This window comes from Vidua chalybeata, chromosome 15, assembly GCF_026979565.1.
Source record: "Vidua chalybeata isolate OUT-0048 chromosome 15, bVidCha1 merged haplotype, whole genome shotgun sequence".
Lineage (NCBI taxonomy): Eukaryota > Metazoa > Chordata > Aves > Passeriformes > Viduidae > Vidua > Vidua chalybeata.
This window is the reverse complement of record NC_071544.1, coordinates 17677226-17789710: the sequence shown is the minus strand read 5'-3', so window position 1 is coordinate 17789710 and position 112485 is coordinate 17677226. Positions and strand designations below refer to the sequence as shown.

Here is a 112485-nt window from a genome sequence, read left to right as displayed (position 1 = left end):
CCTGGTGTGCCCAGGGCTGGGCAGGGGGCTCAGGGATGTGTCCCCAAGGAGCAGAGCGTGGAGGGGAAATAATCTCCAGGGATGGACACGGGGAGCTGCATCCCTGAGGAGCTGAGAGGGGAAACAGAGGCACAGGCAGGGACACAGGCCAGGGGGGCTGTCCCTGCTGTCCTGTCACCCTGGGCTCCTGCCTTGGCCCCAGCACACACCTATCTGGGCTCCTGCAAGAACAAATCCAGAATTAAACCCCAGCATTTTTAATTCCTCATTTCTCTCCCGCCCTTTCCCTTTTTACCCTTTTTGGCTCGCAGGCAGAGTTCCTCCAGCTGGCTGCAGCTGAGCCACACGTGTTCCTACCCCAAACAAACACAGCGCTGGCCTGCGAGGCTCAAACACTGCAATTACTAAAAATAATTCTTAAAAATCCACCCAGCCCAACCCAACCCTTGGCAAGTCCAAGGGAAGCCGAGGGATGTGGCTCTCACGCCCTCCCCTCCTGCAGCCCCTGCCCGGGGCAAGGACAGGTCGGGGGTCCCTGCTGGGGTCCCGGGGGGCTCCTGCTGCCCCTCGGCCACTGCTCGCTGCTGGGTTTGCTGAGCATAACAGGGCTGAAACAGCTCAAAGCTGTCGGGCTAAATATATCCCCGTTGCTGGGGAAATAAATAATAAACAGCAGCTCGATAGGGATGGCACAGAGTCATTGGTTCTGCTCGGGCTGGGGCTGCAGCGCTCCGGGTACCACACAGGGCAGCAAAACCCAACAAAAACCGGGCAAAAACAACAACAGCAGTGGCTGAACAAATAGCCCAGCCAAACACAAACTTGGCAAAAAGCAACCAGCAGTAAAACAGAGCGAAAAGCAGCATGTACATCTCCCAGAGTCGGAAATATTTGTGATAATGCTGCAGCAAAATTAATAAGCTTTGAAAAGGGACAAAGCATCTCCAGGATCTCTGGGAGGTGGCAAAGGGAGGGCAGCTGGGTCATCCATGGGGCCAGGGGAGGTGGCACTGTCCCGGTGTGGTGTCACCGAGGTGTCACTGCAGGGCCACGGGCAGGGCTGGCTGAGGTACCCAGGGCCACGATGAGCTCGTTTGCTCAGGAGAAAACAGCCCTGGGGAAAGCTCCTTGCTGGCTGCCAGGACAGCAGGACACGGTGCCATCAGCTGGGAATGAGCACTCACCTCAGTGTGACCGTGGAGAGAGGCTTTGGACAAGGCGTGGAGGGACAGGACTCAGGGAATGGCTGCCCACTGCCAGAGGGCAGGGATGGATGAGAGATTGGGAAGGAATCCTCCCCTGGCAGGGTGGGCAGCCCTGGCACAGGTGCCCAGAGCAGCTGTGGCTGCCCCTGGATCCCTGGAAATGTCCCAGGCCAGGCTGGACAGGGCTGGAGCAGCCTGGGGCAGTGGGAGGTGTCCCTGCCATGGCAGGGGTGGCACTGGGTGGGCTTTAAGTCCTTTCCAGCCCCCTGTGCCACGGAGAGGCTCACCCCAGTGGAACCTTCACTGCCAGCCACATTCCAGCCCTTCTGGGGCTCATCCCCGGAGCTCTCCCATCCCTTGTCCCTCCTGCTCTGCTCTTCACCCACAGCTGGCTGTGAGCAAAAGCTCTGAGCAATCTGCAGATATTTAATTATCTGATTGCTGGGTAAGCTGGATCCTGGGGCAGGGCAGGCCCAGGGGAGCCGCTGATGGGGAGTGATGGGGGCTGTGGGGGGCTCCCAGAGGGATGGGGACACAGCAGGGACACAGAAATCTCCCTGTGGAGATGGGACTGCTCCAAGTCCCCCACGCTCCCAGCTCCTGCTCTGCCATCCCCGCCTAATCCAAGCCAGGCTGGTCTCCGGGGCAGCCGGCTCCTGCAGACATTTTCCCCTTCCTGCGTGCGTCAGTGAGTTTAGAGCCCAGGTGTGATTTTCTAGACCCTTTTGTCTGAGGTTTAGAAGCAGAATGAGCTTCATTAGCAGAAGGGAGGATTTACAATAAGTAATAGGTAGGTGCTACCTTGTGAGCCGTCAGCATCGTGCTAAATTACCTGCAAACAATCAGCTCCTCACCCAGAGAGCAGAGCTTTAAACGGCTATTTCTTTAAAAACCTTTGCTTTTAATCGTTATTTCCCAAAAGCTAAAAATCTGAATTAGCCCGAATGTACAAATTATAATTGCTTTGAGGTTTCTGGTTCGTTAGGAGCATTAAACCACCACGCACTCACTAACACGTCTCTCCACCCTCGGGCTCTGTGCAGGTGACTTCCCCTTCAGCTGCCCTGATGCACCCCTGGGCTCCACAGCTGCCCGTGAACCAGGGCTGGGGCCTCTTCCCCAGGCAGCCAGGGACAGGGCAGGAGGAGATGGCCTCAAGCATCCAAGCCAACCCCAGCGGCACTGAAACCAAACCCAACCCAATCCAACACCCAAACCCAGCCCAGCCCAGCCCAGCCCAACACCGACCCCAACCCAACTAATCCAGCAACACAACCCAAACCCAAACCCAAACCCAGCCCAGCCCAGCTCAACACCAAACCCAGCCCAGCCCAACACCAAACCCAGCCCAACACCGACCCCAACCCAACTAATCCAGCAACCCAACCCAAACCCAAACCCAAACCCAGCCCAGCCCAAACCCAAACCCAAACCCAGCCCAACACCAAACTCAGCCCAACACCGAACCCAACCCAACTAATCCAGCAACCCAACCCACAGCCAGCCCAAACCCAAACCCAGCCCAGCCCAGCACCAAACCCAGCCCAACACCAAACCCAACCCAACTAATCCAGCAACCCAACCCAACCCAAACCCAGCCCAGCCCAGCCCAACACCAAACCCAGCCCAACACCAAACCCAAACCCAAACCCAGCCCAACACCAAACCCAAACCCAGCCCAGCCCAACACCAAACCCAAACCCAAACCCAGCCCAACACCAAACCCAACCCAACTAATCCAGCAACCCAACCCAACCCAAACCCAGCCCAGCCCAGCCCAACACCAAACCCAGCCCAGCCCAGCCCAACACCAAACTCAGCCCAACACCAAACCCAAACCCAGCCCAACACCAAACCCAAACCCAGCCCAACACCAAACCCAGCCCGACACCAAACCCAGCCCGACACCAAACCCAGCCCAGCCCAATTAATCCAGCTGCCACCAAACCCAAACCAAACTCACGGCGCACTTGTAGAACATCAGCCATCAACGTGAAACATGGCAGGGCTGCACCAAGAGACTCTTCTGATGTCACTTCCAACAGCCATCACTGCACCATCTCTTTTTCTCTGTGACTGACCAGGGGCCAGGGGAGAGGCTCTGCCCGCTGGCACTGTTACCACCCAGCTTTTGTTTCATTTTGACTGATGACTTTAATATTAAGCATCAAATGCTGTGTCAGGCTGGTTTAAAAAAATATTTCCTATCTTTAATTTCTCTTGGAATAAACCAATGTTTACTACAGTATTAAAGCTGGCCCAAAATGGGAACATTTAGTAAGCGTTCCAGACAAGTTTTTCTTTTTGGAAAATTTTAATTAAAAAAAAATATTCCACTGGCTCTCCTGTAAGAGCAATAACTTCTGCCTCGGTTTGATTTCCTTTCCTCCAGGAGACATCTCGTAAATACATGTGTGTGGGACTTTTGTTCCCAGAAACTCTCTAGGTAGCACATCCAAAAGCTCCCAAGTGCCTCTGAAAAGGAATTTACTCCGCTCTCAGAGTAACTGGAGTATCCAAGGAGCCGAAGGGGGACCCTGCACGGGAAGGTTTTGTGGGGACACGGCGGGAGCAGCGCGGTGCCGGTGCTCACACAGCATTGCTAAGCAGGTCCCTAAATACCCTGTCCCCAAATAATGCCTTTTGGAGGGCTCTTGGCAGGTTTGCAATTCCCATTCATCCCCAGCACTCGCTCTGCTCCAGCAGCAGCCCGGGAAGGCAGGAGGGAGCAGCTCGGCACAGGACAGTTACAAACACAAACAGTGCTGACAGATGAAGTATTGAGGGTTTGTAAAACTCCTTTCCATCAGCCCTCCCCATCCCTCTCCCACCCCTAGGGAGGGGCTCTCACACACCTGGCCCAGGCAGCCCCCAGGTCCCAGCACCAGCCACAGCCACGGAGCGATGCCGGGGCTGGATAAAGCCTGGCCTCATCCTAAGCCAAGGCTGGATACAGCCCAGCCCCATCGGATGCCAGGGCTGGATAAAGCCTGGCCTCATCCTTGGCTTCAGGAAAGCCAAGAAATAGCACAAAAGTTGGCCATAAAATGCAAATGGAGATGAACCAGCTAGGGAAACACCGGATTTTATCCCTACAAACCTCTCGCCTTCTCCATCCAGCACCTCAGAGCAGGGACCACGGGGCAGTTTGGGGACCTCACCCCTGCCCAAACCATACCCCCCACATGAGAGGCCCAGAGTGTTCCCCAAGGGGTCAGAGTGCTATGGAGAGGGTGTGATCCCACGGGAATGAGCTGTGCCACCCAACTTGGAAAGCAGGAAAAAAATGATTGCCTTTTTCCTCTTTTTTTTCCCCCAAGACAAAAACCCAGGAAGTTTAATTACTGTGGACAAAAACGTGAAGAGGGCTGAAATTTCAGCTCCCTTCTCTCGAAGGGACACCACGGAGTGAAGGAAGCAGCAGCTCCAGGTTGGGGGTCGGGGGGGTTTGGAGCCTCTCGGTGACCAGCTTCAAATGTCCTTTGCTTCTCTCCTTACAGCTCTTCCAAAAATATCAAATATAGATCTTTTCCTCATAATATTTTAAGATACTCTATTTATACATTAATCCTTTCAAAAATAAAAAGTGACACATAGAGCAATTCAGTCACTCAGAGTCTTTAAAACTGTTACAAAAAGCCACGACATCCATCCCCAGCGCCGCGGCCTGGGGGCTGAGACTTTCTTTTTATAAAATATGATTCCAGCTCTCAGAATCCCGGCTCTGCAGTCAAACAGGGCTCCTCCTCCCTCCCTCCCCCTTCCAAAGGACCCGGAATGATGAGGGCTTTGCACGCTCGCCCTGCCGAGCCCTCGTGGCGTGTCCATGGAGGCAGGAGCCGGGCTGGTGCAGCCCAAGGGCTCCTCCCTGGCTCTCCACAGCCCCATCTTGGCCACACCAACAGCAAATGCCCCTCAAGGATGGAAATAATTCACCTGGCACAACCAGCACTGCACAGATTGGCACGGACGAGGCTGCAAGCAAGGGGAGGCCCGAAAAGCAACGCTGGAGAGAGGCAGAGGCAGCTCCAGCAGGGCACATCAGCAGCCTGGGCGCTGCTGGGAGCACGGATGTGTCTGTACAGTGGGACTGGGGAAGGGGAGGTACCAAACAGCCAAACAACAGCACTGGGGTTTGTCTGGGGCTGCAGCAGGAGGGCAGCACGGGCTGCCCACCTCGCACAGACTGAGGCTTACCCCACAGAGTCAAAATCCTGAAAATAAAAAAGAAGAGTTTGAGAGGTTTGGTCCAAAACATCCTCTCTCCAGCGAGCAGGTGCCTGCTGAGCCCTGCCAGCCCTGCAGAGCCCGCCCGGGGCTCGCTCTCGCCCGCAAGAGCTGCGGTGGCACAAGGAGGGGACAGCGGCCAGGGCTGCCCCACTCAGCCCCCCAGCCCTGCCCCAGAGCTCGGGGTGCTCCCTGGCAGCACCCAGGGCTGTGCTTGGGAAGCACGGGGAAGGCTCTGGGAGCGCAGGACTCCTCCTTGGTGGGACCCTGCCGGGTGGGGGGCCCTGGGCTCCCTGCGCAGCCGGGGAATGTCCCCCTGCAGGGACCCCCCCCCCTCGGGGCAGCTCTGGCCAGTCCCAGTCTTCAGCTCGGCCCCTCGGGGCACTTGGCTGTCCCTTGGCTGGTGTTCCATCGCTGGGATGTGGGCTCGAAGCACCCCCACCTCGGTGCTGGGGGAGTCTCCCCATCTCCCCAGGACCACTCCCCCGCGGAATGCCACGAGAGGCGACGTCTGATCCGCACGAGCATCCAGCAGCGGGCACAGGGGTGTCCTCACCCCGGTCACGCAGTGGCAAAGGGCACAGGGGCCTGCAGGACTCGCCATGGATACCATGGAATGCTCAGCAGTGGCTCTGTGCACCCCACAGTTATAGGAACTCGACGTAGTTCTCGGGGATCAGTCCTGTCTTGCCGTTGAGGGTCCCTTCCAGCCAGCCGGGCTCCTGGGACGGGTGCACTGCAGAGACAGGGGAAGGGCAGGTGAGAATTTTTCAAATTTGTGCTCATTTTGAAGAAAGGGAACTAACAGATTTAAAGATGACCTTCAAGGTCCCTTCTGACCCAAACCATTCCATGGTTCTGTGAACGCACCGCGGGGCTCAGGCAGCTGAAGTGCTCTGTCCCTGCCTGCTCCCCGTGGGACTCCTTGGCCTTTCCTTCACCAAGTGAGCTGCAGGCTCCAAATACTCCCTGGGGCTGCTGGGCTGAGGGAAGTGGAGCATTTGGGATAAAAACAGGGGCTCAAAACTTCCTCCAGATTTGAGCTAAGATCTCTTGGAAGTTGGAGAGAACGTGGTTAACTCTGTCACATGGTAACTCTGCACATCCCGGCTTGGCCTGGGAGGGAAATTGCATTAGGGAACAATCCCAGCGGGAAAGCAAACCCTGCAACCTGATTGTGTGCAACCAGAAACCCGATCAGTCCTCAAAGGCCTTTCTTTATTCAATCAGCTCCCAAAAACTTGCTGATTCTGCAGGAGCCAGGCCAGGGTTATGCCTGCAGGCAGAGGAATATCCCCCCTCCCACAATAACGGTGGGAAGCCCGTGTTCCAGAGCTCCTGAGGCTCCTGTGACTCCGCAGGTCTGGCCTCACTCCCTCACTCCATGCCTGGGGTCAGTGGAACTGGAGCTCCCAAACGTGGGTGCTGCTCCCTGTGGGCAGCAGCAGCCCCAAAGCCCAGCGGGATCAAGCTGCTGCTCAGCCACGTGCAGCCTCGCAGAAGCTCAAAGTCAAACTGGAACCTGGCTCCAAGTATTGCCAAGACCCCTTTGCGTTCACTGGGGTTTGAAAAGCCCCTTGATCACAGCAAGGCTCCCACCAAGCCAGGCTGGTTCTACCTCAGGTCCTGCAGCCAACGTGAGCCCCGGCTGTGCTGCTGAGTAACTGGAACACGCTGTGTACTTTTCCCCCTGAATAATCCATTGATTTTTATCAGCAAACATAATGTATTTAATTCAAACTTGTTCCCCTCCTAGCTGCTCTGATTCCCACAGGCCCTCGGAGGGGAGACCATATTTATTTATAAGATGACTATGGAGCTGCTTCAGAGAAGGATTGTCTTTAATTCACATGTATTCATTCTCCTCCCCTTTCTGCTGTATTCGCCTCTATATCCCAGGGCAAAAACAGTGCATGTGGTAGCAGCTTCCCAAATGACAATGCTTAACATTTAAAAGCCAAGAATGACTTGGAAAGGAGTAAAAAGTCTTCTCGTTACACTGGGATTGTAGCTAAGCCAGAGCTGCTCAGTTCCATGGGGCACAAACTCTTGGTGCAGGAAACACCAACTCTGTGTTCATTAGCGCGGTCTGAGTGAGCAAAGCCCACCTTGCTCCAGCGCTCCTATCCAGAGGGAAAAAGCACACGTGGCTTTCCCATCTCCTGCACAAAACATTACAGCAGCTACCCAGAGCATTTCTGGTGCTGACACCCAGAATCTAATCTCCCCTTCACAGAAGAACTCTGGCTTATGGCAAACGCCGGGGCAGGCACGGCTCACCAGGGTCTCCCTTGGGCTCAGGGGAGGGGTCCGGAGCCCCGGGAGGGCCGTGGAGCCCCCGGGGTGTGCAGCCCCCCTGGGACACGCTGGGAGCACGGCTGGCTGTGCCCTGGAGGAGCCTGGCACTCACCGTTGTCGAAGACGGTGCCGGCCGTGAAGGAGAGCTCGGAGTCGTGCTCGGCTTTGCAGGCGTAGAGCGCGCGCGCCTTGCGCAGCGGGGAGCTGCAAGAGAGGGCACGGGTGGGCACAGAGGGCACACACACACACAGAGCACAGCAGAGCAGAGCAGAGCAGAGCAGAGCACAGCACAGCACAGCACAGCCCTCACGGCGCTGTGCAACCGCGCTGGGGCTCTGCTGCTCTGCCGGGCTCCTCGGCCAGGAGGAAGGGAGGCACCAGCAGAGGCTGAAGGCTCTCAAGGATGAGCCCCATTTCACCCCAGTGCAAATCCCAGTCTGAGCCCAGCTGGCACCGCCTGGACTGGAGCCCACACTGGTGCCCAAACAGCACCAGCCCAACCCAGGCTCTAGGCTGGAGCTGGAATGCTCAGTGTCTCAGGGGCCATCACTGACCAGAGGCTGGCACAGAGCAAAGGTGGCAGCAAGTGCTGGCAGTGACCCACTGCCACTGGCCCCGCTCTGCCAAACCCATCCAAGTGCAGCTGCAACCACAAGGAGAATTTCACAAGGAAGAATTAGCATTTAGGGAAGGTTATTTCAAAACAGAAAGACAAGCAGGTCCATGAAGAATTTGCTGCACTTCTTTAGAGCCTGTACCTGAAGGTAAAAAAGATTTAAAAGCCATTAGATTTTGCTGGAAGTGTCAGCGTGCCCACGCTGCAGGGGAGGGAATTGGAGCAGGGAGAGCCAGGAATGGAGCAAACTGCTGGCAGAGAGCAGAAAATGAGGGACCTCAGGGCTCCTCAGGCACAGCACAGGCACACAGAGCTGTCCCTGCACCTGGAATCCCCACCCATCCTTCCCAGCTTTGGGCTGGAGCAGGGCTGGTGGAAAGCTGTGACACTGTCAGGCTGCAGTGCCAGTGCCAGCCCAGCCAGGCCCTGGCATTCGAGCAGCTGGACACATCCAGCACTGCTCTCAGCTGTGACATGGCCAAGGGAAGCGATGAAGTGCCCCCAGGAGCTGCTGGGGTGGGGAACAAGGTGCCACCCTTCTCAGACCAGTGCTTTTACCAATCTTTATCTTTCCAAGCACTTGAAGTTCCCCTGAGTTCCTCGGATGAGCCCAGGGAAGCAGCAACGCTTCATGGCAAGAGCAGCTCCCCTCCACACCCAACTCCAAACCTGGGACCTGGGAATGGCTTTGGCTTTGCTGCAAAGAGAGCCCCAAAGTGGAGATCTCTCTTCTCCAAATTCCAGGTGCCTGACACGAGCAGCTCCCAAACACTTAAAAACCAGGATGGGCAAACAATCCTCCCACTCCAGAGGGTCCTTCACTGCCGGGGAGGCACCGCTCATGCGGAGTGCTTGAGACCATCAGGTGGAAAACAAAAGGAATTTTCAGGCTCACGGTGCACTCAGGGCACGATGGCATCGCTGGTGCCAAGGCCACGGGACCCTGGGCAGCGCTGCTCTGGTGCCAGGCACCCCAGGGCACAGAGGGACCCCACGGGGCTGGCACACAGTTCAGCCTGACCCGCTGCTCCGGGACTTGCTGGGAATCCTGTGCTGGCTCCTGTGCAGCTTCCAGGAAGGGTTTGCTCCAGCAATGCCCAAGGACCTTCAGGTGGGCACAGAGCAGCCTGTGCTACCCCGTGCCCATCACCCTCCTGGGATCCCAGACGAGGCCGTGGCCAGAAAACCAGGTGGCAGAGCTCTCCAAAGGCTCTTTACTCCTCGCAGTACACTTCTTACCTGCTGCAGAGCAGAGCAAAGCCAGCGCAGCGCTGAGCTGAGCCGAGCCCAGCAGTGACACCCAGCACAGCTCCTGCTCCCCTCACCCGGGGGCTGCGGGCTCCAGCCGGGGCTCGGGGTGCTCCAAGGGGCTCTCCTGGGGCAGGGGGGTTTGAAAGCTCCCCTCTTGCTGAGTGCAGACAGCGGCGTTGGGAGGGCTCGAGCAGGATGCCAAGGGAAAGGGAAGTGAAGTGGAGGGAACCGGGGAAATTCAACAGAAATAGCAAAAGCAACAAAAAGCCAAGCGAATTGTGCAACAGACCTGATGGGGGATGAGTCGCTGGACGTAGAGGAGGTGGGCATAGGACTTGATGGCGCAGAGAACATGGGCCAGGACGGTGAGAGGGGTGACGTTGGGCTTGGATTCTGAGGGCTGCAAGACACAACCAGAGACCTTATCAACGTGCAACCACAGCAACAAACAGCAACCAAGAGACACAGAGACGACAGCCGACGACAGCGAGTGCCTTGGGAATATTCCGAGCGTGAGACACAGCTACAAAATGAAGTGCCAAGACCTTGGGAAGTGTTTCAAGGCTGGGTCTGCATTTGTCTGGACAACAAGAGCTGGATCTTCCAGTCAACCCCCACTCCACTGCCCCGTCCGTCACACCTGGCACCCCGTGTGCCCAGGGTCTGCGCCGCAGCACGGCCACTTACCTGCCTCGTGCTTCCCCCAGAGCTCCCAGAAATAGCTGCTGGTATTTCTGGATGTTAATGATGCCTGCGAGCAGCCTCCACCCCCTCGGTCTGTCACTTGTGGTGCTCATCCATCCAGTGTATAAAAATGTCATTATTTTGTTTCCCATGTTTCACATCCCTTTTTCCCCTTGTGCTGATTCCTGAAGCCACAGCTGTCAAATGGAGCTGAATCAAGTTACTGAGCTGGAAGTTTTTGGGTCCTTCCAAACTGTTCGATTCAGGTCATTCTCAAGTTCACCAAAAAGCACTTATTGTACTAAAATACCAGTTTGATTAATTTACTGCTTCTCTGCTTAGCACTCACTGGTATTCCCTACCCAATTCAGATTAGAAACTCCATCCCTGATAAAACACCAGAAATATCTCTCCACACTGCAAATGCCTCTGCAAAAACAAGAAGTTTTGTAAAAGCATCATGACTTATGTTCTCTCTTTGAGAGAGGGACAGTACCTCTGATCACACAGGTGTGATGAGGTGGGGACAGGGCACTCCCCCAGGACATCCTTATCCCTCAGCTGGGGCCTCCTGGGGTAGAGGGAAGGGATTCAGGGAACAGAGGCTCCAGAACCTGTGGGGAGCCTCAGCCCTGCAGGAGTTCAGACCAGCGTTTAACCTTCCCCAGTGTCCTCTAGCTGCCACCACGGGGGGGATATTTATGACATGGATGCTTTCCCCTTGGAAATTGGACCATCTCTGCTGAAGGCCAAACTCTTGGCTTGACTCCTTGCAGAAGCTGTGTCACTGGATTCAAGAGACACTGATTAATTCCCTCTGAAATTACAGGCAACACCTTTATTATGTCAGAAGATTACACACATAAATAAATGGATACAGCAGTGAGTGCAGCATGACTTCACCAGAGGCTGGAAAACAGGGAATGCTGTCAGGCAGGCTATCAACGAGGTCCTCAAAATGTTCTGCTGATAATCATCACTATTTTAAAACAACCCTTTGGCATTTCTATCATCAAAACTGTCTATCTTTTGAAAAATGAGTTTTCCTGAGTCTTTACCAAACCTGACAGCCATTGGTACTCACCAGATACTCCATCTATCCCCACCCCCAAACAGGAGGTGCTACCAAGGTCACCAGTCATCCCAAACTGCCAAAATTAACCCTTTAAGCACCAGTTCTTTCAAAGAGATGGCCTAGCAATTCCCTTCTCCAAGAGGAGCCTGGCCAAGGTGGGACTTGGAGGGGCAATGAGCTGGTGACCAAAATGTGGCTGAGCCTCTCCTGCTGAGAGTGGCCACAAGCACCCACCAGCCCTCCCAGCACTGTGGCTGTGGGCAGCAGGCTCGAGGTGCAAGAGGCCATGGCACGGGTGTGCCAGCATGGTTTGGCCACTGGGACATGGCATGGGTGTGCCAGTGATGGGATGGCCACTGGGACATGGCATGGGTGTGCCAGTGATGGGATGGCCACTGGGACATGGCACTGGGTGTGCCAGCATGGGATGGCCACTGGGACATGGCACTGGGTGTGCCAGTGATGGGATGGCCACTGGGACATGGCACTGGGTGTGCCAGTATGGGATGGCCACTGGGACATGGCACTGGGTGTGCCAGTGATGGGATGGCCACTGGGACATGGCACTGGGTGTGCCAGTGATGGGATGGCCACTGGGACACAGCACTGGGTGTGCCAGCATGGGATGGCCACTGGGACATGGCACTGGGTGTGCCAGTGATGGGATGGCCACTGGGACACGGCACTGGGTGTGCCAGTGATGGGATGGCCACTGGGACATGGCACTGGGTGTGCCAGTATGGGATGGCCACTGGGACATGGCACTGGGTGTGCCAGTGATGGGATGGCCACTGGGACATGGCACTGGGTGTGCCAGTGATGGGATGGCCACTGGGACATGGCACTGGGTGTGCCAGTATGGGATGGCCACTGGGACATGGCATGGGTGTGCCAGCATGGGATGGCCACTGGGACATGGCACGGGTGTGCCAGCATGGGATGGCCACCGTGTCTGCCACCAACCCTGGCCCTCTCCACTGCACGAAGGAAGGAAAATCCAGTGGCACAGGGCTCCAGGACCAGAAATTGCTACTGCACTTTTTGAGATGACATCATGGCAAAAGAATGCAGCTCTCATTTCTCCTCAAGGCGCTGTCATCGCTCCACAACTGCGCGCCCGCTCCGCTCGTGACAGCAGGGAATGCAACCAGCAGGAGCTCAGAGTTATCAGGGAAAGAAGCCTGAACAAACCAACACTTGGGCCAGCCTCTGCCTAAGAAGTTACCACTAATTTGGAGCAGGATTTTGGTGCCTTTGGATCCTTGGTGTCACAAAAAACACTCAGCAAACCCATGGAGAGAGCGGCTCACTAATGCCAGTGTGTGCCTTGGGGTGGGCAGAGCACCCCGTGCCCATCAGGTGCTCACAGAGGAGATGAACACGGTCCTACGGTGACTGAGCTGCTCTGCAAGTCCTTCCAGAACATTTCCTCAAGAAGAAGCCATGGATAGCTCAGGACTCACCTGAGCTGCTGCCCAGCACCGACAGACCCTGGGGTATGATGGGTATGAAGGGTTCACCTCCCTCCCATGAAATACAGGTATTTATTTTCGAGCTGCTGCTTGAGTTTCACCTTCCTGAGCTTATGTGACTGCCAGACCCAAGTCCTGCCTTGCTGGAGGTGTCAGTGCACACGAGGGAATGGGCTATCCCAAGGTCTCTGGCGTTTTGGAAAGCAGTTTTCTTGTAGGATCCAATTTCCTTTGCTTCTCACAAAAAGAGCAGAGGTGGTGAGAGGCTGGGGGGAAGTTCTGGCTGCTGCCTGCAGGCAGCAAATGTCAGCTGGACGTTTTTTTTTCCTTCTTCTTACTCGGGAGGGCTTTGCGAGGGGCTCTTCCTGTTGGGTGCACAGTGGAAACAAAACAGAGAAAACGGCTAAGAACCAAAACCATCAGAAGCAGGAAACAAAGAAATGGCTCAAATTAGAGTCTTCCAAGGTGAGAATGGGCCTTTCCCCAGCAGAAGCAGCTGGGGGAACTCCATGAGTAGCCCAAGGCATCCTGAGGCTCTTGCCCTTCCTGCTGGTCCGACTGCACCTCGGAAGCAGTGGCTGTGATCCCACAGGGAGGGAGCACGGGCAGGGCAAGGAGGGCACTGTGCCACAGCACCTGCAGGGGCACCTGCACCTTCCATTCCATGTGTCCCTCTGGCAATCCCACTCTTCCAGCAAACACAGTACTTGGAAATGAATTTAGGAGCCAAATCCTCCTCCCTGCTTCCCGTGCCGGCCGTACACGCTGCCTTTCCCATGCAGATGTTTAGTTTGCTGCCCGAACACGTGAAAACAAAGCAGTAACTCTTGTTTCAAGACTCTGCTGAAGTTGCTGGAACTAAAAAAATTCTCTTGTGATCCCTTCTCCTAAGCTGCCTCTTTCATTCCTCTTCCTCGGCCCAGGCTGGCCCTGGCGCTCCTCACCCGGCGCAGGCCCCCAGGCAGGTGCAGCTCTCAGAGCCCCTCTCAGCAGGTCTCCAGACAACTTCTGCTGCTTTCATCTCCTGGCTGAGAGGACATCGGTTCCACTTCAAACATGTTTACAACTTGTTTATTTTTGTGGAACTCGGGGCTATTTCTGCCACAGAACATCTCACAGCTACGGACGGGCAGAGCCCACTGATGCATTCCAGCCCTTTCATGAAATCACCTCAAGAATAAACAACAATATTCCCATTCTGACATGATCAGTACCTGACTGCAGTAAAACACATCAAGGACCATCCCAGCCCTTTGCTCCCTGATCTATTCCTATAGAATAAAGCTGCAGAACATAAGGTTCTTCTCAAAGGGAACAAGAAAAAAGAGAACTATAGCTTTATGTAATGCCAGAGCACTTCAGCTCTGCTGAAACAAAGACAAGACTGCAGCTCACCAGCAGCCATGGCTGTTGCCTAAATGAAATGGAAGGCAGCCTGGGTTTGAGAAGCTCATGGAGCTCAGCAGTGCAGCAGGTCCTAGCAAAGCTTGGAGTGATGGATGGGCTCTAGGAAGCAGCTCCTGGGCACTGGCAGAAGCACCCCACACCTGACCACCAGCTCACAGGGCTCCAGTCTGGCAGGGCTCTTCCTGTGCTTGGTGCTTTAATGCCAGAAAAATGATGTTAAACTCTCTGCAGTGTTACTCTCTCAGGAGTAATGTTGCTGCATGCTCATTTGGGTGGAAAAAATTAAAGAAATTTAAAGAAATAAGCAGCTAGAATGGTCTGTGGTCAGCATCACTTGACCAAACTGGTCCAAAAAAATCTCAAATTCTTCAGTACAGACCTTCCCCACATCTCCATTTACCAGTTCCCCATCTCCATCAGCACAGATTTCAGAATCTTCTTTCCAACAACACGGACGTGTCCCTCTGTAATCCCGATGACACCCAGCACATGGGTTTGTCTTGTCACTTTGCTGCTTGGCTGATTTCCCACGTGTGGGAATATTTCCCTGCTTTAGTCATTTCACCAACCATGCAAAAGCTTTTCCACTTGAAGGAGAGAGAGCCCGGGATGAGTTCTGGCTCTGGGGAGGAGCGCTGGAGCTGCTGTCCCACATTCCCGTTTCCAGGCGCAGACGGATGGTGCTCCATGGCACACAGGGAGGAGGTGGCAGGTATGGAATTCTGGCACGGAGCTCAGAGCCAGAGCTGGAGACAGTGAGGGAGTAAGCAGAGAGTCAGCAGTGGGAGAGTTCTCAGCGTGAGCAAGCGCTGCAGGCACTGCAGGAAGGAAGCTGCAGGACCAGCCTGCTGCCAGCACAGGTGGCCTCCCGCCAGGTGAGCTCCAGGTGATGGGACATCGTGCCATCTTCACAGGGAGCAGCATTTCAGTTACAGCTGCACGACTTGTTTGAAACAGAGAATTCCCAGGACCACCAGTGACTGCTCTCACACAGCCCCAGCACTGGGACAGGCAGGGGGAGATGGGGCAGGGCAGGGAATGGAGGCAGCCACGGCTCCACACGAACCAGCCTGGACAGGACACAGAGGCACAGAATGGCCTGGCCTGGAAGGGACCCCTCCAGTGCCACCCCAACCTCCCACTGTCCTAGGCTGCTCCAAGCCCTGCCCAGCCTGGCCTTGGGCACTCACAGGGACCCAGGGGCAGCCAGAGCTGCTCTGGGCACCCTGTGCCAGGGCCTGCCCACCCTGCCAGGGAAGGACTTCTTCCCAGTATCTCACTCCACCTTTTGCTCAGCAGCTGCATTTTCTGCTCCATCAATACCCCTGTCCCTCTTCCTCTCTGCCCAAAAGGCTCTCAGCAGACTCAAAATCAGGCTGGAGGGTTTTATGTTGAACCAAATGCTTTCAAACTGTGTTAAAGCTCTCAATTATTAATAGAAAAGTTGTAATGTGGCAGCAGGGAGCCAAAGCAGCAGTTTAGGAGGGAAGTGTTGGTAAATCAGGAGCCAGTGTCTTAGTCATGGCTTCTCCATCGTGCCACAGCTTCTAACACAAGATAATGCTGCAAGGCTGGGTGCATTAGTCACCAACAAATTGTTTGCAATTAAGCAGAACTCAACAGCCCTCCAGAAATCTCACTCCTCTCTGGCATTCAATGCACTGCTATCTTACATCCCCCTGAAAAGAAAACTCTCCCATCTGCCACCCCAACAACCATATGGGATCCTTGAAAAATGAAGGAAATTAAAGTCCCTGTGGGATCACAGCTCCCAGCTCAGCTGTGGGGGGTTTGGGAGGATCAAATATTTGAGCTAAACACATCCTGTGCCCCAGGCAGCCCCAGGGCTCTGCCAGCCACCAGCAGCTAAACCTGAGCTATGTGCTGAGGGAGGGTGACCTCCTTTTGGGAACTCGGAGCTGCAGGGAAGCTGAGGGATGCAGAGGGAGGCTGTCCTTGCTGCCAGCCACCACCAGCTGCCCCAGGGGAGGACAGCCCTGACCCCTGCCCACGGGTCTGCTGGCTCCAGCCCTGCAGCACCCACCCCGTGCTGCCCCAGCACCCCGGGAGCCTGGCTTTGGGTGCCAAGTGAGGGCACTGGGTCCCTATGCCCCCAAGCCAAGCCCTCCCCTGGCTGGCAGAGCTGTTCTGCTGCAGGAGCCCAGAGGGATGCCGGGGTGGCCCAAGGCAGGCATGGGGGAGCCCCTGCTCTGCCCCACGCACTCCCAGGGGGGGCAAACAGAGCTCTGCCAGCACCCAAAGGAGGGCACGGATTTCGGGATGGCAGCAGCAGCTCCCCCCAGGAGCTGGCACTGTCAGCTCTCCAAAGGGAGAGAGGCTCCTTTCACTTTTTAAGCTCTTTCTGGAAACCACCAGAACAGTTATTCCCCACTGTAAAAAATTCATTCCTGGCTAAGGAATATTCCCCACATAACTTGATAGGAGGCCACTTCCAGGCTCAGATCCTAACAGAAAACAAAGACAGTTCCTTTGAGCCTCATTAGCACCACGGGCCCAAACTCTCATTTTTTAGTGTGTAAATCTCCTCCCTGCAGCACCAGGAGCCAACACTGCCCACGGAGAGCACACGCAGTGGGAAAAACAATGGGGATTTCTTGGGCCTGAGACGGCGATTTAAGAACAATGGATGAGTAAAGCCACTGCAGAATAATTTCCTGCATTTCCTTGGTTTCCCTGATTCCGTTTTGTCCATCTGGCCTTGTGCTGCTTTGCTCTGCAGCACTCTGCAAACACCAGTTCCGAGAGCTGATCAGAGCATTTCACTGCAAACCACAACACTGAAACAATCCAACTCGATCATATTTATCAAAAAAAACCACCATGCTAGTTCTGTTCTTTCTTTTTCCATCTTTTTTTTTTTTTTTTCACTTAAAACTACCAAACTTTGTAATAACATTTTTGCTTCAGCAGCTCTAACCAGCAAAACTCTCCTCCTCCAGTCGCACAGCTGGGAGGTGTGAGCACCACAACCCTCCCACTTTACTGGCCCAGCCTCAATTCCTCTCTCTGCCATCAAGCTGGACATGTAGTCTGGGAGAACCCTTCCCAGTAATCAAATACAGCAAAGATTAAGGCATTCAATTGACTTCTCTCTGGTTGGGTATTTTCCCACTTCTTACTCCGTGTGCTTTCCCAAATCTCCCTGTGCTGCACCCACTGCTGTGCTGCCCACCCAGCACTTCCAGCCCAACCTCCTGCTCGAGCAGGGGCTGGAAGGGACCTTGAAGCTCATCCAGTGCCACCCCTGCCATGGCAGGGACACCTCCCACTGTCCCAGGTGCTCCCAGCCCTGTCCAGCCTTGCCTTGGGCACTGCCAGGGATCCAGGGGCAGCCACAGCTGCTCTGGCACCTGTGCCAGGGCCTGCCCACCCTCACAGGGAAGGATTTCTTCCCAATATCCCATCCAACCCTGCCCCCTGGCAGTGGGCAGCCATTCCCACTGTCACTCCAGACCTTTCTCCAAAGTCCTTCTCCAAATTTCCTTCAAGCCCTGGCAGGGCTCTGAGCCCTCCCTGGAGCCTTCCCTTTGGCAGGTGAGCACCCCCAGCCTGGCTCCAGCCCTGGAGCACGTTTGTGGCAACAGAAGGGGATGAAGCTGCCCTGCTCCCCGGGCTCCCCCAGGGTCTGCAGCGAGCCCTGGGTGCTGTCTGGGGCAGGGAGCCATTCCCAGGGCCTCCCCTCCCTGTCCCCACTCCCCCTCAGCTCGGCACAGGCTGAAGCCACAGGGATTCTCCTCAGCTCCACAGCTGACACAGCTGCTGGCACTCACGTGTTTCCAAGTGCTGGTGCAGCCAACGCCAAAAGATGGGTCAGTGCTCCTGTGTCCCTGCAGTTCCCTTCCCAGTGCCCAGCCAGGACACCTTCCCCGAGGATCCCTCACTCCCAGGCCTAGGGCACGGTGCCAGCACGTGGGGACAGGCAGGGGACTGGTGGCAGCTGTGGTGCTGCTGACAATGTCCCAGCTTAGCACTGCCCTGTCAGCCGTGTCTGGTTACCCCCAGGTGAGGGGGAAGCGATGGCCTGACAGCTCCAGCTCATTTAGGAGATTAATTAGGCACAAGGATCTCCTTTCAGAGGAGACACGATGTCTCTGTGAGCAGCAGCCCGGCTCCCCTCGGTCCCTTGGGGGGATCTGTCAGCCTTTTGCTGGGAAATGGGGTGGTGCAGGGGGGTGGCCCCGCGGGGTGGTCCCCATCTGAACCCTGCTCACGTCCCCTGTGCCAGCCCAGCACTGGCAGCTGGAGCTGCCAGGCCACGGGGCAGCTCGGGGATGCTTTCAGCACTCCCAGTGCTGTGTGGTGTGGCTGGAGCCCGGCACTGCCTCAAAAACACTCCAGAAGACTTTTACAAGGGAGAGTCTGGGCCACGTCCCTGGCTTTGAATTTGATCTCCCTGCAAAAAGAGCAACCAAAGAATGCACTTGGCCGTTTCTCTACTATATTTCACCTGAGGTGACATTTATAGGTGGCAGGAAGACCGAATGTACCATCACTCTGCTTTCAGCAGGCTCAGTGAAAGGTTTGGCTGGGCTCACACTTGAGACTCTGCCCAAAGGAAACTCAGATGTTGACTGAGCAGAGGGGCTGGGAGTGGAGCTGGACGTGGGGGCTCAGCAGGCTGGGACCCCAAAGTCAAAGGGGGGAAGGCAGGCAGGGGAGGAGAAAGAGAAAAAGAGAGGCCTGGGCAGCAGGATGATGATCCTGAGCTCCACACAGCAGCTCAGCACACAGAGTGCCTGTGGCTGCCCCAGGGAAGGCTTTGGTGGAGCATCTTTGATTCCTGCATCCTTCCCCCCACAGTGACTGGGATGGATTTCAAATCCTGCTCCATTTGAAAGTAAAATTTCCATTAGCCAATATTTGTCTGAGGCAGTTTCTTTGAAGAAGATGCTGCCATGCAGCGATCTCCACACTAATTACAGGAATTAGGAAAGCAATGGAGTGCAAGATCTCTTTTTTTTTTTTTTTCCAAGGCTTTCCAGAAAGCTGCCTCTTAAGCATCATGTGCTGCTGAAGTTTAAGGAGCATTTTTAGAACTCTTGCAAGGAAATCTAAATTAATTCAGCTTGTGAGAAGCACCCTTAGATGTTCCCAGAGCATCACCCAAATAGAACAGTGCTCCTCAAAGGCAGAAACATCTGAGGGGTCTCCTGAGGGGCAGCACTGGGAAAAGCAGCTGTGGATGGTGGGAGTCAGGCTGCAGGAGCTGCGGGTGGCCTGGAGTGCAGAGACTCTGAAGAGGCCGTTCATCTGTCCATCTGTCTGTCCACCTGCAGCCACTCACACACCCCTGTGCCACCAGACCCCAGAGGAGCCCACGGGCAGGGCAAGGCAGAGGATCCAGAGCCTCCCCAGCTCATTGCTGCCGGGGAAGGAGCGATGGGCGCTGCTCCCCTTAGCAGAGGGCTCGGACAAATGACCTTTGTTTGAATGGATGAGGCTGGAGAAAGTGTTTTGATATGTGACCACTGGGTCACGTGGGGCTGGCCACAGGGCTGGAGACTCGTTTCATGAGAATATTTGGCTTCGCTTTCAAGTTCAAGTTGTGGGAAGTTTCTAGACCAAGAGCCCAGCGAACAGTGAAGGAGCTAAAGCCTTGCACAGCTGTTGTGCCAAACCCCAGGGCCCGTGGAGAGCCCACCCAGCAGGAAAACACATCCCACCTTTTCCCCCTGCGAGCCCGGAGCAGCACACGGGGATGCTGGGGCAGGCAGGACCCCACTGCTGGGGATTCTCCTGCCCAAACATCCCACCTCAAATGGAAATCCATCACCCTCTCTGCCCTCCCCAGACCGACCCCTGCTCCTGCGGCCCACAGGCATCGCTCCTTCCCACACATCTCAAAGTGCCTCATGGAAGGATACAGATGCTCAGGAAAGAAATCCGGGATTATTTAAGCACAACACGGGAAGGAATTCACAGAATCATTAAGGTTGGAAAAGACCTCCAGGATCATAAAGTTCAACCTTCTTTATGGAATCTGCACATATACATGTGTATATATAGAGATATAGACATAAATTTAAAGGTTATATGGCCATCAGCAACTAAGCCTCAAGTATATTTATCTGTGGAGTCTACTGAGCTTGCTGCTTGTGTTTTCCATGAGCCAGGTTTAAGGACATTTGCCAGAGCCCTGAATCACTCTGGTTTATGGAGCTTTCTCACCACAGGCATGATCTAGGACTCCCAAGCTAAAACTGCTCTAAAAGAAACAAACACACAGACACCCTCACAACAGTCTGCACCAAAAAAAAAAAAAAAAAAAAAAAAGGTCACAAGATAGTTTGAATGTTATGTCATCTGGAACCAGCCAAACAGCACACTGGGAATTTTAGAAGCTTTTCTCAAGTAAGAGGACTGGGAGATAGGCGGGTTCTGTTCTAGCCTGGCAGCAGGCTCGACTCCTCCTGAGCACAAACCAACCCCTGTCTGAGGCACAGAAGATGCAAACCCTGAGCAGCCACATGAGGAGGTATCAAGGGGAGGGGAGGTAAAATAATCGAGTACCCTGACCCTGCCTGGAAGGCAACACTTCAAGCAGCAAAAGCCTGGGTTGGGGATCAGGGCTGGGGCCACCCAGTGCACATCTTGCACAGCTCCAGCCATCCCACTCTGCTGGAAGCACAGATACTGGGTGTAAAACGCCCTGTCCCAGCCTAGGACCACAGCTAGGTCTGCTCCTCTTAAAGAGCAATTTAGATAAGGCTGCTCTGGAGCTGCTCTGATTACAAGATTTTACCTAATCCCCCAAAAATGCCATTTATTGTTTGGCAGCCCGAAGATCCGCCCCTCGGGGCTGGCCTTGGCCATCCAAACCCAGATTAGGCAGAAGACCAGGATTTTGGGGTCTGAATGAGCTCTGAGTGGCTGCAGGGAGCAGATGGAGGGAGACACTTCCCCCCAGCCCCAGTTTCCAGCTGGGGCTCGCTGCAGCCACCCACGGGTGCCCAGCACACACTGGGTGTGCTCGGGGGTCAATCCCCCAGGGAAGGCAGCAGGGGACACAGCAGCAGAGGAGGTCCCCAGGGAGCCCCAGCCCTGCTCTGCTGGCCCCAACACGCCTCTCCCAGCTCTTGGCTTGCTCCAGAGCCGCGGTGGCTCCCGGCCAGGCGGCCACAATGCAGTGGAAGGAAGAAGAAACAGCTTTGTTTTGCCCAAAGCCTCGCAATTAATCAAGTTCCTATTTCCTCGCAGTTCCACGTTCCCCACCCCAAATGCACCAGCAGCTCCCAGCCATGGCAGAGCCCCCGCACCGAGCACAGGGTTTGTTTTGCAATCTCACGTGAGCAGAGAACCAGAAAATGAAATTAACGTGAAATAGGAACGTCTTTGCTACGGTGAGAACCACTCAGGGCCCTCAGGGGCCAGTGCAAGACGGGAGCCTCTGGAGCTCCTGGCAGCCCCAGCCCTGCCAGCACCATCCCCTGGGACCCCCTCTGGGCACCAGCTCTCCCACCCAGGAGGGACACGTGGAATCCCGGAGTCATTTAGGCTGGAAATGACCTCCAAGAGCATCAAGTCCATTCTGTGCCCCATCCCCACCTTGTCCCCAGCCCAGAGCACCGAGTGCCACCTCCAGCCCTTCCTTGGACACCTCCAGGGATGGGGATCCAACCCTCCCTGGGCAGTTCCAGTGCCTGAGCACCCTTTCCATGGAGAAACTCCTCCTCATCTGGACCCCTCTGAGCACAAGTCACTGTTTTTATAGTGACACACAACAAAACAAAACACCAGTGCATTTTCCTGGCCCTTTTCCAAATTGAAGTGGGGCTGAATATCAGGGTGGGAGGAGAGCGGGTGAGAATCCAGGTTCCTCAGGGACAGAAGCACTTGATTCATGAGTAGATTTCTTAAACAGAAGTCCCAGAGATGCCATTTCAGAGGGACATTCCCAAAGTGGCTGCTGGGAAGGCAGGATGAGGGTGGGACCCGCTCCTGCGCCTCTGCACCTCTAATTGCCATTATTCTTCAGGAATATAAACAACAGGAGCCACCGAGCAGAGAGCCATGAAAGCTCAGCAGAAGAAGGGCCTGGGAGCACAGGGACAGGAACTGGAGGTCAGGCAGGCTAAGGGCTCATTTCTGGCTCACCACAGCCCCTCTGATGAGGGCACATGGGCAGGCACAGCCTGGTCTCTCCTGCAGCTCTGCCCAGCTCCCCAGGAGCTTCTGCTTTCATGTGTCCCAGCTGATAATTGTCAAAGTTACCTGCATTTTTAAGAGGCCATTTTCCCAAAGAAATCCTACCCTGTCCTGTTTGATCCATTGCCCCATCCCTGGCAGTGCCCAAGGCCAGGCTGGACAGGGCTTGGAGCAGCCTGGGACAGTGGAAGGTGTCCCTGCCCATGGGATGGAGGAGCTTGAAGGCCACACAAAGCAGCGTGTGGTTCCACGACTCTGGGATGCTGCACTTGGATTTGGGATGGTGAGGGCCCTCAGAGCAGAGCACAGGAACAGAGCAATGGGAGGAAGGTGCAGCATCACCCCAGTCCCACGGCTCTGGTGTGCTGTCCCCTGTCCCCCTGCCCCACAGCTCCCTCCCAGCCACTTGGAGAAGTCCCTGATGGAGACAGTAATAGTTGAAATTTCTCTCATTTTCAGGCATGGAAAGAGAAATGTTCAATTTTAACTGGGATGCCTAATGAAGATTTATTTATGTGGGAATAACCACTCTTCCTTGGAGCAACTGGGTTATTTTTTCATGACCACTAGACCTTAGATCTGCTCCTCATTTCTTTCCATACCCACAGAGGGCAAGAAATAGCCATACTTGGTCAGTGAGAAAATGAAATTAAATGCAAATAGACATGTACTGACTAAATCTGAGTTTCCCAAGGTTATTATTTCTCTAAATGCCAAGTCCCTGGGGTGAAGGAGGGGCAGCATCAGCCTGGGCTAGGGTTGGCAGTGTGGGGGCTCAGCCTGGCCCGTGGCCCCATCTACCTGTGCCCTGGGCCTGAGGCTGAGGATGGGCACAGGGAACACTGGCAGGCCTGGAGGCAGGGATGAACACGGGGAGGATGTTAAACTGGTTCTGTCTCCCTGGCTGGAACCACCCAGTGCCACCCCTGCCATGGCAGGGACAGCTTCCACTGTCCCAGGTGGCTCCAAGCCCTGTCCAGCCTGGCCTTGGAAATTCTCAGGAAGGAGGCAGCCACAGCTGCTCTGGGCACCTCCCCACCCTGCCAGGGAACAATTCCTCCCCAGTATCCCATCTATCCCTGCCCTAGCAGTGTGAAGCCATTCCCTTGTCCTTCCCTACCTCAGCTTTAGCATCTCTGCTAAAGCACAGTGCTTTCTGCTTCATGCTTGGCTGTTTCCTAAGGAAGATGCTTTCTGCAGGGGCAGCATAACGATACCCAACAGGACATACAGACCAACGGGACACAGAAACCTGGGACACAGAAACCTGGGACACAGAAAGCCAGCACTGCTTTGGACACCATCCCTGCCCACGGCCTGCTGGCCCCGGTGCCCGGGCGGCCGCAGCCACAGCGACAGCTCCTGGCACAGAGCACCTGTACAGCAGTCCTGCTGACTCACCCAGTACAACTCCTGCCCAGAGCAGTTCTTCCATAAAAATAAACCCAGCCCTAATAAATAAATGCATTCCCATCGTAAAAGCCCGACTCGTGGCTGGGAAGGAAGAGCCTGAGCCCAGCAGCAAAAAAAAATTCCCTCTGGATTGGAGACTCTGGTCTGTGCTCCAGGGAAAGCACATCAAAAGGAGCCCATTTCCCTGGGGAGGGGGACAGGGGGACCAGCACTGAGGTGGAGGGACCCCAGCCCCAGCACAGCCACTGCTGTAGCAGCTGGGAAGGAGCGACACTCGCTCACGAGGGGGATTTAGGAATTGGCACAGCTCCTGGCAGAGCAGACCTGGGGGATACACGAGCATTTAGCAGGGAGCCAAGGGCTTTTGTAAACAGAAGCTCAAACAAACATCTCTCATTTCACAGATGGTGCTCACAATTTACAGCTGGCACATTTAAAGGCCACCTTGGACACATCAGTGCTCACGGCCGCAAATGGGATACAAGAAACGCCCCGGGCCTGCAGGACTCAATATTTGCACTCCAAGGAGCCTCCTGCTGAAATCCACAGGAGATACTCCCACAGGAATATCAGTAGGACTACTTGTAGGAACGAAGAACATCAGAATGACCCAACTCCTTTCCCTGCAGCTTCCCAGCTTGGGCGAGCACAGGCTCCCGATGGGCTCGTGGGGGCTGCCAGGAGACAGCCCCTCCTGAGCAGCTCCCAGCACAGCAGCCCTGCTCCACAGCTAAAAATTACAGAAAATTGTGGGGAACACAAGAAAACACCCCAAAGTCCTGAAGCAGAGCTCAGGGATAGGTGTCACAGGGCCAGCAGAGGATTTGGCAGTGTTTGAAGGAGCACAAACCCCAAGGCACCTCCAGACCCTGCCATGGCCACGATCCTAACTGTGGGCAGGTGATTCCAGGGGAGCTCCAGAACCCCGGCACAGCAGCACCACTGCCCCAGCCCGGGGCAGAGTGTGTGGCTGCCCGAGGCTGCCTGCAAAGCCCACATTTCTCAGCTGCCTGGACAAACAGAAGTGTCTTTACGGAGACATTATTTGGGCAGCCCCGCGGAGCAGCGGGACGGAGCCGCCGGACACTGGCACCATTCACACCCTGCCCCAGCCCAGCCTGCAGCCACAGGGCAGGGCTGGGGACAGACCCACTGCTGGCAGCCCTCCTCACCCTCCTCATCCTCACCACTGCAAACCCCATCCCACCAAGGGCAGAACCCTACAGAGCTCTCAAAACCACTCCTGGGCAAGCAGGAGTGACAGCCTCACACACTTAGAATAAAATCCAGTTATCTGCTTAATTTCTCATTGAAAGATTGAATTAAAGATATTTGATTTAAATATTTGGGGTCACAGAGAATATTTGCCCTGTGGCACTAGCCCCCTCAGGATCCATATTTCAAATTGAAGCTCAACATAGACCAAAACCCTGTATGATCCTGCAGGTGCTCGACTTGTGGAAAAGCACCAAATGCCACCAGCACTGTCAGGGGCACGAGCTGCCAGTGCTGTCCTGCTCAGCCCTGTTCCACCTGGCAGGACTAAAGGCTCTGTAACTGGCACAAGCACCTGGTTCAGTGCCAGCCCGCTCACCTAATCCCTCGGGAACAGCACGGTGCCCCCGCTCCCCAGAGCCTCACACAGCTTTAACCGAGTTATTCTGCTGAATTCCTCTGTAACTCCCGTTAAGAAAGAAATCGTTAGGAAGAGGCAACTCTGAGAATCTGAAAAACTGTGAATTTGGCAACCAGTCCTTGTAAGGACCGGCTCACAAACCTCATTCTGTGATAAGGCACACCATTTTTTTCCCCCTTGAAGGATAAACTAAAGCCATCCTGTTGGGGAATGGGATGTGACTGACTCCAGAGCTTCAACCAGGCACGAGAGAGAGAAGCATCTTTACTCTGTATGCACCATATGTACAGCACAGCCTTGATTTGGAGGTGTCCTACCTTTGGGTGGTCTGTCCTGCCCCCATGGCTCTCCTGGGCTGGGCATCCTGACCCTGCTCCCGGGCACACCGAGGAGAGGCTGCTGTGGGGCTGCTGCAGCTCAGCGGATAGTGGCAGGAGGAGGATGATGGAAGCAGAGCAGATGGTGAAGCTGGATGAAGCCTGTGTCTGTTCCACACTTACCTTCCTGCCTGGGAGAGCCCAGCAGGGCCTGGAGCCATCCTGAATACCAGAGTGAGAGCTGCTCCTCAAACCCCAAACCCCAAACCCAACCCAGCCAAGGCAACAGCTCACCACGTCCACAGCACCGGCCATGCCCGGCCCCACTGGCACCCAGCTACCCTGGCATGGCCTGCCTGCCCCCAGGGCACGGGGGTGCTTCAGGTGTGTGGGGACTGGGAGTGTCTGAGGCTGTGGGAGGGGTGACAAGGATGGTGTCCCCACTCTGGGAGGGGTGACAAGGATGGTGTCCTGCACTGGGAGGGGTCACAAGGACGATGTCCCTGCACTAGGAGGGGTGACAAGGACAGTGTCCTGCACTGGGAGGAGTGACAAGGACGGTGTCCTGCACTGGAAGGGACAGTGTCCCTGCTCTGGGAGGGGTGACAAGGACGGTGTCCTGCACTGGGAGGGGTCACAAGGACGATGTCCCTGCACTGGGAGGGGTGACAAGGACGGTGTCCTGCACTGGGAGGAGTGACAAGGACGGTGTCCTGCACTGGAAGGGACAGTGTCCCTGCTCTGGGAGGGGTGACAAGGACGGTGTCCCTGCTCTGGGAGGGGTGACAAGGACGGTGTCCCTGCACTGGAAGGGGTGACAAGGACGGTGTCCCTGCACTGGGAGGGGTGACAAGGACGGTGTCCCTGCTCTGGGAGGGGTGACAAGGACGGTGTCCCTGCTCTGGGAGGGGTGACAAGGACGGTGTCCCTGCACTGGGAGGGGTCACAAGGACAGTGTCCTGCACTGGGAGGGGCGACAAGGACAGTGTCCCTGCTCTGGGAGGGGTCACAAGGACGGTGTCCTGCACTGGGAGGGGTGACAAGGATGGTGTCCCTGCACTGGGAGGGGTGACAAGGACGGTGTCCCTGCACTGGGAGGGGTGACAAGGATGGTGTCCCTGCACTGGAAGGGGTGACAAGGACGGTGTCCCTGCACTGGAAGGGGTGACAAGGACGGTGTCCTGCTCTGGGAGGGGTGACAAGGACGGTGTCCCTGCACTGGGAGGGGTCACAAGGACGGTGTCCTGCACTGGGAGGGGTGACAAGGACGGTGTCCTGCACTGGGAGGGGTGACAAGGACGGTGTCCCTGCTCTGGGAGGGGTGACAAGGACGGTGTCCCTGCACTGGGAGGGGTGACAAGGACGGTGTCCCTGCTCTGGGAGGGGTCACAAGGATGGTGTCCCTGCACTGGGAGGGATGACAAGGACAGTGTCCCTGCTCTGGGAGGGGTCACAAGGACAGTGTCCTGCACTGGGAGGGGCGACAAGGACAGTGTCCCTGCTCTGGGAGGGGTCACAAGGACGGTGTCCTGCACTGGGAGGGGTGACAAGGATGGTGTCCCTGCACTGGAAGGGGTGACAAGGACGGTGTCCCTGCACTGGAAGGGGTGACAAGGACGGTGTCCTGCTCTGGGAGGGGTGACAAGGACGGTGTCCCTGCACTGGGAGGGGTCACAAGGACGGTGTCCTGCTCTGGAAGGGGTGACAAGGACGGTGTCCCCACTCTGGGAGGGGTGACAAGGACGGTGTCCTGCACTGGGAGGGGTGACAAGGACGGTGTCCTGCACTGGGAGGGGTGACAAGGACGGTGTCCCTGCACTGGAAGGGGTGACAAGGACGGTGTCCCCACTCTGGGAGGGGTGACAAGGACGGTGTCCTGCACTGGGAGGGGTGACAAGGACGGTGTCCTGCACTGGGAGGGGTGACAAGGACAGTGTCCCTGCCGCCCATCCCGGGGATGCGCAGGGCGTGCCCGGAGCTCCGGGGAAATGGGTTTCATCTCCTGGAGATCTGAGCAGATCCTCACGTGGTGGGGAGGGGAGCTTCTGTGGGAAAATGCTGTGGGCTGGCCAGGCCTGGCAGGAAGGAAATTCCCCCAGCAGAGCCGCCATCGCCAGGGCTCCACCGCGGCAAGTTCAGGGACTTCAGAAATAACCCGGCCGTCCCCAGGGAGGCATTGCTAAGGTCACTATTTTTTCCCTTGAACTTTCCAGATGAAGGAAGCAATAGCAGAAGCAACAGCATAGATTTGGCCGGAGATCAACTGTACTGACAACAGTCACAGGATTGAACTCAGAAGAAAAGTCCTTTGTGCGTGTTGGAGTTATCACCAGATGGGCCGGGCAGCACTGGGGAGTTCTGCTCAAAAATATCCCACATGGGCAAAACCATCAGAGCTGGAACCCATGGCAGATGTAGCCCACAGTAACTAATTCCACTGCTTAGACCGAGTTACAAATGGAGGCAAATGTTTGGTGCCCATTAAAAACTAAAATGTGAAATCGTATTCTTCAGCAGACTGCTGAAGTTGAGAATAACAAACCATCCCAATAAAGGATTAAGGAAGGAGAATCTATAAAACACTAATTACCATTGTACTTACAGGGAATTCGGCCTGTTGGGCTTAATTACTTCCAGTTCAAGATCACTCGAGTTCAGGCTGGGCTGGGGAGCACTGTTGGAGTTGAGGAAGCTGTTCACATTTGAAGAGACGACGGATTCCAGGCTCGAGTTGATGATGCTGTTCCTGTTCTCCTCTAAAAAACACCAAAGCCCAAGAATCATCAGCTGCCACTGCAGACAAAGTGAAGAGCAAATGGCTGTGAGGGCATTGAGCATTCCCAGGAAACCCTGTGCCAGTGCAAACAGGGACATCTCCCCAGAGCTCAGCTAGTTACAGACACATTATACATTAAACCACAAGAAATACCAGGTACTCGTCGGCTCTTTTGGGTTTCAGATGCTGATACATTTAAAAGAATGCCATTTTTAGTAGGAAAATACACACTTTTCTTAAGGTGTTAATATTTTACATTCCTGAAGGAATGTAAAATATTCCAAAATGCCACAACCTGAAAGAAATGGAAATGTAAGCTATGTACAGGAATGGATTTGTGTGACTGAAATCAGCTCCCAAGGGACAGAGTGTTTGGGTGACAGAGTAGGACAACACCTTAGACCAGGAACACAGGGCAGATCACCCAGCTGAAGTTGCTTCAGCCTCATATTTGACACCAGCTGCTGTTTCTCTTTCCTAGTCAGTTCTGAAGGGGGGAAAGGATGGGTCTCTGCTCTGTTTTGGCTCAGCTCTGCAGCAGTGGAGCAGAAGTTTGCCTTTGGATCAGGTCAGGAAGGGGATGTGCTGGGCATGGCCCAGTGCTGGGGGAGTGCTGCCCCTGCTCTGCTGACAGGCCAGGGCTTCTCCAAGGTCCCCATTTCCCTCCTTCACGTCTGCTGAGAGATCTCCCATTGTTTGTGTAACTCCAGCAGTGAGCACTGACAACACTGTGCATCTCAAAGAGCCACCACAGCCCAGGCCCCCTCCTCAGCTCTGCCAGGCCACCCAAAATCCCATTAACTCATTTCCAGGAGATGCCTTTGCCATTGGAGCAGTAATTGCAGTTGTGAGAAGCAATTAGCAACGCTGATGGCACAAGAGCAGCCCTGGGCAGAGAGCTGCTGCTTCTGGGATGCTGCTTTGCTGAAAGACAGGCACCAGCTGGAAAACATGGAGTCCTACTGCAAGGATATTTCTTTCCAAAATTATTTTTCCAGTGCACAATAACATGGTCAAACTAAAATCCAAAAGCATGTAGTGACAGGGAATCCTTGCTCTCAATCCCTTTAAATTCCACCTCTTTTTGAGTGAGGAGAATGTGCAATATTAATTTGTATCCTGTGCACATATAAAGGGGGGTAAAAGAGTGCAAGAGGAACTCCTGGGTTGTGTGAAAGGTTAATCCTGAGCACACAGCAGAAGGGAACTGCCTGCAAAACAGCCTGGCAGGAGCATTGCCTGGGGTGCTGGTGCAGCTCTGCCACCGCTCCAAAGGGAAATGCCACATCAGCCAAAGGACTGTGGGTGCCCAGAGCAGAGTCCAAGGCTCCTTGTCCTGCTCCTTCTCTGGAGCTGCTGCATTTCCCAGGTGCCTGGACAGAATCAGCACCTGCAGGGCAGCAGGACAGGGCTTGGTTTAGCTCAGGTTGAGCTTATCTTCCAGAGATGAGCCAAGCATGTGTGATGCTGATACACGTCAACGTGTTCCTGAAACTGGATTTCATTAATCTTCATCTGCACTGAGCCACCATGGGAACAAGCAGCACGGACATTTCTCTGTCCCCAGCTCTGTGAAAGTTCAACCCTCAGGGCACCAGCGCCTTGGGATGAAAAAGATGATCCATGCAGAAGACAAAGAGGGAAAAGTGAAGAAAAGCAGAGTACTGACCTCCACAAACACTGACAGGCAGATAGCCAGCAGATGAAAAAATAAAGAAATTAAGCTAAGTACCTAAAACCCCCAAATCCCTCTGGTTTTGCATCTGCCAGAGCAAGTTTTAGGCAGGCCATGAGAGGCCACCTGTACACAGCTGGCCAAGTCCAAGGACTGCCTGTGCTGAGCCTGGCAGCCCCAAGGCCCTGAGGAGCTGACCTGAGCCCCCGGAGTGTGGACACCAGCTCATTATTTGCAAACATCTTCTGCCCAAGGCTGAAGGCTGGGAATAAGCTCCATAAGCTGGGCAGCTCAGCGTGGATTGTCCCTCTAATCTCCACAGCAGCCACGTCCAAGAGCGAGCTGGAGCTCCTGTCAGCCACAGAACTGGAAGTGCCTCAGCTCAGGAGATGAATGGCAGAATCTGAAACTCCTGCTTAATTTTATTTCCTCCTCTTTAAAAGGCTGAAACTGTACTTTGCTTCATGCTTTTGAGAGCTCATGTGAAGGATTCTTCACTGGAAGATTTGATTTGGTCTTACAGCTACAAGAGCAGAGCTGCCCATCAGCTCAAGAGCATTTCCAGCACGCAGAGGAAAGAGCTTTTCACCCCTTACCCAAACTTCCTATCTCTAGTGGGAAGTCAGGCAGGCAGAGCCACTGGAGCCTCCCCAGAGCCCTTGTCCCCAGGAACCCTGATAACTGATCCAGGGCACTTTGGTGACAGTGACCCCAGGGACCAGAGAGGGGATGACAAAAGAACTGATAAGGAACAAAATGGTGTTTGCTGTGTTGGTGACACTTGTGTCACAAGAGCTGCTCCCTGGGTCAGATGTGGACAAAAAAGTAAATGTTTAACAACAAAACAATCACTATAATCACAGATTAATCACAATTATCTAATCTCTTCCCTGTGTGTTGAATATTATAATTTTTGACTTAGACACAGCTTGGTATCATGAATGCTAGAAAACATTAGAAAGATATTAGACTTCAGTGAACAGATTTCAAGTGATGGAAAATCCACCATCCCACTCCACTTCTTTTTATGTCAGACTGCTCCCAGTCTTCAGAAATGTGCACCCTGCTCCCATTTAGAACATTTCTAGCTTCAATTTCAACTTTCGATTTTTGTGGTGCTCAGTTGGGCTTGAGCCGCTGCCTTGTGCTTCACCCTGACTTCAGAGCCTTGCTCTGTCTGCAGACCAGTAAGAAAGGAAAGGAAGAAGAAAAGAAGAAGAAAGGGAACCTCACATATTTCTCGTGATGTGCAGCAGGGAAGGCAAATAAAACAGTAGTGGCTTCCCAAAGACACAGGAGGTTATAGACTGTCAGGAAGAACACCAAGAAAATGTTGCTTCAGCTGGGAATAAATAAATGCAGAAATGAAGAAATGAGCTCAGCTCCTCTCCCAGGCACGGGGAGGATGGCACACGGAGCCCAGAGAGCCTGGAGGCTGACAAGCCACTGCTTAGTTAGCAGCAAATAAATTACTGGGGCTGAAAGTTTTCAAAAGCGGCGTTTGATATTTGAGGCTTCACCGAGAGTCGTCCCACACCATTTCCAGAGCACGCTCTGGGGCCACCACTGCTTCCTCAAACCCACGCGGATCTTTCCGGCTCCCTCCGAAAGGAGAGCGCCTGGTAGTTAACAGTAACTCAATCAGACAAACCCACATGTTTTGAGAGTCAGCAAAGTCCACAGCAACCACTCTGTGCACCCTGGGGAGCTGGCTATCCCCAGCCCTCCCCTGCTCCTTGCTCCACTTGTGCTTGTCCTGCTCACCAGGAGATTCTCCTGCTCTTTTTACCAAACTGGGAGAGCTCCCTGTGTGCAGCTGCCTGGCTCCAGGAGCACGTGGGCAGGAAGAACCAGAGAGCTGGGAATGGGCTTTACTCTGTAACATGAAACAACAGCCTGAGCAGACACACTTCTGCCACCCCATGAGCAGGGCTGGGGCCTTGGCTCTTTCACCCAAATATCTGGAGCATCAATTAGTGACAGAAATGGAAAGATGAGCTCCGACATTTTTCAACTGCCACGGTACATAATCCTCAGGAAAATGCCGACCCTCCTGGCCGAGTTTTCCTGTCTGTAAAAGGCGAAGTGCCCGCGGGCATCCCGCAAGGGCCACCCTGTGGTAGCTGCCCTTGCCACAGGTGTGGCACCCGCGTCCCGGCAGCTGATGGAGCGATGACGGGCCCAGCAACATGAGAAGGGGACACGCAGGGGCCCGTCAGGTGGGGAGGGGACAGCAGCACTTTATCCCGTGCTAAAGCAGCCTCGTGTCGAGCCCCGGCTAAGGGCTCGGATGCCAGGAGAGATTCCACTCCCCACCAAGGCGACAGCGGAGGAAACCGAAGCCTGACGCCGTTACGGAATCATCCCTTCCACTGACAGCAGGAAAGCTGCATGGGGAATGACAGCGTGTTAGGCACGACTGGGGCAAAGCTGGAGGGCTGGGAGGGCACTGCACTCACGCTTCTCGTTGGGCTGGGGCGTGTGGAAGAGCGTCAGCGGCCGCTCGCTGCACGAGGGAGGCTTCGACTCCGTGCTCTTCTTGCGGGATAACAGCAGCTGCGAGTTCGACGCCGGAGCCTCTGGCACCGTGTTAAATATCTGTTAAAAACAATAAACAAGTTGTTCTTTGGCATCACCCCGTGGAACAGGACGGCTGCCCACCTGCCTGGGCTGCACCGCTCCACGGCGCAGCCTCTGAGGAAGACATGCGCTCAACAGGGCAACGTTTTTGGGGACAGATTCCTAAATCCCACGTTCCCACCCTGGCTGCACTCCTCTTTTTTTTTTCACCCAAGATGCACACTGCAAGCTGTGAAGAGCCCTGACTCTCTGGCACTCTGCTGGCTTTCTGGGGGTGCAGGTGATGCTGAGCAGCCCAGGCAGAGCAGCAGTGTCCCCCCCCCGAGCCCCGCACTGCGTGACCCCGGCGCCCACGCTCCCACGGCTGCAGACCAGCTTGGGAAAGTCTTTGCAACTTCCAGCTACAGCTGTCAGAAAACTGAGTAATCGCATTTTTCTCAAGGGGATGAAATTTTAAAACTGCACGAACCCAAAGGGCAGCAGCCTTGCTGGTTGCTGATCCTTGGTTATGGGCTGCTCCTTTTCTAGACCCCACAGGCTCAGAGAAGGGCGGTGACCCCTCCAGACCAGCTCTCTCAAAGTCTCTCTCCGTTGCTGAGAGTCCATTAAACCCATTCCTCAGGGTCTTTCCTGCTCCACCTGCCCCTGCCAGACAGAAAACTGGCAAGGCCAGACTTTCCCAGCAGGAAAAGCACGTGTTGGCACTCAAGACAGAACTGGATGTGGACTTAGAGCCACGATGGCACCCCAGCCAGGGCAAGCTGGATTCTACTTCTGCCTTCACTGCTGCCCAAATCCATTACTCCTTTCCAATCCAAACCAGACTAACAAAAGATCATAATCAGGGAACTGGCTGCATTTAGAAGAAAATGGTATTTTTTAGCACATGCAGCCAGGGAGGGATGGCCAGTACCTCGGCCCCACCGAGGCACCACTGCTCCACTGACAGAGCCCAACACCCATGGCAAACAAACACAAACACACCAGGATTCAGAGCAACACTGTGGATAAACCTGGATTTAGTCAGCAAAGCAGGAGCCAGCCGAGGTGTGCCTCTCACTGTGACACCAAGGACAAATTCCCATTAAACAGTGGGAAGGGGGGAGAAAGGGAATTTCTGTGATGGACACACAGCCATGCTGACTCACACTGGGATGACCATAAACAAGGCTGGCTACCAGCAGCACTGGTAGCCACAGCCCAAGAACGAGGTGCCAGCTGCCCCCTCCCCAGCACAGCCCCACCATGGTGGCCATGGGGAGAGAGGGGGGCCTGGGAGAGGGGCTGCCAGGGGCAGAGAGACCAATTCCTTTCCATAAACCACTGACATGAAAGAAGCAAGGGAAGCCATTACCTTCTCATGGTTCTCTATTAAAATTTCAATCACAATGTTCTGGAATTTGATGTCCATAATGGCAGCCACTGTTTCCTCTTGAGGTCGAAGCAGCGTCGGCCCAAACACCACACCCAGATTAGCAACAGTCATCAGGTTCTGCTTGTGATTATCTGCAACTCTGGGAAAAAAAGAGAAAGAAAATGAAGTAGGTGATGGAACTAATCCACAGGGAACCCCCTCCCTGCCTTCCCTGCCTCGTGGCTGGCACAAGGCTTACAAGGCTGTTTACATTTTTCACGCTCCTGGTGAGCTCCTTGAAGGCTCAGCCATGTGGAAAAGTACAAATTTAACTGTTGTGTTCCTGGGGACCTTTCAGCCTCCATGAATTGACTAATCCCTCAAAACCTCAACCCCACGCCAGCCACTGAGCCTCATGCTGCAAACCACTCCCAGGAAAACATCTTGAATCATTAATGCTTAAAACCCTTCTGAAAACAAATTGTTGGACCTCTGACACATGCTGCTCTCCAACTCAGTGAGTGACCTCATATGTTCCAAAGGCCAATTCCTTCCCAGCCATTCCAGCACCAGAGGTCAGCCCCATCCGGCCCAGCCAGGCTGGCTGGGAGGCCAAGATGGGGCTTTGCCCCCAGATCCCCATGTGTTCCCTTCTCCCTGGCACGGGGACCCCCACAAGATGGGATCCAGGGACACCCAAGCCTTCCTCCTCACCACCTCCATCTCTTTCAGCTCACAAGAGGGCACAGACCAGCTCGGCAAAGTGAAGCAGCTCAGGCTGAGGATGTGGCAGCTGGCTTATGGTGTTTGAGGGGTTACCCTGGAGCAGCTCCAGCTGGCACCTGGCCCTAGAGGCACAGAGCCCCAGCAGCCCTAAAGGGACACATCCTCTGCTCTGCCTCACCCCGAGGGACACAGCAACAGGGACACAGGCAGGTGCCCCTCGGCCACGCTGGGCTGCAGGTGCTCAGCTCTCCAGGAAGGACAGAGCTCACTGGGCACCCTGGGCACTGCTGGGACACACGGGGACACCTGTGTGCCCCCTGGCACTGCTGGGACACACGGGGACAGCTGTGTGCCCCCTGGCACTGCTGGGACACACGGGGACACCTGTGTGCCCCCTGGCACTGCTGGGACACACGGGGACACCTGTGTGCCCCCTGGCACTGCTGAGTCACACAAGCTCACCTGTGTGCCCCTTGGGCATTGCTGGGACACATAGGGACACCAGTGTGCCCCCTTGGCACTGCTGAGTCACACCTGTGTGCCCCCTGGCACTGCTGAGTCACACCTGTGTGCCCCCTGGCACTGCTGGGACACATAGGGACACCTGTGTGCCCCCTTGGCACTGCTGAGTCACACCTGTGTGCCCCCTGGCACTGCTGGGACACACCTGTGTGCCCGTGACCTGCAGTGCAGCCCTGCGGCCCCAGGAGTCTTTCTTGTGGTTTGCTCCTGACCTCTTCAACCAGGAAATGTGGTGGCTCCAGGCTGTGTGCTCACACAGCTGTAGCCTGAGGGAGTTTTAGTGTCTTTGCTTTCTCTCCTGTCTCCCTGGACAAATGCAGCAGGCCAGCACACGGTGAGGCTCAGACTCACTTGCTGGACTGACCCTAAAATTTATTGTGAGTTTCTACCACTGATCTTGGGGTCAAGACATTCGTGTGCAAGCTCAGCTTATTTCAGCACACTGCAAGCCCAGGCTGGCTAAAAAGAAAAAATGCTTTCCATCCTCTTCCACCCAAATCTCACCTGAGCCAGCAAAGAACTCACCCCTACACACAGCTCCTCAGGCAGCAGACAGGGGCCTCATCACAAAGGGGGCTCAGGGACTCAGGGCTGCTGGCTTAGCTCCCCCCAGCAGCAACACCAGCCCTCCTCACTGCCTGGGCAGGTAGCCTCAGGCTGGTGCACATTTCATCCCCGGGGAACAGGCAGAGCTGTTCCCTGGGCTGAGTCTGTGCTTGGGATCCAAGCTCAGAGTGGGGAGGTCCTGGCCAAAGCCCTCGGGAGCTGGCGGGATGTCCCTCCTACCCGTAACTCCCCCCACTGCCAGGAAGCTCTGAATATTTGTGGGAATCTCCGGTGTCAGCAAACCCCTGGGGCAGGTGGGCTCTGCCACAGAGGTGACAGCCTCACCAGAGGTGACACTGCCACCCAGCCAGGCTGGCCATCCCCACCTCTGGGCTCGCACAGAGCCTCTCCCCATCCCCATCCCCATCCCCATCCCCATCCTCATCCTCACCACGGCCAAGAGCTCGCCAAGCTGCTCATGGCCATGCCAGCACCGCCGAGCTGGGAGGGGAAACAAACTCTCCTTAGGGAGTCACAACCTCATGGAGCAGCAAGAAAGGCAGAACAAGTGTGATAAGAAACAATATCTACTAAATAATGCTTGTCTGGGGATTCAAACCCACCCCCCGCTCCCACCCACATCACTCACAAATCCCAATGACATTTTTGCATTGCAAAACTGCATTTCAGACACACATTCACATGCTCCTAATTGGATATGGAAAAAACGCAGCTGCAGTCCAAATGGCTTTCAAAAGCATTAATAAAATAATAATTTTAATGATCTTCTGTGGTTAGTAAAACAGTGTTCATTTATAAAAAAACAACTGAATTGATCTAAGTCGCGCAAAATTAGGTGCCTCCATTTCTCATTACCGTTACCATGTCCTACATCACTCTAATAAATTGCACTGTCATCAGCTCATTACAGGGAGGCAGCTGAGCGTGGTCCTGGCAATTATTTCAGACTGGGCTATTAATGGCTTTCCAGGCAGGACATGGTCCCGCAGCACCAGCCACGGGCCTGCCCAGGGACTGCCCACTCACCCACAGGGTGCTGGCCCTCGCCCCCACCACCACCACACCCTCCCCAGTGTACTCTGCTTTGCCTCTGGGAGCGTGGGAGCTGGTCTGCAGCTGTGCAATCTGCCTCCTTTCTGGAATAAACCCCAGGGCCACACGAGCTCCTGCTCTGCACCCCGGGTACTTTTCCAGCAATAGCCATCCCTGTACCAGGTCACCACAGCCGTGCTCCAAAACATGATTCACCTTTCACATCCTTCAAATTCCCCATCCATTACCCACAGGATAATTCACTCTAAATTATACCTCTTCATCATCCTTTGTACTAGGAAATAACGCCGCAGTTTCTAAAGATGGGTGTTCTCAGCCCAAAGTGGGCTTAATGCCGGGGCTGCTCGGCAGGGACTGTCAGTGCCATTCCTGAGATGCTCTTTAGAAGTTTTCCAAGCATTCACTGTATTTTCCTTTTAACCTGCTGTTTCTTTCCGGCCCTTGATGCACTCTGAGAGAACTGCACCACCACTCATTTCTATGGGTCCTTTTTCTGCTCCCCACTTCCAGCACAGGAGAAAGCAACAACTAACGGAGGAATGTGCAGAACCTCTTCACTTCACTCCTGCTCACAGTGGGCCAGGCTGCCAGTGGCTTTGGGACCCCAGGCTGGTCCTTCTCCTGGCAGCACACGGTGCTTCCCACGGGGATCAGGGGGGGATCAGCCTGGGGGTGTGGGACAGGCAGAGCCCCCTGGCCAGGGGAAGGGCTGTGCTCAGCACTGCCTCACCAGCCAGCAGCTCCAGGAACACCTGACCCGCTTGGTGCTGCCCCAGCAGCTCCAGGAACACCTGACCCGCTTGGTGCTGCCCCAGCAGCGTGCTGGACACTGGCAGCACCCAGCTGGGGTCACTGGGACCGAGCCCTGCCATGCCCTGGGGACAGCCCAGGCCAGGAGCCCCCAGGCCATTCCCAGGGTGTCCCTGGACACCGCTCACTTCTCACTCCCTTCCAGCAAAACAAAGGAGAGCAGCAGCGGAGTAAATCCATGTTGGGTGTTAAATTAGATTATGTCCAGGTTGCCTGGATACTGTATAATCACTGCCATGACCAAACACAATTTAATACGGGGTAATTGGTAGCCAAGGTTCAGTGCAGGGGAAGCAGGGAACAGTAAATATTCCAGTGTGGTCGGAGCTCCAGTGGGTGCCACAGGGGCTCCTGGCTCTGCTCCCACAGAACTCCTGCCTCCCGTGTCTGGAATTACTTCCTACATGTATTTTATATATGTAATTTATACATGTATAAACTACTGTGTGTTTATTTTGTATATAAACACATATTTTATATACAGAATGCATGTATCTGAATCTCAGCCAAAAGTGTCATTATTAGTTCAAATATCTTCCCTGATTCGGAACAACATCACTGAGCAAACAACCATCCAAAGGGAACAAAAGGAAAGTCTGGGAGCATTTCTATTTCCATGCCTGGGACAAACATTTGCAATCAAAGTGCTTGTTGTGGCTGGCCTAGCAAATCCTCCTAGGATAGAAAATAATGCAGCTCATTCCTCTTGCTACAGGTAAAAATCCATCCCCTGTCTGCCACCACCTGTAGAGCTTCTGTTTAACATGAAAAGCCAACCACACAGAGGCCAGCAATCCCCAAAATTATTTAGGCTGCTCTGGGTAGTCTGATAGAAATTAAACACCTTTGACTCTGGACATACAGGGAAAGTAAAAAGCAGAGGGAGTAGAGGCAGCACAGTGGGTGGAGAGGTACCTGTGGCACCAGAGCCACCAGCCTTGTTCCCACAAAAGTATGTGCAAAGAATCATGGAATCATTTAGGTGGGGAAACCCTCCAGGATCCTTGAGCCCAACTGTTCCCCCAGCACTGCCAAGGCCAGCACTAAGCAATATCCTCAGGTGCCACAGCTACACAGTTTTAAATCCCTCCAGCAATGGTGACTCCACCACTTCCCTGGGCAGCCTGTGACAGGGCTGGACAACCCTTTCAAGGAAGGAATTTTCCCTAATATCCCATCTCAACCTCCCCTTCTGCAACTTGAGGACATTTCCTCTTGTTCTGTTCACTTGTTACCCAGGAAAAGAGGCTGACTCCCACTCACTTGCCTCCAACCTCCTGTCAGGAGCTGTGCAGAGCCAGAAGGGCCCCCCTGAGCCTCCTTTTCTCCAGGCTGAGCCCCTTCCCAGCTCCCCCAGCTGCTCCTCATCAGCCTCGTGCTCCAGGGCCCTTCCACAGCTCCCTTCTGTCTCGGGGCAGGCTCCAGAAAGGGGCTGGGACCCCACAGCCCCTGCCCTGGCAGCCCCCACTCCCAGCCCGTTAACCTGGACCTCTCTGGGAATGGACAGACAGACAGACACACACAACTGGGGGTGTTTATCAGACAGCAGCCCCCAGTCCCAGCCCGTTAACCTGGACCTCTCTGGGAATGGACAGACAGACACACACACACAACTGGGGGTGTTTATCAGACAGCAGCCCCCAGTCCCAGCCCGTTAACCTGGACCTCTCTGGGAACAGACGGACAGACAGACACGGCAGCCTGAGCACACACGACTGGGGGCATTTGTCAGATACAATCTAATGAGTTCTGGGAAACGTTCCTGGGTGCATTTAACTCATCCCTGCACGTTATGGAGTTTAATTGGGCTGTGGCTGATGAGCGCAGAGGTGGAGAGGGAAGAGGGGCTGGGCTGGCCACCACAAGGCTGGGCTGGCCACCACCCAGCTTCCCCCCTCTCCCTGGGGCTGGTGGAGCCTGTCCCCAGAGATGGCAGCCCTGCAGCTCCCTGGGGATGACTCACTTCCCACTCAAACCCATGGTGGGTTTCCCAGCCTCGGGAATGGGAATGCAGCAGGTGTTTATTGCAGGAATGTTGTGACTGGCACACAGCACAGAGCTGGTGAAACCAGTGATGCAATTCCAGCTGCAGCAGCACCCACTGGTGTGCCAGGCAGCTACATCAGTCAATCCCACATTCCTAAATCCTTCCTAAAAGGCACATGTGCATGGGAGGAGCTGACAGGGACACTGGTCTGCAGTGGCTGCTGGCAGACAGCCATGGAGAAGCAGGGAGCACAACCAGCTCCACTTCATCTTGTGTTCAAAAGCCACGTGGATGTGGCACCTGGGGACATGGGCTAGTGGTGGCCTTGGCAGTGCTGGGGGAATGGCTGGAGACGATGATCTTAGTGGGTTTTTCCAACTTTAAAGGTTGCATGATTCCCAAGCCGGAGTACACACGCACAGAAACGCCACACTCCCACATTGCACCACCATCCCTTCATCCTGCCTGTTTATCCAGGCTCTGGACATGCCTGCCTTCCCCAGGCTGCTCTGGATGCACGGAGCACTGCAAGGGCCAGAGTCCAGAGCAGCAGGAGCAAACTGGGCTCACTCAGGCACACTGGGAACGTGGGGAATGTGGACAAACCCCGCTGCCTGCAGCCAGGCCGTGGGCTCACAGCTCCCCCAGCCCCACTGCTCCAGAGGAGAGCCAAGCCCCAGGAATGCACATGGAGGCCAGGGGATCCAGAAGGAGGATGGATCCCCAGGGAATGACAAATCCTCCCAGTGAAGACACGGGGAAACTTGCTGAATGCAAAACCCTTGCTGCTCTCGGGTTCCCTGCTCAGCTGGGACCAAACCTGTGCCTGCACTGATTCCGGGCGCTCTGACTTGCTCCAACAAGACTCGTTTCTTCTCCTGGGTGGATCTGGCCACAGCTGGATGCTTGGGTTCACTCCCAGGGAAAAAAAAAGGGCTCATGTTGCACTGAGAAGACACCGGGGCCAAATGTGAGGTTCAATATCAGTGAGCCAGATCAGCATGAATACCAAACGTGCTGCGACTTGCAGGGAAACACGCAGGGAGCTCAACGCTGCTGTGGTTCAGGCTTCCCAGCCTGAGCCAGAGGGGTTTCCAAAGCCATCCTCTGCAGCTTTGGGCAAGCTGAGCTTGAGGGGGGATCTCAGAGTGACCGCAGCCCTGCTCACCAACCCTCAGCCCAGGGCTGAGTGGCACAGGCTGGCAATTCCCTGTGCCTGGCACGGCAGCACTGAGCGTTTCCACAGACACCCTGGTGAAAAAACCACGGCCAGAGCTGATGTGAAATGTCACCAAGGTTTCCACCTGCACAAACACAGCCAGCAAAGGGGCCTCACACTCAAACACCCCTGGGGATGGGGCTGGAACAGGGCCTGCCATGGCTGCAAACCGTGCGACTGGCACCCCCGTGCCAGCTCCAGAGCCTCGGCAAAGCCCTGCTGCACCGGCAGGTTTTCCTCCAAAACCAGACCTCACTGGTGCTGTCACAGTGCAATAACAACGCCCCATGGGCAGCAGGGCAAGGAGAACCCGACGCAGCAGGTCTGGCTTAACAAGGAACCCTTTGAAAGATCTGCCGCCGCAGCAAGCGCCGCGCCGGAGTCTGCAACCTGCTGCATGGAAAACAGCCAAAGTAAACGGGCTCCCAGAGAGCAACAGCAGCAACAGCACTGGGGTGAGCAAGTGCAGCTCCCACATCCCCACAGGGAGCCATTCCAAGCCAGAGCCAGGTCACAGGGCCACGTGCAGGAGGTGCCCGGTGCACACCTGCACCTTCACACAAGTGCAGCAGCCATAGGGAAGAGCAACAGAGGGGGGTTGACCTTTTTTTTTTCCCTTAGAGGTGTTTTGGAGCACATTCACGTCACAAATGCAAGGTTGGAGCTCATCCCTACAAAATACTGAATTCCTAGAAGACAGTGTTGGAAGAAAGGCAATATAGGAATAAGGAGCTTTCAGAATTAATGATGTGAACAACAGCAGGAAGAACGCTTCTCTGCCTTCGCCAGTGGGACTAGGTTTTGCTCAATGGCTGGAAACAACCCTCACTCCCTCAGTTCTGAGCTCCCTGGCACACACATGGGTTGGAACGAGATGGCCTTTAAATGTCCCTCCCAACCCCAACCTTTCTGTGATTCTGCAGGCCAGGGATCACTCAAGCATCCTGGCAAAAACTGCAGCTCAAAGATATCTTGGCAATGGTGATTTCCAGTCTCCCTTCTTCTGCTGAAAGACTGTCTGACTAAAATCTCTCCATCTGAGTTTGGTAAGTGCTGGGTCTATTCATCAAGGCATGTGCTCATGAAGACATCTCCATCCCACTCTGTCTGCGGGGACAGCGCAGACGCCACCAGGGAGACTCCAATCAGTTATTGGAAATCTCTTGCTCACTCTCAATTCAATCTCTTTCCATACCCAGTTTCAGTTTCACTGTGATAAACAATTAAAAAATGATGTGCTATCATCAACCTCTACCCAACAACACCAAGTTCAGACACAAGCCCACAAGAATTCGCACTTGAGAAATGCAAAATGCCTGGTGCTGCTCCTGGAGATCCAGGAGGAGCTCAGCAGAGATGTTCAACCACAGGAACTCCACAGCAAACCCAGCAGGTGCTTTGTTACGAGCTGCTGAATCACCATGCCAGGTTGGTGATGCCAGCTTTAGTCCAAGCCCCCATTATCCTATCTCCACACTCGAGTCTTGTGCAGGATGTGGGTGCAAAAGAACCTAACAAGGGACTGCAGGCTCCAGGGCACATTCCTCTCCAGCTAAAAACTGGAGAGCCTGCATGAAATATAAGGAGCTTTTAGAGAAGCATGGAAGGAAAAGCTACCAGCACCCACACAGCTGCTCCAGGGACAATCCAGACAGAGGGGGTTAAAAGTTCATTTGCAGAAGCAGAACAAAACCTTTTGCTAATTTACACATTACAGGAAGCCAAGCCCAAAAAAACCCAGCGAACACCTACAGGGCTTTTTGTGGTGGTTTGTAATTCTGCAGAACCTCATATTAAAAACAAAAGCAGAGGAGTGAGAGGGAGGCAGAGCTGGCAAGGGCAGGCACAGAGTCCTGCAGGGCTGCCTCGCCTCTGCGGAAGCATCACCGGCTCCTCCACCAAAACACCTGAGGGAGAGGAGAGCAAAGGGGAAACCAGAGGTGCTGCTGATCCCCACAAGGCTCTGGTACCTCCAGCTCCAGAGCACAAATCATAGAATCATGGAACAGAATGGGTTGGGTTGGAAGGGACCTTAAAGCCCAACTCATTCCAACTAGGGACAAAGGAAAATGGGTAAAAGAGCACAGCATGAACCTGACTCAGGACAGCCAAGCCCCAGGCAGGATTGTCCCTGTCCTGCAAGGCAGCATGTGCCTACAGGGAGTCTCCTTCCACGTCACCTCCTTTTTACTCCCCATAGGAGCACCCAGATGCTTTGGGTCACTTGAACTCCAGGGCTTTACCTGGATCCAGCACTGCCACGACCCAAAAGGAGCAGAAACAGGCACTGGGCATAAAAATGGCATTCCCAAAGGCAGCAAGGAGGATCATTGCCTGGCCCAGCCACACCAGCTCAGAGACAGCTCCCCGTTTGCTTCTGGCAGCCAAATCAGGTGAGCAGCACACGAGAGCGGGGCATCTCAGAGGCCTCAGTGGCTAGTGGAAATTTCCAGAATGTCCTGGACAAGAATGACTTACTGGAAGCAATACATAAATCAAGCAAATGAATAGTTACCAGACAGCAGCATAAACAGCTGCCACGGGGATGAAATCAGACCTGCTGTGCCAAGAGGCGTGAGCCTCCTTGCCAGCTGCACCTTCGGGGGAACCCGGCAAAACAACCCAAGGAAAAGCACATTCCTGGGGGAGCTGCCACCCCTGGGCCTGCACAGGTGCCCCGCGGGGTCCTGGAGCTGCTGGGCACAGAGGCACCGTGGTGAGCTCGGGAGCAGAGCCCTGCAGGGCAGCGCAGCCCCGGGCACGGCGCGGAGCCGCCCCGCGCCGAGCAGAATGAGCCCCGGCTGTATTTTTAGGCAGAAGACCTGCAGGAATTTCTTCTTCTCCTCCTTTGCCAGCAATCCCTGGTTGAGCAGAGCCCTCCGGAACGCGCCAGGCTCCGTGTCCGGCCCCTGCCCCGGCGAGGGCTTTGCTGGATCCCCATGAGCAGCTGCCCTGCAGAGCCCATGGAAACCATGGCCCTGATAAACAGCAAACGATTTGTGCAGGAGATAACAATCGCTGTCATCTTGGTTAAAACACGTAAACTAGAAAACACCGCCGCAGCAAAACCAAAGGGAACCAGCCGGTGTTGGCCAGGCCACGGCTGGGAGTGATTAGAGATAATTAATTCTGCTAAATACACGTACACTCCGCTCGGCTGCAGCCTCCTCCGTGGGCCTGAGCTTGGCACAAGAGCAGTGGGTGCGTGGATCAGGGGTTGTGTGGGGCAGTGGCAGCGATGCCAGCCCACAGAAGGGTCTGGGAGCCCCACAGAAGGGCTATGAGCCTGGCACCATCTGTGCTGGAGAACCCGGACTCGCTGCCACAAGAACAAAGCAAAGCTCAGGTGTCAAATTATGGCCATGCTTGAAAAATAATTCCCTAAATGCTTGAAATATAATCAGAGTGAAATCCCCCTGCTCTGCACCTCCACAGCATTGACTCCTGGGTGAGAAAGTACACTACAAAAGAAGAAGGAGACGGGGATGATATTGCAGCTCCACTAACAAAAATGGCAATTTTCTGCAACCAGCTCCACTCCAGCAGCAGTCCTGGCACAGCAACCACCACCCCGACAGCAGCACAGGCACCTTGTCTCACTTTGACTTATTTGGCATTAAAACAAATTGGTTTAATCACAGAATCCCAGACTGGTTCAGGCTGGAAGGCTAAAAGGGGCAGGAATGGGGACAGCTCCTGCTCTCTGGGCCACAGTGAACAACTGCCTGGACATGTGGACATGAGGCAGAAGGCAGCACAAATGGGCTTGGAGATGCAGTAAGAGGCAGAAACCAAAATAGTTTTCTGTCAAAATGCTCCTCACCCTCTACCCTGTCTGTGCCTGTTCCTGAGATTTGTCCTCTCCCTGCTCTGTGGCCCCTCTCGCTGCACCCCAATTCTGTGGCCCCAGGTGCCATGGGACCCACCACATGGGGAAGGGCACTGCTGAACCACCTCCAAGGCACTTATCCTGCCTGATACTGGGGTTACTAATTGCTATTTTTGAACATTTCAGCTTTCTTACCAGTCTTATTACTGTTAATAAAAACTGCAACTTCATCACATGAGGAGCTCCACATCCCTCATCAGTGCAGCAGAGCATGTACACCCCAAAAACACAGAAGTCAGAAACCACCCAAGACAGGCTCTTTCTTTACTTGACCGACTCAGCCCAAGTTCTGGTTTTAGTGTCAGAACTCTCTGCAGCAAGACTGTGAGAAGTATTTTTTTAGCTCATCTGATAAACATGCAAATCTTGATTATTCATACGTTACTTAAAATAAAAAAACCCAGACAGAAAGAGATGAGACAAACCCCTCCAAGCAGTGCAGCCCAGCTTGGCAGGGGCAGCCAGAGGCCCTTGGCCTTGCCCCTGTTGGCTGTGGGTGCCCTGTTGGCTGCCCTGCTCTCAGCAGCACCTGACCCAGCTGGTCCCACCCGTCTGGAGCATCCCCTCGGGGCAGCCAGGCCTGTCCCTTCTGCAGCTCAGCCCCTCCCTCCAAACATCTGCAGCAGATGTGAAGGTTTCTCTCCATTCTTGTCTTTAATCTGGCTCAACGGCACTGCAGCCTCAAGCAGCTCTTTTAGAGAGCAATGGACACAAGCCCTGGCCCTGGCTGCCCCATGGGCACTCCTGGATCAGGGCACTGTTCCTGGATCAGGGCACTGCTCCTGGATCAGGGCATTGAACCTGGATCAGGGCATTGAACCTGGATCAGGGCAATGAACCTGGATCAGGGCAATGAACCTGGATCAGGGCATTGAACCTGGATCAGGGCAATGAACCTGGATCAGGGCATTGAACCTGGATCAGGGCACTGCTCCTGGATCAGGGCACTGCTCCTGGATCAGGACAATAAACCTGGATTAGGGCAATGAACCTGGATGAGGGCATTGAACCTGGATCAGGGCACTGCTCCTGGATCAGGACAATAAACCTGGATCAGGGCACTGCTCCTGGATCAGGACAATAAACCTGGATCAGGGCAATGAACCTGGATCAGGGCAATGAACCTGGATCAGGGCATTGAACCTGGATCAGGGCAATGAACCTGGATCAGGGCAATGCTCCTGGATCAGGGCAATGAACCTGGATCAGGGCAATGAACCTGGATCAGGGCATTGAACCTGGATCAGGGCATTGAACCTGGATCAGGGCAATGAACCTGGATCAGGGCATTGAACCTGGATCAGGGCATTGAACCTGGATCAGGGCAATGAACCTGGATCACGGCAATGAACCTGGATCAGGGCACTGCTCCTGGATCAGGGCATTGAACCTGGATCAGGGCAATGCTCCTCAGTCAGGGCACTGCTCCTGGATCAGGACAATGAACCTGGATCAGGACAATGAACCTGGATCAGGACAATGAACCTGGATCAAGGCACTGCTCCTCAATCAGGGCACTGCTCCTCAATCAGGGCATTGAACCTGGATCAGAGCAGGGGCTGCAGGACCAGCCCCAGGGGGATGCTGTGAGCCCATCCCTGGGGCTGGCTGTGCCTCTGCAGCCCAGGATCCCCCAGGAATGGCACCAGGGCTGGAGAGCTCAGCAGGCTCTCGCTCCCCAGCTTCCTGCACTTCTCTGAGATAATTTTTTTCCTATTAAATAACACTATGAGCTGTTTCTCTTCCCAAAATAGCACACACCACCACACACACAGTTTGTTTTGTTTGAATTCCTTCCCCACTAAAGCAGCACAAACCCCACTGTAAACCTGACTCCACATCTCTACTCCATCACCTGATTTTTCCTTTAGATGGAAAACACTGAAGCAATTACAGATTCCCTGCACATAGAAAATCACAGAATCTTTGGGTGGGAAGGGAACTTAAATCTCCCCTAGTTCCACTCCTTGCCATGGGCAGGGACACCTCCCACTATCCCAGGGTACCCCAAGCCCCGTCCAACCTGGCCTCAGACACTTCCAGGGATGCAGGGGCAGCCACAGCTTCTCTGGGCAATCCCATCTGGCTGATGGGTGCACCTGGAACCACGGGGCCTTGGCTTCAGGCTGTAAATGCAGAAGGTTTGAAACCAACACCTAAACCAGCAATTTGGTTTCTAACAGCCTTGCCAGGGACCCCACGGAGCAGACACAAGCCCAGGAGACAAGAAAGCATCTGGAGTTGTGTTTAAGCCTATTTCAAGTATCATTTGTTATTTTTTTCTTTTAAACAGATAACTTGGATTCTTCCAGACCTCCTCCTAAGCAGTTATCCCAATTAAGTCATTCCCCAGGTTTCCCAGTCCTGCCTCAGCCCTGCTGCTCCTGCAGCACTGCTGCAAACAGCAAGGGCAGGTCCAACCCTGCAGCCTTGAGGCTGCCACAAACACCTGATGATGCTTTCACTTCTAAAATACTAATCAAAGGTTTCCATGGGAACCTGCAGGAGCAGGAAGAAGATGGGAAATTACAGGTCAGCTCTACAACCAAAAGAAAAAAAAATTATCCCGTTCCTTCGCCCTTGCAAAGTTTCAAGGTAACACAAAAATATTGATTCATCAGGGTGCATAATGGCATAAAATACGCCCCAGAGTAGTCATTTGTTGTGCAAAGAAATTACTTTTAGTCCTTCAGTGGCAGGTTTGCTCTGAAACCACGTGAGGAGCTTCACCTGCACTCTGCCCCCTGCACAGCCTGGGTAGCCAAGCCCATTCCAGGCCATCAGAAGCAACACAAGGTTCCCAGGAGTGAATGGGCTCCTGGTGCTGCTGCGGGGCTGGGGCTGGTTGGGAAGCTCCTGTCCCTCATCCCTCCCTCCCTCCCTCATCCCCCCTCGCTCTCTCGGCCCTCGGTTCGCTCACACGCGCGTTTCCAGTTGCCAACCAGAAATGACTCAACACCACACACACACAAGGAAACTTTTCCACCACTATTAACTTTCAGAGGAAATGGAAAAAGGAGAGAAAAACACATCAGTCATAAACGTACTTTGCCAAATGGTTCATGAGCAAGTGCAGCATCTGCCTGTTTTTCTCCGGGAGCCGATGAACGAGGCTGTGGATCTCCGACACCCTGGACTCCTGATTCTCTAGTTCTGCATGGGGAATAGAAGATGATTTATCTCCACGTTAGGGGGCTGTTATGGGAAGAGGACTAACGCTGTCCCTGACAGACATCCCAGGGAGCTGCTCCATCCCACACCCAGTGCAGATACTGCAGTGAGCTGAGAGCAGATCCACGTGAACAGCATGGTGAGCAGGGCAGGGCTGGCTGCAGCCAGAGCGATTCCAGGGATGGGAACATGGGCACATCCCCGTGTTCAGCGTGCCCAGTGCAGGCCAGGCTGGAGCATCTGGAGCCCCACAGGCTGCTTGGGTCCACGGTGCTAAGTGGGAGCTGCTAGAGGAGCCCAGCACTGCCATGGCCATGGGCCATGGAGCCCTCCTGACATCCCACTCCCACATCCACAGGCTGCACAGCTGCCAACAGAAAATCCCCTGCTCCCAGCAAAGCCCCTTCCCCTGGGCAGTGAAGGAAACACGGCCCAGACACGTGAAGCAGCAGTGAGCCCCTCAAACAGCACGGGGCACTTCAACAGCAGCCAGTGGTCCCAGCCAGCGCTCCCTCCTGCTCTGGTCACCCCCCAGCAGCACCTGCCCCAGCCCCAGCCCCAGCAGGACACAGCTGCAGGGGAAGGAGCGTGCTGGGGAGGCAGCAGGGCAGGGGGGATCGCAGCCACTGGCAATCCATGGGAGCGGGGCCACGAACACCAACAAACTCACTCGCTGCTTTGATGAAGCTCCTTTGAAACTGGTACATCATGAGGGGCCCTGGGAGCATTCTGGAAGATAAAAAGGAAACAGGCACAAAACACATCTGAGGAACACAATCCACAGTAAGGAAGCTTTGTCCCTGCAAGAAACTCAGCTCCATTTTGAAAAGGGCAGAATTAAGCAACACCAACTCTAATTAATTCCCCCATCAGAAGGAGTAAGATCTATGCAAGGACCTTTGATTTATTCACCACTAAATTAATCTTTAATTTTAGCATTCCTTCAGTAACACAGCTTCAGTGCATTACTGAGCCCATGATTTACAAGTAAGCTTGAAAATAATTAAAAAGATAAACAAGCCTAGCTGTAAAACTTTCCCAATCCCCATTCCCATTGTCCCCTCCCACTGCTGCATCCCTTCAGAGGGACACACTGGTGCTGCCCACATTCCTCTTTGCTTAGCCAACAGTTCAGACTCTAGAGCAAAGGTTGCCAATCATGCAAAATTGTGTGATTTTCTAGGCTGAGATCCACCAGGCTAATTACACTTATCACCCTAATTGGATTTAGGCTCTCTCTCGTGCTCCCTCACTCTCTCAAACACAGCCCAGCACACAACAGTCACTGAGAGCAAGGAGCTGCGGTCACAACAGGTAGGAGCACGCTGTGGATGATGAGATGCTGCTGGCTGCCAACACCCAATCCTGTTGGGAAGATCCCCAGGATGATACTGGCTTGCCTGACAGCCAGGAATCAGAACTACAATAAAGCCCAGCAGCAGGTCTGGTAAAGCTCTTCAGCCCCTGCCCTTACACAGCACTGCCCTGCCCTTCTGCCACACGCTCAGAAGGTGGAAGTCCACTGGGAAAAGCTCAGGGAAAAGCTTAAATCAAGGTGGGGGATGCAAGCATGAGCTTCTGAAATCATGTCTGTATAATATGTGCATCTGTCAGAGCTGAGTGTGTTCCCCAGATCCTATTCAAACATACTGGAAAGCCAGGGAAAAGCCAGAATAAATTCCCTAAGAGCTGTTTCTGCTCTGTTTCTGTAAAAGTGCTGCTGTTAAGGGTCTGCAATAACAGGCAGTAAAATCCCAGGCCAGCACCAAACCCCTCCTGAAGCCAGGTGAGGCTTTTCTCCTTACCTCAGGTACGTTTTCAGTGCACTAGTAATGGTCTTGATCTCCCACTCTGCACAGATCTCTGTGTCTGTCTCTGTGGCTGTCTTGGGATCTATGGAAAAAGACAAAAAAGCAGTAACTGAAGGAAACTGAAGACAGTTCCAGCTCGTGCCAGCTCAGCTGTGTGGGGACACCATCACACCCTGTTTTATTTGCTATTTCCAGCTCAGGACACACCTGCAGGGGTGTAGGGCAGGCCAGACTCACTGCCATGGGACGAGAGAAAGAAAAGGGAATCCTCCACCCCGAGCAAGGATGGGGCAGGGTGGCTTGGAGCGTGCCAGGACACCAGGCACAGCAGCCCGGGGTGCTCAGTGACAGCAGTGACAGCCAGGCACAGACACGAGGACCCAGGGACCCTCCTCCCCACAATGGCCAGCATCATCATCCCACAGCCACCTGCCCACCCAGCTCTTGGCTGGCAGTTACAGCCACAGCCACCTGCAGTCACCTGCAGCCACCTGCAGTCACCTGCACAGCCACCTCCAGGCCAGAGGGATGTGGGCTCAGGCACACCACTGAGACCCCAATGGTGACAGCTCTGAGCTGGGCCAGGAGCACCAAACTGAGGCCAGGAGCACCAAACTGAGGCCAGGAGCAACAAACTGAGACCAAGAACACCAAACTGAGACCAGGAGCACCAAACTGAGATCAGGAGCACCAAGCCAAGGCCAGGAGCACCAAAACAAGGCCAGGAGCACCAAACTGAGACCAGGAGCACCAAACTGAGACCAAGAACACCAAACTGAGGCCAGGAGCACCAAACTGAGACCAGGAGCAACAAACTGAGGCCAGGAGCACCAAAACAAGGCCAGGAGCACCAAACTGAGACCAGGAGCAACAAACTGAGGCCAGGAGCACCAAACTGAGACCAGGAGCACCAAAACAAGGCCAGGAGCACCAAACTGAGACCAGGAGCACCAAAACAAGGCCAGGAGCACTAAACCGAGGCCAGGAGCACCAAAACAAGGCCAGGAGCACCAAACTGAGGCCAGGAGCACCAAAACAAGGCCAGGACCACCAAAACAAGGCCAGGACCACCAAAACAAGGCCAGGAGCACCAAACTGAGGCCAGGACCACCAAAACAAGGCCAGGAGCACCAAAACAAGGCCAGGACCACCAAAACAAGGCCAGGAGCACCAAACTGAGGCCAGGAGCACCAAAACAAGGCCAGGAGCACCAAACTGAGGCCAGGAGCACCAAAACAACGCCAGGAGCACCAAACTGAGACCAGGAACACCAAAACAAGGCCAGGAGCACCAAGCCAAGGCCAGGAGCACCAAAACAAGGCCAGGAGCACCAAACTGAGGCCAGGAGCACCAAAACAAGGCCAGGAGCACCAAAACAACGCCAGGAGCACCAAACTGAGACCAGGAACACCAAAACAAGGCCAGGAGCACCAAGACAAGGCCAGGAGCACCAAAACAAGGCCAGGAGCACCAAACTGAGGCCAGGAGCACCAAAACAAGGCCAGGAGCACCAAACAACGCCAGGAGCACCAAACTGAGACCAGGAACACCAAAACAAGGCCAGGAGCACCAAGCCAAGGCCAGGAGCACCAAAACAAGGCCAGGAGCACCAAACTGAGGCCAGGAGCACCAAAACAAGGCCAGGAGCACCAAGCCAAGGCCATGGAAAGCCTGGCATGGAGTGCCCCGTGTGCCCATCTCTCCTGCCCGGTGCTGCTCCACCAATGGTCTTGGCCAACTCCATCCTGGAAACTCAGCCAGGATCCTGCTCCCAGCAGAACCCCAGGGAAGCCCCCGTGGGGGTCCCTGGTGTGGGTCCCACCAGTGCCAAGTGTCCCTGGGGAGCCTGGGTGCCAGGGCTCCCACTGTCCCCAAGGCCCAGGGTGACACAGCCACAGCTGCTACCCCCATCTGCTCCCACGGGATCAGCTCAGGGGGGTTTTGCCTCTTCACAGACACAAATAATGCACTTTTGAATTTTAAAGCCCCATGTAAGCATTGGGCAATTTTTAACCTACTTAAAAAAATGCTATGAATAGAGTTCAGCTTTCCCTCAGGGCAAAGGGTTTATTTTAATTTAAAAAACCATCAAGAGGCGCTTGGAAAAGTAAATACATAAGAAATGCATATTCACTCAAAGATCACATGTGTCTCAGCAATCACACAAATGACCTCCATCCTCCTGACTCAATGCCCAGGAAACTTCCTACAGCACTGCCTTTACAAGGAGAGAATTCTAAGATAAGGAATCAAGATAAATTTGGCATAGTAAAAAAAAAAAAAACCAAACAAAAATCCTCAGAAGTTCCATCTTTTTTTTTTTTTACAAAAAGCTTTTTAATCAAAGTAGAACAAACAGAGCATGTCTTTGCAAAGGCTCCCCCAGCAGCTCCTAGGCAGGATCATGGAACACGAGGTGAAATTCCACAGTCAGTCCCATGAAAAGGCTCAGAGCAGTTAATCAGCTCCCCTTGACCCTCAGATTTATGAGTCTGCAAGAAGTTGCCGCCGTGGGCTGCAGCTGCAGCATCTGTCTGCCCAGGCAGCGGGGCCGTGCCAGCCCTGCCTCCCACAAGGACACACTTCCACAGGAACTGGGGCCAGGTGGAGTCAGGGGCTGGAAAAGCACCCAGAGCCACAGTCAGCACTGACCCTGCAGCTGCTTTCTGCTGCCAATCCCTGATCTGATGTCTCCCCCAGATTTCTCCAGGGTGAGGGGAACAACCCCGGGGAAGCACCTCATCACCCCGGTGTGATCATCAGGGAGACACTTCCAAAACAGCCTCAGGGATGACACAGCCCAGCAGTGAGGGGCTGGAAGGAGCCCCCCTCCCAGCCCTTATGGCCCACGTGGCAAGGGAGCAGGAGCAGATCGGATGCTGTAACTCATCTTCTGCAGAGTTCAGACCTGCTGGGGCCCCACACTGCCACAATAAACCCTCCCATGGGAGCCCCCACTGATGAAAGTTTGGTTATTTGTTGGGTTTTGTCCACATTTCGATGGCACATGGTACCAGTGAATGCTGGGGAGATGATCTGCCCCCCCCACCAGCCCTGGGAGCACCCCCTCTTCACCCCAGTCAGGACCCTGACAAGATCTGCCCTGAAACCCAACCCGGGGGCTGGGGCTGCCCTGACCCCCCTGTGCCCGCGGGGAGCAGTGCCCTGGGGCCACCACGCCGACCTCCTGCAGGACACCCTGCCCAAGCCCTTCCCAGCACAGTCACTGACAGCAGCTCAGGGAAACACGATCTTTTTGCCATTTCAGCTGTATGTGAAGCAGCAACGCTGCCCACATTCATTTCTAAATATAAGGGAAACCTGACAGTGGAAGCACAAGTTGGCTCCTCCATTGAGGAGGAGCCCGAGGGCAGCGAGAACAGATGGGGTTTGACAAGGGACACGTTTCCGTGTGACACTGACTTCACAGACAGCCCAAACACCTGATGGAGGTTTAATCCCCCACAATTTGGAGAAATTCTGGAGTCACGGGTTTGCAAAGCACCCCAAAGATCGACACCGTGGGGGATTCCCAAGAGGGTCCCACTGCCAGCCCTGATGCCTCCAGCAGGGCTTCCAGCACCACCAACCAACGAGGACACACCAGGACAAAGGAAAAGCACCAGCAATTTATCACCTCCTTAGGAGCCACCAGGGTGACAGCTGAGTGGCTTCAGTGGCTGAGGAGATAATGGATGCTGGATGGTGTCCAAAACTGAATCCCTCCCAGCTCTGCAGAGCTCTTCACCCAGGCCAGTTCTGCCATCTGCCACAGCCCGGGGACTGACAGCAGCACTGACACCTCTGTGACAGGAGAACGGGGTCCATGGCCCTGCCACCCGTGGGATGTGCCGACGAGCATCACCCGAGGACCTGGCTGTGGACCTGCCAGGACCTGCCCCGGGGCACCAGGCCAGCCTGTTTCTATCAGCAGTGCTCTTGGACTGGTGCTGTCCCCGTGCCCACCGTGTGTGCCACAGGACAGCCCCGGGACTGCAGGGCACCTTCACATCCCCAGCCTGTGCCAAACTTCTCTAATAACAGCACCAGGCACCAGCTCTCGTGACTGCAGTGAACTTTCCAAATGCCACAGCAACGAGGTCCCCTGCACCCGGATTTGGAGCCCTGCCCTTCTACTGCAATCACCTGGATTATCTGTTTTCCACAGGTTAACACTGACAGCTGTAACAGCCACCGTGGGCTTTGCTCACTGAACACCTTAATGGTGGGAAAAGAAGGAGGAATCGGAAAAGGAGAAGGAGAAGATGTTGAAACAGAACAGATGAAAAACCTTCTGCAAGAAGAAATATGCAGAGAAAGGAGCACTGGAGTTTTGTGAGGACAAGGAAAAGGAAATCATGTAGAAAAGGAAAGATAGTAAGTGAAGGGAAAGAAGATGACCAGAAATGCCACGCATTTTCCCCAAGGAGGAACAAACACATTCAATAGGGCACTAGCAAATTCGTAAGCATTTGTTTCCCTATTCCTACAGCTATTTCATCTGTGGCTTGCCAAGTCTGAGCAGCATCACACAGGACTGGCCAAGGGCAGCTCCCTGCTCCAGCCCAGCTCTGTTCTCTCTTCCACTGTTGTGTCTCAGGCATGTCTGGACAGATGGACAGACTGGTCCAGGGCTGCAGCTGTGGGACTGAAATGCTGCCTGTGAGGTCAGGGCTGAAATGGTTCTGTCCCCACAGCCAGAGCAAACCTCTGCTGTGCCAAGACCCAGCAGCTTGGAGCATCCAGAACTGCAGGATCCAATGTCTCAGTCACAAGGGAAACACATGCTGGAAAACTCTGGGCAAGACTGAGATAAACAGGCACAAGAAAGTCCGTGGGGAAAGCAAGAACAGCCACGGGCAGCATGCAACATCCAGGAGAAAATCATTTCAAAGGGTGCTGGGAACAAGGGGGCAAGTAGGAGATGAAAAGCCAAAGCTTTCAGCTATTTCTTTGAAGATTTTGGTTTGCATTTGGGAAGGCTGCCAGAACTCAGAGCATGTGTGAGCAGGACACCAGTGACTGCAGCAGGAGCTGGTGAAGCCAGTCCTACACGAGTCCTACCTTCAGACCTGCCCACGGTGCCCAGGACCTCCCGGCCTCGGCCAGCACATGGTCCTAAGGGCACAGTCACCACCATTAGGGACCCCGACAAGAGCCTCTGCTCCTGCTTGGCCAGGCTTCAAAGCAGCACAGTCTACTTGCCTTTACCAAAATCCCAGCTACTCACCCATTAATATACTCAGCAGCTTCTGAACTCTGGAGTTCACCCCGACGATCCGGTAGAGCCCCTGCTCATTGATCCCTAGGAGGAACAAGGAACTTGTCAGCAGAAGGTCACAAGAGCTGCTAAGATTTCTTTCACTTCTTTGGCTTCTCAAATAGCAAAGCCAATGAAACCTTCTCACCTATCAAATACAAAGCCACAGAAGAATGTAAAATTTGGGGTTGATATCAAGGTTTTCACGTATCCTTTCATTAGAAGAGTTACCTCCAGTTAGCTCAGGAATAAGGATCTGAGGACACTTTTCCTCCTTCCCACAGCCATGGCAGCCCCATGCAGGATCTGCACTTAGCCAGGACAATCTGGGAAAATTTTGCTGTGTCAAGTTTTTCAGGTTGAGGTCTGAGCCTTTTGCATGTCACCTCCCCCTGCGGGGCTGGGACAATCCCACCTGTACACAAGGAGGCTCACAAGAGCTTTTGGGGACAGAATCCCACATGAGAGGACGTGCTTGGCAGCATTCCTGCAGGAAGGATGCTGGAGTGAACACCCCCCTTTGGCACACCCAGGGTGTTTTTTGCTAACTCTGCCCCACGTCTGGGAGTCCCTGCTGGCCCAGCCGTGGGGCAAACGCTTCTCAGCATCGGCCCCGGCACGTTATGGGTTCATCTGATGTGGGTGTGAGGGTTCATGAATCATTCTGCCCATGAAAAGGGCAGGAGAGCAACTGCTCCACTGCCAACAGCTGCCCCAGAGCAAGCCCGGCCCGAGGCTGCCCTACCTCTTGTTTCCACAGCGTGGATGCACTTCTTGATGATGCTGAAGCCGATGCTGTCCAGCTGGGCAGCTGCAGGGGAAGGGCAGAGAGCAGGGTGAACAGCTGGCAGGGCAGGCCCTCACAGGGAGCACCAGGCTCCTCCTGAATCCCTGCCATCCCAGCAATCCACCACTGCCCAGACCAGGAGGAGACAAACGAGGGCAGAAAAACACAAGAACAGCAGTTTGTACCAGCTGTAACCCGGGCAAACACTGATCATCATGCCAGCCTCCACATCCCTCTGAACCAGGCCCTGCCCTGGGCTCTGCCAGGCATCCACCAGTGCAGGTGGACAAAAATTAATTTAGGATCAAGGTGAGATAACCCAAATTTGTCTGGAAAGTTGACAACAGGTTGCTTGGAAAGAAATGAAATTGTACATTTGGACACAACAAATCCCTGAAAATGGCACGTGAGGTGCCTTGCCTCAGTCCGAGAGTGAGAGCTCAAACAGGAGAGTTAATGGGATGTAGAACTCAATTCACCTGTGCCAATGCAGGTTTTCACTTCTAGGTTCAAGGAATTACTAATACAGGGACCCCAACACCTGCTGGAAGGATTCATCCCACAGAGAGCTTTCCATCACTGCCTGGAAAACACTGCCCACAGCCAGCCATTTGTTAGGGAAAATTAGTTCCTCCCCACAGAAAGGTTTGGAAAAAAACCTTCCACAGGGCAGGAGCCCCTCAGGGAAGGGTGGGCAAAGCCACCCCGGGCTCCAGAGCCCAGGGAAGGCTGTGATGTGACAGCCACAACTCGTTCAGGGCAGGGCAGGGCAGGCAGGGAGCGCAGCCCAGGCTGGCAGTGCCCTCTGCAAGGCACGTGCAGCTTCCCTGCTCTGCATTCCCCTGCTCTCGTGCCCCGTCCATGGGCAGCTGCCAGCTCACAGCCCCTTCCTGAGCCCTGGCTCGGAGTGCTCTGCTGGGGGTGGGCTCTGTCTGGTGAAAGGCACGGGGACCCACAGCAGTGCAAAGGAAAACAGCTCCATTATGTTTTTCTGGGCACGCAGGCCGAAGCGCCGAGCCAACACAAGCACACGAGCTGCAGGATGCCCGTGCCACAGGACGTGAGGACAATCCAGAAGCTGCAGGGCCCTTTGCTGGGCACCCTCAGGGCTCCCAGCATGGATGCAGCACAAAGCCAACGTGCCATCAGCAGCAGGGCACAGCTGCCATTCCCAGGCCACTGATAAACACAAGGGTACCTGAGGAGCTCAAAACCCTGGTGTGGAAACTCTCTTGGCTCCAGCAAACCCAGCTCAGCAGCTCTGGTCAGCCTTGCTGGGCACTGTGTGACCCGTGGGTATCCCTGCGTGGGGCTGACAGTTTGGATCACTGCTTCAGGCTCTCTGCCACCCACTGGAGGTGCCAAGCCATCCCACAAGCCAGCAGTTTTCCCTTAGCCCCTTGCGTGCTTGGGCCCCCAAGGTCAGGTTGGACAGGGCTTGGAGCAACCTGGGATAGTGGAAGATGGGAAGCAGGGGGTGGAACTGGGTCATCTTTAAGGTCCTTTCCCATCCCGTGATTCCATAACCCTGCAGGGCCCCCCACCCCACGGCTGGCAGGGCTGGGATCCCAGCTCCCTGCAGCAGGAGGAGGAGGAGGAGACCCAGCAGTGCCTCTGGATGAAGTGACCTGGCATAATCCCCCTAAGCACATGAATAAGCTCTTCCACTCACTGTCAAGCTCTGGATCAGGAAAGGCCGGGGATTTATTTGCAAGAGTTATATCCAGAAATAATATCTGATTAAATATCCAAAGTGCCTTTATACATCCTTAAATTTAACTTCTAATGAGCATTGTAAAAGCTTGATTTCCCCTCTCTCAGAGCATCTGCTCTTTATCTCAGTCATTTACCAATGATTCAGTGGTCCAGATCAAAGGCAGATCTGGATCTGCTGCTGCCCAGATGACAGATCCATGGAATCATCTGGGTTTGAAAAGCTCCCCAAGGTCACCAAGTCTAACCATTCCCCCAGCACGGCCAAGGCCACCACTAACCTCTGTCCCCAAGAGCCACATCCACATGGCTGTAAAGCCCTTCCAGGAATGGGGACCCCCCTGCCCTGGGCAGATGTGCCAAGGCTCGACAGCCCTTCCAGAGAATAAATTTCCAATCTGAACTGTCCCTGCCTGGCTGAGGCCACGTGGAAGAGCCTCCCTTGAGGCTCTCCCTCCTCAGGGCAGGGTGTGAGGCTCAGCTCCAGGCCACCACACGTGTCACAGGCTCTTCCTCCAGGAGCAGCAGAGTCCAAGGAGATGCCCTGCCCGGGCTGGGATCCACCCAGAAACATTTTACATCAGCACAGGTGACACACATCACCTGGACAGCAGCTGCTGCCCACACACCCCCATGCTCATCTGACCTTCAACAGCATACTGAACTGCTCTCATCCCTTTCTATTTTTGCCTGGCAGATTATTTCTATTTAATCCATTAATTCCTTCCCTTTACACTGATGTGACATATCAGTGTAAAGGGAAGGGGCCAAGGGGCTGAATCAGCTCTGTCAGCCTGGCTGGCTCCAGCTGTGTGTCAGGGCAGTGCAAGGTCAAAGCAGCTCCTCTGCCTCCCCACCACACGTTCCTGTGCCATGTAACCATCTCTGGTTTGAATTCTTTCAAAGACATTTTGGAAATAAGAACCACAGAGGAGGAGGGAAATCATGAAGCAGAGACCCGAGGAATGAGCTTTCAAGTGTTACCAGAAATGAGTTTTCAGGGCTCTAACTACCAGTTAGAGCCAAGATTGGGAAAGGAAGACTGAGGGTCAGATTAGGTTAGAGAAATGGAAGAAGTTTTCTACAGTGAGGGTGGGCAGGACCTGGCACAGGGTGCCCAGAGCAGCTGGGGCTGCCCCTGGATCCCTGGCAGTGCCCAAGGCCAGGCTGGACAGGGCTTGGAGCAAACTGGGACAGTAGAAGGTGTCCCTGCCCATGGTAGGGAGGAGAAAAGAGGAGCTTTAAAGCCCTTCCAACCCAAAATATTCTGTGATTCCATGACTGTGATTGCTGGGAAGGGCCAGAGCACCCAGACAAGGGCAGAGCAGACGGGGCAGCCAAAGGGACTCAAGAGTGGACGTAGAAGATGGAGAGTGAAATGGTGGGAAGGAAAGGAAAGGAGGAATTTTGTGCTGTTCCATGCAATAAGCACAAATGGCCTGGAGGATTTGTTTCCATGGAGCAGGGCAAGTCCTTCTGGTTAGCAAACTGGAGCATCTGAATTCCCCTGGCTCTCGTGGCTCAGTGACAGCACTCAGCCCCTCTGCTCGGCCTCCTCCCCCTCTGCAGCACACCAAGATAAATCACCCACAGGCCCACGGCCATCTGGCCACACAGCAGGACACAAAACCCAGGAGCTCTGCAGCATTACAGCGTTCTGAAAAGTGCCACCACAGCACTGGGAGGCACTGCCAGGCTCCCAGAAGTGCAGGCAGGAAGCAGAGGCACGGAGGGTGCCAGGGGCAGGAGCTGCATCCAGACCCCTCCATCACCACACTCGTTGCAAGTCCTTAGAGGAAGAGCCTCGATCAAGGGCTGCTGGCAGAGAGCCAGTTGCTGAATCAATTTTAGAGTGGCTGGGGAGGCAGGCAGAGCTCTGAAGCAGGGATTTCACGAGGCTGAAGCAGTTCAGCCCTCTGCCCACACCAGTGGCAGCCCCAGCCCAAGCAGAGGGTTCCGAAGCACCTTCAGCCGGGGGTCCCAAGCTGCTCCCAGAACCAGGAAGGACAGACAAGGAGGAACAGTCTCATTTTTAAGAGAGGCCATCAAAACGGTCTCGTGAGGCAAACCAGCAGGTACAGAGCTGGCAGAGCCAGGGCTGTGTGCAGGGACACAGAGCACTGACAGCTCATGGCCAGGCAGCACGGAGCTGAGCCACCCCTGGGCTCTGCACCCCACAAACTCCTTCTGCCCTCTGGGAAAATGAGACCAGAGGAGCTGTTCTAGCAGAGCTCCTTCCCCAGGGGCACTGGCTGTGCTGCCCTTCCAGCTGAGGCACAGCACTGAGCTCTGCTGGCATCACCTGGGAGGCACAGAGCCAGGGGATACAAGCAGGAAAAGATGGATGTGCAGCTGATGCCAGAGAGGATCAAAGGGAAGGAGAAACCACAGAGGAGAGAGCAGAGAGGGGGAAGAGGCCGCTTTGTGCGAGGGCTGAAATGGGTGTGAGGCACATTAGCTGCAAATTATACCAATTACTGAGAGAAAAATGCTTGGGCTCCAGATGAAAATGTCGTGTCTGAGGCAGCACCAAAATGAACCAAGCACTGAACACCAACCTGGGCTTGCCTGACTGCTGGCTCTGAGGGAAGCAGGGAAGGGATTGGGGCTGGAGTATTGCAATTATGGCAAATCCAACCTACTGGGAAATGGCTCAATTAAGGGTTTTAAAACACAGGATGTAAGAGGCAGGACCAGGTGCAACTGCTCCTCTAGGAAGAAAAACAAATGCTTTCTTGACCCAGGGCTTTGATTGCCTGAACTACAACAAAAAGATTTTTATTTTTAAGGGCTCTTGTTGACAATCTTGACAGGGCAGGACCTCCTTACTCCTCTATTTCTGCTCCAATTCCCCTTTGGAAAGACACATTCAACCCTGCACATTCTGGCTCAGAGAGAAGAGCTGCTTGGTCCCAGGTGTCACCTGATCCCTCTGCTGAACTTCAGGAGCAGGTCCCAAGGCCACCAGACCCCTGCAGTGCCACTGGGGCAGGAGGGGACACACCCTGAGGGGTGCAGGGACTGCCTGGCACTGCTCTCCACAGCCCCAGGTCCCACCAGCAGGTTTCTGCCCCTGGTCCCTGCTGGGTGCCACACTCAGCTCTGCCTGGGGCCACCCTGGGGTCCCCACACTGAGCCCTGTCACCCCCCCAGCTCCAGGGAGCCCAGCAGAGCCCAGTGTCACCAGCACCTCCTGCTGACCCCTCCCACAGCTCAGCCACCTCTCAGGGGTCAGGCTTGAGAAGAAATACTCACTGCCTTCGCTCTGGTTGTCCTTGTTCGAGTTGTACACCTGGAAAACACAAGCAGAAAGCCTCATGAAGACCCTGGCTCCAGCTGGGCTGGCACTGCTGGCACAGCTGGTGCCACCACAGCGTGGCTGCTGCCAGGACCTCCCCCAGCAGCCAGGTCCCCAGGCACCACCACGACCTCCTGCACACAAATGTTGGGCTGGCCCAGCTCTGGAGTTATGTTACAATGCTGACCAGGACAGCTCTTAAAAGGAAAGAATGCAAACGGGATGGACCAGGTAAAAACAGAAATCAGAGGTTTCTAAACAAAATGAGGGTGGGGTTGGACTGGATGACCTTTAAAGGTCTCTTCCAAGCCAAACTGTCCCATGATCCTGCGACTCCTCTCCTGAAAGACACATGTAGAGCAAAGCAGGCAATTCCCTTTTGGGCATTACAGGAACCTCTGGTAGGGGCAGCTGGGGCAGGGAGCAGGTACCAACCACCTCAGGTACAGCCTGAGCAAACGAGTCAGGCAAAGAGCAGGAGAGGAAAAGGAAACATTCATTTAGAGAGCACAAGAAGTGCAGCAGGATGAGGCCCTGAACGCATCCAGCACTGCTCACAGCAGCAGAGCCACCACCAGGACTCCATCCCAAGCCTCTCCAGCCTTCAAATACCCATGTTCCTCCTCCCACCCCCATCACCACACCACCACTGGCTGCTGGAGATCAAAGTGACACTTCAGTGGACACAACAAAAAGGGAAAACACTGGCAGGAGGTTTTAGTCAAGATGTGAGGGCACTTTAAAAGCCCAGGATAATACCAAGAGCAGCTGTAAGAAGATCAGCCCTCAGACAGGTTGTATTTCTCCAGCTCAACAGAGTAAAATGGCTTAAAGTAATCCTTCAGTGCCACCAGGAACACACAAACACATCACAGTGCTCCAGCAGCACCCTGGATGTGAGAAACACCAATCACTTGTTTTTTAAAATCTTAAAAGTTTATTAGTAATAAAATAGTTATTAAAAAATAGTAATAAAATTAGAGTAATAAAAATTTGGACAATGAGGATTAGGACACTATGAGACAATAAAAAAGCAAAGAGTTATGGATGTCTGGATGTTTTTGGGCCCTGAGCTGTCAAAACCACGCATTGTGAACAAAGGAACAACCCTTAAAAGCAACAGCCTGTTGCATATTCATACATCTCATACAGGGTGCAGAAATTCATTGCTAATTAAGAATTTTTCTGTTTTTTGTCAACTTCTTCCCCTTAATCCTGGTGGTTCCATAAAGAGGAGAGAAGGTGGAAGGATGTTTGTCTTTTCTGATAAGGAGGCTGTAACTCTTTGTGTGCCCTGTTGCTGTTATCTCTGTGTGAAGAGTTTCTTGATTATCTCATCCCTTTCTTCAGCTAGTAAAAATACCTTACATCGCAGAGTTTCTATTTTAACATTATGTTATAACCTAAAACTGCATTTAACACACCACTTAAGAGAATTAATACAGCACAACTTCCTAACATTACACATATAACATTCAGCGTAATATTTGCAAAAAAGCCAATCACAAAATACGCATTTTTCACCCTGGAGGTGTCCACTGAACAGCAAGCTGCTGGGAACAGGGCTGGGAGCCCCCTTGCAGAGGGAGCTGCCTGCATCACATGCTGCCTCCTGAAATAGCCAGCGGGCAGGGCGAGCTTCCAAAGGCAGTGTTGATAGCAACACCCAGCAGCAACGGGCAGGGCTCGGCTCCAGGCATCCCAGCCCCTGGCACCCGCAGGGATGAAGGGTCCCTGCTGTGGGGATGTGCCCCAGGAGCTCCATCCAGCTGCAGGGCGAGGTTGGGGAGCTCCTGTGGTGCTCTCAGAGGGTCAGAGCCAGGCTCAGGCGCTGCTGGCACAGCAGAGCTCACTGTGCTGCCCAGCCAGGGTGCCCCAAGGGCCACTGCTACCAAAACCACCCAGCAAGGCTGTGTGCCACAGGGCGTGCCACCAGCAGGGCACATAAACAGGTCCCTTCCCTGGAGGTCACCCAAACACAGGCTGCTCCTGAGCTGTCCTGCTGGGCACCAGCCAGAGCATGGCAGGACACCCTGGATCACCCAGGACGTGCTCAAATGGGCAAGCACAAATCCCAGATCCCCAGAATCCCAGAATCCCAGAATAATGAGGTTGGAAGAGACCTCTAAGATCATCAAGTCCAACCTATGCCCTGACACCTCAACCAGACCATAGCACCAAGTGCCACGTCCAGTCTTTTTTTAAACACACCCAGAGATGGTGATTCCACCACCTCCCTGGGAAGACAAGTCCAGTACTTTATTATTCTTTCAGTGAATTTTTTTTTTCCTAATATCCAACCTGTACCTCCCCTGACGTAGCCTGAGGCTGTGACCTCTTGTTCTGTCAGTGCTGCCCGGTGGGAGAGACCGACCCCACCTGTCTGCACCTCCCTTCAGGAATCCAATGGAGCAGCTCAAAACTGGAGTTTGGGCAGGGACTGACCCCTCCAAGGAGCATCTTCCCTCCCCCCCTCCCAGGACACCTGGCTACGTAACACGAGACCAAGCAGAGATGATTGTTTGCAGGAGAAAATCCATCAGCCACATCTGGCAAGCAGCAGATGATTCAGCAGCAAAACCAGCTGCAGTCAGCAAGTGAGTTTTCCTCTAGGAACAGTGTTTATATCAAGAAAATTAAATGAGTGGAAAGAGGGAAGGAAAACACCCGCAGGCTCCCCCGACAGCCCTGCAGCCCCAGCACGGAGTCAGCCTTCCCTAAGGAAGTTCTCCCCCCAACTTCAGAGCCTCTCTTGAGGGCTCACTGCAGGGACTGGGGCTCAGCCTGTTACTCAAAGGCTTGGAGACACACGGCCCTTCCTTGGGATCACACACAGATTTCGTGCCCTGGCTCACCCCCACACACAGGTGACACTAAACACGGCAAAGGATCAGGCTTGGAGCGCCCTGGGATGGTGGGAGGTGTCCCTGCCCATGGCAGGGGGTGGAATGGGATGAGTTTTTAACCATTTCAACCTAAACCATTCCAACTCCTGGTGCACAGCACAGCAGCTCCGGGGAGATCCTCTGCCTGCACGTTTGCTCTTCCAGTTTGGATCCATGAAACAACAGAGCTTGTTATCACCAGAGACTGCTCTTAAAACAAGGGAAAAGGGCAGACAAGGAAACACAACATGCTTTTGCCATTAATTGCAAAGTGTGCACACAGCAAGAGGGACGTTTCACACAGAGGTCAACAGCAACCATAAAACACAGAGACTGGCACCCTGCACCCATTGTATCGAGGACAAACCTTTTATCCATTGTCTCTGATAATCCACTAGCACAACTCCACACCAGCAGGGTTTTAGCCAAGCCCCAAGTCTGTAACATCCCTTCCTTTTCCAACAAATACTTTTCCTATGCTGCCTCAAATCTTTTAGAGGGAGATTTTTCTGGACAAGAGAAAGTTTCCAAGTTTGAGGAAAGGGCTGCTGTAGAAAAGGTCCAGGAGTGAGGCTCCTCCAGTGGCCCAAGGGTCACCCCTGCTCTGCTGGCAACCCCTTGGGCTCGTGCCTTGGCAAAGGTCGCTCCTGCCCAGCCTGGCCCTGGGGATGTTGATATCCCACTCTTTCCAAAACAGCTCTGATAACAGGCAGGGCTTAAAGCAGAAGGATGCATTTGAAGATTAAGCCTCACACACATGTGAGTCAGTTCATGGACCAACCTCCCCCCGGGAAAGGGTGCAGAATTTTACAGAGGTTCTTGCTATTCCCCACACCACACACATGGCACCGAGCCCAGGACTGCAGCAGCTCTGTCCCAGGAGAGATGGGCTGGGAGCACCTTGGAAAAGCTCTCTGAACCCTCTTCCACACAACTGCCGAGTGCTGGGTTTGATTTCCCCCTGCCCTCACCCTCTCTCTCAGATGTTTTTGCACCATTCCCATGCCCAGGCTGGCTGTGGCTGCCTCACACACACAGCTGTGGGCCAGGGGAACACAAAGGGACAGCACAGTGCCACCTCCCAGGGTGACAGCATCCAACACACAGCTCGTGGGAGCTCTGCTGGGGACAGGCAGGCAGGAGCTCTGCAGACACACACATCGCCCAGCACCAGGCCAGACAATAAAACACCATCAAATGAGTGCATTTCGATGCCCACACACTGTTTTTTCCTGTTGTTAACACACTCTGGAGCAAACAGCCCTAAACCCAGAGAGTTTCTCGTGAAATCAAAAACTTCTTTCACTTCCCAGTATTAGTCACTGACAAAGGGTGGGAAATCAGAGGGAAGAAACATTGCTGGGAGGTGAAGGGCCTGTGGGCCATGGACACGTGTGAGAACAGGCTGGGTTATAAAACTCCCAGAATTGGGACTAGTGACTAACGTGGAGACAAATCCCTGCCCTGCAGCACTGCCATGCTTTAACATCTCGCTCTCACTAATTATTCCCACTTGATTGTATTTCCAGAGCCAAAATATTCTCCCAGGCAGTTTCAGAAGTGATGTGTATAGAAAAAATATATATTAGGATAGTAAAAAACGTACAGACTTTGATAGCTTGTATTTAGTTTTCCAAACTCCTACTGTTGATGGTCAAATATCCTGAACAAAACCAGATTGTATAATTTTTTTTTAGCAGAAGCTACTGCTGCTTCATTCCTGCAGGATAATTGCTGTTTGGAAGCTTAAAGAAGGCCTTTACAAGCTATTATTGAAAAATTCCAAGATGCATCTGCAAGTAATCCAGAAAGATAAATTTTATGAGAGCAGTAACAACTCATGACTACTTTGACACTTGCACTATGCTCAATTATGAACTTGATATTTAAGATAATTCATCAAAGAACCAGTTATTTCCTTTGCTGAGACATTTCACCAAATACATGCTATGTTTTGCAGAGGAAATGGTTTTATAGGGATGATTAAGAGCTCTAAGATGTTTGAGGGTGTGGTAGAGGAGCACACAGCCCAGGAGGCAGCTCCCTGCTCCCCTGGAGCCACAGGGATGAGCCCAGGGATGAGCTGGGGGTCACTCACTCACACCCAGTGTTTGCTCCTGGATCGATGTCCCAAACTGCTCATGGACCAAAGCCTGGGCAGAAGCAGCAATGCAGGTGCTGCACCTGCTCCTGCCCCCTCAAAATTCAGCCCTGCCACTACCACACACCCGACACTGGGGCTGTGCACCATGCAAACATCAGCTGTGGATTTCCCTAATCAGAAATCCTTTGAAAGACACCATCTGGAGACTAAAATACTCCTACAGCCACCAAGAGCCACCACCCAGAGCCTGAAACACCCCTCAGGCACCATCCAGAGCCTAAAACAGTCCTACAGCCACTCTTCATCATCTGATGCACTTCCTGCTTGTGCACTGATAAATCAAGAAGAATTCAATCCATCAGTTTTCCAACCTAACCCAAGAATTCAACCCATCAAATCAAGAAGAATTCAACCCATCAGTTTTCCAACCTAACCCAAGAATTCAACCCATCAAATCAAGAATTCAACCCATCAGTTTTCCAACCTAACCCAAGAATTCAACCCATCAAATCAAGAAGAATTCAACCCATCAGTTTTCCAACCTAACCCAAGAATTCAACCCATCAAATCAAGAATTCAACCCATCAGTTTTCCAACCTAACCCAAGAATTCAACCCATCAAATCAAGAAGAATTCAACCCATCAGTTTTCCAACCTGATCCTAAACAAACTGCAAAGAGCAAATGGGTATGTGAGTGGTTCGGGATGACACTGGACTGTGGGAAAAGAAAAGGAAAAGGAAGTATGAGGGTTGGAAGGGGAACTACAAAAAGATGATGTTGAGAAATTTCATTTTTATTTCCTCATTTCAGGGGTCATGCTGTTGCCCATGGTGCTCATTAACCTCCACAAGACATGGGCTATGATTTCCTATGGCACTTGCTTCATTTTAAGCTTCATTCACTTTCCTTTAAAGTTGAAAATCCAAAACAGCCCAACCTAAGCTGCATCCCTTGGAGGCTGCAGTGTTTAGCACAGTTCCCAAAATCCTTCCAATTCCAACACTGGCGTGAAATTCTGCCTGATGGCTAAAATCTAGAGGGAAGGATTTTCCAGCTGCTCAGAGGAAAGAGGGGTTTAAGGAAAGCACTGGAGACCAGGAGGCCAGCAGCTCTGGTTTGCAGAGAGGGGGATTTCGACTCCATGCCCTGGCGTGGAAGATTCCACCTCCCACTCCCTTCACTGGTGCTGGTGCTTCCCATCAAGCCAGACTTTCCATTTGGACTCTCAGAACGGGCCAGTCCTGCCAGAGTTCCCTGGTCTCCCTGGGGGAGCAGGGTGTTTGCAAGGTCCAGAGCAATGGGAGGAAATGCTGCAGTGTTATGCAATTTCCTTGTGATTCATATTCAGAAATCCTCAAAACAGCCAGGAATGAGTCTTTCAACTTTCAGCTCAAGAGATGCACAAGCCTAACGGGTAATGGCTTTCCCTCAGACCTGGTAGCCCAAGTGGCTTCCCAGCCACGCTGGAACAGTCTGGGGAGCCATGGGCAGGAGGAGCACAGACATCCCACATGAGTGTTTTGCAACCCTTTTAGAAGGGCAAATGGGCTGGAGAGCAGAGCTCCAGCTGGAGTGCGGCCACCCCGACTGACTCAGCTGCTGCTGGGTGTCTGCAGCACCCCGAGCACCCCGGAGCTCACAGCCCGAGCAGGGAAAGCTGGGGATCCCACACGTCCCTCTCCACACCTCAACTGCCCTGCAACAGAACCTGCAAGTCTCTCCTCTTGATGCCTTCCTCACTGGGGCACCAGGGATGTGCCTGATCGTGTCCCCAGAGTCCCCAGCAGGGCCCTCCACGGGCACAGGGATGGCCAGAGCAGGGCTGGAGCTCTGGCACCCAGAGAGCCCCCAGAGATGGCACTGAGGCAGGGGGGGCACCCTGAATCCTGTCCCTGCAGCAACAGGGAAGGGTCAGAGGAAGAATGGAGAGAAGGAAGGAGAGAAGAGGGAGGTGGACCCTCCGGACCTGCCCCTGAGCTCGGCACTGCGGAGCTGCTTCACGGCCCTGCAGCAGCACCCCAGCAAAGCTCATGTACAAAAAGCCTATTTCCTTGTTAAAAGCAGGACACCTGGCAACCTTGATGAAATCAGCCCTTGTTCCTGGCTCTGCCTTATCAGCCCTGTTCTATTTCTGTCTGAGAGCCAGGTTTTCGTACTACAAGCAGGATTTTCAGAGCTAGACTACACTGTGTTGTGGTTAGAAATAACCTTCCCTGCTCTGAGAGCCAGAAGGATATAGATAGGAGTATGATCTCTCCCAGCCCACATCCCTGCAAACCTCTCTGCAGCAGGAGGGGAGGGAAAATTATGCCTTACTTCCCCAAGTGGAGAACTTGGCAGGGCAGCAGAAACCCACTGTGAAATGCTGGTTTATGTCATGCAGACGAAGCTGTTCATTTGGAAGAGGGTGGCCAGGGACCCTGGCAGCTCCTTCCTTCCTTCCTTCCTTTCCTCCCAACCTACTGTTCATCGCAGTCAGTCATCTCCCACCTGGTGTCCCCCTTTCTCTCTCCTGCTCCTTCCTTCCAACATAAATTTCAGCTTCAAACTTATACCCAAACTTATAGCCTGATCGAAAGACAGAAAAGAAAAATCTATCAAAAATGAAGCGTCTGGGGGGCTTAGAATCCCCTACATGGGTCTTGCTCTTCTGTCTCTCGGAGCTGAGCTAAAGGATGGTTCTAATTAAAAACAAGCCCACATTTTATTACAAGTGCAGGCATTCCCAAGGGCCTCTGGAGCCGAGGCCAGCCGGGCTCCCCGCCAGCCAGCTGGGCTGCTTAGCTCAGCGCAGTTATATAACTGTGTTTGTCACCCAAGGAAACAATCACCTGGGTCAGAACGAGGGAAAAAAATCACCTGGGTCAAACTGTCAGCTTCCCATGGCTCACTCTGAACAGGGAATGCAGCAGCAGCCACTCTGGGGGGTGTGTGGGAGCGAGGGGAGCAGAGCGTGTCACATACGCAGCAGCCTCGGAATAACACAGCTAAAGGTCAACTGCTCCAACAAAATGCATTTCTGGAATAACTAAAGCGCCTAAAGTTTCCCAGAGCAGCATTTTTAAGCGGGTCCAGCGAAGGAGACATGTTGGGATCACTTAAATAACTGATTAAAAGTGAAAACTTCTACTGCTCTAAGCTTCCTCCAAGTTTTCTAGGATGCTTGAGCAACAACTTGCACATCCTCCTCCAGCAGCTCTGCCTGGAGCCCGGCCAGCCCCAGCCAGCACACACGCCCTTCCTCCTCCCAACGTCTGCTGACGAACACGGGCTCTCAACACATCAAAACCGGCCTAATTTTAAATGGCAGTGTCATCTTTATTTTTAAAATAACTGTAATGCAGCCGTGCCTGGCGCTCCTCCTCTGTGAAAGAGCTTTGACACTGCCCGGGTGCTCCGAACAAGGGTGGTGGCTTCGTGCCAGGACTGGCTCAGTCACCACTGCCTGGAGCTTTAAGGACTGGGACATCCCCGAGGTGAGACCCCTTTCAATCCCCCATTTGCACCTGGGGACACGTGTGGGGCTCTGAGGAAAGCAGCAGAAAGGGGACACAGTCCCATCCTGAGAGACTTCTCTAAGCCCAGGGTGGCTGCAGAAGTTTCTTGGACCAATCCTGGGATGCTGCACAAGGTTCTTTCCTGGACCTGGGAGCCAGCCCAGTGGGGGACTCCTGATGTCCCTTTCCAAAACTGCAGCAGAATGTTTATCCCTCTCCAGACAGGACCTGAAATTCCACAACACTCCTAACCTCCCTGGGAAACCCTCAGCCCTGCCTGTACCCCACCCCAGGGGCTGCCAACACTCCCCCACCACCATTTCCACCATCCAACAAGCACTGGTTGTGAGACAGCGTGGGACACATCCACCCTGCCATGGCCTGAGCCTGCAGCCTGCCTGCTCCTGATCCTAATCCTGATCCCAGTCCTGCTCCTGACCCCAATCCTGCTGCTGATTCCAATCCTGCTCCTGATCCCAATCCTGCTCCTGATCCCATACCTGCTCCTGACCCCAATCCTGCTGCTGGATCCCAATCCTGCTGCTGATCCCAATCCTGCTCCTGATCCCAATCCTGCTCCTGATCCCATACCTGCTCCTGACCCCAATCCTGCTCCTGATTCCAATCCTGCTCCTGATCCCAGTCCTGCTCCTGATCCCAGTCCTGCTCCTGACCCCAATCCTGCTGCTGATCCCAATCCTGCTCCTGACCCCAGTCCTGCTCCTGATCCCAGTCCTGCTCCCAGTCCTGCTCCCAGTCCTGCTCCTGATCCTGCAGAGCCCAGCTCCACACACAGATCTGCCAGGAATGACAAAACGAGGGTGAACACAGAAATAAAATTATCAAAACAGCAGAGTCCAAAGACCTTCTTCTGGGGCTGCAGCTGGGAGAAGAAAAACCCCGGGGTGAGGGAAGGTGGTGGGGCTGCAGCAGGACAGTAAATCACTGCTTAAAACCAAATGTAAGACCCAATAAAGGAGGAAATAATGGAAGAGGCTGGCTTTGCGAGTCATCGTAGCATGAACCATTTACTTTAATTTTTAATTTAAAGTAGGAAACAATGCTCTAATAGCCTATTTAAAATGGCAGGGAAATTTGTTCTCCCAACACGGAGCTATTCCCTGAATTTCTACATGTTTGTTGAATTGCCTGCTCAAATAACTCGAAGCAGAGGTGATAAAGAGAGGAAAGGAAAGTGAGTATGCTCTCTTTGATCTGTCACTCCAGCTGAGCCTCTGTGCCCCCCTGCTGAGGCTGCCAGCATGGCTGAAGGGTGGACAGCAAGTTCCCACCAAACCACGACACGAAATCTCTGGATGCAAGCACCCTGCTCCCTGCCCTGAGGCTGGTTCACCTCTCTGGGCCCAGGCTCACAAACAAGTTGCTGCAAGCAGCTGCTCCATCCTGTTCCACATCTGTGCTGCAATCCAGGTTCCATTATCCCCATTGCCCAGGCACCCCACAGACCCATCCCACCCCCTGAGCACCGCACTCACCCTCAGCCTGAACCCAAAACCCAAGAACACACCTGCAGCAGAGCTGGTGGCTGTCCCACATAGGAGACGTGTGTTGTGCCACGTCCTGTGGACCAGGAGCCACAGCCACATCCCCAGCCCTGACCCCCTGTGAGCTCCTCTCGGGGGTATCAGCAGTGACATCACACAGAAGGAGATAAGTGGCTGCCACCGGGTCCCCAGCAGAGGCAACATCTCCCAAAGGGAGAACAAAACTCTCCCAAAGGCTCCCCACTGGTGTCCTGGGACCAGCCACCCCAGTGTGCAGGCAAAGCCAAACTCTCGTGGCCAATTTCTGCAGCACAGGCCCCAGGGAAGAGCAAGGAATGCATTACACAAACAGCGAGGCATTCACACCAGAGACAGGAGCACTGCTCTGCTCCTGGACACCCCCGACAGCACAGCTGGAACAAGGGGTCACAGACCTGCCAGAACTGGGTGGGACAGCACTTGTAGGTGTGTAAAAGCAATCCAGAGGGCTCTTTGCTCTTTTTAAAATCATCTATAATGCTTCTCTTAAGTATTTTTCTCTGAAACAGCTCCTTAAGCAGAGCACAAACCCCGGCAGCCGCAGTGACTCCAGCTGGGCGAGCCGGCAGCCACTGAAGCAGCAGTTGCTGGAACCAGGAATAAAAGCTTGAAGTCAGGGCTTAAGACCTCACTGGCTTAAGTTCTTTAGAAGCAAAATAAAAGCTTACAAACTCCATGTAAAGTTACTGCTATTACAGGCTTAAAGGGTTACCAAACAGGAGAGGGGGAATGAGGGAGCAGCGGCAAGAGCACGCGATCCCAGAACTAGCATGGAACATGACATGGACCATGCTTCTCTGAGGATCCTCTGCTACTACCTTGCCCCCAAAAAGGACAAAAAAAAATTGGGGCAATAATCTTGAGCTGTGGGGTGCAAAAAAAAATGCCAAGCAGGGGCTCCCCTGGGCCAGTTTTGTTCCCAGTGGGACTCACCATCACCACGGCTCCCCGCCTGCGGGGTGGCACCGATGCCCCCAGAGCATGGAGAGGCTGAGCACCAGTTCAGGGAAAGTTCACTGGGTTGTCTGGGCTGGGGAACAGAGTAGAGGCAAAGAGAAGCAGCAAACAATAGAAACTTAGACATTAGGAGTGAGCAGAGTGGGGGAAAAAATGTTCTGTTCAGTAAAGAGAGAGACAGGGAGATGGAGAAGCAGCAACAGGAATGACTCAGGTCATAGAGAACAACAAAAGAAATCTGCTATAAGCAAACAAACCCAGGCAGGATGAAGGCCATGAAAAACTGCAAGACAGAGCACACACAAAAAAAACATATTTTCCAGAAAGCTGACAAAAACACGTCTGTGGGATTGAGAGCATAATCAAAGTTCAGCATGAAAAAGGCTGTGAGGGAAGACACAGGAGAGGCAGGCACGGAGCAGACCCTGGGAGAGCAGAGCAGAGAACACGGGGATGGCTCCGGCACTCGCCCACAGGCTCCCTGTGCAGAGAGCCCAGGCCACAGACACCATCTGTGCTCAAAGATGCTCTGGGTGAGGCTTCTTCTACCACCTCTGACAACTGAGATGGAATGAACTCACATGATAAAGCAGATCTGCAGCTCCAGTGAGCCCCAGGGCAGTACAAGGGGTTGGGAAGGTGAGCAGTGGGTGCCTGTCCATCCCCCTGCAGACACGCTGGGACTGAAGTCCTTCAAGTGAATTTATTTTTTGAATGAGCCAAAATAACAGGAATGCCGAGTTTGAAAGCACTGGAGTGAGTTCAAGAGACAGCGTTTCCACTGGGAAATAAATCTCTCACCATTTCGTATAATTAGGCAAGGAAAATGAAAAACAATTTCTGAAAGAATTCCCAGAAGCAACATCCAAGGAGGAGGTGAGAGGTGTGCTGGGCAGGAATGTGGGGCTGGGCTCTGCTGTCACTGCCACACGAACCTGGGGGCATCTCCAGCAGCAGGGCTGGAGGAGCTCCAGGCCCACGGACAGATGTGCCACCAGGAGCACTGGCACAGGAGCAGGGCTCGGCCAGCTCCAGAGGCACATCCACGGCCAGAGCAGCCGTGTGCAGGAGCCATGAGGGGACACACCGCAGGAGGGGGAGGCAGAGGAACAGGAGGAACAGGGGAGGGAGAGAGGAGGGAGAGAGGAGGGAGAGAAGAGGGAGAGAAGAGGGAGAGAAGAGGGAGAGAAGAGGGAGAGAAGAGGGAGAGAAGAGGAAGAGAGGAGGAAAAGAGGAGGAAAAGAGGAGGAAAAGAGGAGGAAAAGAGGAGGAACAGGAGGAACAGAGGAGGGAGAGAGGAGGGAGAGAGGAGGGAGAGAGGAGGGAGAGAAGAGGGAGAGAAGAGGGAGAGAAGAGGGAGAGAGGAGGAAAAGAGGAGGAACAGAGGAGGAACAGAGGAGGAACAGAGGAGGAACAGCGGAGGAAGAGAGGAGGAAGAGAGGAGGAAAAGAGGAGGAACAGAGGAGGAACAGAGGAGGTTTGGGGCTGTGCTGGGTCTGGGGACACAGCAGGAGGTGAGCGCTGTCCCCGCTCCGAGCAGCACCAGCAGCCCGTGGGTGCGGGCAGGGCTCACCCCGCTGCCCAGAGCCCGGGGTGCTGTGCCACCCTTGGGGCGCTGTGCCACCCCCGCGTTGCTGTGTCACCCCCGGGGCACTGTGCCACCCTTGGGGCGCTGTGCCACCCCCGGGGTGCTGTGCCACCCTTGGGGTGCTGTGCCACCCCCGGGGCGCTGTGCCACCCTTGGGGCGCTGTGCCACCCCCGCGTTGCTGTGCCACCCCCGGGGTGCTGTGCCACCCTTGGGGCGCTGTGCCACCCCCGGGGTGCTGTGCCACCCCCGGGGCACAGGGGCCATGAGTGGCCGGTCTCAGCCGCCATCTAGTGGGGAGCGGCCGCGGCTCCGGGCTGGCAGCGGGTCCGGCAGCGCTGGGGGAAAAGCCCTCCCAGCCCGTGGAGTCCAACGTGTGCCCGATGCCCACCGTGTCCCCAGCCCAGAGCACCGAGTGCCACCTCCAGCCCTTCCTTGGACACTCCAGGGATGCGGATCCAACCCTCCCTGGGCAGTTCCAGGGCCTGAGCACCCTTTCCATGGGGAAATTCCTGCTGCTGCCCACCCTGAGCCTGCCCTGGCCCAGCCTGAGGCCGTTCCCTCTCCTCCTGTCCCTGTCCCCTGGGAGCAGAGCCTGACCCCCCCCGGCTGTCCCCTCCTGTCAGGAGCTGTGCAGAGCCAGAAGGGCCCCCCTGACCCTCCTCCTCCTCCTCCTCCACACTCATTCACCACAACCTTACCTAAATGCTTACCTTGTTCTTTGCCACAAGACACAGCCTAATTTGTGCCTCTCCTAAACCCGCAGCCAAGCACAGCCACCATCAGCCAACACAGCTTTTATTCCTGACTCAGGTTCCAAGGAAGTTTCAGAATCGCTCTGGCCTCCACCACATACATTTGCAAACTGCGTTAGCAGAGCAGAAAATCCATAAGAAACTGATCCTGAGTATCTTAACAAAACCAAACACCACTGCTCCGTCATGGAGTTAGCAGTTTCTCCTGTTTCCAGCCTCTGCAACATGGAAGAAAATCCAAAGTCAACACGGGGGCTTTATCCAAATGAGTAACAAGTGGTAAGAGTTAACGGCGTGATGAGGGCTGTCTGGAGGCTGCTCTGACTGTGAGACACAGCGTAAATCTCCTCAAGTTGTGACAAATGTCTTGGCTAATGCAGCCACATTCTATGTTTAAATCTCACTAAGATGTAATTTGACATTTGGGTTTACTTTTTTCATTATAATTAAGAAACGAACTCCAGTCCGCGCTAATCTCTCCAGAGCCTGAATTTGCACATGGAATTACCATCCCCACCGTGCCAATCCTTCCCCACACTCTACAGTCAAATCAAAGGAAAACCAGACATTCTTTCCAGTAGGGTTCTTTGGTTACAGAAATACAGTCAAAGCATAGGGTGGATATTTCTATGAGTCCAAAGGTTAAACCCTCATCTCTTGCTCAAGGAAATCCCTGCGGAATAGGTAACACAAAAATAACACGCTGCACCCCGGTGTTGTAAGATAAGAACCCTAACAGAACAGCCCACAGCAGTATTTTTGATGGATGGAGGAGGATAACTGAGGACAAGGAGCTGCCTCATGTGTCAACACACTCCACCTTCAGCAGCAAAGTGTCTCTTGGATCCCTTTCCATGCAGGCGGCATTCCCATCGCTCCCACTCCGCACCTGAAGGGCAGTGTAAGCCATTAGCAATTAAGTGCCACAAAGTATTGCATTAATGCACAGCCACAGCCCCTGACGTGCTGGATGAGCCAGCTGCCCTCACCTCAGCTGATGGGCACAACAGGGGAGAAGGGCAGCACGCAGGCAGCACCACCACCTGTGCGGTTTTGAGGGCGTTCTCATGATTCTGGAACAGGATAATCCAGGCAGTCCTGTCCTGGTTGCTCCACGGAACCTTTGGTATGCACAGCTCTCTGCAAGCACCCAAGACCTGTGTCTGCACCTCTGCAGGCTGGCTCTGCTCCTGTGCTGCACCCTGGTACCATCAGCAGCTCGTGCACTGCTTTCCTGCAGCTGACTGGCTTTGCCAGCCCTGCCACAGCAGCTCCCAGTCTGCTGGTGGGCAGTGGGAGGCAGGTGAGCAGGCTGGAGGAGCACAAGACTCCATTCAGACTAGGAGCAACAATGCACATTTTGTTTCTGTAGAAATGGTGCCACCAGAATTGAGGCAGGGGTTTCTTTAGGAGGGGTCAAGACAGCTGGAGAGGCACCCTGGCTGCGCCAGGGGTCAAGAGCCAAGGGTGGAGGAGCAGGCTGGTTCTCCCAAACAAAGGCCTCTTTTCAACAGGTGATAGAAAAAGGGAGCAGAGGCTGTCACAGAACCAGAGAATCATGGAATGGTTTAAACTGGAAAGGCCCTTAAATCTCATCCAGTCCTACCCCCTGCCCTGTCCAGCGTGGATCTGGACCAGGGATGGGGCAACCACAGCTTCTCTGGGCGGGTGTAAATTGAAACGAGAGAGGTTCAGCCTTGGGGTCAGGAGGCCAGGGAAGCAGCTGGGCTGGAGCCCAGGCAGGCTGTGCCCTCTCCTCCCTCGGATGCTCTCAGCTCTGACCAGTAACACCCCGAGGAACCTGCTCTGAGCAGGAGGTTGGACCAGAAACCTCCTGAGCTCCCGTCCTACCTGAATTACCTGATAGATCTACGACTCCAGGCTGGGTCCTGGCTGCAATCCACCACGCAATCCTTTCCCTGAAATGCAGGGCAGCGCCTCCCACACGCAGCCTCCTGATCTCCCAGCTGCTGAACGCTCCAAAACAAGCGCTTGACCAAGTCCAGCGCTCGCGGAACAGCCTCGTGTGTCCAGGCCTCACCTGGCTTCAATGAACACTTTTCCTGACAAACAAGAACCTTTCCATGGATCTGGGGGGGGATCTGCTCAAACCAGGACCAGTCTGTGGGAGCAGGCTGGGCTGGGATAGGACACCCTGCTCCCTGCATGGACTCTGCTCTGACTGCCAGAGCCTGGCTCGAGCCCAGCACGCGGACACCCACTCCAAAGCCACACGGGCTGCCACAGAACAGCCCTGGCCGCTCTGGCTCTCCACATGGCTTCCTTTCACAGCCCAAAACGCTGTTGGCCATGAGCAGGCACAGAGGGCACAGACTGCCTTGGCTGCTCGGCGGTGCCGTAGGTGCCACGGGAGAGTCACCACGCGAAGCTGGGATGGGCCACACCGTGACCCCAGCACCCCCGAGGGACCCGCTCACAACCGGCCAACGCTGCTCAAGCTGGCAGCGAGGCTTGCAAATGCATTCCAAAATAAAAACTAACAACAAGGAGTTTTCTGCAGGCCTCCAGAATCCCTTCCAGAGGTGAGGAAGCCTTTGGCACAGCAGGAGCAAACACGGGGAACGGGGGCCACACTCCTCCGCTCACACGAAATGTACAATTCTCTACCAGACCCAGAAACGGCTGCCAAGGAGCCGCAGGACTCCAAAAGCCCTGGAAATCTACAACGTATTTTCTTCCACTGCTCTTTTTGCCATGTTTTCCTTTCAGCACGGCAGAGCAGCATGTTTGTGCTGGCCAAGCCTACCCTCCTCCTCTCCACCGCACCTCCGAGCGATCCAAGCACGGGAGATACAGTATTACCTCAAATATTTAACCAAGGGATTAAAGGACTCTCTTGGCAGGAGGCAGGAGCTGCCCCACGGATACAGCTCCCTCGCCGGCTGGCGCGCGCTGCGTGACGGCGAGCGCTCTGCCCCGGGCTGCCGAGAGCTCGCCACGGTTCCCTCTGCCCAAAATTCCTGCTCACCGGCTCCCGGCCGTCCATCGCCTCCATCCACAGCCGCCGGTCCTCCTCCGAAAGCGCCTGCATGGTGATGACACCCGGCCTGCCAACAGAAAGGGGACGCCGTCAGTGAAAGATGGATTTTTCGTGAGAGGAAAAGGAAGGAGGACAAGCTCCTTCCTAGCCAAGCCTCAGCACAAGGAGGACAAAAGCCACGGACATCCCTGCAGGTCCTGACCAGGATCAGCAAGCGAGCAGAGGGCATCTCCAACAATCAACACACCTTTCCAGTGGTTTTGTGCAAGAGCTGGGTGCCAAATTCCTCCTCTGGCCCTTGGCCAGCCAGCTCACCTGCACTGTGTTAAGCACACCCAAGCAACGGCAGGAGAAGGCAAGGAAGGTAAGGAAGGAAGGTAACCAAGCGAGCAGGAGCCTCACACATCCCAGCCCCCCGTGTCTCACCAGCACCCCAAGCTCCAGGCTCACGGGGACCTTCCACTGTGCAAAGCATTTCATCCCCAAGACATCTGTGCCCTCATGGCTGTGCCTGTTCCTGTCCTTACCCTGCTGTAAGACACAGCAGTGGCAGTGACACGATGCTGGCCCGTGTCCCCCTCCAGCAGCCTCACAGGGGGAGCAGTGCAGGAGACCCGGGGTGCCCCAGGGTGCTGCTCCTGCCCCCAGCACTGTCACACTTACCACAGCCCTGAGCTGCCCTGTCAGTCCAGCCTCCAACTCACAGCCCTGGGGCTGCTCATTTACTGCAATGAGAAGGGGAAAGGACAGGCCTGGGTGCTGCACACACAGCACAGGAGCAGGGGACAGCAGTGGCACCACCCTTGCCCGAGGGCCAACGCCACTTCCAGGCTCCTCAGTGGAGGCTGAGTCCACTCCTGGACCACTCTTCCATGCAAGGAGTCACACCTCCATTACCTGCTCTGCTGAGCGTGACCAGCAGGGTGAGGATGGATTTGACAAGACAGAGTGTCTGCACAGCCTCAGGTGTGGGGGGTGCGGGGACACGGGGGGGCGGGAGCTGCGATCAGGGGTCGGCATCTCACTGCGCCACGCTTGGCTGTGAGCTGCCAGGACTTCCATCTGCCATGCCGGCCCATCCTGCAGCCTGGATCCCACCACACGCCGCCTGCTCCTCGCCAGCCTTGTGCCCTTGGGCCGGGTCTGCAGCTCCCCGGGGTGGCCGCATCCCCCCAGCGCTGCCCCCGGGCTCAGGCAGACAGCCAGACCTGTCCGCGTGTCTGCCGCTCCCTCCCCGGCCCTTCCCAGACACAGCAGCAGAGCAGATTCCCTGGCAACAGGGACACGCGGCGGGGCTGCTGTGCTCTCTGCCCGTGGGGGTTTCAAACCCTGATGTGACAGCTGAGAGCCTGGGATGCTGCTCTTCCCAGCCCAGCAGAGCGGGGGCTCTGGAAGGGCACAGGAGCCAGGAGCGCTGCAGGGCACAGGGAGGGAGGGAAGGGAAGGGGATTAAACCTCGGGAGCTGCCAACCACCTGCAGAGTGTTCCACTGAGCACGTAGGCTCTGTTCAGCACTCAGCCCCCAAAACCTGATAAAGCCTGGGGAGAGGGGTGATTTCTAACTTGAACTTTCCCAAGCTGGAAAACGTGAGCTGCACCAACACCCTGCAGATGCCCTTTGGTCCTTGATAAGAGCCTTTAAGAAAATTAAACTTTAACAGGGGCTCTCAAAAGGTGGGCTTGGCCCCTCTGCTGCTGCTCTGTGGCACGCACAGGCCAGGAACTGAGGATTAACCCTTCTCCCCAGCTCCACTCCCCATCCAACCAGCCCGGCTTTCAGCACACACACGGCAGCTCAGCACTGTCCCACCAGTGGAAGCTGTGCCCAGGTCCAAAAACCAGACATAATGTGCTTGATCTCTGCTAATCCCATTGGTGAGTCAGTCAATACTCACCAGCTTAGTGGTTTGGAAGTTTATTCACTTCGGAGGGAAGAGGAAACCACTTAACCATCGCCCCATCTGAGAGGGAAAACGCTCCACATCCAACAGCAAATATGTTCAAAACACTGCACAAAGCTCCTTGTTGTGCAGGTACCAAGTGACTCAAGAGCAGTCCCTGGTACCTGGTGAGCTGCAGTGGCCACTTTAGCCAGGGCTTAGGCCTGACTTTAAGCCAAGCTGCTGCTGAAGGCACAGACACCTCAGTCAGAAAGCCCTGGAAGGGCTCTAGCTCAGCTGGGGACACACAGGAAAGGAAATACTGGGATTTCTGTCTCTTCAGCCAAGGCATTAGAACAGAGAAATTTAAACCCTCCATTCATGGTGTGCTGGGCACTGGACTCCCAGCAGAGCAGGGTCCCAGAGTGGCAGTGCTGGTATCTGGAGTGCCAGCTTCCCTCAGCACAGGGCAAAGAGGTGATAACAGCAAAATGTTTGTTCTGCCTCTGAGCAGATAACAACTCCTCGGGCTTCACTTCAAAGTCAAACTCCTTTAACAGCATGAGGGGAGGGGCTGTGAAACTGAATCAAACCCAATTTCCATTGCAAATAGCCCTGCATTTCCTCCCCCAGTGTTTATTTGCCAGGGCACCCATTGCATCACTTTCCTGAGCAGAACCATCTTCCTGGCTGTGATAAATTTAAAATGCACCCACACATTACGCCTCATTCATTATGGATGTGGCCGATGCCCACGGGGTTCCATGTGCTCACAGCCAGGTCGGATGGATCAGCCTCCTGCTGGAAACACTGCCTGCCAACAGCACCATCCCCAGCGAGCCTCCTCAGGACCAACCCCTTCCACAGCCATGGCAAAAACCCTGCTCTGATGTCCTTTCAAAAACCCTGCTCTGATGTCCTTTCAAAAACCCCGCTCTGACGTCCTTTCCCAAAAGATTAACAAAACAGATCTGTCCCCCTCACCCAACAAACGACCCCTGGGGTCATTTGAATGCTGGGGTCACTTAAACAGGTAATTGTTTGTAAGGATAACATACAGTAAATACAGATTTTGGTGTGGGGCAGCTCCCACCTCCTCCCAACGCACAGGATGCACCTGGACCCGCGTGGAGCCAGCCCCAGCTGTGCCATCAGGGCAGCAGGACACCCTCCTGGAACCTGAGCTCTTGTGGCAAACGACATCAAGGACCTCCTGGTTCACTCCTAGGTGCTGCATTCCAAGTTTCCACCTGCAGGCACCAAACCCCTTTGCCTTTTTCTGGGACACAAGGAGGGGAAGGGATATTTTGGGATCAGAAGAAATCCATTTCTAAACTGAGTGAGTGTAGGAGGGTGAGACAAGAGCAGAACATGGCAAACACTTAATAAGAAAGAATATTTTCAATATGCTATAATCTAAAAATGGAAGATTTTCCCCTGTGAGACCACACAGGAAATTTGAATTTTCTCAATATCTCAGCTTTTGTGACAAATGGCCTGGCCTTAAGGAGATGTGACTAAGCACACTGAGAAAATGAGAAACTGCAATAGCTTTTCCTTCTTCCAGGAAAACAAACAAATAAGGAAAGCAATAGAAAGAGATAAGAACTTCCAACTGCTGTAGCAGCTTATCACAGCGAGACAATCTAAACTGCTGATGAAAACACACAAGAGTGCATTAATAACAGGGGCTGAGCTGGGCTGAGTGCACAGAGATGTTCCCAGTCCTGAGCAGAGCAGTGCAGCCCTGGCAGGACCCCACGGCCATGGGCCAGGCACCAGCAGCCAGATGTGGCCCCAAAACGCTGGGCAGCAAAGATGGAATTAAGGGGGGGACTGCCCCTGAACTCAGAAAGTCGGGGTGCCCACGCAGAGCTCAGAGCACCACCAGTACAGCCACCAGGGCTCGGGGCCACCGTGGCCACCAAGGGGAAGGAGCCTCGTGCCTCGCTGTGACAAGCCATCCCTCACCCCCCTGCGACACCCCCCGAGGCTTTGTTGTAAAGGTCGCTGGAAAGGTGACACCGGCAGAGGAACAGGGACAGGCTGCACTGCACTGAGGCGCTGCGGGCACGGGGACAGCGCAGGGCTGGGGGCACGGGGGAGCAGGGGACAGCTCCTGCCCCTGCCAGAGCCCTGCATCTGTCAAGTGCATCCCCAGAGCAAGGCCAGCAGCCCTCCTGGGGAAAACCATCTGCTCAGGGCAGCACTTGGCAGGTGCCTGGCAGCCCTCCCACCCCCGTGCCAACCACCCAGCCACTGCGCCACTTCTTTCAGGAATTTCTGCATGGAAAGGGCGGTCGGGCACTGGAAGGGGCTGCCCAGGCAGGTTTGGAGTGCCCATCCCTGGAGGTGTCCAAGGAAGGACTCTGGGCTGGGGACAAGGTGGGGATCAGGCACAGCTTGGACTCGGTGGTGCTGGGGGTCTTTTCCCACCTCAGTGGCTCTGGGGTTCTGGCTCTACAGTTCCACCGTGCCCAGGTGTGGTGCCAGTCGCTCTGGGGGCAGCCAGGCAGAGCCTAGGGCAGTGGTGGTACCTGCAGAGTTCACTGCTCTGGTGACACACCAAGAGGCCAAACCCAGCATTTGAAAAGCTCCTGCTCCCCTAAAAGCCAGCTGGCACTCAGAAGCAGTTTGCTTCTGGCCCAGAGCAATGACCTACATTATCCTAAATGACAAAGCTTTTGTCATCAGTCAAATGAGATACTCCTCCTCCCCAGACTCATTTTATAAGACACTGGCTGACATCCCCGTTCACCTTGTTTACAAACCTGATTTAATGTGCAGAGACTACAAACCAGTTTAGTTAATGAAAAAAGAGCATTAGCAGTAAAACACAGTATCCATCACACTGGGGGTGTATTTCAGCCAGACCCTAGAACACCATTCTGGGGTTAATTTTGCTGTAACAGCACAATACAATACTTCTAACTGGCTACATTGAACACGAGAGTTGCTTGTAAATGCCAAGGCCAGGTTGGATGGGGGCTGGAGCAAGCTGCTCTAGTGGAAAGTGTCCCTGCCCCTGGCAGGGGGCGGAATGAGATGAGTTTTGAGGTCCAACAGAAACTATTCTGGGATTCTGTGACAAGGAGGCAATGCTGTAATAACAGACCAGGCTCCAGATTTTCAGCTTGGTTGTGCTGAATCATCTTTACAGGAGAAAAATCCACTTCTTTTTTTTTTTTTTTCCCCACCTAGGAAGGAACAGCTCTTGGCTGGTGCTATTTAGGGTGTTACTGCTGAGCTCCAGCCCTGCAGCCCGTGCTCGTCTGAGCTCCCCAAGTGCAAGGCTGACAAAAGCCCGTTCCTGTGCAGTGTGAAGCAGCAGCCGAGGCTGCCACCTCCAGGCTGTCTGAGAGCTGTAGGACAGCCCAAGCCCCCAGAGCTGGCAGGGTGAGGAGGTGAGGAGGTGCTGGAGGTGATCTCCAGCACACCCTGCCACTGACAGCGGGACCTGGTGGTGCCCAGATCTACCCCAGGAAGAGGGAGACAGGCTGGGCACATCACAGCCTCTTTCAGCCCTGGCTAAACTTGTTGTTTCCTCTTCCTCTTAAGTTTATCTTGGGAATAGCCAATATTTTAGACATCTAATGACAAATTCTGATACCAAGAGAATGCAGAGCTGCCTGTATATTGGGAAAAACAACCTTTTCCTTCAGTTGTGTCCTCCTCTCCTGCTCTCTCGGGCAAATCCATGCAGCAGGAATGTGTACATGAAAGGAGAAATTCCTCAGGTTTCCCTTCCTGTGCTACTCCACTGCCATGATTTACATGGAGCATGCAGATTTCTGGAGCAGCTCCTGATCCCATGCCTGGCAGGCTCCAAACATTAAGGGAAGCTTCAGCTGCCTCTGAACACGCTGAAGAAAATTACTGTGGCTCCATTCTCCTTCTCCCACTTTTTAGTTTGATTTTCACATTATAAAAAAATATCTTCAGGGCACAGCAAAAAAAAAAAAAAAAAAAAATTCCTGTGTCAGCAGAAATACTGCAGCTTTCTGGAGAAAAGCACAGCTCCAGAGAGTGGGAGGCAGCCCCAGGTTATCTCCTGCCTCAGCCAACACAGGCAGAGCTCCATCACCCTCACCCCTCCCTGCCACGGGCTGGCACCGAAACGCTGCCCAAGCACAGCCTGGACAGGGAGAGGCACCAGGGGTTCTTCCAGCATTATTCAACACCCAGGTTTTAATGAACTTGGGTTTTTCTGAGACTTGCAGGGAATTCCTGCAGAGCTGGACAGGCACACAACTGGGAGAACACTCCGAGTGCCTTTGCAGCAGGCTTTTGTGAACCATGTGAACTTGTGCAGCGAGGGAGACCCGAGGCAGTGACTAATTCCTCTTGGAACAGCAACACCAGCCTGGCTTTCCTGTTTATATGTGTAAACCATGCATGATGCTAGCTGATATGGTAACAGCTCTCACTCCTGGGTGCCAGAGATTGAATCCACACATACCTCAGGTCCAGCTGCTGTGCGATAAGTCACAGCAGAAGTGTTTTCCTTCTTCAGGAAAAAGGAGTGGAAGTGCCTGGAGGCACGAGCCAGAGTCAATTATCACCCACCCATGATGAACCAGCACCAGCCAGTCCAGCAGAAAGCTGACACTATTTCAACACATAGCCAGTGCTGGAAAGAGGCAGCACATCCCTCCCAGAACAGCCACAGAGCACCTTTTCCAGGCTGGCAACCACTCAGCCTTGCGTGGCCAGAGGCTGCAGAAGTGCTAAAGCACCCTTCAAGTCACAGAGACTTGAGTCAGAGAGACTTGTAAACCAAAGCACTGACTCAATACGCAGAGAGCACCTGGCTGGGAAAGGTGTGATTCCATGGACTAATGCTTCCCACTCACAGGGGGTGTGACTAACGGAGAGAAACACGGGAACTGCGCAGGAACCGTCCCAAAGCCAAGGGCAGGAGCACAGCCCTTCCCTCCACACGGTCAGCACAGCCCCAGGAGCTTCCTGGCAGCACTCACCGATCCACAGCCTCCACATCAAAGCAGAACCTCTTCTCAATGGAGTCTGTTTTCCGCCGTGTGCAGGATTTCAGGGTGACAGCTTCATCCTCCCCCTGAGAAGAGACAAAATCACAGCTGAGCCTGAGAGCAACCAACAGCCACAGGCCTGTCCCCAGCTGTCAATGAGCAGGTTCAAACCCAGGGGGATCTGGCAACATCACCCTGCTAAAAATACCTATTTATATCTCTGACAGGAGGACTTGTCTTCTTACCCTTATTTAGTCCAAAACCTTTCATGAGGAGCCTTCCCTTGAGGATGTCTACAATTCAATCTGTGCATAAAGCACCTCACAACCCATTCTTCATGTGGGCAGGTACTGCTGGACCACAACTTTTGGGCAAAACCAGCTTTATTTTCCATTGCTGAACAACACTCCCTAGACCTGCTGGCAGTTTGCACTCCACGCTGCGTTTTTGGCAGCACTGTGCACACGAGGACTCTTAACAGGAGCAAACACGTCTTAAAATGTTTATTATGTAACAAATCAGTGACAAAACCATTCTGCCACCCAGAGAATGCCTCTCTGCATCCAAGCTGTACTGGGTTTCCAGAGGGCTGAGCAGAGACCCAGCAGGATCTGTGAGCACTGCTGTCCTCTGCTGGAGGGAATCCTGCCTCAGCCCCTGCCAGCACAGACACTTCTCCTGCAACTGTGAAATTCCACTGATGACTTAAGAGAAAATGAATTCTGAAGGAGTTCCTGGAGACAGACACTTTTTTGGGCCCTCTGTGCTGTTCCTGATGACACCTTGGCTGACCACCCTGTTCCCTGACATCACCATTTTTCCAGGAAACATATTTAGAATCACTTAGGTTGGAAAAGACCTCAAAGATCACAGAGTCTGAAAGTTGCCCAGAACAGCCAAGCCCACCACTAATCCATGTCCTCACGTGCCACAACTACACATCCATTAAATCCCCCCAGGGAGGGTGACTCCCTGGTTCTTATCCATGAACTCCTCCCCACTGCCACCACCATTCAGCTCCTGACAACCAAAACACCCTAAATTTTACTGAGTCCTACCCATCCCACCGTGCTGGCAGCAGTTTTCCTGCTGCACTCTGGCTCCCAGCCCCTCCTGCTTGTTGCCCATGTTGCAGGCACTGCTGCAGATGCTCTTCTCTTGGGACTCTGAGCCTGCCCCAAAAAAGCCCTAACCTGACTGTTCTCATGTGCTTCCATGGGTTCTGACCCACCAAGAACTCTCCTGTCCCAGACAAGGGACCCAGCACAGACCCAGGAGGACAGAAGAGCTCCTGCAGGGCTGGTCCCTGGGTCTGGCAGTGGCCTGCCCCTGGTGCCCCCAGCCTGGCCCACTGCCAGCACAAGGCTGCTCCCACTCTGCCCAGCTCCCTGCCCAGAATTCAGGGAATGCCCCTGCTCCAAAGCCACCAATACCCAGCTCTGGCCACAGCCCAAGGTCACGAGGGGCTGATGCCACCAATGACCCAGGAGTGATGGGTCTCCTCATGCAGCACCTCAGCACCTGTTCCAGCCAGACCCCAGAATTCCCAGCAGGGCAGCCCCAAGCCCCCGGGCTGCTCCATGCTCAGATGGCCATGGTGGTCACCACTGACAGACCCTGGAGCCCAGCCAGAGCTGCCCCAGCACGGGCAGCACCTCATGCCAGGCTGGTGCCAGCCACAAGTGCAAGCACAGCCCAGGAGAGGGGCTCCAGCCTAGCCCTGGAGAGGGGCTCAGGCTGCTGCCAGCAGCTCCCACAGCCCTGGGTGCTGGGAGAGCCCTGAAATGGGAAGGGACCAGATGAAACACAGTACAGCCACTGATGATTACAGGGCTGGGATATGTTAATGCTGAGCTATAATGAAGATGCTCCAAGGCAAGAGGAAATTAATTTTAGAAGCTTCCCTGCCCACAGCTGGCTCCCCATGCCAGCAGGAAGCCGTGTGGGAGCCTGTCCAGCTGCCCCAGGCACTCCCCAGCAAGGGGATTGTGTTTGCAAACTGTCCCAGCTGGGAACACTGTGGAGGGGTCTATTGTTCCTGCTGTACAGAGGAGCAAAGCCAGCCCTGGATACAGCCCTGGGAGCACTGGGACACAGCATGTGCTGGCTCCCCACAGCCCACCCCCACTGCTCCCCCTGCTCTTCACACCCCCTCGGGCCCAGGGGAGCTCCAGGCTCTCCTGTGGCTCTGTCCAAAACAAAACAACTTCACTGGCTGAGTCATAGGATCATCAGAGACTCACTCAGAGTGGTTTGGGAAGAAAGGGCACTTAGAGCTCATCTTGTTCCACTCTGCCATGGGCAAGGACACTTCCACTCGACCAGCTTGCTCCAAACCCCATCCAAGCTGGCCTTGGACAAGTCACAGGCATTGCAGAAGGAGCAAAATGATGAACAGGTTCTCTTGTCTGTGCCTTGGAGCAGGAATGAGGGCCTGGGGAGCAGGCACCCATGGAGCCGGAGGGTGGTGGGTGCTCGTGGCTGGCAAAGATCTGTGGGCTCTGGGGGTTTCCTGTCTTTTCTTTCATTCCCTGTGTGGCAGCCACTCAGCCTGGAATGAATGTGACCCACTTCACTGCCTTTGTGTCACCTTGCCAAAAAGGTGACACAGTTTGATCCCCAGGAGAGCCTGCAGCCAGCAGTGCCACGTGCTCCCTGGCAGGACACACTCCTGCTCCCAGGCAGCACTCACTCACCCCTTTTCCTGCTGCTCCCAGCACTCACTCACCCCTTTTCCTGCTGCTCCCAGCACTCACTCACCCCTTTTCCTGCTGCTCCCAGCACTCACTCACCCCTTTTCCTCCTGACTTCTGGTCAAAGGGCACCATGGTGATGCGCTTGGATTCCCTCTGGTAGGTGCAGTAATGCTTCACCCAGGAAGTCCCAAAGTGACCTGCAGAGCAAACACAGGGCTCGTGCCCAGAACAGTTTCAAAGCCCTCCCATTAGAACCCTCTATGTTTAACCATCCTGTCACACACACCAGGCTGCTGTACCTAACAGACCTTCCTGAGGCACTGGCAGTGATCCTCCCTGGCTGCCACATTCCCACTGAATGCCCCACTCATGGGCCAATCCCTGTCTTCCAGGGACTCTGCCTCTGCTGAATCAGCCTTCGTGCCCCTGTCCTGGCAAGCCCCTTCCCCAGGCTGCCACCCCCCCATTCCCCAGCCCAACACCTACGCTTCTCCTGCACGTAGAGATACCCCTCCATGGTGTAAGGGCTGATGTTTTTGTGCTCGTGGGGATTCTCCTTCATCTTCTTCATCAAAGCTTCAACCTCTGACCTGGTTCCTTCAAAGCGATTTCTTGTCTGCAAATTAAAACAGGGATGTCTTCTCCAGTGCAGGGACCCGTGCCTGGCTCTGCAGCACGTGGGGTGGGGCTGGGTCCCTACAGCCCTGTGGGAAATGGGACTGGGGAGCCCAGGGGCAGCCACAGGGCAGGGTTGCTTCCTGGGCCCGGATTTAAGCTAAAGCAAAAAATACTACAACAATTGGCAAGACTTTCCAGAACTTTAAGGGGTCTTACAAAAAGAGGGAGAGTGATTTTTGACGTGGGTCAATAGTGATAGGACAAGGGATATGGATTTAAACTAACAGTGGAGTGTTTTGGATTGGATATTAGGAGAGGATTCTTCCCTGGCAGGGTGGGCAGGCCCTGGCAGAGGTGCCCAGAGCAGCTGTGGCTGCCCCTGGATCCCTGGCAGTGCCCAAGGCCAGGTTGAATAGGGCTTGGAGCACCTGGGACAGTGGAAGGTGTCCCTGCCATGGCAGGGGTGGAATGAGATGAGCTTCAAGGTCCCTTCCAACCCAAACTGGTGTGGGATTCTGTGATTAAAATACACCAGAAGGTGAGGTGGCTCTGGAGACACTGCCAGCGATGGGCACAGGGCACAGGGACACCCTGGGCACACTCACATTCTGGATGCTGATTGTCAGCTCTGTCTTGAAATCACTGAAGTCCTTTGCAAGCTCGTAGCCGTGGTGGTAGAATGTGAACAGCCCCTGCAGAAAGGCCAGCAGCTGCATTGGGAAAAAGCAGATGGAGATGGTCAGTAGAGACCCAGAGCCACCAGTGCTGAGGGGAGGAGGCCCTGCAGCCCCCCGGGGTGGAGGGGCTCCCTGGTGGGCCCTCTGTGAGAGGGGCTGTGGGGTGAGGCTGGACCCCCCTGGCCCCTGCACTGCCAGGGCTCCCCATGACCCCGTTTCACCACACCACCCCCGTTCTGTGCAGGCTGAGCCAGACTGAGAGCTCACTTACAGGTTCCACAAACTCAAACATCTTCCTCTCCTGGACCTCCTGCACCTTGAAGACATATTCCAAGGAGACTTCGTAGAAGTGCTGCCGAACCAGGTCCACCTGGCTGTCTGCCTGCAGAGGGGTTGGAGAGGAAAACAGCTCAGGAACGACCAGAGCACACCTGGCTCTGATGGGAACAGCCCCAAGCACAGCAAACCCAGCTCCAGCCCCTAGTCCCAGCTGGACAGATGGCACAGCAATAAACATAAACCTGATCCACATGAGCAAGCTCTTCCTTCAGCTGAGAAAAATGGGTGTGGTGACTCATGTTCTCACCTTCCCAACAGCTGGGTAGAAAACATGCAGTAGAGATGAGAAAAATGGAAATCACTGTGAACTTGACAAGAAAAGGCAACTCTCCCTTTTCTGGGAAGCTCTCCCTTTTCTGGGAAGCTCTCCCTTTTCTGGGAAGCTCTCCCCCTCTCCAGGGATGCCACATCCACATTTCACAACTCCACACTGAATCCTCCTTCTAAAGTAACCCCTCCCTCGGTGGGGAACAGGAACCAGCACCTGAACTGGGAGCTGCTTCCAGCAGGCTGCAGCCCCTCCTGCCCTCCCGGCAGCAGCCCGAGTCAGGGTCCGGCTGGGAGATGCCACCAGATGGCACCAGCAGCCAGCGCTGCTCCACCGCACCTGCACGGCGTCCGACGGCATCCCGGGCTGAATCCCGGGCTGAATCCTGCACACATCCCGGACTGAATCCCGCACACATCCCAGACTGAATCCTGAACAGAATCCTGACTGCATCCCAGACTGAATCCCGCACACATCCCGGACTGAATCCCGCACACATCCCAGACTGAATCCCGCACACATCCCAGACTGAATCCCAAACTGAATCCTGCACACATCCCGGATTGAATCCCGCACACATTCCGGACTGAATCCCGCACACATCCCAGACTGAATCCTGAACAGAATCCTGACTGCATCCCAGACTGAATCCTGCACACATCCCAGACTGAATCCTGAACAGAATCCTGCACACATCCCAGACTGAATCCTGCACACATCCCAGACTGAATCCTGCACACATCCCGGACTGAATCCCGCACACATCCCGGACTCAATCCCGGACTGAATCCCGCACACATCCCAGACTGAATCCTGAACAGAATCCCGCACACATCCCGGACTGAATCCTGCACACATCCCGGACTGAATCCTGCACACATCCCGGACTGAATCCCGCACACATCCCAGACTGAATCCTGAACAGAATCCCGCACACATCCCAGACTGAATCCTGCACACATCCCGGACTGAATCCCGCACACATCCCAGACTGAATCCCGGACTGAATCCTGCACACATCCCGGACTGAATCCTGAACAGAATCCTGCACACATCCCAGACTGAATCCTGCACACATCCCGGACTGAATCCTGAACAGAATCCCGCACACATCCCAGACTGAATCCTGCACACATCCCAGACTGAATCCCGTGCTGCATCCCAAACACATCCCCGATTGAATCCCAAACAGAATCCCGAATAGAATCCCGACTGCATCCTGCACACATCCCAGACAGAATCCCGGACTGCATCCCAAACTGAACCCTGCACACATCCTGGACTAAATTCCAAACAGAATCCCAAACAGAATCCTGCACACATCCCGGATTGAATCCCAAACAGAATCCCAAACAGAATCCCATGCTGCATCCCAAACACATCCCAGACTGAATCCCAAAGAGAATCCCGCACAAATCCCCAACAGAATCCTGAACTGAATCCCCAGCAGAATCTTGTACAGAATCCCATGCTCTATCCCAAACACATCCTGCACAGAATCCCACCCAGGATCCCGCACACATCCCACTCTGCATCCCACCTGGACCCCACATGGCATCTCCAGGCAGCCCCACAGGGCCATGCTCTGTCCAGGGCACAGGATCCCACCTCTGACAGCCACGAGTGGATCCTTCCCTCCACAGCCAGAATTCCTTCCACTCCCCTGCCCCATATCAGTACCTCAAACACAAACTAAACCAAGGGCTCCGAGGGCCATTTAAAAGCCACCATTCCCTGGAACACCTGGGTGCTGCCACATGGGAAGTTATTTACAAACCCCAAGGACAAGGCTGGCTTGCAGGCACATCTGCCCGGATTCTGAGCCCTCCTCAGCCCTGATTTGCTGGAAGATGATCCCCTGTGCCTCAGGTATTTCTGCTCCCAAGTCCCCAGCTCTGCTGGGCACGGTCCGAGCACCTGGGTGCAGGAGCCCACCAGTGCCCCCAGTAAGGGACCAGCAGCACACCAGCACCATGCCCAAGGGCCAGGACACACATCCTGCAGGACCAGCCCAGCTCTGGGCCAGCACAAGGAATTCCACACTTGAAAGAAGTGATTGAAAAAACTCAGCATTCTCATCCAGTAGGAGCGCTTGTCACCACAGCTAACCACGTCCTGAATCACTGATGGCTCTTAAGGAGTTTAAGCCTGATCCCTTCTTGCCTGGAGCACAAAGCAGAGCAGCCACTTGCAGAGAAGGAGACCAGACATCCATGATTTGTGCTGGCACATGGGAAGCCTGCAGCAGAACCAGTTTCTTTCTGTTACACTCTTTAATTATAAACCCTCTCTCCTTTTTGATTGCTATCCATTTTAGGATCTCTCTGATTTACTCACCAAGAAGGCTCCATATCCTTTCATTACAGGAAAAGGGGAAAACCCAGCACCCGCAGCCAGAATGAGGGGGAAAAAATGAGTTTACAGCCAGGAGAACCATTGTTATAAGCTGTGTGAGGCTTTCAAAAAGCTCTCCACACTCACAGCCAGACATGGAAACTCAGAGGTTGCTCTCACCTCCTGAAGCTGGGATTCTTTCTTCTTGGAAGACAAGTTCAAGTGTTTTTCTAGGACACCACAGTATTTCTCAGTCTCCTTGTCGTATTTCTTTTTGGCATCCTACAAAACAGAACGGCAAGTGTGACACTGAACACAACGGTCCCAGAGCAGCTGTGACAGCATCCCCATGGCACCGGGCAGGATGGCAGTCCCAGGTGGGAGCTAACATGAGACAGGACCTGGGGGCAGCAGCTGGGAGCAGGTGAGGCTGCTCTTATCTGCCAGCATCAGGCAGCTACAGGAAAGCAGCTTATGCTGCCAAAACCCAAGGCTTGAGGGAACCCCTCCTCTATTCCTGAGGCCCAGTGCTTGGTAAAACATCCAGATCCAGGTCCAAAAACCACAGAGCAAGGAAAGTGCTTTCTAAGCAGAACATGGTCACAAATCCACCTCCCACCCCTTGCAAGAGCTTCTGCTCTGTGTCACGGGGGACAATGACACAGCACCTCGGCTGTTTGTGGCAGCAGCAGCATTAAGGACGCCAACTTCACTTTCCTTTGCACCCCTGTCCCAGCCTGGCCACCCCAATCCATGCCAGCAGCTGCTCGGGAGCAGGTGCATGCTGCAGGACTCCTCTCTGTGTTTTGTTTTCAGCTGCACGGGGCCGGGCTGGGCACCACTGCCATGCGAACGCGGCCCCGGGCGCTGGCATGAGCTGCTTGCAGGCAGCAGCAGGTTGTTATAACAACAGGGGAGCCACAGACAGTGGTTTTCATTTCAGAACAAAGGCAGGAAAGCAAGAGGGGGGGCCAGGCTGTCTCACAGCCACCCTCAGCCACACCGGCGCTTCCCCGTCCTGCCTGAAGCGTCCGAGTTCCCGTGCAGCCCCCAGCGATGCCTCGGGGTGGGGAGTGCAGGCTGGGGGACTCAGGAAAATGAGAGCCCCTCCAAGAAAATCCTAATTCTTCCTTGGAGTAAGGAAAAATGTTCACTTCAGCTGGCATGCAGCTTTTTGCCCTTGGCACGTTTTTGGCTGTGGGTGAACTCGGAACACTGAGGCACTTCCCAGGAGCTGGATCACCCCGTGTCCATCCCACAGCAGCTCGCTGCCTCCTCCCATGCCCGAGCCCGCCCTGCAGTGTGCCAGGTCCTGGCCAGCTCTGGGGGGCAGTGGCTGGGTTACCTTGGCAGCCCCAATCTGCTCCTTGCGGAACTTCTCCAGCGGCGTGATCAGCACCTCGCTGGCGTTCTCGATCTGGGGGCAAAGACAGGCACAGCTCACCTGTGCTGCTCCACAGCCTTTTCCATGGAAACCTTCCCACAGCCCCAGACACCCCCAGGCTTCACCCCTCCATCTCTGCACACCTGTGAGCCCCCTGCACCAGCACCGGCCGCTCTCCAACAGCAAGATCCATTCCTGATGCTTTTCAAGTGTTTCCCCACCAAGCCACCCTCTCCTTCCTCTGCCCTCCCCTGCAGCTCCACGCCGGGCGAGGGAAGGAGCACTGGGGCTGGCAGCCACTGTCACCAAGGTGTCCCAGGTGCCACCACCCCCTGCCCAGCACAGCTGGGGCCGTACCATGCGCATCCGCTCGTCTTCCAGGTTCCGCAGCACCGTGGCAAACTCCTGCAGAGACTTGGCTGGAAGGGACACAGTCAGCATTTAACATTCAGTTTTCAAAGAAAGAAACTGCACACAGGGGTTTTGTCTGTCTGTGTTTTGGGTGGGGAGCTTGGGGTTTTTATTATCTTTGCTCTCTCCCTAGAAAGGTTCCTGCCGCCTACAGCTGGCAGCAGAGCATGCCCAGGACCAGGCTTCCTCCTCCAGCCAGCAACATCCTCAGCTCAAACCTGCCCTGCCCCACAGCACAGCACTGGCCTCCAGCCATGCCCAGCACACGAGGGGCAGCTCCCCAGCACGGGCACAGCACCAGGGAGACCTGGATGAGGAGCTATTTCTGCTGAGAGACTGGGCACAAATAAACAAGCAAAGTTAAATCAGGGCTAAAGCTTCTTTGCTCTCCTGGCTCCAGACGATGTGCACAATAAGCTCTACAAGTTCAGCTGGGGCAGGAGCAGCATGAGAGAGGGAAGAGGCTGAAGCCACTGCCCTGTGCCAGGAGAAGCTCTGTGGCAGAGCCAGGCTTAGTTGAGAGAGCTTTGCCAGGCTCGGCACCGCTGCTTCCCTCAAGCACAGGATTCTGTGTGACACTGCTGCTCCTCTGCTTCAGAGCACAGCCCCTTGCAGGGTATCCAGCCACAACCACCTCCAGATGCTCCTCTCCAGTGCAAAACATCCAGCTAACTGAGGTGCTTTCAGATACAATCTTCTCCCTTTCCCATCTGGCAGGGACAGATTTAGGCCAAGAAGCAACAAGTGATTCCCAGGGGAAGGCTTTGCTGCTGTCCATCCAGGAGGAGCAAGGCGTTTCCAGAGAGCACCCAGACAAATTCCCTCGGTGTCCTGGTGTGTGCTTCCCTGGCTGCCCTGCTCAGGGGCGAGGCCCCAGGAGCACCAGGACTCACCTATGCAGATCTCGTCGTCGGTCTCGGCGTCGCCGATGCAGCGGAATTTGAACTCGTTGAGGGAATCGGCGAATTTGCGCTTGGCGGCCGACAGGTCTGTGAGAGCAGGAGCAGGGAACACGGGCAGGTTACAAACGGGAAAGTGCCCCACCAGACACGTGATCCCAGCCAGGAAACACCCACAGAGGGACCCCTGCCACCAGGGAAGTCCCCAGAGCGCCGCCCTTCTGCAGCCACCCCAGGGACAGGGGGGCCCTGCCAGCACCCCCCAAAATACCCTACAGGAGATGAAACTTCAGAATACCAAAAGAGCCACCCCAGAGCTCAGACCTAGAGCCACGGGGCAGCAGCAAATGGTGACACACAGTGACACTGCCCCCCAAGAGATGGCACCTCTGCCATGCTCCTGTCCCACGGGGGGAAGGCAGTGGCACAGAGCTTTATTGCTTCCCGAGCTGCAGATTCTCTCTGAGATCTGGATCCTATTAAGTTCTTACTCGCAGTGACCCGAGTGGATCCAGGATTGGCTTTTCCAGCCAGCGGCACACACAGACAGTGCTGGGCACCGTGAGGCCACCAAAGGCAGCGTGTGGCCACCAAAGGCACCGTGTGGCCACCAAAGGCACCGTGTGGCCACCAAAGGCACCGTGTGGCCACCAAAGGCACCGTGTGGCCACCAAAGGCACCGTGTGGCTGCAGCACTGCCGGTGCGAGGAACTCAGTGTTCACTCCCCGTGCACTTCTTCACTCAAAGCCCAAAATTCCGTGGGTTTTTCCCTTTCCCAGCAGGGGTGGAAAATGTGTGTGCACGCAAAGGCCGTTTCCTCCTCTCAGACACCAACAGCCAAGAGATAACCACACCACAGTCCAAGTGCTTTGCTTTCCCCATGGGATAAGGGAGTTGGCAGCTTTCTCCAAGCATTCAAGCTGTTTTCCCAGTATCGCTGCTGACAGCCCTGGGGTTAATCCTGCCCAGTTCAGTCCCAGCTGCCTGCACACAACTGCTTCCTAAGGCAGCAGGAAATCACCCAGCCAAGGCAGGCAGGGAGAGGGAGATCCCTGGGAGCTTTCCCAGTGGAAAAGTACAGAGGGGGCTTCTTCAAGGAGAAGGTTCACACATAACAGGATTTGCACTTTGCTCCCTGGAGGATGGAAGGAGCATGGCTTTTACACCCTTCCCGTGCCTGGAGCTGCCAGCAGTCTCCACGGGCAGCTACAGAAGCAAGACATGGTTTTTGGGGAAACTTCCCAGGTGCTCCTGGGCAGGGTTGAGAAGAGGGACTCGGGAGGGTGGGAGGGTTTGTTCCAGCTCAGCACAGGGCTGAGCAAAGGGCACTGGCACAGCCCTGTGCAGCTCTCCCTGCTCCCTTCCATGCCCATGCTGGTGTCAGCAGCAGAGCAGCCTCCTTCCCTCACCAGAGCTCGTGGGAGCAGCCCCAGGGCTTGGGGACTCTCACCCAGTCCCTCCTGCCTGCCCTGGAATAACCAGGAAGATGATGTTAATGACCTAAGGAGCCATTTCCTCTCCCCCAGCCCCTGCTGGCCCCAGCCCCCCCCCGAGCCCTTGGCCACATTCCATGTGCCACATCCCCACCTGAACCAGGCCTGGTGTGACACCCCTCGTGCTCACCACTGGCTGGACCCCAGAGCTGGAGGCTGCTGCAGCACAGGGATGAACACCTGGGGGGAACTGAGCTCCCCAGCCCGGGGCAGGGCCACCCTCTCCAGGGCCACCCTCTCCAGGGCCACCCTCTCCTGCACCTGAGAGTGAGGAGCAGGTCAGGGCTCTGGGACCAGGCACGAGCCAGAGCAAAGCCAAGAGCAGCAATGGCCCACAGTGCTTATAAATAGGCAAGGGAGAGGGAGATAACTCCTGGAGTGACAGTGATAAAGGATAAAATTAGCAGCAGGATCAGCCAGGGAAGGAGAGAGGGGCACCCATGCCCACCCTGTGGGGCCCCACTGTCCTCCCCAGGCCACTGTCAGGCCACCCATGGCCCAGCTTGCCCTCTTCCTGGAACCCCTCAACTACATTTCGGGACAACACCCCTGCAGTGGGAGCAGGGAGGCACAGGGAGAACAGGGCAGCCCCTCGATGAGCCTCAGCTCTTGAGGGTTCTTCTTCCCCAGGGCTGTGAACAAGCAAACCCAAAATCCTGCAAGGGCTCGACAGAATCTGCTGCTTCCTCTCACGCACAACAAAACCACCCAGACACTGCACATGAGTCACACCAGGGGCTGGCAAGTTTTCCTTCCAGGTTCTCTGCTGGCTTGATCAGTCAACCACAGCATCAGGGAAAGCCACCACAAAAAAGCCTGGAAAGTCCTTCTGCCTGAGCAACACAAGCAGCTCAGGCTGCAGGTCTCATCATCATCATCATCATCACCTCCCATGGCTCCCTTTTCCCACCTGGGCTGGTGAGGATGGGACAATCCCTTCAGGAAAGTCCCCTTGACAGAAAACTGCCACACCCAAGTCCACCTGCACAGCTACAGCCACCAAGGATGTAAAAAAAAAAAAAATGCCCTTTTAAAAGTGATGCATTCTCCCCCTCCACTGCATCCTCGACACCCACCTCAGGAACAGCAGGAAGGGAGACAGCTCCCAGCAGGTCAGAGGGCAGCAGCCTTTCCTGGAAGCAGCCTCAGCAACCCCTCTGCCTGTCCCTGCTCCCTCACCCCCAGCCCAGGGGTCACCCCACCTTCCTCCCTCTGCAGCCAAGGAGCCGGGCTATTGCTGGCTGAATTCCACCCCAGCCACACACCTCCAGCTCCAGGGCTCCCCCCAAACCTGATAAAGGGACCTTCTCCAGCCCCCAGGAATCCTGCAAGGGGTCAGCAGCAAGGGAGCACCTCGTGCTCCCTGTGTCCCCCCTCCTCCTCCTCCTCCTCCTCAGCCACTCAGAGTTCAGTCTTTCTGGGAAGTGGTTGCTGCTACTACAAGGAGGCTGAAGTGGTTGCTTCTTACATAAAAAGCCTCTTCCAAAGGAATTTGGAACTACTGGAAAAGGTTGTTTGTAGAAGGATTGTGCCATGATTTCCCAGCCCTCCTCCATGAGTGCAGCAGCCTGGGCACTATGGGGTGACCCCACTCAGCCAGGTCTGCAATCAGCACCCCAGAAACAACGGGTAGGACACTGAGGGGAACCACAACGCACCAAACTGAGATGTCAGGAAGACAAATGTCCCCCCCTGCCTGGTCCTGTGTTGGAAAGATCAGGTCAGCCAGGGAAAAGGGAAACTGCTGGCTCAGAGGTGGGGGCTCTCCCCAGAGCTGACTCTGCAGCCAGTCTGCTGCATAAGCTGGAAAGAACAAAAAGCTCTGGCTCAGCTGGGCCCAGGACAGGGCAGAAGCAGCAGGATGGGTGGCTCAGGTTAAAGACAAGCCTGCTGCTGAGTCTGGCCATGAAGGGTTAATGCTGCTACAGAGGATGCTGCTGCTCCCAGCTCTGGGCTCCCTGCTCACACGGAGCAGGATTTCTACACTTCCTGCAAAGAAAACTGCTTAATAGCCTATATTTACTGTTCAAGTGGACAACAGGAACTGAGACTCCTGCCCCTTCCTTCCCCTGCAGCACGGAGCAGCAGCACAACACCAGGCTCAGGCTGTCTGTCCCACAGAGGGACAGGAGGACAGCGCCAGTCCCCACCAGCAGCCCCTCTGCCCCAAGCAGGGCAGACCTGGGGGGTCACCACCCACAGCCCTCGTTTGGCTGCAGGGAACAGGACACAGCCCCTGGGGCAGCACCTCCACAGCCCCACAGCTCCCCAGGGCAGGGGGCCAGCCGGGATGGGTAGCCCAGGGAAGAGCTGCTCTAATCAGCAGCCGGATTACAGCCTGCCAAGGGTGCTTAGGGAGCTGCAATATGGTGTCTGTCCCCACGGCGAGCCAGGGCTGCAGCACAGCACCCATTTTGGGGTCACACAACGCTCAGGGACACCCAGGGCTGCAGCACAGCACCCATCTGGAGTCACACAATACTCAGGGATAGCCAGGGCTGCAGCACAGCACCCATCCACAATGCTCAGGGACACCCAGGGCTGCAGCACAGCACCCATCTGGGGTCACACAACGCTCAGGGATAGCCAGGGCTGCAGCACAGCACCCATTTTGGGGTCACACAACGCTCAGGGATAGCCAGGGCTGCAGCACAGCACCCTTCTGGGGTCACACAACGCTCAGGGACACCCAGGGCTGCAGCACAGCACCCATCCACAATGCTCAGGGATAGCCAGGGCTGCAGCACAGCACCCATCTGGGGTCACACAACGCTCAGGGACACCCATGGCTGCAGCACAGCACCCATCTGGGGTCACACAATGCTCAGGGACACCCAGGGCTGCAGCACAGCACCCTTCTGGGGTCACACAACACTCAGGGACACCCAGGGAGGGGCTTTGGGCAAGGTCAGAGCTGGGAATGGCCAGCTGGGCCTGGCCCATGGATGCACGGGGCACCCTGCATGGGACACTCGTCCGACCTGGCCCCGCAGTTCGTGCAGGAATCCAGCACCAAGAACCTCGTGCCTGAAAGCAGCGTTTGCAGCTGCCAGCTTGGGGTTTCACCCGCCCAGCCCCAGCCCTTGCAGCACTGGGGTCAGCACCAAGCGTCAGGGCAGCGTCACAAAACGCTTCATTTGCTCCAGAAGGTTTAAATCCCCTCTCTGAGCTTCCCAGCAAGGTCAGCAAAGCCCTGCTCCCGTGAGACACTGCGGTCCTCTGGGCCTGGCCCGGGCCCAGAGTCACTTCCATACAGAATTAGCACTGATTTGTTTATTAAACAACTTCTCCACCAGGTGGTTGGAGTTAATCCGTGATTCAGGATGGGACGGCAGCTGCTGGCAGGTTCCCCCTCTGAATCATCCTCAGCAAATATATAAAACCAGATGGGCAGAGCCCACCCCACCTCCAGCACAGCTTCTGCCACCATGCTCTGCACAACTGCCACGGCCTGGCACACGCCACAGATGGAGGCAAAGACAGCAAGGTGACCCCAAGGAGCAGGGCCACGGGCACAGTCCCTGCAGTCACCCCAGGCAGGACCCCCAAGGCAGGGAGAGCATCGCTGACGTGGCCCCACAGCCCCCCAGACCCCATTTTGGTGCCTTTTCCACAGACACAGCCTCCAGCTGAGCCTTGTCTCAGCAGCACAGCCAGGGAGGCCAAACCCCAGCGCTTCAGTTTTACCACAAAAGTTCACAAGCACGCGTTCCCTACGAAGCACGCTCCAAGCAGAAACCCCAAAACTGCTCAGGGGTGCTGAGACCTGAAGCCCTGCAGGTCCAGGAGGTGGCCCAGGCCTGGCTCAGCCCTGCCCTGCTGCCAGGGGAGTGCTGGGCACTGCTGCCAGCCGAGGTTCCCCACGCTCAGCGTGGCTCCGTAGGGACCCAGGACCCTTTGTGTGCTGAATGGCACCATTGACCAGGCTCAAGCAGCAGATCAGGTCTGAGCAACACGCTGGAGACAGGAATTACTGCCACGGTATCTTAACAGATAAAGGTTCTGTGCTTCCTGAAAAACAAAGTTATCCCCTGGAAGGACTGCCTGGCTGCACAGCCGAAATTATCCCCCACTGCCCACCAGCCCAGCACCCCGGCCATGTCATCGTGCCACCCCCAAATCAATAATGCTCGGAGTTATCTTGGGAGCTTTGCCAGGCCAGGACGTTTCTGCAGAGCTTCCCAAGATTCCTGATGGAAGGCAGGAAGGGAAATGGAGCCAGAAGGACCATCAGGGCCAGTCCAGCATGTCCAGTGTGACATCCAGCAGCAGGGCCAGGGCTGCAGCAGCACCAAGGCAAGAGGCCACTTCCTTCAACTCCCACTGCTGCAGCCACTCTCCTGTTTTCCCCTGGTTTGAGGGAGCTGATGGTCATCTGGAACCCTTGCCCTTCTGTCCCAGTTCCCAACCATGAATCAGCCCTGGACTTCCTCAGGCTCTGGAGCCCTGAGCCCAGTGCTGAGCCTGCTTTGCCACAGGGGCAAAGGTCTCGCAGCCTCTCTCCATCCTTCCTGTTCAGCTTTTCTTAGTGCTTGCCCATCAAGTCATATTGCAACAAAGCCACTTTCGTGAGTCAGATCTTTGTCTCACAGTGGCTGAGACACTGCAGAAACCCAGCTCATGCAAATGGCTCTGCCTTTCCCCCCTCAGAGTGTCACCAGGGTTGTGACACTGGCAGGAGAGGGGCTGGTCAGGGCAGCAGGGATGGGTTAACGATGCAGTTGATTAATGAAGTGCCCCTCACCAAGGGTCCCACCTGGAGGGACTTCAGCACTGGGCATGTGAACCATCAAGCAACGACCTCTCCACCCCACCAGGAAAGGAAGACTTGGGAGACTCCCACAGTCCCGCATGGAAACCCTGGAGGATGTTCTCCACTTGCCCAAACAGGACTTTTCTGCAGGAACCACTCCAAAGAGTGGTTCTCTGTCTTGTGCCCAGCACAGTCTGGCCCTGCCCCTGCTCTTCATTAATCAGGTTATTTTAAGGAGCTGCAGCAGCTCTTGACTCAGAGACCACCGTGGGCAGAGTGACAGAGGCGCTGATGCCGGGTGGGACGAAGGGCAGCGATGGCAGCTGGAGTGACTGAGAGCTGTGTGTGCAGCCACAGGTGCCAGGCAGCAGCCCTGCCCTGCCTGCAGCCAGGCCACGCAGGAAACAAAACCCAGGAATGATGTAAACGACCCCAGAAAGGCTCCCTGTTCCTGGAGAGCCTGAGGAGACAGATGTCTGCAGCTGCAGGGAGGCACAGCCCAACACCAGTCCTCACTCCCAGCAAGCAGCAGTGGGGCTCAGAGAAACACGGGCCTGCCAGAGCCCTCCTGGCAGCCTTGGCAACCACTACATACCCCCAGGATGGCCCTGGCAGGTAAAGGGGCTGAAGCCAGGTACCACCACCCTGGCAGGCAGCTTCCAGGCTGAGCATCACCGTGCAGGGAACCAGCACATGGGATCAGCAGAGCCCCTGGTGACCCCTGCCCAGGGGGCTTCCTGGTGCTCTGCACAAACACGGCAACATCCCAGTGCTCCCACAGCCCCCAGAGCATCACTGCCTGCAGCTCCTGCAGGGGCACAGCCCAGCTGCCCCCCAGCACAGGGCAGCACCCCCCAGATGCCACCCCCGGTCTCTTGCGCTGGACACGGAGCGTTTCATGCACTCAGCAGCAAAACAAAATAAAACGGGATTTCTCCACTTCCCCACCCAGCTCCCACGTCTGGCACTTTTCCCTGTGCTTATTTTTGTTCACATCCTGGTGTTGTTTTATGGCAGAACCCCCTGGCCCGTCCCAACCTGTGGCACAGAGTCTGCCAGGCAGGGAGCCGGGCGTCGGAGCTCAGGTGGGAGCAGGCACGGTCTCCGAATAAAATCAAATGCAAATATTCACCACTCCAACACAGAGGAGGGATGCATCCAAACAGCAAACACAGGCAACAGCTTAAGTGCCTGGAAAACATCAGGGACGTGGTAATGAAATGGAAAATTACCACCCCAGCTGGCATTTCCACGGGCAGCCGGCTGCACCGGCGCACAGCGTGAGGAAGCAGCAGTGAAAATCCCTGTGTCCCAACCAGGCCGGGGATTTGGGCACAGTCCTGGCTCAGAGAGGGAGATGTCAGACCTGCTGAGCTCAGCTGTCCCACTGCACCCAGTGCCTGACCTCCAAAGCCCAATCCCTGACTGCTATTCCCAAAAGCAGGATTTTGAATATCGCCTTTCCCCTCCACCTGCACACTGCCCCAGGCAGGTCATGTAAATGCCTCCAGCCTTACACCTGTGAGTAAAGCACCTCTGAGGGCAGGATGGAAGTGCCATGTTTTACTCACAGCTCCACATTGGCCCCAGTTCCCCCACTGGGGAGTGCAGGTCAGTCCCTATCAGCGTAACACCGCTCCAATAATTGCAGCTTCTCCTCCAAGAGCCAGGAGAGGTTCAGGTTGGGCATCGGGAGAAATTTCTTGCTGGAAAGAATGGTGAGGCATTGGAAGGGGCTGCCAGGGAGGTGGTGGAGCCCCCATGCCTGGAGATGTCTAAGGAAGGACTGGATGTGGCACTCTGTGCTCTGGGCTGGTTGACAAGACAGTGATGGGTCACAGGTTGGACTGGATAATCTTGGAGGTCATTTCCATCCTCAATCATCGTGTATTTCTGTGATTCCTCTCCAAACCCTGGCACGACCCCCAGGAAGGCTGCAGATGACTTTACCCTTGTTACCACAATATTTCATCGACTGGAGCCGGGAATCACATTTCATTAGGACAGAATGCCCTGCCCGAGACAGCTAATCGATTTAGAGGACACTAATCCAGAAGAAATTTGCTCCTGACCCAGGCAATGCCCATTAGTGGAGCAGAAGGGGGTCTGGCAGGGGGGCTGTGGCAGAGCCCCTGCCAGACCCCGCCAGGCAGAGCAGATTGCCTCAGGCACGGGCCCTGCTCCTGGATTAGTTGGTTATTAAACCTAATCAGCTAATAGGTGGGCCACAGGGAGCCCGCTGGATTTCTCAAGGGGCCAGCACCAAAGCATTGGGGTCCCCAGGGGGTGAAGGGCCCAGAGACCCCCGTGCCCCAGGTGGGGAGGGGACCAACGCCCTGTCCCTGCAGGCAGGACGGACAGGAGGCCTTCCTGGCACATGGGGCAGTGCCTCCCCTGTCCCCTGTCCCCATCCCAGAGGCAGCAGCTCTCACCCACAGCCAGGGCAGGGAGCGGGGCCAGCTCCCAGCCCCTCCAGAAGCTGCCCTGCACAACCCCCTTCCTTCTCCTCCCAGGGAGGCTGCGGAAATCCTTTTGTCGCCGGTGCTCCTCCACCTCAGCTGTAAGAACAGGAAAAATCCCACTGTGCTTGCAGGAACATCAGTGGCAAGTGAGTCAATTTTTCCTGCTTCGGCAGGAAAAGAGAAATATAAATTAAAACCTCCAGCGGAGCATAGGGAGGCACGCAGGGTGAGGACAGGGATGCACAGCCCAAGGCACAGCACAGGACCATGGAATAGTTGAGGTGGGAAAAGCCCTCTAAGATTCTCACATCGTGCTGTTCCCCCTGCACTGCCAAAGCCAACAATCACCATTGTCGTCATCTGTAAAGCCCCTCCAGGATGGTGACTCCTCCACTGCCCTGGCTGGCCTGTTCCAGTATCTGACCATCCTTTCCAGGAAGAAATCAGTGCCTTTAACCTGGGCTTTCCCCTAGAATTCGTGGGAGAGACACCCAGCGCTCTGCTCTGCAATGGTTGGGGTTTTTTTTTTGTAAAACATTGCTTAGCAACCAGCACTCAACGAGGGCATCGCTCTGGACAGACGCTGCTTCAGCCAGAAACAGAATAAAAAGCCAGCAAAGGGACACGGTAGCAGGCAGTGTTAGGGAAAGGCACACGCCAGCTCTTTCTACAGGTCACTCAGCCCAGAGAACCCTTCACACTTCCCTCCTTGTGGACCATGGAATCCCAGACTGGTTTGGGCTGGAAGGGACCTCAAAGCTCATCTCATTCGGCGTGCCAGGACCCCCCAGCTCCACACAGGAGCCAATTCCCAGCTCCTGCAAGCCACGCTGGAGACCATCCTTGCCATTAACAGCCGGGGTGAAGCCCTTAAGGTCACGGACCACACGGAGCAGGTGGAAGCACCTTTGGTGTGGGGAGCGTGCCAGGAAAACGGGGAAAACATCCCAGTCACAGGAAAACATCCCTGTCCCAGGAAAACTGGGAAAACATGCCTGCCCCAGGAAAACGGGGAAAACATCCCTGTCCCAGGAAAACATCCCTGTCCTAGGAAAACGGGGAAAACATCCCTGTCCCAGGAAAACGGGAAAAACGTCCCTGTCACAGGAAAACGTCCCTGTCCCAGGAAAACATCCCTGTCCCAGGAAAACTGGGAAAACATCCCTGTCACAGGAAAACGTCCCTGTCCCAGGAAAATGGGGAAAACATGCCTGCCCCAGGAAAATGGGGAAAACATCCCTGTCCCAGGAAAATGTCCCTGTCACAGGAAAACATCCCTGTCCTAGGAAAACGGGGAAAACATCCCTGTCCCAGGAAAACGGGAAAAACGTCCCTGTCCCAGGAAAACATCCCTGTCCCAGGAAAACTGGGAAAACATCCCAGTCGCAGGAAAACGTCCCTGTCCCAGGAAAACGGGGAAAACATCCCCTGTCCTAGGAAAACGGGGAAAACATCCCCTGTCCTAGGAAAACGGGGAAAACATCGCTATCCCAGGAAAACATCCCTGTCCAGGAAAACATCCCTGTCCCAGGAAAACGGGGAAAACATCCCATCCCAGGATAAACGGGGAAACCATCGCCGTCCCCGCCGGCGGTGACAGCCGCTCGCGTGCCCGGGGGAGGAGGAGGAGGATGATTCACAGCAGGGCTGAACAAGCTGTGCAGGTTTCCCTACGAGCTCCCCCTCGCTCTGCCTCCCCTCCCGCCCACCACGGTCACGCTCCAGCTCCTCATCACCGCGCTCGGGGAAAGCGAGGCACGAAGGAACCCGCAGGCAGCGACGGATGCCCGGCACAGCCCGGCCCCCGCTGGATGCTGCAGAAGGGGCCCAGAATGCCCCAAACCAGAACCACAGCGTGGGCAGGGCTGGCTGGGCTGCACTGGCACCGCTGCTGCCCCCCGGACACGGTGTGGGCACTGAAGCCCCTCTGTCGTGGTGCAGGAATGCCAAGCCCTGAGCAGCCCTGCCCCGGCTTGTGCAGGGATGCTGGCATGGCCTTCAGGGAGAAGCACACCAGGGTTTTAGGGTGCAAAGGGGGTGGTGGTCCCCCTCTGCCAGCCGGGCAGGGGTCTGGCAGGCAGCAAGGACTTGCCCCATGCCACGCCTGGCACTGAATCAGCCGGAGAAGCTCCACGTGTGCCAACCTGCAGAGAGCACAGGGACACGCGGGCACGCCGCCTCCCACCCTCCCCGCAGCAACCATGGGAACGGCATTTCCTCACACGGATACCCAACGTCACTGCGAGCTTCTACAGCACGGCAAAGGAAGAAAGGGGAAACCTAAAAGGGAAACCTAAAGAGCCCACCGCTCCCAGCCCGTGTCCAGGGCACACAGGAGATGCCACACAGGGTGCAGGTGATGCCACACAGGGCACACAGGTGATGCCACACACGCCGCAGGTGATGCCACACACGCCGCAGGTGATGCCACACACACCTCTCAGTCTGGCAGCATTGCAGAAGCAAATGGAGACAGATGATTCAAGCTGTGCCAGCACATCTGCAGCCTTGGCAAAACCAGGCAATCTGACCCAAACCAGGCAAATCTGCTCCACGCTGGAAGCACGAGCAGGACACAGCTTGTGGGTGACTGCCGGTGCTGGAGGAACACGGGGACATCCAACCTGGCCCTTCACACCCCTCCCAGAGTCACTCCCTGGACACAGGTGTGCACTGCCACTCTCCACAGCCCCGGCAGTGCCAGCCCCTGCCTCTCAGAGCTGCCCTTGATCCCAGGCCATCCCCTGCCATGCCTGAAGGCTGGGTTTAACCTGCCTGGCACACGCGCCCAGCGCGGGCCCCGCGGCTCCTCGGGGCTCTGTCCCCATCCCAGCGTATGGGGCCACGTGCCCAGAGGTGCTCTGTGGCATGCTCCCAGCTACTGAGATCCCCCAGCCCTGTTAGCCAGCCCCGTGTCAGCACAGTGTAAAGGATGCAATCACGAGCACGGGCTCTCCTGCACACACCCAGACCCCGGCGCTCACGGGGCTCCCTGTCAGTGCAGAGCCAGCTCCAGCCCAGCACCCACGGCTCACAGCACCCACCCAGTGCCTCCCGCAGCACCCAAGGAGCTCACCCTGCCCTCCCTGGCTCTGCCAGCAGTCCCCAAAGCTGCCAGCACTGTGGGGTCCTGGCTGGGGTGGGAGGCCCCTGGGAGATGGGCGAATGTTCCCTGGGGATGCTGGGTTCATTCCTGGGTGTGAGGATCGTCCCGCATGGATCACAGCCGGGCAGGGCACACGGGAACCACTGCAGCATCCACGTGGGGTGAGCTCCCTCTGGCACTCAGGCACAGCCAGGTGGGACAAGTGTGCAGCCCCCTGGAGCCAGCCCTGCTGGCAGACCCGACCCTCCAGGGCTCACAGTGCAGACCCACCATCACAAAGAGCATCTCCCAAGCAGGAATAAGCTCCTGCTGCTAATTTCCACTGGGGAGGAAGAGGAGGATCAACTTCTGCTAAAAGTGAAGCACACTATTATCACCCGTCCTGGCCCTCATTTGAATAAAATCCCAGACAAGTTATTAAAGATGTGGCTGCACAAGCCACACAGGTCTGCAAAGGAAGAGAAGTCCTTGGTGCCTCTGGCTCCACTGGTGCAGCCCTGGCTGAGCCATAACCATGTCCCTCCTCCACAGCTCAAAGTATTCCCTGCACCAACTGTTTCTTACAGGAATGAAGAGGGGGGAAAAACGAACCCTGGCACAGGAGAGCCACGTTACACCTCGGCTGGGTGAACAAAGCAGGGGAAAAATCAAAGTAAATCATTTTACCAGCCAAACCCAAAGCCACGTGCTTTCCCTGTGGTTTGCAAGGCAGAGGGAGAGCCCAGGCAGGCCTGGCCGGGGCAGGCAGGAACCTCCCCTGCCCCTCCAAACATGGAATGAGCTTCTTGGGAAACGCATGGATGCTCCAGGAAATCCCCCCCGCGGCAAGGCAGCAATTCCTGGCACTGGGCTGTGCAGCTGCAGGTGACTCACCTGGGCTGCCCAGCACCATTTCCCAGGGCACAGCCTGAGCAGAGCCCGGTGCCAGCGGTCACAGCAACCCAGCCAGGTGCTGACTGCTGCTTCTGCACCCTCCAGGAAGCTCCTTCTGCTCCAAACTGGAGCCTGCAAAGCCCAGCGCTCTCCAGGGCAGGAGCACAGCTCTGAGCACTCAGGTGTGCACCTGCACAAACAGGGGCTGCTCCTGGAAAGGCCAGACCTAAACCTCTGATCCTTGACCCCTCTGTGCAAAGCTGGTGAGGAGGTTTGGGCTGTGACTGTTTTCTTCAGGGACCAGAAGAGCAAGAAGGATGAAAATAACGTCAGATGGGCTTTGGATTCCTTCTCCCCAGCACCAAACACCTGGGGAACAAGGACCTGTCACCTCAGATGGCAGCAGGTTACAAAGCAGCCCCAGAGTGGGATCATGCTCCAGCACACCCAAGGGTTTTCTCCCTGCAGAGGCACACGAGGGCACCTGGGGTGCACAGCAGCCTGTGTTCTGCCTGCCCTTTGCCCAGCCAGGGCTCCCCCGACCCACTCCCAGGGCGACCAAGTGAGCTGAACCAGGGGCCATGGGGAGCAGGATGGCAAAGGCAATGACAAAGTGGCAAAGTGGGCAATCCCCGTCACGTTTCCTTATCACCTGCCTAAGCCTTGTTTGTGTAAAAAGGAAATTAAGCAAACACTGGGCAAAAGTTTCACTTTCACTTCCAGTCTGGTGCAGATCCAGTGCCAGCTCCATCCAGGACAGGTGGGCACTGCCACCCCACAGCCACGGGCACAGACGTCCCATAAAGGCTTGCTTTCACCAAGAAGCTCTGTGGAACAGAGCCCATGTGCAAGCACATCCCCGAGTCTGGAACACCAACAGCAGCACCAGGAGCTACCCCACCAGCCCTCTTCACCTTGTGAGCTGCACAGCAGCCCCGGAGCAGGACGTGTCCCAGGAAACACCCCAGAGCTGCAGCAAAAGCCCTGCTGGCATTTCCCACGGTGGCCAGGCAAACAGGGGTCAGCCCAGGGGGCAACTCATTAAAATCACACCCTGCAGGCACAGACAGAAGGGAGACCACACCTCTCGGACAGCAAACCTCACCTGGGAGCAGGGGCAACCCCCAGCTGCTCCCCACAGCCAGCAGGGGACACGCTGGTGGGGGGCAGAGCTGGCATGAGACCTGTGGGGCAGTGGCACAGCGTGTGCCCCGGGAGGCTGGCAGGGCCAGAGGAGTTCCCAGGCACTGCAGGATCCGGGTCCAGCCCAGCATCACCCCCTCGGTCCCGTCCCTCCTCACTGCCAGCCACAGCTCTGCGTGACCTGGCCAAGAAAACAGCACAAGGAAAAATGATCCAAAACACCAAACCAGCCCAGCTGTGCCTCCTGGGGCATGGGCACCACTGCCTTTCCCATGGGAGCCCGGGGCATGGCACAGCCCCAGCCCGTGTGCCCTCGTGGGGAGGGGGTTCACAGAGCCTCCCCCAGCCCAGCCCAGCCCCACCACACAAATTGCAGTTTGTGCAGCAGCCGGGGCGTGGACGGGTTTGGTGGCTTCAAATTAGTGCCTGGGAGTTGGAAGAAGGAAAACAAACCAGCAGAAACGTGGCAGGGCACCGGGCTGCACCCAGTGCCTGGAGGGGACAACAGCCCCATCGCCACCGGGACACGGCGCCTGGCAGCACAGGAGAAGGACACAGGGAGGAGGAGGAGGAGGAGGAGGAGGAGGAGGAGGGTGCCAGGCTCAGCCCTGTGCTACAGCAGGGGGAGGTGATGGCTGGCAGCCCCTCTATCCTCTACCCTCAGGTGTGCTGCCTGCTTCCCAAAGCAAGCTGTGGGCATCTCCACATCACCATGCGGGTGCCTGGCCTCCAGCTCCCCCTCCGTGCCAGCACAGGGGCTGGAGGTGATGCCAGCACAGGGACGAGCCACTGGCTCCCTGCCTGGCCCTCTCACAGGCACAGGGACAGGCAAAGGGACAAAATCCTTCAGCATCCTCATGGTCACCACAGCTCCCGTGCTGGAGAACGAGTTTCACGGCATCCAGGCTTCGAGTTCATTATTTATGTCACACTTGAAGTCTCTGCATCTGCAAAACTTTCTGAATAATTTATGGATGGTGGATCAGGGAGGAAGAGGGACACGTTTTGCTGAAAACCAGGTCACTGAATACCAGCCAAGCAGCAAAGGGAGACAATGGAAACAGGCACAGAAACTCAGTGGGGGAAAAAGATCCAACAGCATTTATGTACACACAGACACACACACTCCAGAGATGCCCTTGACATCTGAGGACATTTAGAAAGACCAGCTCTTCAGCAAATGAGGATCATTTTCAACATTCTGAATTTATTCTTTCTTCTAAGGGAAGGAGAAAGTGCTGTGAATCGTTCCTGTTTCTCTCTGTACCTACACTGAGGGCGAAAGCAGGGCAGAGCAGCCCTTTCACCAAACCCTGGCAGAGACCTTGCCCCGTGTCCTTACTCCAGTCTCACCATCCCTGCATGCCCGTGCTGCTGCTCCTGCCCAGCTCTGCAGAGGGCTCTTCCTCCCTCTTCATCCTCCTCCCCTCCACCGCCCAGCCCCAGCGGCCCCTCACCAACAGCACAGAGTTACACGTTCTCCCCACGCCTGCCTTCACACAAAGAGGATGTGAAACGTTCAGCAGAAAAGGCGAGAGGAAGGAAAACGAGAGAGGATATTGCCAAGACCTCACGAAACTCTGGTGGCAGGCAGTCACGCTGCCCAAGGGCCCAGACACCCCCAAGAACCCCTCAAGTCCTGAGCCAGGGGTCTGCTGCCCCCAGGCCTGCCCAGCTCCACAGCCACGTGTCACAGCAACAGCTGAGGAGCAGCATGGAGACAGTGACAGTGAGATAAGGCCACCACGCCCAGCCACGGGGCAGACAAACCAAAACCACTTGGAAACACCATTAAAAAATAAAAGCTGGCTAAGAAAAGCAAGCCCCTGGTCACAGGAACGGCGCCCAGATGTGCACTGGCTCACAGGGGTGACATCCCAGCCCCTGCAGCACTGACACAACCAGCGACAGGCAGCACGGCAGCTCCTCACCCCTGGAGCATCTCCGTCCCTGCTGCTGGACACTGCAATGGTCTGCAAGGCCTCATGCAACACATCAGACCTCGGACCTGTCACACACTGAGGGTGACACACGTGGGAAGAGCCAGCGCAGGTCCCACCCAGCACGGGAGCAGCCGGAGGCATCACGGCTCGAAGCAGCCCCACAGCCCCTCAAGTCACTCCTACAGCAGGAGAAGGATGCACAGAGGGCCGAGCATCCCAGCCAGGGAGGGGACACCCCTTCCCAGCCTGCCGGGCACTGCCCTGCCCCACATGGCCCTCCCCCGGTGCCACACGTGCCAGGGAGGTGGCGGCAGGGCAGGCAGTGCCGGCGCCTGGGCACCGATTTACCCTGCAGCACAATCAGCATTATTCCCGTCCCTGCAGCACTGGAACTCCCCCCCAGCCCTGTGCAGGAATTAAGGGCTAATCCAGGAACACATTCAATAGAAGCTACAAAACAATTCAGCCATAAAAACATCCTTATCTGCAGAGGCCAGCGAGCGTTCTTCCTGCCCGGCGCTGGGGCACGGCCACGGCCGAGGGACAGGAGCCCACTGGCAGCCACGAGCCCACAGGGGCTCCCAGCACACCCCAAAAGACCTGCACACAGCATGCCCAGGGCTGGCTGGTCACCTCAGCCAGCACCTGCCACGAGCTCACTGACTAAGCCCAGACACACCTGAGGACTCACCAGCTCACTGCCAAAATGTATTTTCTGTGAAGAACAGCGCTGTAGGGTTTGTTCTGGGATAAAATGAATGCTACAGGCAGGGCCAGGCACTGCTGCCTTCAGCAACCGCTCCACAGCAGGACACAGCTCAGACCTGCAGAACCATGAATGCACCCACAGCTGTCGGGTTTGAGATTCTTTTAACCCCAAATGCCAAGAATTGGTACAATGGGAGTCCCTGTAAGCCAGATGTTACCAGCTGCTACTTCAGCACACAGGAACTACACCCATGGGGCTCGGTGTGAGATAGAAGGGGAGGGAGCAGGAATCAGCCCTTCTGGGAACGGACAGGGTGGTGGGAATGGATGGAGCATCACCTGCCCGTGCACCCTGGGGTGACCTCGCTGTCCCACAGCCCCCAGAATTACCCTGGGGGGTAATTACCCACTGCAGGGGCTCCATGGCACCTGTTTGTGATGTGCCCCTGTCACCCCGTGGCACAGACTGGTGACCACGTGTGCTGCCAGCGTGGTGGGTACAGGCACCCCCCTGGATGGGGAAATGCCCTGTGATTTGGGCCAAAGAAACCTAAACACAGAGAAAACCCCCATGACCCCGTGAGGGGACAGCAGAAACAACAGCTCCACAGCTCGGGGCTCAGCACAGCACCCCGAGGGCACAGCCCACCCAACGCTGGCAGCGGGGCAGCCACAGGTGAGGGTCTCCCCAGCCCCGGAGCCTGCATCGTTGCATCCCCCTCCCACCCAGAGCGCTCCTCACCGGCTTGCAGCTCTGCAGCCACCTCCGCTTCCCCATGGAGACGGAGAGGACGGCACTGGATGGGGTCAGCCCGGGCAGAGCCACAGGGGGGGCTCCGGGCATCCCCCACCCTGAGCGGAGACGGGACAGAGCACAGCCGGAGTCGGGGGCGGGGGTGGGCAGGCACCAACCCATCACCCCAGAAAACCGCTCCCAAAGGATGCGACCCCCGAGGGCACGGGCCGGGACCTGGTGGGCCAGCACCAGGACCACGCACGTCCCCATGGAGCAGGACCGGAGCCCTGCAGGTCCCGATGGATCCACCCCGAAGGAGCACACGTGCCTAGGTGGGCTAGGGCAGGGCCCGTGCATGTGCTGATGGTCCAGAAGCAGGACCGCACGTGTCCCCACGGCCAGGCACGTCCTGCTGGAGGAGGAGCAGGCGCGGCCCCGTGGCCCAGCCACACCGGGGGGGCTCGGGCGGGCGCAGGTGGTCCCGGATGGAGGAGCCCCGGTTGCGGGGGCAGCGCGGGGCGGGCGGGGCTCAGCGGGCGGGCGGGGGTCGCGGGGTCCCGCAGGGCCTCCCCCAGCCCCGCACTTACTCTTGAGGGCGGCGACGAGCGACTTCCCGTCCTTGATGAGCTCCTTGATGAACTTGTTGGTCTTCTCCAGCTCGGCCTCGTGGGAGCGCAGCCGCTCCCGGAACTGCGGACTGTCCAGGCAGCACTCGCTGAACTCCAGCGCCGGCAGCCCCATGCTGCCCGGCACGGCGGGGGGAAAGCACGCCAAAAAAAAAAAAAAAAACAAAAAAAAAAAAAAAAAACGGAGAAAACGCAAAACGGAAGGGCTGGTAGGGCGAGGCGCGCAGCCGCCGGCGCGGGCGGGTGGCGGGAGCGCGGTGCGGGGCCAGGCCGAGGCGAGGCGAGGCGGGAGCGGGGCCGGGAGCGGGGCCGGGAGCGGGGCCGGGCGGAGCGGCGGGAGCGGAGCCGCGCGGGGGCGGAGCCGCTGCGGCCGCGCTGGGGCCCCGCCCGGGCCACGCCCACCCACCGCCGGCCAATGGGCGCGCCCCAGCACCGCCTTTCCCCGCCTACTTCGCCCGCTCGGCCAATCAGCCGCGGGGGCGGGGCCGGGCCGGGCCCTGCCCGCAGCTCCCGCACCTGGGCCGGCGCCGCCGCTGCGGAGCCGCCTCTGCCCGGGGCGGGCCCGGCCCTGCCCAGCCCAGCCCAGCCCAGCCCAGCCCAGCCCGGCCCGGCCCGGCCCGGCCCTGTCCCGCTCCCCGCGACCCTGCCCGGCCCGACCCCGCCGCGGGGAAACCCGCGCCCGGCCTCCGGGAGCGCCGCTCCGGCCCGCCCCGCACGTTTCTGCTCCCGTCATGGCACATCCGCGCGGGAGATTACTGCCCGGGCTTAGCGGTGTGGTCTGGGAGAATGAAGCCGTAAATCCCCTGGAAGCGCTGGGTGTGTGGAGCGGCTGCGGGAGGAGCTGCGGGGCC

At 55.3% G+C, this 112485-nt stretch overlaps 1 protein-coding gene across 2 annotated transcripts; it reads right to left on the bottom strand.

Moving 5' to 3' along the window:
• Window positions 1–4807: 4807 nt before the first annotated feature.
• On the bottom strand, window positions 4808–111764 carry ARHGAP26 (Rho GTPase activating protein 26). Of its 2 annotated transcripts, XM_053956944.1 has the most exons (23): window positions 111596–111764; window positions 93785–93880; window positions 92838–92899; window positions 92442–92513; window positions 91277–91378; window positions 88427–88537; window positions 88084–88188; window positions 87347–87476; window positions 86957–87057; window positions 84156–84250; window positions 77285–77363; window positions 60923–60959; window positions 55913–55978; window positions 55138–55212; window positions 49902–49989; window positions 48767–48825; window positions 47973–48078; window positions 34153–34312; window positions 32678–32816; window positions 28370–28523; window positions 9887–9997; window positions 7843–7934; window positions 4808–6168 (listed from the first exon to the last, which is right to left on the bottom strand). In XM_053956944.1, exons 1-23 carry the CDS (start codon window positions 111747–111749, stop codon window positions 6080–6082), a joined length of 2283 nt encoding a protein of 760 aa, XP_053812919.1. In that variant the 5' UTR covers window positions 111750–111764; the 3' UTR covers window positions 4808–6079. The 2 variants fall into 2 exon arrangements, with proteins under 2 accessions (XP_053812919.1, XP_053812920.1); XM_053956945.1 differs by lacking the exon at window positions 9887–9997.
• Between the last annotated feature and the right edge of the window lie 721 nt (window positions 111765–112485).

Bases quoted from the DNA above. Each gene is read 5' to 3' on its own strand.
- ARHGAP26 (XM_053956944.1), bottom strand. From the start codon at position 111,749: ATGGGGCTGCCGGCGCTGGAGTTCAGCGAGTGCTGCCTGGACAGTCCG. The intron at 92,514-92,837 runs GTACGGCCCCAG...CTTTGCCCCCAG, and splicing joins AAGACGAGCGGATGCGCATG to ATCGAGAACGCCAGCGAGGT. The intron at 84,251-86,956 runs GTGAGTGAGTGC...GTCTCTTCTCAG, and splicing joins AGAAGTCAGGAGGAAAAGGG to GGGGAGGATGAAGCTGTCAC.